Genomic DNA, 144,179 nt, shown 5'->3' on the forward strand with positions numbered 1-144,179 from the left:
GTAAACCAGTATGTATTGCACTGGAAAATGCACCTGAGGCAACTTGGAGAGACTCACATGAAAGCTACCATGGCTGTGGTGAACTACCGTCCACGGGATGACAATTCATGGTAGGGGACCCGAAGGTGAAAGGGTCGGGGAGGTCAAGAACACCCGCCCCCTAGGGAGAGAGAGAGGGAGGGAACCAGAGGGACCGAGGAAAACATCCCTGATATACTGGAACTGACCCAGCGTGTCTAATGGACACTACACAGGATATCACGCCCATGGTAGCGCACTGGAACTCCGGCCACAAACAACATGCGCAATGTGACAGTTGGCAGAAGAGGATATGCAGACAACTGTGTGGCGTACCGTATGGGTCCCTAGGGGACAGCGACAGAGTCCAACAGAACCCCTTGCAGTAGAGAGGTACAGGAAGTCCAGTACGCAGAGACACCAGCCATGTGATGAGTAACAGGTGGTGCAGGAAACCCTGCAGACCACAACCTGGCGTACAAGTATAGGACCATGGAGAGGAGTCACTTCATGGGCACCTTGCTCTGAAACAAGGTATCGGAACTCCAGGCGCAGATATGATCGGCAGTGAAGGAAACCATACAGACCACCATCTGGCTCAGTGGTATGGGTCCATAGTAGATATGGAACACTGAGGAACCGAAAACGCAGAAGCAGAGACACCAGTTGTGTGATGTAGGACAGGCGGTGTAGATAACCATGCCGACCAATGTCTGGCTGACTGGTAACCAAAGCAGACAATGATGCATCCCATCGGCACCTCACCCAAGAGTGAGGTACCAGAACTCAAGCCGCACATACATCAGCCGCTGAAAGTAGGACAGACTGTGAAGGCCACCCTGCAGACCACAGTCTGGCTCCCTGGCATGGATCCACAAGACAACAGTGCATACCATTGGCACCTCGCTCCGTAGCGAGGAACCGGAACCCCAGGCGCAGATATATCAGCCATTTGATGTATGACAGGCGGAGTAGGCAGCCAAGCAGACCACTGTCTGGCTTACTGGCGCGGATCCACAGAAGACAACTATGGATAACATCGGCAACTCGCTCAGTATTGAGGAACCGGAACTCCAGTCGCAGATACATCAGCCGTGAATTGTGTGACAGGCGATGCAGGAAACCATGCAGACTACTGTCTGGCTTACTGGTATGGGTCCTGAAGACACATCGGGTCAGTTCTCCATATACCGCACCCAGCAGTGGGGTATCAGAACTGCCGCAACAAACACAACCGCCGTGAGTCGTGTGACAAAAGGCAGAGGAAACCATGCAGACCACTGTCTGGCTTACTGGCATGGATCCACAGAAGACAACTATGGATAACATCGACAACTCGCTCAGTAGTGAGGAACCTGAACTCCAGTCGCAGATACATCAGCCGTACATTGTGTGACAGGCGATGTGGGGAACCATGCAGACCACAGTCTGGCTTACTGGTATGGGTCCTTAAGACACATCGGGTCAGTTCTCCAAATACCGCACCCAGCAGTAGGGTATCGGAACGGCAGCCACAGATACCTCAGCCGAGAGACAAACGGCAGAGAGAACCATGCAGACCACTGTCTGGCTTACTGCTATGGGTCCAGAGCAGACAGCGAGTCATTCCATCGGACACCTCGCACAGTAGTGAGGTACCGGAACTCCAATTGCAGATACATGGGTTGAGTGACGTGTGACAGGTGGTGGACAGATGGTAGAGGAAACCATGCAGACCACTGACTGATTGGTATGTGTCCCTAGTAGGGAACGGTCAAGCCTTTGGACACCTCGCACCAGCAGAGAGGTACCGGAGCAGCAGCTGGGAGATGAGAGACGGGCAAGACCACTGTTTGGCACAGAGATGTCAGGAGTAAACCCTGCCCACACAGGGATATTCCCAGGGAGACCTAGCGCTGGATGTGAGGATCCAGAGCACTAGACGCCTAGCCTGTGGAGAAGGGAAAATATAGTATTGAAATGCCAAGAGCACCCCAGGATTGGTGGCCGGCAGACATGACAGATGAGGAGCCTCAAAGGCAACCTAAGTGTCCTTCAGGAATGCCAAGAGCGTGCACAAGGTTAGGACAGAACAGCTATCTTGGAATATCCCAAAAAGTTTCCAAGGGACCATGCATCCCTGGTATTTGAACATGATACGGTGGTGAGACATGCTCCATGAGTGAGCAGCGATGCAGAAATAGGGACGCCAGAGGGATACAATAAGGAGCTCATGTATAGCGTACATCAGGACACCATCTAGGGTGATAAACAAGTAAAGCAGCCCCGGAGCAGACTATGAAATTAGGACTGCAAATATTAAACTGAGAAGAACAGATATTGGCGGCCGGCCGAGGCTTCAGTACCATTAGGGTGCAATACTAAAAGTTGGCCACCCAAAGAGGTCTTCAGCCAGCTTTTAAGTCACCTGCATCATGTCATGCTGCTACAGCCCAAGACGAGCAGGGAGAATAGGGGGACCTGGACCCACGGTGCAACCCCAGGCGCTGGTCATTGGTGGGAAGGGGTTAACGGTGCATTGGAATCTTCATCAATGTCCCGTTAGCCGCATATGGTTGGAACAGGTAGCACCATGCTCCTGAACCCCCACCTGAGAAAGGGAAACAAAAAGAAGTAAAGAACCTAACTAAACAGCCCTTACTAGAAAATAATAAAAAGACCAGGTCTGGAGAGCTCCAGACCTGTGTGTCTACCTCCTAAGTGACACTAACTAAAACTGGTTGCCTCACTGCAGGTGGGCGGGTATATCCTGCCAGGGAGGAGCCGACTTTTCTTTTTTTCTTGTTTCAGCTCCTCCTAGTGGCAAGAGCATATACCCATCAGTTAGGTGTCCCCCAATGAAGAGCGACTGAGAAATAATTTCCTCTGTAGCATACAGCTGCTAAAAAGTACTGGAAGTGTAAAGATTTTTTAATAGAAGACATTACATTAAGTTTCTGGCACCAGTTGATTTAAAAAAATAAAATAAAAACATTGTATCCCTTTATGACTTTCCATCGACATCTATGGGGCTTTGTTTCTAGGGCGAATTTCCACACGGAAATTCTGCTGTGAATCTGCTTCAAATACTTATGTGCCATGGTTTTTGCATGGAGAAGTAGAAGAAATTCAGAGAGTAAATCCTGCTGTGTGAACTTAGCCTTACAAGTCTCAGCATTCTCTGTCAGTACTAAATGTCTCAACATATAACTTGTAAAGGGACATAATTGTTATATAGGGGAGAGTGTGGGGTATTTATATACCATATGGGAGAAAAGAGGTGCCAAACTACAATAAGGGGGCACAAAGGAGACCTAAATGCTTTAGTTTTACAGAGTTGGGCTTAAAAGGGATTACCTAGAGATAGAAACACAGCTAATTTTCTCCAAAGACAACGCCATCCCTGTCCTCAGGTTGTGTGTGCCATTACACAAGGTGGCTCTATTAATCTCAATGGAACTGAAATGCAATACCACATACAACCTGATGACATGGGTGGCAGTGTTTTTGAAAAATTAGCTCTGTGTTTCTATCCCTGGATAGCCCCCTTTAACTACTAGATGAAGGCATGAGGTGGGCACTATTACTGTATGGGACAATACACATGGGGAGTCTGTATATAGGTTTGATTTGGCTAAAGTGATTGTTTGGCAAATTCTGTGGAGATCAGTTGTGACATCAATAAGTCTTCAAGATGCCAAACAAAGAAAATGTCACCTGTGAGTCAACGAAGGAGCTGTAATCACTGTCTGCAGAACCTGTGCACAGCTGGTTGTTACCTCTATATGGTCACTGTATGGGGAAATATTGCTGTTTATGGTAGGTTTTTCAGTACAAGTGTGGTAATAAAAGATGCACAGAGTATGTGGTTATGATAGGTGTATGTGGTATGGCAGTATTACTGGTCTCAGTATAGAAGATTTTGTCAATAACAGTTTGATAATATATATGGTGATAATATTCCTTCTTGTATACTGCTATTGGTAATATTGGTCTCAATATACAGGATGTGATCAGTAACAGTATGGTAATATGTATGATAATATTTCTAGTTATATAGTGGTATTATTGGTCTCAGTATACAGGATTTTGTCCATTACAGTATGGTTATAATATTCCTCCTTGTATACTGGTAATATTGGTCTCAGTACACAGGATTTGGTCAGTAACAGTATAATGGTACTATAAATGGTGATGATAATCCTTATGTATAGGTATTATTTGTCTCTGTATACAGGATTTTGTCCATAACAGTATGGTGATAATATTCCTCCTTATATACTAGTAATTTTGGTCTCAGTATCCAGGATTTTGTCCATAACAGTATGGTGATAATATTCCTCCTTGTATACTGGTAATTTTGTTCTCCGTATACAGGATTTAATCCATAACAGTATGGTGATAATTAGAGATTAGCGAATTTACAGTGATTCGATTCGCCACAAACTTTCTCTCCTAGGACTGTATCCACCTTTTCCAGCCCACCGGAGCACGTAAAAGCTGAACTAATTTATGCAGGCTAAAGTCATCAACTGCCGAGCCAAAAAGTTTGTGACAAATGGGTAAGTGTCCGAACTATAAATATACAATGTTAATTAAACCGCACAGTCAATGGCGTAAAAGAAAAAAAAAGGGATCAAAAAGTCAGATCAAAACAATCATGGTACCGATAAAAACTTCAGATCACGGCGCAAACAATTTGCCCTCAAACCACCCCGTATAAGGAAAAATAAAAAAGTTAAAGGGGTCAGAAGATGACAATTTTAAAACATACTAATTTTGGTGCATGAAGTTATTTTTTATTTTTTTTAGTAGTAAAATAAAGAAAAACCTATATAAATTGGGTATCATTGTAACCGGACGGACCTACAGAATAAACATATGGTGTCATTTTTACCAAAAAGTGCACGGCGTAGAATCGGAAGACCCAAAAGTTACAAAATTTTGCTCCACAAATAATTTTTTTCTGGGTTCGGTAAATTTTGTGGTGAAATGATTGATGTCATTACAAAGTAAAATTGGTGGCACAAAAAATAAGCCCTCGTGAGTCTGTAGGTGCAAAATTTAAAGAGTTATGATTTTTAGAAGGCAATAAGGAAAAAACGGAAGCGCAAAAATGGAAAAACCTGTGGTCCTTAAGGGGTTAAAGTGGGTTCCTAATTCAAAAACATTACGTTGAACTAGTTTCTAAAGACAATAAATTTTACAGGCACATTTCTGGTGACTAACATATGACTAAAGACTTAAATTAAGCAGATGGCTAGAACGTTAACAATATTTTGGCCAAAAGACTAAAAAACTAAAACAAATTGGCTGCCAAAGTAAGTTGTCCATTAACCTTATACAGTAAGGACGATGTTTTACCTTAAGCAGTTTGTTGCAAACACCACCACCACCACGTGAGAATTGATCCTTTTTATTAGTGTATTCACATACTCGGCAAATGCAACACGCACAAAGCTTACAAGTTCACAAGTTCTACCAATACACCGATCTACTGGTAAAACAAGTTCACAAATGTTAAATGCTTTGCCAGTCACGGTTCAATGGTTTGGCTTTCTTTTTAACATCAGCGTGATTTCTCATTTTTGGTTTTGGGACTGCAGTATATGCAGAACAGAACGGGGTTCTCAGGTCCGGTACTGAAGTCCCCGGTAACAGGGCATCTGTATCAGAAGTCCTGTAACTAGACGAAGGCATTGTGGGCCAGCATCCACTGACGTTTAATAGACAGAACTCTCAAATTATGACCTACTGAGTGTGGGCCAGTATATATCGCCAACTACAAGGCGTCATGGATCAGCCCAATGATAAAGCCTGAGTAAGACTGGCCACCAAATTGTTATGAAAGCCTATGATTTCCACTAGAGGTACTCACAAAGTACACTAGTGTCACTGATACAGTCCGAGGTGATAGCGAGAGAAAGAGAGAGAAGGGCAAGTCTGACACTGTCACGTTTATAAAAGGATACAGACAGCTACAGAACAAGTACTTGTATGTTAATAAGATGTACACTTAATTCTGAGTACCCTTTACTACACAACCTCTGACCCCTACCCGACCCTATCCTTGCACGTCCATACCAATATTTTAAACGTTTTTATAGGGTGCAAAATGTAGTGTCCAAGGGTTCAAAATAACATGCACTTAAAAATAAAATCTTTGCATGATCAGTCAGTGTTGCATGGGGTAAAAAAAAAAAAAAAAAAAAAAAAAAAAAAAATTGCAAACCTGTCCAATGTAGATGACTGTCCAAAGCTGCAGAAAATATGATTCTAAGCCTATTTGGAGGGTGATGAAATAAGGAAAATGAGCAAGCAAATGCAACATGACTAGGACAAGTTATAAAATAGGCAAAAAAATAAAATAGAAAATACAGATAAGCGAAGGAGAAGATGATAATGGAAAAAAACTTAACCCATGTTTGGATTTTTTTTTGGGGGGGGGGGGGGGGGGGGGAGGAGTAACTAAAATGGGAAAGCAGACAAACCCTATCTGGGATCTAAAAATGTATAACAGCAAAACAGATTAACTATACATGACAAATATGCGGGGGGGAGGGGAGGCTACTCATGTTATTGTTAAACCTTTCGGACACTTCCGAAATATGCCCATTAATACATTAAAAGTCCTTTTTTAAAATATAGCTTCCCAACAAAGGAGTGACTCCACACTGCACTTTCTTCTAGGGGATGATCAGAAAACAAGGTGCTTTCAAAGCCGATGGGACCTCAAGTGCTGCTTCTTGGTATTTTCTCTTTATTTGATGGTAAACAGTTCATGGGGACCATACACAAAATACTATGACAGACTGGCTGTATTGTAAAAGTCTGTTGTCAGGACTTTGAGGGTTAAAAACCCATAGGTTGTATGGAAAAAGAGGAAAAAAAATAAAAAAATAATCGGAGGGAGGTCCTCATTAGGACATGCTGGAGCAACGGACTGAAGGAGAACCCATCTGTGTCAACACTTTGTCCAACCATTGCAAAGGTCCATTCAGGTGAAGCTCAATCCAACAGGGAGTGCTTGTGACCGTCTGCCGCCTGCAAAGGGGTACAAAAGGAAGACAAGGTGGTAAGTTTACTAGAAGTAAATAAATGCTTTTATGTGCATAGAGAGGGCAGTGATTGAGCAAGAGGAGAGAAGCACAACAGAGGTTTACAAATGACCACTATGATCCATATGTTGTGTCTGAATGGTCTAACTCAGGGTGATGATTAAGTGGTTCGCCACAAAACATGTCAAGTCCTCTGTGTTCCTGTTCGGAGGACAGGTCTGTTTGTATACTCATTTGGATTTTTGTATGGATTATATAAACTTCAAGTTTTACAGTATCCTTGTTGCTGCATCCTGTTTCTGCTATTGTTTTGGAGGCGCTAAACTTGTGGAATATCCATGCACTCCTAGACTCCTATCTTGCTATGGTCAGCTGATTGCCTGCCTTTGTACTTTGGGGGAGAGGTCGGCCAGATCCCGCACGATCAGGCATCTTATCCCCTATCCTTTGAAAAGGGGATAAGATGTCTTGGGGAGTATCTTTTAAGTCTTTTATATGCAATCATTAGATAGCAAGCATTTCCGACTCATGCTTGAGTCCTAAACACTCAGAGCTGCCAGCCTGCTTTGTTCACAGCCAAACAAGCTGTGAACAAAGCAGGCTGGCAGCTCTGAGTGCTCTCCTTTGTGAACAAAGCAGACTGGCAGCTCGTAGTGTTTAGGACTCCAGCATGAGTCTGAAATGCTTGCTGCCAGGACTGGTAGGGAGACCCCTAGTGGTCATTTCTTCAAAGTGGAAAATTAAATAGAAAGAAGTATATTTTTTAATAACATGCAATTGTAAAGTTATTCTGCATACATTAATCTATAATATATCAAAAGTTTTTTTGATGAGAGGTACCCTTTAAGAGGTTCATAAGGGATTGTGGCAAGATCACTGATATCAGCCATTGACTAAGTGCACAGCTGTGGATAGCAGCAGTCACGCTCACTCTTTAGAGTGCAGCAACTGCACTCTCTTCATATAATGAATGCTGCTCATGACGGAAATATACGCCCTGGTGAGGGCACCGGAACGTACGTTTCCATCCATTGTCTTTAAGGGGTTTTCGGGTGTAATATCAATTTTAAAATGCTCTATTAGGGAATTCTGGGTTAAGAGAGGGCTTGAAAAAAAAAATGTGGATGGGTATACAGTAACCCCTCGACCTACGATAATTTCAACATGCGATGATGGCCTCTCAGAGGCCATAGCATGTTGAAGGCAGCATCAACATACGATGCTTTTTTATGTCGGGGCCATCGCATAAACTGCTATCCGGCAGCACTGACTGCTTCAGCTGCCGCCGGATAGCCGTTTACGGTGCCCCGTGAGCTCCGGTGATGTCTCTTACCTGTCCTCGGGGCTCCTGCGCGTCCTCTTTGGGATCCCCTGCATAGTCGTCATCACGTCGCTGCGCACGCTGTCCCGTCATCCAATAGGAGTGGCGTGCGTAACAACGTGATGGCGGCGATGGAGCACGCGGATGCCAGGAAAGCAGAGGCCTTGCCGCAGCATCGGGGACAGCGATGGAAGGAGACATCCCGGGCAGCGGTGACGGTCCGGAGCGGCGGGGACAGGTGAGTACAACTTCCTCTGACAGTGGTCTTCAACCTGCGGACCTCCAGATGTTGCAAAACTACAACACCCAGCATGCCCGGACGGCCAACGCCTGTCCGGGCATGCTGGGTGTTGTAGTTTTGCAACATCTGGAGGTCCGCAGGTTGAAGACCACTGTGCTATACTTTACATTGCAGGGATCTCTCAACATGCGATGGTTTCAACAAACTATTGTCCATTTGGAACTGATTACCATCGTATGTTGAGGGACCACTAACACAAATCAATAAAGAAAAGAGACTATCATAAATCCTGCCATCTTGGTGAGAGCTGACACGTTGCATTTGAAAACAAATGCTGCTCCATCATTTTTCAAATGTCAAAGCATGAAGCAACAATAGATATTAGAGGTGCTCAGGACAGTTCACCTACCTGTACTCAGCGCCCCAGCCCTTTACAAAGCTCATTCTGATGGTGCACATTCTAGTTAACTGGTAAACTGCTTCAAAGCCCTGGTTCACAGACTGGGCAAGGAGGGCAGCAAATTCTTGGTTATTGAAAATCTTCAGGTTGCAGCCTAAGAGAATAAAAAAAAAACAGACCGTGAACAGACGTAGGACAGAAGAGGAGAAACAAAGAATAGTCAGAATTATCAAGGCTTCTGCATTGGCTGCATTCACAAGTGGCTGTTCAGACTAATGACTGTGATATGTAAACATGGCCAAACAAAGAGAAAGCGCCAAAAAGAGCAATTGTGTGTATTTACTTTATTGCCCAATTGTGACAAATGTCTATACTGAGGGCTGTTGATTCACAATAATACTTATACTGGCGTAAACCTGGATAAACCTCTATAAAAATTAAAATAAATGAAACACCAGATTCATTGGTGGTTCTATACCAGATACCTGGACTGTGTATGCTAGTGTATACCAACAAGAGTGCCTCCAGCTGTTACAAGCATTTCCAGGCATGCTTGGAGTTATAGTTTTGCAACAGCTGTAGGCACACTGTTGTATGCTGGATTATGTTCATATACCCTAATAGCACATATGATTAGGAGTAATCTAATGGGGAGTGTTCACATTATGTTTACTGTGTACATAGTGGGACTTCTGCTGGGTAATTGTGGAGTCCCTATCAGTTTAGATGACGGCTGGAGGGTCTTTACCTGCCACCGTGCCAACCAATCGGTGCTCCAAATATACAGGCAGCCTCAGCAGCCTGTATAAGTAGAGCAGCGACAACACTGACCAATGTGGCGCTATAGAATTGAACAGTGTTTGCAATCAAAAAAGTAAAAAAAAAAAAAAAAAAGTAATGAATGTGAATAGATCCCACCCCTAATAAAAGTTTCATTCACTCACCCCTTGCTCAAATTAAAATGTAAATAAAATTAAACATTTTGGATACTGACACCTGCAGAAATCATTGAAATATATAATTAATGAAACCCCACAGTGCATGATGTAAATGCCCAAAAAAATACCAAAGCCCAAAAAACGAAATTGCTAGTTATTGAGTCCTCATACAGGTATCAGAAGACGACAATTTTAAGCATATTCATTTTCTTACAAAAATAAAACAAAGCCTATATAAATTTGGGATCGTTGTAATGGTATTGACCTACAGAATAAAATTTCATTTTAACTGTAAAGCACTGCATAAAAACAAATACACCCCCCAAAAAAAAATTTGCTAATTATTATTTTTTTTTTCCCCCTTCAATTATGCCTCTACAAGTATTCATGTCTAGACATTTACAGCATATTCACAGGATATTTCTTTTTAGGTTGTAAACACTGTAGGAGGTTGGAAAGCCAAAAACAGCTGAGCGGGCTGTTCTAAGCAATAACTCCCTCTCTGTCGCAGGAGCTCTCCCCCACAGCTCTGTTCATCCTTCTGTAAAGCCCCACCACTTGGGCCTGCTGCAAAATAGAATTTGAAGGTATCAGAAGGAAATTAAAGGGGTTATCCAGCAAAAGAAAAACCATCCTCAGGTTGTGTATTTTCAGTTTGGTTCCAATGAGTTTAAAGGGGTACTCAGGTGAATATATATATATATACCGTATTTTTCGCCGTATAAGACGTACTTTTTCTTCCCCAAAACTGGGGGGGAAAAGTTGGTGCTTCTTATACGGCGAATACCTGCGGCCATCAACGGCCGGGACCCGCGGCTAATACAGGACACCACTGATCGCGGTGATGCCCTGTATTAACCCTTCAGACGCGGCGATCAAAGCTGACCGCCGCGTCTGAAGCGAGAATAACACTAACCCGGTTGTTCAGTCGGGCTTTTCGGGACCGCCGCGGTGAAATCACGGCGTCCCGAACAGCTTACAGGACACCGGGAGGGAACTTGCCTGCCTCCTCGGTGTCTACTCCGTGCCGGGATCCCCTGCATGGCCTGCGCTCTCCTTCGACGTTATCACGTCGTCGTGCACGCCGTCCAGTCATCCAATAGGAGCAGTGTGTGTAGAGACGTGATGACGGCGAGCGTGGATCCCGGGGAAGAAGACATCCGGAGCGTCGGGGATACCACGGGAACGTGGCAACAGCGATGGAGCGACATCCAGGGCAGCAGTAACGGGTCCGGAGCGGCGGGGACAGGTGAGTACTACCTCCTATCCAGTGGTCTTCAACCTACGGACCTCCAGATGTTGCAAAACTACAACTCCCAGCATGCCCGGACAGCCGTTGGCTGTCCGGGCATGCTGGGAGTTGTAGTTTTGCAACACCTGAAGGTCCGCAGGTTGTAGAATTTTTTTTTCTAGATTTTGCACCTTTAAAATAGGGTGCGTCTTATATGCCGGTGCGTCCTATAGGGCGAAAAATACGGTATAATATATATTATATATATTATATACATATATACACATATATATATATATATATATTTTTTTTTCATATAAACTGGCTCCTGAAAGTTAAAATATTTGTAAATTACACATACATATATATATATATATACATATATACATATACATATATACATATACATATATATATATATATATATATATATATATATCTTTCCAGTAGTTATCAGCTGCTGAAGTTGTTCTTCTCTGCTGACACCTCTGTCTCAGGAACTGTCAAGAGTAGGAGCAAATCCCCATAGCAAACGGGACAGTTCCTGAGACAGACAGACAGACAGACAGACAGGTAGGTGTCAGCAGAGAGAACTGTGGTCAGACAGAAAAGAACAACTTCAGCAGCTGATAACTACTGGAAGAATTAAGATTTTTTAAACAGAAGTAATAGAAGAACTTTCAGGAGCCAGTTGATATGAAAAAAAGTTTTTCACTGGAATACACCTTTAATGGAGCCCAGTTGTAATACCGCACACAACCTAAGGACAGGTGTGGTGCTGTTTTTAGAATAAATTAGTTTTGCTTTTCTATTGCGGGATAACCCCTTTAGCCATTTGTGTTCACTGTGAAAAGTGCAGCTGGACTTACCTGGTGGAATCTTACACACTGTTGCTGGATGCCACCCATACCTCTGGTTACAATTAGGACTCTGGACAAATATAGCACTATCACTTAGGCACTCTGCGAATACTTCTCCCCCGATGTAATACAACCGCACTCCTCTTCCTGTGAGAGCAGAGAACACTGCGGTTACAGGGGGAATAAAAAGAAATAGATAAAACCATTTCTTCATCCGCTTATCATGTTACCTATATGGCGCCGAGTCATTTCCACCGTGGCGTTCCGGTTTACGTTGGACAGTAAACCTAGACAGAATCTTTCAGAATTTGACGGGTCTGTAAAGCCGTCGACTGTAAGTGAAGGTTGTGATGCATGAAACGTTTCCCCCACTCGTTGGTTCAGCTCATAATAAGCTATGGAGCACCAGAAAGCTGGCTCAGAGTAAGTGACTGGTTGCAAATCTGCAAGAATAATAAAGTAAATAGTTAAAAGTAAATCCGTGAGCAAACTAGTCAAAAAAAAATGAAAAAGTGAAAAGACTTCACCCTGGAAAGGTTCTCTGTAGAAGATCCTGCAGAGTACCCCCCCCCCCCCCCCAAGTATAAATGTGTTGTCCTATGTGAGGGCCCCATTTTTTTTTTTTTTTAAATGGTGACAGAAAGTTAAAGGGGTACTCCGGTGCTTAGACATCTTATCCCCTATCCTTTGGACAGCTATCACGCCCCCTCCCGTAGGCTTGCATTGAAGGGCGGAGCGTGATATCACACGGGGGCATGACACCACATGCCGCCCGCCCTGTAGTCGCCGGTAATCAGTCTTGGAGCGAACAGGCTCCGGGACTCCCACGATCAGGCATCTTATCCCCTATCCTTTGGATAGGGGATAAGATGTCTAAGCACCGGAGTACCCCTTTAAACAGATTTGTAAATTACTTCTATTTAAAAATCTTAACCCTTCCAGTACATACTGCTGTATGTTTTAGAGGAAGTTCTTTTCTTTTGTAATTTCCTTTCAGACCCTTTCAGAAAGGAAATTCAAAAAGAAAAACTTCCTGTGGAGCATATAGCAGCTGATAATTACTGGAAGGGTTAAGATTTTTAACCCCTTAAAGACCATGGGTTTTTCCATTTTTGCACTTTCGTTTTTTCCTTCTCACCTTTTAAAAAATCATAACACTTCCAATGTTGCACCTAAAAATCCATATTATGGCTTATTTCTTGCACCACCAATTCTACTTTGCAGTGACATCAGTCATTTTACCCAAAAATCTACGTTGAAACAGGAAAAAAATCATTGTGCGACGAAATTGAAGAAAACGCCATTTTGTAACTTTTGGGGGCTTTCGTTTCTACACAGTACATTTTTCTGTAGGTCCATACGGTTAAAATGATCCCCTACTTATATCGGTTGGATATTGTCGGACTTCTGTAAAAAATCATAACTACATGCAGGAAAATGTATACGTTTAAAATTGTCATCTTCTGACCCCTATAACTTTTTTATTTTACTGCGTATAGGGCGGTATGAGGGCTCATTTTTATCAGTACCATTTTTGTATTAATTGGACCCTTTGATGGCTTTTTATTAATTTTTTCATGATATAAAAAGTGACCAAAAATACATTTAGGACTTTGGAATTTTTTTGCGCGTACGCCATTGACCGTGCGGTTTAATTAATGATATATTCTTATAATTCGGACATTTATGCATGCGGCATTACCACATATGTTTATATTTATTTACATTTTTTTATGGAAAAAGGGGGGAGATTTGGACTTTTATTAAGGAAAGGGTTAAATCACATTAACTTTTTTTTTTTTTTTTTTACACTTTATTTGCAGTGTTATAGCTCCCATAGGAGGCTATACTAACACTGCACACACTGATCTTTTACAATGATCACTGCAAAGCCATAGCTTTGCTTTGATCAGTGTTATCGGTGGTCGATTGCTCAACCCTGCATCTCCGGCTTGGAGCAATCAATCGCCGATCGGATGCGCCGGAGTAACGCAAGAAGACCTCTGCTCGCGTCCTAGATGATCGGGACACCGCATTTTCACTGCAGTGGTCCCTATCAGCCCCACTGAGCAGCCGGGAAGCTTTTACTTTCGTTTTAGACGCGGCATTCAATTTTGAACGCCACGTCTAAAGGGTTAATAGCGCGCTGCTCCCGGCTTCAGTTACATGCCGGGACTGACCTGATATGACACGGGGTCACCCCGTGACCTCGCGTTATATCGCGGGAGCCGGCCAAGGACGTAAATATACATCCTTGGTCATTAAGGGGTTAAAAAGTAGTAATTTACAAATATGTAACTTTCTGGCACCAGTTGATTAAAAAAGGTTTTCCAGGGGAGTACCCCTTTAATAGATCTAAGAAGGCTGTGTAGAGAAGCACAGTATTTTTCATAGTGTTTCCCAACCAGGGTGCCTCCATCGGTAGCAAAACTAAACTCCCAGCATGCCGGGAGTTGTAGTTCTGCAACAGCTGGAGGCACCCTGGTTGGGAAACACTGCTCCAGCTATTGCAAAACTACAATGCCCAGCATGCATGGACAGCCAAAGGCTGTCCAGGCATGCTGGGAGCTGTAATTTTGCCACAGCTGGAGGCAAACTGGTTGAGGAAACACTGTGCTATGGTATACATACAATACTACTGTGCCTCACCACCCCCAGACACAAATATGGCACCAGTATCCTACCAACAGTGTCCCTTTAACATGTAAAGTGGTCACACTGAGTTGTATCAAGTAAAACATCTGCTGCTATTAGCAGCTGCAAGGAGAGGTGATGGCGCTTGTGTGGATAAGGCTGGGTTCACACCACGTTTTGTTAAATACGGTTCCCGTATACGGTTTGGAGGAGGGGGGAGGGGCTTAATCGCGGCGCCCGCACTCAGCCGTATTCGGGTACCGTATTTAATGTATGTCTATGAGCCGACCGGAGTGAACCGCAGCCTCCGGTCGGCTTCGTTTTCGACCGTATGCGGTTTCCCTACCGCAGGCAAAAACGTGGTCGACCGCGTTTTTTGCCTACGGTCGGGAAACCGCATACGGCCGAAAATGAAGCAGACCGGAGGCTGCGGTTCACTCCGGTCGGCTCATAGACATGCATTAAATACGGTTCCCCTATACGGCTGAGTGCGGGCGCCGCGATTAAGCCCCGCCCCCTCCTCCCAACCGTATACGGGAACCGTATTTAACAAAACGTGGTGTGAACCCAGCCTTAGACAGTAATTTAGTCAGCATTTAGCATCAGTATTTGTGAGCTGAATATAGAAATAGGACCGAAATACAAGAGTGGTGCAAATCTTTTCATGGTACCTTTTTGCTGTGTAAGTTTTAATCCTATAAATACTGACGCAAAATGCTGCCATGTACATACAGCCTCCGGTTTCATATCCAGAAATTTACTGGAAGCACCTCTGCCTTTACCCCTGATAGCAGGTTTGCTATTATTGTCTGCATAATTCTGCCAGGCACCAGTCCCCAAAAGTTGCAGACAGAACTTGATAGTGTGATTAAACTTTAACCCTTTTTCACTATGGGATGTATGGGTAGGTTATTGCACAAGGACCTACCTATACATCTTGCCTATTACCAACTCTGTGGAACATGCTGAGGGAGATCGGCAGTGGTCGGAACCATTCTGGATATCCACTGCGGACTTCATGTGAAAGGATAAAAGGACCCACATTTTTAAAGACCCCCAAGTATCTCCAGAACGAAGGCAAATAGGTAAGTATAATCGTAGAAAGAGGCCTTCTCTTAAAAGGGATACTCCAGTGGAAAACAATGTTTTTAAAATCAACTGGTGCAAAAAAGTTAGACAGATTTGTAAATTACTTCTATTTACCCATCTTAATCCTTCCAGTACTTACCAGCTACTGTATGCTCCACAGGAAGTGCTTTTCGTTTTGAATTTATTTTCTGTCTGACCACAGTTCTCTCTGCTGACACCTCTGTCCATGTCATGAACTGTCCAGAGTAGGAGCAAATCCCCATAGCAAACCTATCCTGCTCTGGACAGTTCCTGACATGGGCAGAGGTGTCAGCAGAGAGCACTGTGGTCCGAGAGAAAAGACATTTAAAGGGGTTATCCTGGAAAAAACTATTTTTTATATATCAACTGGCTCTATAAAAGTTACAGATTTGTAAATTACTTCTATTAAAAAATCGTAATCCTTTCAGTACTTATGAGCTTCTGAAGTTGAGTTGTTCTTTTCTGTCTAAGTGCTCTCTACTGACACGTGTCTCGGGAACCGCCCAGTTTAGAAGCAAATCCCCATAGCAAACCTCTTCTACTCTGTGCAGTTCCCGAGACAAGCAGAGATGTCAGCAGAGAGCACTGTTGCCAGACAGAAAACAACAGCTCAACTTCAGCAGCTGATAATTATTGAAAGGATTAAGATTTTTTAATAGAAGTAATTTACAAATCTGTTTAACTTTCTGGAGCCAGTTGATATATATATATATAAAAAAGTTTTTTCCTGGAATACCCCTTTAAAAAGAAAACAGCTTCCTGTAGAGCATACTGCAGCCGATAAGTACTGGAAGGATTAAGATTTTTCTATAGAAGTAATTTACAAATCTGTTTAACTTTCTGGCACCAGTTGATTTTCAAAGACATTTTTTTAACCAGAGTACCCCTTTAAAGTAAAAGATGCATTTACAGTTTTTCCCTAGAGCTGCATTTCCCAAACCAGGGGGCCTCCAGCTGTTGTAAAACTACAACTCCCAGCATGGCTGGACAGCTTTTAGCTGTCCAGGCATGCTGGGTGTTGTAGTTTAGCAACAGCTGGGGGTTGTTGGAACTGCAGCTTAATTCACAGTCTAAGTGCGTGAAGATAGCCAAACACTATACTCAGATGTCTTTTGCACTCCCCATAGACAAAGGGAGCGAGCGTGAAGTTGTGCACTGTAATTCCACTACTGTAGAGGGCCCTGTGGTTGGACTCCCCATAATCCTTATCCTGTGGATGGGGCATAAATGTCCGTATAAAAAAAAAAACATTGTATCTGCTGAGGATTTGATCCAGAGATTAAACTGCATGAAATCAGCAGCAGCAAATCCACAGCAGATAAGGTATGTGCGAATGTAATGTAAGCTGCATGATTTAGAAGGGTTATGCCCTTCACATGGTAATGTGCTGTTCTGTTACACTACAGAAAACTGCATAGGTTATGGCTGAAAATTTATCAGACTTACCCAGATTATGATTGACTGGAGAAAGTGTACTAGGAGAAAGTTCGGCTGGAGAACCTGTATAGAAAAAAGAAAAAAACAAAAAAAAAAAAAGCGTTCAATAACCTATTGTCAGATACACCGGCCATACTCTAAGGCAGTGTTTCCTAAACAGGGTGCCTCCAGCTGTTGCAAAACTACATCTCCGAGCATGCCCGGAGAGCCAAAGGCTGTCCTGGTATGCTGGGGGTTGTAGCTTTGCAACAGCTGGAGGCACCCTCTGGGAAACACTGGCCTCAGAGGTATTACAGGACATGTAATTTAGTGCCTCTAGTACGTTGTCATACAGTAAGTCAGGCTCTTTGCAATAATGCCTCCTAACATTACTAGGCAAGGGCTGCAGAACAACCACTGCCATACAACTGTAAGATCACAACATTTACTACTTGGAATCACTTCAAAGCAGTTTGAGTAGGAGGGTGATGCAATACTGATTAGGGATCGACCGATTATCGGTTTGGCCGATAATCACGATTTTCTAAGTTATCGGCATCAGCAATTACCTTGCCGATAATGCAGGAGCTTTAAATCAATGAACTGCAAAGGCTTTTGCGGGGCCAGAGACCGCCACCCGCTTCTCTCCCCTGCCTGTCCTGGGGTCCTGAGTCCAACCACTGCCACATTGCCGGGGTCCTGAGTCCAACCACTGTTCCCGGGGTCCGCGCTACTTCTCACTCCTGCTGAGTCCTGCGCTGTTGCTGTGCGCAATGACGAGTGACGTCCTCAACGCGAAATCACCGTCAGTGGCCCGGCGCACAGTGACAGCGCAGGACACCGCCGGAGCCAGAAGTAGCGCGGACCCTGGGACCAGTTAATTATAAAACCGGGGATGGGGGAGGCAATGGGGTAGCGGCAGCAGTGGTCTCTGGCCAGAGGATAGGCAGGGGGAGGCAATCGGGCAGCGTCGGTGGTTGGACTCAGGACAGGCAGGGGGAGAGAAGCGGGCGGCGGTCTCTGGCCCCTCAAAAGCCGCTTCAGTTCATTGATTTGAAGCGCCCGCATTAAATCATTGATCTGCAGCGGCTTCTGCGGGGGCAGAAACAGTTTATCAGGGTATACCTGGGGAATAAGCCACGGAATATCGGTATAAGTTATCAGCTGTCGGCCTGAAAGTTCACAGATTATCGGTAGAGATGAGCAAACTTACAGTAAATTCGATTCGTCACGAACTTCTCGGCTCGGCAGTTGATGACTTATTCTGCATAAATTAGTTCAGCCTTCAGGTGCTCCGGTGGGCTGGAAAAGGTGGATACAGTCCTAGGAGACTATTCTAGGACTGTATCCACCTTTTCCAGCCCAGCGGAGCACCTGAAGGCTGAACTAATTTATGCAGAATAAGTCATCAACTGCCGAGCCGAGAAGTTCGTGACGAATCGAATTTACTTCAAGTTCGCTCATCTCTAATTATCGGTATCGGCTCTAAAAAAAAAATCAATATCGGTCAATCCCTACTTTTGATATTCCTGTTCCTTTCCTCCCCTTGTTCACAGCTCGTTGTCTAGGTTAGTTTTTCTCAGTGTGCCTATCTCTACTGCAAAACTACAACTCCCATCATGCCCAAGACAGACTTAACACTGTGAAAAACTGCTGATACCAAGTAGTAAATGTTATTGTGATCTTACAGTTGTATGGCAGTGGTTGTTCTGCAGCCCTTGCCTAGTAATGTTAGGAGGCATTATGAGTCTGATTTACTGTGTGACAACGTACTAGAGGTGTCTACTGAATAAAATGTCAGAGGTAGTGTTTTTTCAAAGAGGGTGTCTCCAGCTGTTGCAAAGCTACAACTCCTAGCATGCCCGGACAGCCGAAGGCTGTCCGGGCATGCTAGGAGATGTAGCTTTGCAACAGCTGGAGGCACCCTAGTTGGGAAACACTGGTCTGCCTTACAACGAGCTATGAACAATGGGAGGAAAGGAGCAGGAATAGCAGAAGTTTGCTAAACAAATGTATTTGTAAAACCATTATACATCACCTGACCAGCAAGTTTAACTACATGAGCCAATATGGGTAGCCGATATTATTTTGTGCCCACCACATACTGCCAAGTTGAGCATGACCTGATCTATACAAACCATGTAGACGCTCTGGGTACCTGTGTCCATGCTTTGGTTAAGTTGCTGATCGCTAGTTTCGCCATCTTCACTAATGTATCCCGGAGGTGGAGTTTCTGCGGAAATAGAACAATTAGCAACTGACTAAACAAAGCTATATTTTTTTATAAATGTGAATAACCCTCGCCAATAAAAAAAAAAAAAAAAAAAAAATTAAGCCCCACATTTCATATTTTAAGATTTACATTTTTTTTTTTTAAATAAAGAAACAAAACAAACATATTTGGTATCACTGTGTGTCCTGTACATAAAAACATAAGAAATGTATAGTGGGTCAGTATATGGTAGTTTTCAAACATTTTTTTTATTTTATTTTTTTAAGTTTGACTTTGTTTAAAAGCAGTACAATAATAGAAACAGATGTAAACATGGGCATTGTTTTAATTGTATTGACCCAAAGAATAAAGAGAATATGGCAATGTTACCACCATAAAGTGCACAGCGTAAAAACGAAAAAAAAAAAAAAAATAATTATATATATATATATATATATATATATATATATATATATATATATATATATATATATATATATATATACATATATACACATATATATACACATATATATACACATATATATACACACATATATACATATATATATACATATATATATATATACATACATATATACACATATATATATATATAATTGTTTTATTTTTCATCCCAACAAATAATATTTTTCGGGTTGCACCATACATTTTATGGTTAAAAAACAAAAACAAACAAAAAAACATTACAAAGTATAATTGGTCGTGCAAAAAACAAGCCTCATATGGGTGTGTGGATGGAGAAGTAATAGCGTTATGGCTCTTAGATGGCGGAGGAGGAAAAAAAGAAAAGAAAATGCAAGCAATTAAAATAGGCTGAGTCCTAAAGGGGTTAAAGCGTACCCGTCAGATCACACCCCCCCCCTCCCCCAAAAAAAAAAATAAATAAGAATAAAAAAAAATTATATGTTGCTCAGTATCTCATCCTGATCATGTACATATCTTTTTTTTTTTTTATGTGTCTATGACCTATATTTCTCTCAGAATTAGCATTATTTCTGCAGGGGGGCGGGTCCCTTTCTTAGGTGGTAACCACTCCCCCTCCCTCACTCTCCTCAGTCACTGGTCTGGGGAGTTAGCATCTGTAACCCTTTCCTTTCTGGTTCTATGCTATACACATACATACATACACACACACACACACACACACACACACACACACACACTGTGTGCTTACAGCTTTTGCAAAACTACAGCTCCCAGCATGCCCACACATGCTTTGAGTTGTAGTTTTGCAACAGCTGGAGGCATATGATTGGTAAAACTCAGATTTACAGCAGTGTTGCTGCAGGCTGTGTTCCTACTGTTGCAAAACTACAACTCCCAGCATGCCCACACATCATTTGGCTGTGCAGGCATGCTGGGAGTTGTAGTTTTGCAACAGCTGGAGGCATATGATTGTAGTCCTCCTGTAATAGATACACCCACACTGATTTCATTTATTCATACGCATTCACATTACCTAGACAACAGATTCACACACATACACATATATCCACACACACATATATACATGCAGGGACACTTTTTAAACAAAAAATCTTCCATTCAGCCGCCATCTTCAGTCACCAGCTTCTTTCATCATCTGCTCACAGGCAGCAGTGTACTCCTGCCCCTCCCCCCTTCTCCTCACACAGGAGACTGAAGAAAACACAGACAGTGAGGGAGCCAATCACAGCAGCTTTAGATTTGCAGAACTGTCAATCATGAAGTGGGTCCACGATATAGGTGATGACGAGTGGACACAGCCAGGCTGGTATGTATCCCAGGAGGCAGGTTTTTTTTTACTGGCATTTTCAGTATGAAATACTGAATTTTTTTTTTATGAAAGCAATTGCAAAACCTATTCATTTTTCATGCTTTACAACATATCAAAAGTATTTATATCTGACAGTGCCCATTTAAGGTTAATTGGAAAGAGCCGCAACAAACCAGCAGCATTTCAAGCCCTGTATCAATATATCATTAGGGTTAATTCACACACACACACACACAGGATCTGCTGCATATTTTGTGCAGCTGATTAGGTTACCCATTAACTTCAATGGGAAGCAAAATCAGCTGCACAAAATATGCAGCAGATCCTGTATGTGTGAACGTACCCTTAATGCAGTGTTTCCCAACCAGGGTGCCTCCAGCTGTTGCAAAACTACAACTCTCAGCATGCCCGGACAGCCAAAGGCTGTCCGAGCATGCTGGGAGTTGTAGTTTTGCAGCAGCTGGAGGCCCCCTGGTTGGGAAACACTGCCCTAAGGGTGCATTCTCACACACACACACACACACACAAGATCTGCAGCTGTAGATGTTACAGGCCAATCACTTTATTGACTTCTGAATCCAAGAGACATAATTGCCTTGTAAAATGAGCAACTGCTGATCCTGTGTGAGAATACTTAATAATCCACTGTAGGTTTTCCGCCTTTGGGAAAATCCTAGAATAATTTTCTGCAGCCTCATTGAAGTCAATGGGTAGCAACATAATCCACTTGCGGATTCTCAAAAGGTTAATCCTTAGGGCCTATCACAATACGTAAATTTATCCAGGCAGAGATCTTGAGGGTGGCCGGTGTCAATTAAATTAGTCGGCGCAAAGACTGACTACTTTGCCAGACCCCATAGTTGGCAATGTATTCCGTTCTGTATTCTGCTGAACGTGTTCATTCTCTCAATGGATGAATTCCAGTGGCATAAAGCTCTGTAGTGTGCACTCTACACCAGAATTTCCATGTGGAATTTATCTGCTTGGAAACTCTAAAGTGTGTACAGTGATCCCTTTACCTACAATGGCCTCAACATACAATAGATTCAACATACAATGGTCTTTTCTGGACCATTGTAAGTTGAAACCAGACTCAACATACAATGTACAGACAGTCAAGAACTGCGGAACATGTCAATGGCTGGAAGAACCGACCAATCAGAATGGGCAATTTACTGGTAAAACACCTGTATTACTGAAGCGTATGCACTGACTGATGTCTGGTACCGCCCCCTACAGTACAGGGAGGAACTACAAGTTCTGTACTACTCTTTACCTGTACCAGGGTTACCAGCTCCTTTGGACACCAGGTAAGGACGACTCCACGTTACTTTTTTAGGATATTGCATGTACTGTACAGGACCCCGAAGAAGCTCCTGTCCTCTACATAGACCAGTGTTTCCCAAGCAGGGTGCCCCCAGCTGTTGCAAAACTACAACTCCCAGCATGCCCTGACAGCCTTTGGCTGTCCGGGCATGCTGGGAGTTGTAGTTTTGCAACAGCTGGAGGCTCCCTGCTTGGGAAACACTGACATAGACAGTGATTTACAGCTCCCAGCTGATCTTTATTACTTTTATATGTAAGGACTTGCTTTATCTATATTAGTTATCTACTTATTTTTCTTTAATCCTCACTTTTTCCTATTTTTGGATGACATTTTGGTGGCTGCAGAACCAATTACCAGGTTTCCATAGAGTTATGGTCTCAACATACAATGGTTTCAACATACAATGGTCGTCCTGGAACCGATTAATATCGTAACTTGAGGGACCACTGTATATGGACCCTTAGAGAGAAAAAAATAATCTGTGTTCTTTTTACCTAAACACTTTGTTTTCCTATGGCACTTGGACATACAATCCTTTTAAACTTGGATCAGTGCTTCCCAGCCTGTGGTACAGACTTAGATACCAGACTGAGATACTTCTGCAATGCAGTGCATTGGGCTTGTCAGTATTTTACTGACTTAAGTCTTTAATACATAAGAGACATGAAGACCTTAGTTAGGACTTCAGCTGTTATGACAACCCATTAACCCCTTCATGACCCGGGTTTTTTCCGATTTTGCACTTTCGTTTTTTCCTCCTTAAAAATCATAACTTTCAATTTTGCACCTAAAAATCCATATGATGGCTTATTTTTTGCCCCACCAATTCTACTTTGTAATGACATCAGTCATTTTACCCAAAAATCCACGGCGAAATGGGAAAAAAAAAAACGTGCAACAAAATTGAAGAAAAAAAAAACCCATTTTGTAATTTTTGGGGGCTTCCGTTTCTACGCAGTGCGTTTTTCGGTAAAAATGACATATTCTGTAGGTCCATACGATTAAAATGATACCCTACTTATATAGGTTTGATTTTGTCGCACTTCTGGAAAAAATCATAACTACATGCAGGAAAATTAATACGTTTAAAATTGTCATCTTCTGACCCCTATAACTTTTTATTTTTCCACGTATGGGGCGATATGAGAGCTCATTTTTTGTGCTGTGATCGGAAGTTTTTGTCGGTACCATTTTTCTATTGATTGGACTTTTTGATTGCTTTTTATTAATTTTTTCGTGATATAAAAAGTGACCAAAAATACGCTATTTTGGACTTTTTTTTACGCGTACGCCATTGATCGTGCGGTTTAATTAACTATATATTTTTATAATTCGGACATTTCCGCACGCGGTGATACCACATATGTTTATTTTTATTATTTTATTCAAACTTATTAGGAAAGGGGTTAAATTATCTTTATTAACTTTTTTTTTCCGCAATGTTATAGCCCCATAGGGGACTATAACATGCAGTCCATTGATCTCTCATACTGTTCACTGCTATGCCATAGCATAGCACTGATCAATGATTCTGCCGCTTGACTGCTCATACCGGGATCTCAGGCACTGAGCAGTCATTCGGTGATCGGACACTGAAGAGGAAGGTAAGGCACCTCCTCGTGTCCTCCAGCTGTTCAGGACACCGCAATTTCGCTGCAGAGGTCCCGAGCAGCCCACTGAGTTAAACTGTCACTTATTAGCTTTCACTATAGACGCGGCGATCAACTTTGAACGCCGCGTCTAAAGAGTTAATAGTGCACGGCACCGCGATCAGTGTCGCGTGCTATTAGCGACGCCGTTGCTAGGTGCCGGGCCCGAGCCGCTATAACGCGGGGCCCCGTCCTGGGCTGGGAAGGGGTTTAAGGGGTATCCCAGGAAAAAAAAATGTTTATATCAACTTGTTTCAGAACGTTAAACAGATTTGTAAATTATTTCTATTAAAAAAAATCTTAATCCTTCCAGTACTCATCAGCTACTGAAGTTGTGTAGTTCTTTTCTGTCTGACCACAGTGCTCTCTGCTGACACCTCTGCTTGTCTCAGGAACTGTCCAGAGTAGGAGCAAATCCCCATAGCAAACCTCTAACGCTTCAGACAGTTTCTGAGACAGACAGAGGTGTCAGCAGTGAGCACTGATGTCAGAAAGAAAAGAACTCAACTTCAGCAGCTGATAACTACTGGAAGGATGATTTTTTTTTTTTATAAAAGTAATTTACAAATCTGTTTAACTTTCTGGAGCCAGTTGATAAAAAATAAAAGTTTTTTCCTGGAATACCCCTTTGAATCCTTGCATCTGTAAAACCAGTAAGGCGATTCGCTTGCTATTGAACGCAACATCTAATAGGTTATACGGCCAGAATTAAGAGTTATCTGAGCCCAGTTGTTACAGTTTACACCTCTTCCCACACAGTAGTGTGGGAACTAAACACTCCCCAAAAATTATTATTAAAAGGAAGGGGTAGGAATAGGTTAAAAGTACTGCGATCGAACTGTACATTGAAAACAAACTCATGAGCTCACCAGGTATATAGTTGCTCTGGGGTTCGATTCCTGCTGGAAAGTTAGTGTTCTCCGGAATGGAATGCGTGTAGTCATCGAGCGGAGGAAGTTCTGTTAATATCTCTGTGTGCCGTGGGACCAGTACAGGCGGTAAGACTACAGGAGGAGGAGGAGGAGGAGATTCAGTTACAATGTACAAGGAGGGTGCACCTTCTGTACATAGCAATAATAGAAAACATCACCCAACCTTATGAAACAGAGCACCGCATAACACAAACGCTGCCCATACATATAGTTTATGAGCAGAAAACATGAAGGGTTTGCGGACCCGAACAGTCATGTCCATGGTGGGGGGGTTGTTTATACAGTTGGGTCACAAGAAGAGCACTTAAAGGGGTACTCCGCCCCTAGACAGAAATGCAGCAGCATGGAGTCACGATAAGACATCTTATCCCCTATCCTTTGGATAGGACATAAGATGTCTAGATGCAGAGTACCCCTTCTTTAAGGCAGTGTTTTCCAACCAGGGTGCCTCTAGATGTGACAAAACTACAACTCCCAGAATGCTGGGACAGGAGTTGTATTTGTGTCACATCTAGAGGCACCCTGGTTGGAAAACACTGCCTTAAAGGATATCTCAGGGGGACGAGTTTTTAATTGAGGGGGGTCCGAGCGCTGGACCAAAACCTCCCACCCCGCAATCTCCTGTATGGAGCCCCAGCTCTCCCCTGGAACGCCACGTCATGACCCCCTCCTGAAGCTGGGGCCGCCACGCCCCCTCCACACATCTCTATGGGTGAGCCAAAGATAGCCAAACTGCTCTCCCATAAAGATATATGGAAGGGACGTGGCAGCCCCAGCTTTGGGCAGGGGTCGTGACTGAATTTTCTTCTGTGCAAATTCAGCAGTGTGCACGATGCAGCAGAATCCCATTGAACACCGTATGAGGCTACGGCAGTGGAATAAAAATAAAAAAAGTCTGAGTGTGCACCCCTACAGTTTTGGTACAGCAAGCCTCAGAACAGAGTTCTAAAAAAATAAAAATAAATGTTTAGGGTGAATTGACATGTACAGTATCCTGCACATATTTAATGCTATAATAAATAATTTCGCTTCTATTATAATAAGCAGTTTCAAAAACACTTAGGATACTGTACATGCAAATACACCCTTCGGGTCTATTCACACAGCAGAATTTCCGCACATTGGCACCAATTCGGTGTCCGCATTCATTTTGGTGGTTTCTGGCTTGTGAGGATTTTGCACGGATTCCGTGAGGAATCCATGCAGAATCCCATTGAAGTCTATTGGGCTTTAATTTGATGCAGAATCCGCATGCAGAATTCCCCCGTGTGAATATACCGTTAGGGTAAAGTCACACAGAGGGCATCCGCAGAGAATGTCACTCTGCAGAGGTGCCAATTTTAGTCACAAGAATGAACTCTAGGCTGCGGCTGGGTAGCTCTGCTTGTCCGCTCATAGCGGCGTATTTACCGATGCGCATCTGCTACAAGCAGGCAACGTGTCTACAGAGGGAAATCTGTAGCTATGAGCAGATACACAGAACTACCCAGCCGCAACAGGTAGCTGGTTCTTGCGTTGGCGCACTGCAACGTAAAATACGCTGAGGGTGCGCTACATGTGACAATACCCATAGGGTGTATTCACCTGTACAATATTCTCGGCATATTTAATGCGCAGAATGTCAATGTAAATTAAATCAACTGAATACAGCATCAAATCTGCAGGCTCAATCATGCCCAGGATACTGTATGTGTGAATACACCCTTACAGTGGATTAGGATGGTTTTCAGCAGCGGTCATTTTTGGGAACATTTCGGGGAAGTTATTATTTTACGTTTAATTGTTGAAAATGATCAAACACAAGCGTAAAGACTTACCTGGAGTCTCCACCCTCTGATAGTGATAAGGGTTGACACAAACTTCGTCTTTCTTAAGATTAAAAGCATATTCACAATTTTCGATGGCCTTCAGTTCATGATGACTATGGAGATCTGGCCAGCGCCAGAGACGACAGTAAATAACATGTGGTAACCCTTTGCGGTGAGACACTTGAAGGCGGCCATCTAGAGACCTGGGCAAAGCAAGAATGGATATTAGGGAGAGAAAAAAAAAATAAACGTTAAATTATTCAATGACATTACATGTACAAAACACTGAAGCAAGAGGAGAAGATGGAAGAATACGGCAGAAAGCACACAGAGAAAGCAGGAGCTACTTCAGCATTCACCGAGACGAGGAGATACAGGGCTGTGGATGTATGTACCCGCCACTGACACACAGCACATACACCTGGCAAAAAGACAATTAGTTGAGAGGTAGAGAAATAAAATGAAGATACACTCGAGAGACTGTAGCAGCTGAGTTTATAACCAAGCGTAGAGAGAAGCTGCAGCAAAACGGATGCTAGATCATCATGCAAACACAAAGACAGCAACAGCAGCGCTGGAAAAAAAGAGCAAAAACATAAGCGAAAGCCATAAAAGCGAGAAACTGACATGTATCCTAATGTATACAGGAGGCGGCATATTGCACAGCAGAACCATTCTAAAAAGAAAATCAGGACTGAACCTATAGCGCCCCCTATCTGTTCTACACTAATAGTTACCCACACTCAGGAGAAGACCAACTAGTATAAAAGCAGACACTACAAGCCGCAAGATGCATTAAGGAGAAGCGTGGCAAAATAAAAGCAGTCTAAGTAACATATATTATGCCCAATTTAAAGCAGGTCCACTACTGAACATCATTTTATATATGGAATAAATCAATCTACATAAAAAGTTTAAGTCACTTTTAAATACATATATTACTTATCCTGTACTGATCCTGAGTTATATCCTGTATTATACTCCAGAGCTGCACTCACTATTCTGCTGGTGAGGTCACTGTGTACATACATTACATTACTTATCCTGTACTGATCCTGAGTTATATCCTGTATTATACTCCAGAGCTGTACTCACTATTCTGCTGGTGGGGTCACTGTGTACATATATTACTTATCCTGTACTGATCCTGAGTTATATCCTGTATTATACTCCAGAGCTGCACTCACTATTCTGCTGGTGGGGTCACTGTGTATATATATTACATTACTTATCCTGTACTGATCCTGAGTTATATCCTGTATTATACTCCAGAGCTGTACTCACTATTCTGCTGGTGAGGTCACTGTGTACATACATTACATTACTTATCCTGTACTGATCCTGAGTTATATCCTGTATTATACTCCAGAGCTGTACTCACTATTCTGCTGGTGGAGTCACTGTGTACATACATTACATTACTTATCCTGTACTGATCCTGAGTTATATCCTGTATTATACTCCAGAGCTGTACTCACTATTCTGCTGGTGGAGTCACTGTGTACATACATTACATTACTTATCCTGTACTGATCCTGAGTTATATCCTGTATTATACTCCAGAGCTGTACTCACTATTCTGCTGGTGAGGTCACTGTGTACATACATTACATTACTTATCCTGTACTGATCCTGAGTTATATCCTGTATTATACTCCAGAGCTGCACTCACTATTCTGCTGGTGAGGTCACTGTGTATATACATTACTTATACTGTACAAGTTGCGTTCTATAATGTACTTTCAAAGTGACTCAAATGTTTAAGTATCTTGTAACCTTCTACTATAAAATGATGTTTAATAGTGAACATAACTTTTGCTGCCCCCTACCGCTTGCTTTTCGCACAATAAGACCATGAAGAATAACTGCAAATGTACATACACAAATGCAGATGTAAATGGTTATGAAATGAACAAAATAAGAAATGACCAAAAAAAATAAAATAAAATAAAGCAATAAATATCTAGTATTGCTTGAAGCGTAGAACTGGAAGGTAAATTCTCTTGCTCCTCAACCAATACAAAATAGCTGAGAAAAGAACCGTGGAATGATGGGTTGAATATTAAGCTCTAGGACTATACTAGGGATCCATTTGTGCAATACTTGAGGTGAAAAGGTTTAAAATGTACATGTTGTCCAGTAGGGCAGAAGGGAATCCATTTTCCGGATAACCCTGTCAAGAAATATGCATCATCACAGAAGAATTAACCCTTTGTGACACCTGCAGTTCCCCCAGACAGGTTAACGTTTGCAACCAACAAAAGTGGCTACTTCTGCCATGACCGACCAACAGGTCCACTTCAAAATCCGATTTCGTTGGTCAAAACATCAGCTAAAAAAGGTAAAAAACAAACAAAAGAAAACACGAAGATAAAAATAATAAAATAAAAATTAACATCCAGAATGTATTTTGTAAACTGATTTCAGAAGAAGCATACCCTGCTATACACGTCTAGAACCTCTCCCCCCTCCCAGAGCTCTATGCGACAGAGTGCAAAATATTCACCTGGTTTGTTCAGAGAAGCTGTAAAGGGCTGTGGTATCCCACTGATCTATGGTATTTGGTGTACTCAGTCCCCAAATTTCAGAGCAAGTGCTGTGCAATAAATCGAAAAAACAAAAATTGATGTGAACAATGGAAGCATGGTTACTTGATATACCATGAGGTCAAAACATGGAGAAAATGTACAGAACACTTCCTTCACATATAAAGATACAGAAGAATGGCATCGTTAGTGTAAAGGAAGGGGTTAAATGGAAGAAGTGATCGGAGGTAGAAGCTATGACAATGTGGAAAGCTGAAAACACACAGAATAGCGGAGACTGGATGGAGATCACAACGCAGCTTGGAGGACTTTACACAACCCCCCCCCCCCCCCATCCGAAAGTGAGCGGAACATGATTGACACACAAGTCATGGCATCAAGTAACAACAATGGGAACGGCACAGAGCGACTGATGGTACTGCAGAAGGATTGCATCATTGACTACACAGTATCAGACCTTGCATACCGGTTATCATAATGGAACGTACAAGTATATCAAATTATTTACACCTGCCAACCCCCTGACTAACTGCAGAAACAAATAAAAAATACACAGCAGCTGCTGCCTATAAACAAAACTCCGTACATAGTATAGTGGTGGTGCCAGGGTACTGAGGCTCCCACACAATTTAAGCTGGAGGCTTCCAGCACCGCAACTGTGCAAAACAGTGCCAGGTTATGACACCTCACCGATCAGTTATAGTCTCTTCTATGCCTCTGGTGCCTCTGGCTGTCGGTTTGTGTGCGGAATTACAACATGTCTCCATTCACTTCAATGGAACTGAGCTGCAATACCACACACAACCTTAAGGACAGGAATGACGCTGTTTTTGGATAAACGAGCCCTGGTTTCCTGGATAACCCCTTTAAAAGGGGTACTCCACTGGAAACCATTTTCTTTTAAATCAACTGGTGCCAGAAAGTTAAACAGATTTGTAAATTACTTCTATTAAAAAATTCCAATCCTTCCAGTACTTACTGGACTCCTATTTACCCACACTATAACCCAGTGTATTGGGTTTAGCGTGGATGAATGGGCTGACAGTTCCTTTAATTATTTTATTTATACAGGTGACCTGTGTACTTGGTGTGGACATTGTCTTAACCCCCTTAAGGATGCAGCTTTTTTTTTTCCTCGGAAGGGGGTGTGAAGCCCCCCCCCCCCCCCCCCAAATAGACTTGCATCGTCACGAGGGGGCCTGGCCATCCCCCACAGTGTGCAGTGTTCAGAATTATATATTCCGAATGCAGCTGGTACTCCACTGGAAAACATTAATATACATTTTTTTAAATCAACTGGTGCCAGAAAATTAAACAAATATTTGTAAATCCTTTCTATTTAAAAATCTTAATCCTTCCATTACTTATCAACTGATGTATACTACAGAGGACATTTTTTTTCTTTTTGAATTTCCTTTCTGTCTGACCACAGTGCTCTCTGCTGACACCTCTGTCCATGTCAGGAACTGTCCAGAGTAGGAGCAAATCCCCATAGCAAACCTCTCCTGCTCCGGACAGTTCCTGAGAGGTGTCAGCAGAGAGCACTGTGGTCAGGCAGTAAGAAAATTCAAAAAGAAAAAAATTTCCTCTGTAGTATACATCAGTTGATAAGTAATGGAAGGATTAAGATTTTTAAATAGAAAGGATTTACAAATATTTGTTTAATTTTCTGGCACCAGTTGATTTAAAAAAATGTATATTAATGTTTTCCAGTGGAGTACCAGCTGCATTCGGCACATATAATTCTGAACACCGCGCACTGTGGGGGTTGGCCAGCCCCCCCCGTGATGTCAGGCCATGCCACCTTGATGAGAGTCTATTTGGGGGGGGGGGGGGGTAAACAGGAGTCCAACGAGGGGTCACTTACTTAAATATGTCCAGCAGGTCCTGCGATACGTCCCCCAGAAGATCCTCTGCTAAATTCAGGGAAAAGCGCACAGTGGGTGGGGCTCTACCTACATATTCATTGCGACTCAACATCCTAGGGAAGTGGAGTCACAGACAATGAATATGTAAAATTGAGTGGGTGGAGCCCCACCCACTGTGCGCGATTCACTAAATTTAGAGGATAGGACATACTGGACACATTTAAAGAGTACCTGTCATGACCTTGTAAAAATGTTTAATCCTCCCAGGTCACTGCCCCATCATAATAAACCACCTTCTGCCTTTATTTTTATTGTAAGTTTTCTACCTTGATATTGCTCTGTATTTTCTGCTCAGTCAGATTCAGACTGGGAAGGGGTGTTCCCCAGCAGGCGTGACATCATCTGAAGCTATACAGGGGAGAACTTCCCCCCTCACTCTGCTAAACACAGCCCAGAGCAGTTCAGTGTGAGATGAGCTATGATTGGTTAAGGCTGCACACATCCCCCTCAGCACCCCAGACTGCATTTCCTGATTTTGGACTTCTACCAGGCCAGCAGGAGACCAAAGTATGTGCAAGAGATGGGGGGGGGGGGGGGGAAATGTGCTCTGAACAACTAGGGAGACACCTAGTGGCAGCTTTTTAAAACACAAAGAAAATTAGAAAGATTTTTTATTCATTTTTTATAAAGGAGTACAATAGCAAAAATTTGTTTTAATGACAGTTCCCCACACTATAATCCAGTGTATTGGGTTTAGTGTGGGTGAACAGGCTGACCGTTCCTTTAAATAAATAAAATAAATCAAATGAATAGAGGAAGTGCATCCATAAGGCTAAAAGATTGAGCAATCAGCGTTTCCTTTCACTTGTGGTTTCCTCCATTAGAAAAGTGAATATCTGTGAGTAAGGGCTGTGTCAGCCGGAAGACGTAAGCGGCTCCTCCTGATGTCAGTGTCTTTAATCTGAATGCACAAACTACAAGGTCTTATTTGGTCCCACGAGCGCTGATGTCTCCTCTCCTGTTACCACGTAGCCCAAGTCTAAGTATAATCTTCTTCTATATCCGGTGGCCTAGATTAAATAGGATGCATCCTATATAAACTCCACGCACGTATCCAATGGGTAAGGGAGACCCGTACAGTCCGTGCAGCAGACACAGGCCGGCCTATTTCTCTTATCTAGAGAGGAGCGAGCTTACAGTAAATTCGATTCGTCACGAACTTCTCGGCTCGGCAGTTGATGACTTATCCTGCATAAATTAGTTAAGCTTTCAGGTGCTCTCGTGGGCTGGAAAAGGTGGATACATTCCTAGGAGACTCTTTCCTAGGACTGTATCCACCTTTTCCAGCCCACCAGAGCACCTGAAAGCTGAACTAATTTATGCAGGATAAGTCATCAACTGCCGAGCCGAGAAGTTTGTGACGAATCACATTTACTGTAAGTTCGCTCATCTCTAATCACAAGGGATAAAGAGCCAAAAGTTGAAGGCTAATGGCGCCTCCGTTCTTTTACACAAACTTGCTAACTTATAGTACATAAAAATGATAAGAAAAAAAAGCTCCAAATCAGTGGTCTCCAAAATGTGGACCTGCAGATGTTGTAAATCTACAGCTGGAGGACTGCAGGTTGGACACCCTTGCTCTAGAGCAGCCTTTCCCAAACACTGTCCCTCCAGCTGTTGCAAAACTACAACTCCCAGCATGCCCGGACAGCCAAAGGCTGTCCGGGCATGCTGGGAGTTGTAGTTCTGCAAAGCAACAACTGGAGGCACACTGTTTGGGAAATACTGCTCTAGAATTTGAAGACCATTTTTCTGGTAAAACGAGCGCACTTTATTCTTTTTGGAGCTTTTTTTGTTCTGTAAAAAAAAAAAAAAAAAACAGCAAAGAAAGGATAAAGAAAAATGACATTTGTTTAATAAATACAAAACACACTATATATATATATATATATAACACATATATACATATATACATATATATACATATATACATATACACATACATATACACAATATATATCATGCCTTTTGGTTTACAGCTGTCCTAAATTATTATTATTATTATTTTTTTAATACAACACTATAAAAAGAACAAGATTATTTTTTTTACGTAGATCGGCTGTATTAGTCCTCAAGGTGCTCTGACCTTTTCGGCCAAAATGGAGCCCTAAATGGGTTGAAGCAAATCCGACGCCGCTGGGTCCCAAAGGATCATGACTTATCATGGAAACTCTGGAGGAGGCAGACAGGCACCTTGCAAAGTTAGTGCATTATTAAACGCTGGCCAGCGTTTGGAAGTAAATGTCCCAAACGCTGTTTTCGCACTGTGGGGGGGGGGGGGGGGGTCGGCCACGCCCCTAGTGACATCACGGCCATGCCCCATCAATGCACATCTATGGGAGGGGGCATGTCGGCTGTTTTGCCCCCTCCCATAGACTTGCATTGAGGGTGTGTGGCCATGATGTAACAAGGGCGTGGCCAACCCCCGCAGCGTGAAATAGCGTTCAGAACATTTACTTACGAACGCTGGCCAGTGGAGTACCCCTTTAACCATGCCCAACAAGCCCCCTATGGTACTGCGTAAATCATCCACAGCAGAGTGCACTTTCACCATCAGGCTAGAATTCCACTGAGGCTTTTGCCCTGCGATTTTTTTGGCTTAAAAACGCCAGAAAAACTGCCACTGTTTTTCCCTGCATTTTGGCATTTTTACCTTTGTGAGGAATTTGCCTTTTTTTGGCCCCTTTGGCGTTTTTTTTGTACAAAAATAGTTGGGTACCAAAAAAAAAAAATTAAAAAATTAAAAGGATGCAGTAGGGATGTTAAAAAAAATGTATTTAACTAAAAATTTATTTTTTTTGTAAAGAAATTTTAATAAATAAAAAGTGTGTGTGTGTGTTTAACTTTTTTTTTATTAAATTTTTTTTTTTTTTTTTTTTTTAGGTAGTACTACTACTCCCAGAATGGAACACACTGTTCCATGATGGGAGTAGTAGTACCTGTAATAATAGACAGATCGCCTCGGGAGTCACTACTGACACCCGATGCGATCGCCCATAATATAGCCCATGTCTGCACTGTACTCCGGCCAGTGATGTGAAAAGAACATCGCTGATTCATATTTCCCACCCAGAGTGGTGATTGGCCGGATGGTTGCAGCCAATCACAGCTCTGAGGGAAATATGAATCAGTGATCTTCTATTCACATCACTGGCCGGAGTACAGAGCAGACATGGGGAGTGCTGTATACAGTCGCTCCATCTCTGCAATAGACAGGACGATCGCAGCGGGTGTCAGGAGTGACATCTGCTGTGATGTGTCCTTAACTGCAAGTAGTCCAATCCCAACATGGAGCGCACTCTGCTTCATGCTGGGAGCTGTAGTACCTGCATTAATAGACCGATTGCACCTAACTTCTGACACCTGTTGGGATTGGTCTATTAATGCAGGTACTACAGCCCCCAGCATGAAGCAGAGTGTGCTCCATGTTGGGAGTAGTAGTACTTTTAGTTAAGAACACATAACAGTGGGTATCACTACTGACACCCACTGTGATCCTCCGGTATAATGTATAGATGCGGCCGCTCTTCTATGGTCCCCTGTGCTGCCGTATATATACACCTATTCATATATCCCACAGAGAGTTGTGATTGGCTGGAACTATCTGACCAATCACAGCTCTCTGCTGGAAATATGAATAGTTGTATATACACGTCAGTGCAGGGGACCATAGAAGAGCGGCCGCATCTATAAATTATACAGAAGGATCGCAATAGGCGATCTGTCTATTAGTACAGGTACTACTCCCATCATGGAACAGTGTGTTCCATGTTGGGATTAGTAGTACTACCTAAAAATATTTAAAAAAAAAAAAAAAAAAAAAAAAAAGTGAAAAACACACACACTACATTTTTATTATTGTCGACTATATTTTTAGTGCTTTACCCGCCCACATAAATTGATCCCTGTTTAAAAATTTTGAAATAAAAAACATAAGTTTCGTTAGATACAATTTTTTCTTTCACTACTGTCTCTTTTTATATTTTTTTTTTTTTTTTTTTAATGTTGCTAAATTCGAAAAAAGAATAAAAACCGCCTGCAAAAAACGCAAGAGTTAAAACAAACAGAATTTTTCTTGGCGTTTTTGCTCTCCCATAGACTTCTATGGGAGGAAAACGCCACGATTTCAGGGCAAAAAACGCCAAACTAAGTTTTGTCGGGCGTTTTGAAAATCCAGCCTCTGAGCCCAAAATTGCTCAAAAATGCCAAAAAGATTATAAAAAAAGGCCAAACTGAAAAACGCCAAGTGGATCTGGCATTTTGCAGTTTACTATTGACTTGCAGCTAACATCTGGACGCAGCGTTTTTTGCTGAAAAAACGCAGTGTGGGAAAATTGGCGTTTTTCACTGCGTTTTTGCAAAAAAAAAAAAAAACCTTACTGGAATTCCAGCCTCACTCTCAGGGCATAGCAGCGAGTAGAGAGGAGATCTTCTTGGCGTAAAAGAAAAAGAACCAAGGTTATTAGAAGTACCCGATTACTAACAATAAAAAAGAAAAAAGTCTTGTATTGCCTAGTAGGGGCACAGACCAATGGCGTGAAAGTCCATGCAGCTGGAAGTTGTTCTTTATGTTAGATCTATGTCCGTTCGGTCTAAGGTGGAGAGGTTGTTTGTTGCATTTGCACTCAATCAGGTAGATGATAAAGTTTGATTCACAAGTCAGACGTTCTTTGATTCGGAAAGATTCTCCTGTTTTGAGCTGGAAAAAGTGGTGGCTCCATGTCTGATGGTAGAGGACCACAGACATCTTGTTTTTTGCATTTGGCCTTTTCTTTGTTGTGATGAAGGCTTTTTAAGTTCTCCTGGGTAGCGTTTTAATTTGCTTGGGGTAATGATCCCTCGAAGAGTAGGCGCTCATCTGAATGTTACACCTGGTTGAGAGAGTAGCATGTCTTTCAGATAGGTGTCAGACAGTAAGTCATAGTAGAGAGGAGTAGGTGCTGCCCTCTGATTGGGCAGAGAAGTAAGGCAAATGAAGTCCATATCACAGAACCAGATACGGGTCACAGAACCAGATACAGGGCAAAAAATTAGCCGACTGAAGTCATTGACTCCAAATGAAGTCAAATGAAAAAGATGCGGGATGGATCCGATCCCCGTATTGAAGAATCGTGGTGTGAATGCAGCCTCCAAGAGCGTAATGCAAATAAAAATACACTTATAAGGCTTTGTTCACATCTTTTCAAGCTTGATAAACCTGGTGCATGTGAAGACTGTGGTCTTCGCTTTGGTCAACATTGATGCCTTTTTGCCTCATTTAGGCCACACAACTTTTGTCTAAACCAACAAAAAAATAGATGTAGTAGGTAAGTACTGTAAAAAAGGTTTTTACTGCAAACTGTGCCAGAAACCTAGTGTCCGTGGGGCCCTACTTAATATCTTAAAAAAAAAAAAAAACATATACAAAAAAAACACCACCACACTTGTGGCACACCGATTAGTCGTCCATCTTTTGGACAGTCTTGTGTATGGTCTGCTCAGTGCTTTGAACAGCAGTGGAAAGAACATCATAGATTACGACTTCAGGGGTGTGGAAATAAAATAAAAAATAAAAAAAACTACTTGTCCAAGGGACTAAAGCAGAAAACAATCTACTTGTCCCTCAAGAAAATCCACTTGTCCTGGTAGATAAAATAATTTCAACCAAAATAGTACGATCCACCCCACTAGACCACCAGGGATGGATATAAGATCCCTTTAGACACTGCTGTCAACTTAGACAGCGGTGATCTAATGGTTTAATAGCGGCCCCGGTGATCGCAGCATGCCAGGCTATTAGCGGTGGGAGAGCTGTAGCTCCTTTTACACCCGAGGCAACCACAGAAAATTGTGCCCCCCCCCCCCATCTGACCCCTATAAACACCAATTTTTCCATATAGAGGGATGAGGGTAATCTTGTGTGACAAGATCTGTTATTATCGGAACTTTTAGTAGGAAAGGGGCTTATTCACATATATACTTGATAGTCTTGATAGGGACTTTTATATGGAGTCTTTTGCTTGGAAAACACCGAACACCGCTGTGTTACTGGTGGGGGGGGGGGGGGGGTTCTGCTTCTCCAGTTTATGTGCTGCCTTTTATTTACTCTAATTTTTGTGTCAGAAAATGCTGGAAGTTGCATTTAGTTACTAGATAACTACAACACCCAGCATGCCCTGATACAGCATGTTGCACTGTATAGTAGGACAGTAAGGTTATTGTGTAACATGCTGGGAGTTGTAGTTTTGGTTTGTGTCAGCGGCAGAGCTGTGTCAAGGAATACTGGGAATTAGAGTTAGTAACAACAACTCCCAGCATGCCCTGATGCAGCCTATGGCTCTGCAGCTGACCCGAACCAAAACTACAACTCCCAGCATGTTACACTTTATAGTTCTACAGATTAGGTTATGGTGCAACTAGCTGGGAGTTGTAGTTTTGGTTCGGGCGTGGTTGCGTGCATCCGTGGGGCTCTTGGTTGGTGGGTGAGTATGAAGGGGGCGGGATTCTGGGGGTGCAATTTAGTGCGGGGGCCAGAAACCACTAATAATAAATAAAAAAAATTAGCACAACTGGCAGCAGCACTTGTCAGTCCGCCCCTGTACAAAACATACATGCATACACATATACATATCATACATACACCGGCCACTGCCCCCTATATTATACATAGACACGACACATCATACATAGACACATCATACATAGTCACATCATACATACATACACCCGCCGCTGCTTCCCCCCATTACAGTTTGGCTCTGAGCAGCGGCCCCCGGCTACTGAAATCAGCTGGGGGCTGCCACCACCACCTCCATATACCCTGAGCGCCGGTGTGAGGTGCAGACTTGCATCGGCTCCTGCGCCTCACTCCGGCATTAAAGAAAAATAAGGGAGACGTCTGTCTGTCCCTGCTAGCCCGATACACGGCTAAATCTATATAAAAAAAAAAAAAAATTCACCTGCCCGGCGCCCAAACTACTTGTCCCGGGCGTCGGGCGATAGGATTTCCACATCCCTGGACTTGTACTGTGAATTCAATTCATCGGTTCAATATTAATAAAAAAGCCTGTGTTTAGGGGACAGGTGACCGCGAAGACGAAACAGTCTGAGATAACGCAACGTAGCCATGGAACTTTATAATACTTTCCGTGCTTTCTCCTGCTGGAGCAGAGCTCTGACCTCTGGAATTTTTATCAAAATATTTTAGAGGCCGCAAAGCAAACAAAGATAATTTAATAGACGTTATTACGAAACGTAGGACGCACGAGGAGACAGTCAGCACACACTGCAGTTTATCGGAGACCGGCCAAAGGTAATAAAACTAACAACACTAAATTATATTATTTATCAGATTATGTTGCGTGGAGAGATTCGCTCAGACATTGATGATCCAATCCTTCACTCTTCGGCTGGCCAAGCCAATAGACAGGTCATTGGGGTATCCTACAATTACATTTGTTTGGGGAAAGGTGTTTGACCCCAACCCCCATACAGCAACTTTTAGTATAATCATGGGTCGCAACTGGTGGGCCCACAGATTGAAAATACCGTATTTTTCGTCCTATAGGACGCACCGGCGTATAAGACGCACCCAATTTATAGGTGCGAAATCTAAAAAAAATAAAGATTTTGAACCCAATAGTGGTCTTCAATCTGCGGACCTCCAGATGTTGCAAAACTACAACTTCCAGCATGCCCGGACAGCCGTTGGCTGTCCGGGCATGCTGGGAGTTGTAGTTTTGCAACATCTGGAGGTCTGCAGATTGAAGACCACTGCAGGAGGAGGTAATACTCACGTGTCCCCGCCGCTCCGGACCCGTCACCGCTGCCCTGGATGTCGCTCCATAGCTGTCGCCGCGTCCCCGTCGCTCCGGAACGTCTCTGCTGCCGGCCGGGTATCCTTGCTCTCCGTCGCCACCATCACGTCGTTACGCACGCCGACGCACGTACGCGACGACGTGATGACGAGGAAGGAGAGCGCCGGCCATACAGGGGATCCCTGAACGGAGAAGACACCGAGGAGGCAGGTAAGGTCCCTCCCGGTGTCCTGTAAGCACTAACCTGGCTATTCAGTCGGGCTGTTCGGGACCGCCGCGGTGAAGTCGCGGCGGTCCCGAACAGCCCGACTGAACAGCCGGGTTAGTGTCACTTTCCCTTCAGACGCGGCGGTCAGCTTTGATCGCCGCGTCTGAAGGGTTAATACAGGGCATTACCGCGATCGGTGATGTCCTGTATTAGCCGCGGGTCCCGGCCGTTGATGGCCGCAGGGACCGCCGCGATAGGGGTGTATTCGCCGTATAAGACACACCGACTTTTCCCCCCCAGTTTTGGGGAAGAAAGAGTGCGTCTTATACGGAGAAAAAAAACGGTAAATGCTCAGATACTGAAATTTTTCTGAAAATTTGAGGAATGCCATTAAAGTGAAGATCGCTCCGTGCACCGGATTACCGAGGTGCTGGCTGGAGATCGCAGAGGTCCCGACTGCCAGACCCCCAGTGATCAGACTTCTTATAAGCGGTCTAGGGGCAGAGAACCCCTTTATGCTCTTAAGTCCAGAACATCATAAGACAAAAAATTTTTTTTTTTACAAAAGTGAAGCCCAAAATAAGTGGAAACTGGGATAGGTTTATTCACACTAAGAAGTTCCACCTGGATAAAACTTTGCCGGCACTAGGACCACGTGGACTTGCGCTGTCACTACTAATAGCAATGGAGTTGGCAAGGAATTCAGTCAAAGAATAAACATGCTCATTCTTTTTGGCGGAAAATTCTTAGTGTAGATTCATAAATTCTGCTCTGAATCCCATTGACAGCAATAGGGGTCTGCTTTAAAGTGGAGTCCACCTGAAATTTTCAAGTGTAAATTGTGGGCGGAAGTTCTCAGTGTGAACAGGCCCTAATGTTCATTTTATTTCCTTTTTCTAGCAATTTTATTATAGAAAATATGGTGGCACCGTCTCCAGGTAACAGTCAGCCTACACTTACCACACTGGCTGCTGTAGATTGTATGCTATTAAATCAGCAAAAAAATAATAACAGCAATAGATCTGCAGCAGATCTGTTCTGTATGGAAAATCAATAAAAAAAATTATATATATCTCCATATCCACACACACCTATTTATATCTCTACAATTTACACATATTCAAGTATTTAAAAAAAAAAATAAAAAAAAATAATTTATATATATATATATCTAATATATAAATATATAATATATAAATATATAATATATATATTATATATATATATATAATATTAAAAAAAAAAATCCTATAACCCGTTACAGCAATTACCAAAAGAAGAACAATAACAGACAACAGGCTGCATCCACATGCTGACATTAATTCACTTATAACGGAGACCAATCACGCACACATATGCTGGAGCTCCTCCGTACAGCACTGAGCGTCTCTATGGCATGTCACGGGGAACAAGAAACAGCAAATGAAGATGTTCCTGACACTGCTGAAAAACGTATCTTACAGGGCTGTGCAGAGAACCTAAAGAGAGTTATCCAGGGTTGAAACATGCAAAGAAAGCGCCACACCTGTCCTCAGGTTGTGTGTGGTATTACAACTCATTTTGGTAATACAACTCCGCTTTATGCACTTCAAAAGTATCTGAACTGCAATACCACACACAACCTGAGGACAAAGATTGTGCTGTATCTGGAAGAAAGCAGCCATGTTTTTCGAATCCTGTATAATCCCTGGATTATCACTGTGTGAGAGATCGTGTGTGAATGTGCCCTTAAGTAGGGTAACAAGTAGAGCATTCGCAGCGTATTTTGCTGCATATTTTCTGCTACTGCTGAAGTCAATCGGTAGGAAAATCAGCAGCAGAAAATACACAGCAAAATATGCAAGTGTGACCCTAATGTAAAGGTTTTATTCCCTCAAAATAGACATTGTAGCAAACAGATGGATCATCACAAACAAGATATTGATAGATTTTCTCATCGGAACACCATCATTGCTTTACATTAGGGAAACCCTTTTAAAGGGGTACACCGCCCCTGGAAATCGTATCCCCTATGCAAAGGAAGGATAAGGGATAAGATGTCTGATCGCAGGGGTGGGGGGATGAGGCTTCGGTCGCTGGGACCCCTCACGATCTCGGGCAGCTGTGGTTGTGCCGTCCCACCACACCCACTCCATTAATGTCTATAGGAGGGGGTGTGACTGCTGTCGCCGCTCTTCATGCCAATGGCCGCCTGATCCCAGCTTTCTGAACGCCCGCGGGGACTGCCAGGAAATCCTTTTAATAGGAGATAAGATGTCCAGAAGCGGAGTACCCCTTGAACTCAAAGACGCAGGGAAAACCTGTACGCCCTGTGCCCGTTCTTCTATGAGGCGAGCTCAGGAGCCCTATGTCTAATGCCAGACAGTACCAATCGTGGTGATGCCTGGCATTAGCCCCTTAGACGCCGAAATCAAAGTTGATTGTGGCATCTAAAATAGAAAAAAAAAAAAAAAACTGTCAATGGAGCTCAGCGGAGCTGATCGGGACCATCGCAGTGTCCCTTTCAGCTGAGCGGACAGTGGGAGGGCCCTTCCCTGCCTTCTGATGCTCCCAGAAGCCTCAGCAGCCTGAAGCAATTGAGCACCGATAACACTGATCAATACTATACTATGGAATAGCATTGAACAGTGTATGCAATCCAAGGATTGCATGTAATAGTCACAAAAAAGTTAATAAATGTGAATTAACCACTTCCCTAATAAAATTCTGAATAGTCCCCCTTTTCCTATAAAAAAAAACAAAAATAAAACATGTGGTATTGCTGTGTGCATAAAATGTCCGTACTATAAAAATATAAGGTTAATTAAAGCGCAAGGTCAATGGTGTATATGTAAAAAAAAATTCCAAAGTCCAAAATTGCATATTTTTGGTCACTTTGTATACCCTAAAAAAGAAAATGTATAAAAAGCGATCATAAAGTCCCATCAGAACAAAAATGGTACTGAGAAAAACTACAGATCACGGCGCAAAACAAATGAGCCTTCACACATTCCCGTATACAGAAAAATAAAAAGGTTATAGGGGTCGGAGGAGGAGAATTTTCATGCAAAATGTTATCATTTTTTTTTTATTTTTAAGAGAAGTAAAACAAAATCAAACCTATATAAGTTGGGTATTATTTTAATTGTAGGGACCTACAGAACATAAGGTGTCATTTTTACTGAAACGTGCACGGTGCACAAACAGAAGTAACCAAAAATCAAAAAATTTGATTTTTCTTCAATTTTGTCCCACAAATATAAAATGTTTTTGTTTCGCTGTAGATTGTAATGACAATCATTTTATCACAAAGTAAAAATGGTAGCCCAAAAAACAAGCCCATATATGGGTCTGTAGGTGAAAAACAAAGTGATTTTTAGAAGCTGAGGAGGAAAAAAAAAACTAAAGTGCAGTCCTTAAGGGGTTAATGCTCTATGAAAGGCTATCACCTATGGGCAAACCACACAAAATACTTCAATGTTTTCTTCTATAGGCAAAGAGGTGATCATATATACAAGACGACCCCGCAGTGTCTTTTTTGTGGTATAGAAAAGTGGTGTGAACTATTTTTATATGAGAATTTTTTTTTTTTATAAATCAAAGCCAAATGTACTTTGACATACGTTTGACTACACTGGCTTAAAGGGGTACTCCAGTGGAATTTGTTTTTTTTTTTTATCAACTGGTGCAAGAAAGTTACAGATTTGCAAATTACAATTTTTTTTGTCAGACCACAGTGCTCTCTGCTGACACCTCTGTCCATGTCAGGAACTGTCCAGAGCAGGAGAGGTTTGCTATGGGGATTTGCTGCTACTCTGGACAGTTCCTGACATGGACAGTGGTGTCACCAGAGAGCACTGTGGTCAGACAAAAGAAATAATATAACTTCCTCTGTAGTATACAGCGGCTGATAAGTACTGGAAGGATTAAGATTATAATTTTTTTTTTATAGAACTAATTTACAAATCTGTTTCTGGAACCAGTTATAATTTATATTATCCATTTGTAATATACCTTGGTTATAAAATGTGTATATGTTCGTTCCTGCAGCTACTGTCTGTGTGTCTCTGTAAGGAGTCCAAATACATGAAGTGAGGGTGGACAAGCAGGGCTCTGGGCCCTGAGGGCCTATAACAAGCTCCCGGCTCACACGAGGATGATTGACAAGCCAGGAGCCAGCACAGAGCCCTGCTTCTCCTGCCCTCACTTCATGTAATGGAACAACTCAGACATGTAGGCAATAGCTGCAGGGACATTCAAAAATATACAAATGTTTTAATCAATGTATATTACAGATATACATACACTATTATCTATATTATATCATAAGTTTTCGTTAAAAACAGGTACACTTTAATGGAGGACAGTAGAGATGAGCGAACTTACAGTAAATTCGATTCGTCACGAACTTCTCGGCTCGGCAGTTGATGATTTATCCTGCGTAAAGGAGTTCAGCTTTCAGGTGCTCTGGTGGGCTGGACAAGGTGGATACAGTCCTAGGAGACTCTTTCCTAGGACTGTATCCACCTTTTCCAGCCCACCAGAGCACCTGAAAGCTGAACTAATTTATGCAGGATAAGTCATCAACTGCCGAGCCGAGAAGTTCGTGACGAATTGAATTTACTGTAAGTTCGCTCATCTCTAGAGGACATCAGAGCTCTGCTATATGTACAAAGGCATAGGTTAAACATTTGTACTGTATAAAGACGAGCACTCTCTCCCCCCCCCCCCCCAGGTTATCATTCCTTTAAGACTCCTATGACCCAAAATAGTGCTATACCGTTATATACCGTGGAACCGCCTTAAGTTACAAAAATACTGTGATACACATTTTTGGTCATACCACCCACCTCTAACCCAAAACCAATTAATAAAAAAAAAAGAGAATTGAGTCCTGTAGACAATGCACTGTAGTGCCAAACAAAGCCAGAATTACTACTGTGCTTCTGTGTCCTGAGTTGCAGTACCAGACCCCCCCACACCTATGACAGTGGAGCTGTAGGCACTGTAGTGTTCAGACCACAGCCCATCAGCCAGATTCGCTTTTTTTCGTTAAAACATAGCTCTTAAAAGGGGTACTCCAGTGAGAAAAAAATTTTTTTCATATTAACTGGCTCCTGAAAGTTAAAAAGATTTGTAAATTGCTACTAATAAAAAATAAATCTTCATCCTACCAGTACTTATCAGCTGCTGATGTTGAGTTGTTTCTGTCTGACCACAGTGCTCTCTGCTGACACCTGTCTGTCTCAGGAATTGTCCAGAGCAGGAGAGGTTTGCTATGGGGATTTGCTCCTACTCTGGCCAGTTCCTGAGACAGACAGACAGATGTCAGCAGAGAGCACTGTGGTCAGAAAGAAAACAACTCAACTTCAGGAACTGACAAGTACTGGAAGGATTAAGATTTTTTTTTTTTAATAGAAGTAATTTACAAATCTGTTCAACTTTCTGGAGCCAGTTGATACGGCAAAAAAAAAAAAAAAAAAAAAAAAGGCATTAAGGCACCCTCTGGCCTGTTTGAAATGTATGCAACTCCCATTGACTTTAATGGAGTAATGATAGGGGCCTTTGTCATAGGGCTTTCCTTTAGATAGGAAATGACAATGTTCCCCAACCAGGGTACCACCATCTGTTGCAAAACTACAACTCCCAGCATGCCCGGACAGCCTTTGGCTGTCCGGGCATGCTGAGAGTTGTAGTTTTGCATCAGCTGAAGACATTCTGGTTGGAAAACCTTGCCCTATGAACATGGCAGTGTTGAATGTGAGGAGGAAGGTTACACCTGCCTCCCCCCGCCCCACCATAGAATTATAGTTTATGGAGAAGACCATACAGAAACTCTTCATGGCCCAATAGAAAATGATCACAGAGTACAAAACGTCCCACAAGGTTAACAAATAGTCAAATTAACTCTGGGATCTGAAGTGTTGACCAAGGAAATGATGCCAAGGTAAACTTTATGTACGACCCCTTATCAAAATAGGTCAACTTGGATTCTATTCAGTGACTCCTCAGGTGCCCTGGTGACTCTGGACGATAAAAAAAAAAATTCTGCCTGGACCAAACTGTAGACTTAGGCCCCTTTCACACTACCGTTATGACCCATGAATAACGTCCGTCAACCTTTTTTTTCCTTTCTGGAGTTTGACGGGTCATAAAGGGCAATACGGGTCCCGATGTACCCCCATTATAGTCAATGGGGTCCGTTGGGAGCCGCTATTTTCAGAGAGAATAGCGGGAGAAAAAGACGGTGCAAGCACAATTTTTTTTCTCCTGTGACCCTAAAATAATGTTGCCTGAAATGGGGAAATACTGCAAAGATAGTTATCCGTTTACTGCATTAAAGAACACATACAGGATATATCAAGGAAATGCACAAATATCAATTCTTAACGTTTACTCATGATATCAAAAGCAAACAGTTTAAGGGTCCGTTCACACGTACTGTAAACACTGCAGAATTTATGTGGTATTAAACTATACAAATATACCTTGGCCGTCCTCACTGACAGGAGGGAGATGGCGCTACCTGGGCCGACCACGCTGCACAGGAGGGAGATCGCGCTACATAGGCTGACCGCACTGACGAGGAGATGGTACTACCTGGGCTGACTGCCCTGCACAGGAGGGGGATGGCGCTACCTGGGCCGACCACACTGACGCGGAGATAGCGCTACCTAGGCTGACTACCCTGACAGTGGGAGTGGCGCTACCTAGGCTGACTACCCTGACGGTGGGAGAGGGCACTACCTAGGCTGACTACCCTGACAGTGGGAGATGGCGCTACCTAGGCCGACTACCCTGACAGTGGGAGATGGCGCTACCTAGGCTGACTACCCTGACAGTGGGAGATGGCGCTACCTAGGCTGACTACCCTGACAGTGGGAGATGGCGCTACCTAGGCTGACCGCACTGACAAGGAGATGGCGCTACCTGGGCCAACCTCCCTACACAGTAGGGGGATGGAGCTACCTGGGCAGACAGCCCTGACTAGGGGAGATGGCGGTACCTGGGCAGACCGCACCACCTGGGCCGACCGCACTGACGGGGGGAGATGGCACTACCTGGGCCGACCGCACTGACGGGGGGAGATGGCACTACCTGGGCCGACCGCACTTATGAGAAGATGGCACCATTTTATTACTGCTCACCCTACACCAGGCATTACGACAGTAATCATTTAGCTATCACATTGCATATTCACATAATAGAAAACCAAAGAAAGGCAACACTTTTTAAAGGTTCATGCAATAGGGGGGAGATGTAGAGAAAAAGAGAAATCTCATCATTTCTGTAATATTGGAAAAAAAATCTAAATATATATTTTTTTTAAATGTATAATTCTTTAAACAGAAGGAAGGGAAGCTGTTTAGAACCTGAAATCCCTTCCACTCCTGCAACTAAATGCATTTAGTCAGCTAATAAAAATACATTTGAGAAGTAATTTCCTTAATATATGCTGTAAATCTAATACAAAACATAACAGAGTGGTAAGCAGCTTGATAAATATAGCTATTATGTTGCAAGAACCACAATGCGGCCCACCAGGAGGTAGTGACATCACTGTAATGATTAATTCAGCGATACTGCTCGCTCCTACCCCCAATGGATGACAGCCTATTATATAGACCAGTGTTTTCCATGCTGGGAGTTATAGTTCTGCAACAGCTCGAGGCACCTTGGTTGGGAAACAATGATATAGACAAAGAGCAAAATCCTGCAGAAACATTTTCTAGCTGTTATAGAAAAACCAGAACACGGTTAACAAACAAAAAAAGGCCAAACTTACAAGACAGCTCATAAAGATGTGCAGGAAAGCACAAGGCCCCACGTCAAATCCGCTAGGACAAATGTTAGTGATGTCATACGAGGTAAGAGAAGCGGGGTCTGAGCCGCGCTCTGCCAAGAGGGGGTTAAACACACACCCGGTCGGCCTGCTCATCCAAATCACATGACAACGTACAGTAATCTGAAGCTTATACCTTGGGATTGTGACGCATTTCGTGTTGCAGTTCTGTGTCGTGATGGCCTTCTCCAGTTCGTCCAGTTGTCCTGTCTTCTTGAGCTTTTTCACCAAGCTCTTCACCGCTTTTTCGCACCATTTCTCTTCCTGGCCATTCTGCTCCCCACCGCCGGCGCCTGTGGTCCCGCTCGCCGACTTCTTCCACCCGAGGAGACGTTTCACGACGGGAGGCGTAAAGGGCAATATGGAGGACATAATGGTGCAGTTTCAACTCACGTAAAAAAATAAAAATAAAAAAAAAGAAAGGAAAAAAAAAACCTAAAGAGAAATATAGCGGACATTAGGTGAGATGCTCCGAGACCTGCAACCTAGGTCTAATCCAGTGTTTCCCAAGAAGGGTGCCTCCAGCTGTTGCAAAAGTACAACCCCCAGCATGCAGGAAGTTGTAGTTTTGCAACAGCTGGAGGCACCCTGCTTGGAAAACACTGATCTAATCATACAAGCTCAAAATCTGATGTTTTACAGGATTAGAAAAAAAAAAAAAAAAAAAATTGTTGCTTTCTTCTAAAAACAGCGTCACCTCTTCCCATAGGTTGTCTCTGGTATTGCATCTCCGCTTGTTTGATGAAAATTGGTCTTTGCTGCAATACCACGCTCAACCTGTGGACAGATATGGTGCTGTTTTGGGAAGAAAGCAGCCATTACATTTTTTTCCCAGTAAAAAATGCAAATTTAAATCCTAACCAATGTACATTGCAGTGACCACAAAAGTCACATACATACATATGATATTTGCATGATAATATCAAAGTAGGTGTGGAATAGAACACAAACAATGCATCAAAAATAATATAGTTGCCAAGTATAAGTCAGTTGTCCTCAACCAGTGTGCCTCCAGCTGTTGCAAAACTACAACTCCGAGTTGGCTGTCCAGGCATGCTGTGAGTTGTGGTTTTGCAACAGCTGGAGACGCACTGGTTAGGAAACACTAGTTTACAGTATAAAGACCAAAGGAGCACCCCTGAAACACACAACTAGAGATGAGCGAACTTACAGTAAATTCCATTCCTCACGAACTTCTCGGCTCGGCAGTTCATGACTTTTCCTGCGTGAATTAGTTCAGCCTTCAGGTGCTCCGGTGGGCTGGAAAAGGTGGATACAGTCCTAGGAAAGTCTCCTAGGACTGTATTCACCTGTTCCAGCCCACGGGAGCACCTGACCACTGAACAAATTTATGCAGGATAAGTCATCAACTGCCGAGCCGAGAAGTTCGTGACAAATCAAATTTACTGTAAGTTTGCTCGTCTCTATACACAACACATCTTTATCTAATCCCATTACATCTTTTTACAATGGAAACTGAGTGGCCGCTATGTATTTGTCAAAGTGAACCATATGAGCGCTGCCGCCCTGAGTCCATTTAATCGAGCCAAGCAGATGATTCACTTGGAAACTTACTCATTTCTTTTGTTCGTAGAGAACAAACCGCTGAAGACTCGAGCCGAGATGGAGACAAAAATCACAGCGTATCCCAATGTGTACAGAGCAGACAGAATCACAGCGTATCCCAATGTGTACAGAGCAGACAGAATCACAGCGTATCCCAATGTGTACAGAGCAGACAGAATCACAGCGTATCCCAATGTATACAGAGCAGACAGAATCACAGCGTATCCCAATGTATACAGAGCAGACAGAATCACAGCGTATCCCAATGTGTACAGAGCAGACAAAATCACAGCGTATCCCAATGTGTACAGAGCAGACAGAATCACAGCGTATCCCAATGTATACAGAGCAGACAATCACAGCGTATCCCAATGTATACAGAGCAGACAGAATCACAGCGTATCCCAATGTGTACAGAGCAGACAGAATCACAGCGTATCCCAATGTATACAGAGCAGACAGAATCACAGCGTATCCCAATGTATACAGAGCAGACAGAATCACAGCGTATCCCAATGTGTACAGAGCAGACAGAATCACAGCGTATCCCAATGTGTACAGAGCAGACAGAATCACAGCGTATCCCAATGTATACAGAGCAGACAGAATCACATCGTATCCCAATGTGTACAGAGCAGACAGAATCACATCGTATCCCAATGTATACAGAGCAGACAGAATCACAGCGTATTTCAATGTGTACAGAGCAGACAGAATCACAGCGTATCCCAATGTATACAGAGCAGACAGAATCACAGCGTATCCCAATGTGTACAGAGCAGAGAATCACAGCGTATCCCAATGTATACAGAGCAGACAGAATCACAGCGTATCCCAATGTGTACAGAGCAGACAGAATCACAGCGTATCCCAATGTGTACAGAGCAGACAGAATCACAGCGTATCCCAATGTGTACAGAGCAGACAGAATCACAGCGTATCCCAATGTATACAGAGCAAACGTGATGTGAACTCAGCCTAACTCAAAGACACCGCCCTTCCAAGCTATATCTATACACTGCTGCTACTATCTCTATGGGATCAGGATATATAGTAATTGTACACCTTTCCTGAGGCGGTGTTCACACATTGCATTTTTTTTGCTTTTGTTCTGAATTTCCTGAAATCACTGAAAAAAAAAAGTTGGTATTTTTCCACAATTGTGCAAATGACTGGAAATATTGTGGCAAGAACAGCCAGAATGCTGTACAAATTCAACCTGTTACCAAAACCTTCATAAAACAACTCAATTGTGATTATTGGTTAACTCACTCACCTCATGGCACTATTAAAACTTTGAATAAGAAAATGCATTAAAACTGCTTATGGTGTGAACTGACCTCAACCCACTTATGAGTAATGAGTTCATCACCAGAGCAGAAGATAACCGATAGCACTGATCAGTGCTATGCCCTATGCATAGCACTGAACAATATTAGCAATCAAAGGATTGGTAAAATGTCCCCACTGGGGGGCTATTTTATAGCAAAGTGTTAAAAAAAATGTTTAAAAAAAAAGTAGTAAAGGGGGGGAAAAAAAAAAAGAGAAAAATCCCCTCCCCCAATAAAAATTTTAAATGTCCCGTTTTCCCCTATTTAACAAACATGTTTGGTATCGCCGTGCCCGTAAATGTCCAAACTATTAAAATATAATGTTAATGAACCCGTACGGTGAACGGAACAAAAACAAAAAGTCTACATTGCTGCTTTTTGGTCACATTTAAAAAAAATGTAATACTTTTTTAAAAAAAATTAAAGTTTTAAGGTATCAATAAAAAGTACAGATAACAGTGCATAAAATGAGCCCTCATAACTCTGCTTATACAGAAAAATGAAAAAGTTTAGGTCGTCAAAATAGAGGGATTTTAAACGCACTAATTTGGTTAAAAATGTTGCGATTTTTTTTTTAAGCGCAACAATAATAGAAAAGTATGTAATCATGGGTATCATTTTAATGGTATTGAACCACAGAATAAAGAACACGTAATTTTTACAGTAAATTGTATGGTGTGAAAACAAAATCTTGCAAAATTGCAGTTTTCTTTTTCATTTTTCCACACAAATAGTATTTTTTGGTTGCACCATACATTTTATGGTAAAGTGAGTGATGGCATTAAAACGGACAACTGGTCGCTCAAAAAAAAACAAGCCCTCATACTAGTTTGTGGATGAAAATATAAAAGTTACAATTTTTAGAAGGAGAGGAGGAAAAAACGAAAATGCAAAGAGAATATTGGCATTTTCACCTTAAGGACCAGGCCAATTTTATTTTTGTGCTTTCGTTCTTTCCTCCTCACTTTCTAAAATCCATAACTCTTATATTTCCATCTACAGACCCATAAAAGGGCTTGTTTTTTGCGTGACCAATTATATTTTGTAATGAAACCTCTCATTTTACCAAGAAATGTATGAAGAACCCAAGGAATAAATTTTTTAGGGAGGAAATTTAAATAAAAATCCACAATTTTGCACATTTTGGAGGGTTTCGTTTTCACACTGTACAGTTTATGGTAAAAATGACGTGTTCTTTATTCTGTGGGTCAATATGATTAAAATGATACCCATGGCTACTTTTCTTTTTATCGCTTTAAAAAAAAAAAAAAAAAAAAATATTTGGTTCAAATCAGTAATCTAAAATCGCCTTATTTTGACCACCTATAACTTTTAAATTTTTCCGTATATGGGGCGGTATGAGGGCTCTTTTTTGCGCCATCATCTGTACTTTTTATCAATACCACATTTGCATATATAAAACTTTTAGATCACTTATAAATTTTTTGGGGAATAAAATGTGACAAAAAAAAAAGCTGCCTTTTTGTTACATTTTTTACACTTCACCGTTCACCCTACGGGATCATTAACATTATATTTTGATAGTTTGGACATTTAAGCACGCAGCGATACCCCCAAAAAGCGTAAAAAATTTTGGGGGCAAAATGGGAAAAAGGGATAATTTTTATTGGGGGAGGGGCTTTGCTTTTTTTTTTCCCTTTTTATTTTTAAATTTACACTTTATGTACCCACAGGAGACTATCAATAGCAATCCTTTGATTGCTAATACTGTTCAGTGCTATGCATGGGACATAGCCCTGATCAGTATTATCGGCGATCTCCTGCTCTTTTCTGCTCGATCTCAGACCAGAGCAGAAGACGCCGGAAGACAGACGGAGGATGGTGAGGGGGATCTCCGGCCGCCATTACAGATGATCTGATTCCTCACGGCAGCGCTGCGGGCGATCCACTCCTCTATTTTAACATGCGCAGCCGATAGCAGCCGAGACCTGCAGTGTATGACAGGAACACCGCTCCGATGCTCACGGTCATACACAGGACGGAAATGTAAGTACATTTACATATGTAAGGGGTTAAGGTCAAAATGGGCTTAGTCCTTAAGGGGTTAAGAGGTATTCGGATACCTAGCACATTTCTAACCATTGATTGTATTTCCAACCAGAAATGACGTAGAGATATACAATCCCAAAATATATGGGGTACAGTACCTATGTCCCTATTACACCTCCGGCACCTAGAGGAAATCTGCGGGTAAAAATGGCTGAGAATTTTCGGAGTATGATACCACTGGAAAAGTATTTTATATTGAGTCTCCTTGTGAGAAGGAAATAATTTTAGTGATTGAACTGTAACCAGTATGGAGCCAAACCCATACCTGCCACATCAGCTAAAATAGGTATGCACAAGACTGTCTACATTATTGCCTAATATCTTATGCTGCACCATATAAGAAAAAAAAAAAGGCAATCGTTTAAGGTAGTGTCTCCCAACCACGGTGCCTCCAGCTGTTGCAAAACTACAACTCCCAGCATGCCTGGACAGCCAACGGCTGTCCAGGCATGCTGGGAGTTGAAGTTTTGCAACAGATGGAGGCACCGTGGTTGGGGAACCACTGCTTTATCATCTGGACCCCCCCCCCCCACCGTTCTCCAGAACCAAACTTCTATCATGTTGTCTATGGTGATGTATGTTCAGTTACCTAGAACCAGAAGGTACAGCCTGAACACTAATCCTGTACAAGAACTGGGATATTTTTTTTTTTGATGTCCCGCAATGTACCTGAAAAACCTATGAAAACTTTAGGTATCGTATTATGCATCCTAAATATTGCATCGGCCGACTAAACCTCCCAGATCCCGTACACCATGGTAACAAACTCTTTCACCATTGTATTTGAAGCACCACATTTAAAAGGAGAACTCCGACAAAAATTTAAGATAGGGGAAAAATAGCTATTGGCAGGGGGGTCCAACCGCTGGGACCCCCCTGTGGATAGAGGATAAGTTAATTTTCTCCGGAGATCTCCTTTTAGACTCCCCCTTCGTACAGGAAGAGAATCAATCTGCTATTTCTATTACACTAGGTCATAAAAATACCAAACACAACACATTCTTGTGGGCGAAGTAAAACGCAGCGGAGAAATGTGACATGGCAGAATTTCCAGTTAAGGTGTCTGTACCACAAAAGAAAACAATGAGGCTCGTGCCATCTGAGGTGAGCACATACATCTGTTCACTGCTCATACAGCAACAGACGTCACTTGGGGATCTACACCTACAGGGCTAGGCCGCCAGGAGATGAAAATGTATATACAGATATGAATCATCATTAGACACTAGTCTAACACCAATATATATTTCTATCTGCAGTAATACGGCCTGTACTCGTGGCAGCTGTCCGTTCAAAACCAGACCTGTAAAAATACGTTAAAAAAAAAAATACAACCCTATCTGGCTAGTGTAAATTCAGCTTATAGTTTCATCCGCTGCACCATAATCTCTGTTGGGCCTATAGATATACAGTATTGAAGGTTTGCGCTAAAACATAAAAGATGCGATCTGATTGGTTGTTATGGGCAACTGCACTACTTTCTCTAGACAGATCTTCCCGACTGTGATCATGGAGGAGGCTCGGGTATGTTTTTATTTTGGGGCTGCTTTGCTACATCTTGCACAGGGTACAATGACATCTTAAAGCGCAACTGTCATGAAATCTGGGTGCAATAACCTGCACACAGCAACCTGCACAATCTGGGTGCAATAACCTGCACACAGCCTTTGTACTGTGTGCTGGGTATAGCAATGTTTTTACCTAATTTTTTCAGGCTTTCATGACCCCAAAAAAATGCTTTTGATCACAGCCACTGACAGTCAGATAGGCATGGCACAAGGTAAGCTGTGCCCCACCGCCGCCACGCCCATCCCCTGTATGTCGCACCACGCCCACCCTCTGTATGTCGCGCCACGCCCACCCCCTGTATGTCGCACCACGCCCACCCCCTGTAGGTCGCGCCACGCCCACCCCCTGTAGGTCGCGCCACGCCCACCCCCTGTAGGTCGCGCCACGCCCACCCCCTGTAGGTCGCGCCACGCCCACCCCCTGTAGGTCGCGCCACGCCCACCCCCTGTAGGTCGCGCCACGCCCACCCCCTGTAGGTCGCGCCACGCCTATCCAATTGTCAGTGGCTTTGATCAAAAGCTATTTTTGAAAGCCTGCAAATGTTAGGTAAAAACATTGCTATACTCACCACCTGCACACAGAACAAAGGCTGTGTGCAGGCTATTGCACCCAGATTTCATGAAAGCAGCGCTTAAAGACTATCAATTCTGGAGTGAAATGTTCTGCCCAGTGTCAGGAAGCTTGGTCTCAGTCACAGATCATGGGTCCTTCAATAGGATAATGACCCAAAACACAACTAAAAACACCCACGATGGCTATTTGAAGTTGTTTCAATGGCCCTGAACTGAATCCTATTGAACATTGTGGAAGGTGCTGAAGCCTGCGGTCTGGAGAAGACACCTTTACACCTGAGACAGCTGGAGCAGGATCTTATGAGGAGTGGGCCAAGATACCTGCAGTCTGGAGAAGACACCTCTACACCTGAGACAGCTGGAGCAGGATCTTATGAGGAGTGGGCCAAGATACCTGCAGTCTGGAGAAGACACCTTCACACCTGAGACAGCTGGAGAAGGATCTTATGAGGAGTGGGCCAAGATACCTGCAGTCTGGAGAAGACACCTTCACACCTGAGACAGCTGGAGAAGGATCTTATGAGGAGTGGGCCAAGATACCTGCAGTCTGGAAAAGACACCTTCACACCAGAGACAGCTGGAGCAGGATCTTATGAGGAGTGGGCCAAGATACCTGCAGTCTGGAGAAGACACCTTCACACCTGAGACAGCTGGAGCAGGATCTTATGAGGAGTGGGCCAAGATATCTGCAGTCTGGAGAAGACACCTGCACACCTGAGACAGCTGGAGAAGGATCTTATGAGGAGTGGGCCAAGATACCTGCAGTCTGGAGAAGACACCTTCACACCTGAGACAGCTGGAGCAGGATCTTATGAAGAGTGGGCCAAGATACCTGCAGTCTGGAGAAGACACCTGCACACCTGAGACAGCTGGAGCAGGATCTTATGAAGAGTGGGCCAAGATACCTGCAGTCTGGGGAAGACACCTTTACACCTGAGACAGCTGGAGCAGGATCTTATGAGGAGTGGGCCAAGATACCTGCAGTCTGGAGAAGACACCTGAGACAGCTGGAGAAGGATCTTATGAGGAGTGGACCAAGATACCTGAAGACAAGTGCAGAAGTCTCACTAAGAGTTACAGACTTCACTGGATTGTAGTGAGGTTTTGCATCTAAACATTAAAGTCCAGGGACCATTCATTTGTGTCCAGGATTTTTATTTTTTTATTTTTTTTTTTAAACTGTTTTGTAAAGCAATGTCTTCTCAGTTATTCTCAGGGAATTTTTATCCATTATTACTTTTTATCAGTTTCACATTATTTCAGGAGCATTGTGGGTTTTCCTCTAACAGAAGGTTTTGTCCACGTCTGTATTACACATCAATTTTTATATCCAATGAACGGATAAAAAAAAAAAAAAAAAAATTAATAAATAAAAACACCCCCATTTTGTAACTTTTGGGGACTTTGGCGGAAATAGCCGATAACTTATACCGGAATAGCGGTATAAGTTATCGGCTATCGGCCTGAAAGGTCACAGATTATCGGTAGAGATGAGCGAACAGTAAATTCGATTCGTCACAAACTTCTCGGCTCGGCAGTTGATGACTTATCCTGCATAAATTAGTTCAGCCTTCAGGTGCTCCGGTGGGCTGGAAAAGGTGGATACAGTCCTAGGAAAGAGTCTCCTAGGACTGTATCCACCTTTTCCAGCCCACGGGAGCACCTGAAAGCTGAACTAATTTATGCAAGATAAGCCATCAACTGCCGAGCCGAGAAGTTCGTGACGAATCGAATTTACTGTAAATTCGCTCATCTCTAATCATCAGTATAGGCCCTATTAAAAAAAATAAAAATAAAATTGATCTCGGTCGATCCCTAGTAAAAATTATGCTTTATCTTTATTCTGTAGGTCCATACGGTTACAAAGATACCCAATTTATTTAGGTTTTATTTTGCTACTTAAAATTAAAACTACATGAGCCAAAATAAATTGTCATCTTCTGACCCCTATAACTTATTTTTTCCCGCATACGGGGCTATATGAGGGCAAATTTTTGCCCCATGGTCTGTAGTTTTTATCAATGCTATTTTTGTTTTGATGGGACTTTCTGATCGCTTTATTTTATGGTATATGAAGTGACCAAAAATGCACAATTTTGGATTCAGGATCGCGGTTGTCCGCCATTACCGGCGGGTCACTGGCTGCTATCAGCAGCCGGGACCTGCCGCACATGACCCGAGCATCGCTCCGATGCTCGCGGTTATTTATAGGACGTAAATGTACGTCCTGGTGTGTTAAGTACCAGCTCACCAGGACGTACATTTACGTCCGGCGTCGTTGGGGTTAAATACTTTTTTTTAAGGGACTTTTAATTGCATATACTTATCAATGCTATGCCATTGCATAGCACTGATCAGTGTTATCGGTGATATGCTGCTCCAGCCTGCATGGCTGGCTGGGAGCATCAGACCCCCGATCAGATGGCGAGGAGGCAGGTAAGGGCCCTCCTGCCGTCCTCTCAGCTGATGGGGATATTACGATTTCATCTCGATCAGCTCTGCTGAGCTGCCAGGATCATTTTACTTTCGATTTTGATGCCGCAATCAACTTTGATTGCGGCATCTAAAGAGTTAATGCCGCACAATGGCCCGATCAGCGGAGTCCAGCATTAACCTGGGTCCTGGCTGCTGATAGCAGTTGGGAACCCCCCGGGTTTGAAGCGTACTCAGCTCGTGAACATGCTTCAAACCTGGTAATGGGATCATGGCGTTCAGGTATGCCCTGCGTCCTTAACAGGTTAAGAACCATAACTTTTTATTTTTCCACTGACACCTCATTGTATCATGAAATTTATTACAAAGCCCGAAAAAAAATTATGTGGGGCAAAAAAAGAAAAAAAATATGGAATTTGATTCTGGCGGAAGGATGGACATGTTTACTCTATCAGCAGAATTAACCCCATTACGCAAATGGATGTATATTACTCAGCAGCTGAGTGGGCATCACGGGGCCCTCGGCCGATTGGGCCAATGTCCAGCATTAACCCTTTAGACGCCGCAATAAAAGTTGACTGTGGAGTCCAAATGTGATGAATCCCGTTCCCGCCTAGCTCAGCAGGTCGATCGGGAACTGCAGCATCCCAATCAGCTGAGAGGACAGCAGGAGGTCTCTTACCTTCCTCCTCACTCCAAAGCTCAAGTCAGCCATGGAAGGCTGGAGCAATAGAGCACCGATAACACTGATCAAAGCTGTTCTATGGAGCAACACTGATCACTGTATGCAATCTAAAGATTGCATGTTATAGTTCCCTATGGGGACAAGAATAAAAAAAAAAGTAAAAAATAAAATAAATAAGTAATAAATTTGCATTAGCCCCTTCCCTAATAAAAGTTTAAATCACCCCCCTTTTCCCATTCTTCAAGTAAAAAAATAAAATAATGTGTGGCAACGTTGTGTACGTAAATGTCCAAACTATTAAAACATAATAATTAAACCGCATGGTTTTTGGTTACTTCATATATTAGAGAAAAAAAAAAACATGATCAGAAAGGCGCAAAAAACTGAGCCCTCATACATCCCTGTATGCGGAAAAAAAAAAAAAAAAAAAAAAAGTTATAGGGGTCAGAATTTTAAGCATACAAATTTTTGTACAAAAAGTTGGAATTTTAGTAGTAAATTTTAGTGATTCTTAGTAGTAAACTAAAACAAAATCTATATAAGTTGGTTATAAATTGGGACCTAGAGAATAAAGGGGGAATAAGGTGTCATTGTTACCAAAAGGTGCATTGGGGAAAAAACAGAAGCCCCCGAAATTTGCTAAATTATGTTTTTCTTTCAATTTTGCGACAAATATATATTTTTTTCTTTGTTTTTTCTTTGTTTCACTGTAAGGTAAAATGAGTGATGTCATTACGAAAAGCAATTGACGACACAAAAGACAAGCCCTTCATAAATATGTCCCTTCCATGTGGTGGTGGGAGGTGATTGGTGGGTCTGCTCAAGCAGCCTTGTCCATGAACTCTTTCTTGACCATGACTGCCGGACTGATTAGTGTCCTAGTAAGTATGGGGACCCCTAGTGGTGGGATTTTCAGGGGCTATTCTCTTAATTATTAAAAAAAAAAAATTAAACAACCATATTACAAAAGGTCTTTAATTTTCATCAGTATCAACATATTCAAAGTTTTTTTGATCCGACAGTGCCCACTTAAGAGCATTTAGAGATAAGCTTTACAGCAAGCCCCATAGACTGAAGCTGTCCCACTGACATAAATAGGAAAGGTGTCTGTGTGTTGTCAGTGACCTTTTCAGAGGTCATTCTAGAGTGAGGTCTGTGAGCCAGAGCAGCAATAGGTACAATACCAATGCAATCTCTTTCTTTGGATTGGCCACAGGTTCTCTTTAAAAACAGCTCAGGCAAGATACCTGCCCCTATAATGCATAAAAAATAAATTACAAATAAAATTACAAATTAGAAAATAAAAACCGATTAGAATAAAAATAAATAAATCATGTTTCATTATCTGTATCTAATCAGTAAAAAAAAAAATTACCGTATTATAATTTGAAATCTAGGTGATAGATGTGTGATACAAAAATGACTAATTACTATAACAGACCACAGGAACTAAGAAACAAAAGCAAGTATATAGCCACACAAGGCCTCCTACAGAAGTAAGCACCACAAACATATGGCTTTAGATAGGACTGTTCTATCAAATAGAGCTAGAAGACCACAGGCAAACCCTGCCCTGAGACTCCTGCACTGTAATAATATAACCTAATAACCTGCCTGCATCCATTACTACTATTCAGTGATAAACAGAACGGGCCGGAGCCACATATACCTCACCTGCACGGACAGACAGGGAGGACGCGGTTTGCGGGGACGCTCGCTGCCTTCAATCACTTTCCAAGACACAGAGCTCTGGGTTTACTGGGGGAACATCCAGTGCAGACACATTGATTGAGACGAGATCATTAGTCCCCCTGGTCTACAATCTATGGGGGGAGGAGAGAAGATACAAGAATGTAAACAGCATGGAGGAGGGGAGAGCTGCAAACACATTGCGGCTATACATCCAGGACTGCAAGTCCTGTGCGGACAAATAGGTTCAAAAGAGGCAAAACATAGGACCTCCAAAAAAGATGCAGAATAGAAATTCACCACTACTATAGGGAGGTATTCTTGTTTTTGCACAATTTTCTTTTATTTAGCAAGTTTTTCCGGCTTGTAAAGTCATGTGTAGAGATGAGCGAACTCACAGTAAATTCAATTCGTCACAAACTTCTCGGCTCGGCAGTTGATGGCTTTTCCTGCATAAATTAGTTCAGCTTTCCGGTGCTCCGGTGGGCTGGAAAAGGTGGATACAGTCCTAAGAAAGAGTCTCCTAGGACTGTATCCATCTTTTCCAGCCCACCGGGGCACCTGAAGGCTGAACTAATTTATGCAGGAAAAGTCATCAACTGCCGAGCCGAGAAGTTCGTGACAAATCGAATTTACTGTAAGTTCGCTAATCTCTAGTCATGTGCCTTAGGATTGTTTTTGCTAAATCAATAAAATATACACTCATTTATTTTACTTATTGCAGTATGCCATGATTGTAATTTTTGTACTAAAAAGTAAGTTGCATTTATCTTCTGTGTAAAATTAATGTTTGCGCAAGACAAAAAAAATATGGACGTATCCTTTAATCCTCGGGTGGGGTGGGATGTGGAAAGGTCATTGATGCTTGTCCCCACCCCTCTGCCCATTGTGAATCTTTTTAAAAAGCCACAATTTATTATGTTTTGTGCGCAATTTCTTTAGACACAGAAACCTGCCAGAAAAAAATTGTGTGAAAAGAAAGAAATCTTGTTAAATTTTTGCACAAAACTCTTCTCTAGCTGCGGGATTAAAGTAATGGATTCCATGGATGTGATGGATGTCTATTCAGACATGCTGGCGCTAGGACCACATGGTAAGGCGCCATCTCATACATCAATACATTCCGTATGGAGTTCGCAGAAAGAATAAACGTGTTCTTTCTTTCTGCAGACACTGAAATAGGAATTTCCGAGCCGGACACATCTGGCACGGAATTTCCGCCGTGTGCACAGAGCAGCAGAATTCTGTTAAATTCAATGGGACTCTGCTGCAGTGGAATCTCCGTGCCAAATTCAAACGCAGAATTCTGCATGGAAATTCCGACGTGTGAACATTGCCTAACAAATCCTTACCTAAAAGCTACACGATTTGTAAACGTCCTCATTGTTTGGACAGGATTGGAGATAGTTCTCTGACTTTGTTCAGGGATGTGGAAATAAAAAATAAAATAAACACAAGAGGGACTTAAACGGGAGAAAAATCCACTTGTCCGGGCCGATTTAGATTTTTGCACTCTTGTTTTTTCCACCTTGCATTTTTCCATCTGCACACCCATATGAGGGCTGGTTTTTTGCAGGGCCAATTGTACTTTGTAATGACACCTTTTACTTTTCCATAAGATATGCTCCGAAACAAAAAAAATTAAAGAAACCGGTGAGGTGAAATTGAAATAAAAAAAACAAAGATAATTTAGCAAATTTGGTGTAATATATACCGTATTTATCGGGGTATACCACGCACCGGCCTATAACACGCACCCTCATTTTACCAAGGATATTTGGGTAAAAAAAGTTTTTTACCCAAATATCCATGCTAAAATGAGGGTGCGTGTGTGCGTGTTATACCCCGATACACCCCCAGGAAAGGCAGGGGGAGAGAGGCAGTCGCTGCCCGCTTCTCTCCCCCTGCCTTTCCTGGGGTCTAGAGCGCTGCTGTCGGCCTTTTCACCCCCTGGTTATCGGCGCCGCTGCCCGTTCTGTCCCCCTGACTATCGGTGCCGGCGCCGATAGCCAGGGGGAGAGAAGCGGCGCCGACAGCCAGGGGGAGAGAAGGGGCAGCGGCACCCATTGCCGACGCCGCTGCCCCGTTGCCTCCCCCCATCCCCGGTGGCATAATTACCTGAGTCCGGTCCGCGCTGCTCCAGGCCTCCGTCGTGCGTCCCCAGCGTCGTTGCTATGCACGGCGCGGCGCTCTGACGTCATGCGCCGCGCCGTTTAGCGCATAGCAACGACGCCGGGGACGCACGACGGAGGCCTGGAGCAGCGCGGATCCGACTCAGGTAATTATGCCACCGGGGATGGGGGGAGGCAACGGGGCAGCGGCGCCGGCAATGGGTGCCGCTGCCCCTTCTCTCCCCCTGGCTGTCGGTGCCGCTTCTCTCTCCTCTCCCTGGCTATCTGCGCCGGCACCGATAGTCAGGGGGACAGAACGGGCAGCGGCGCCGATAACCAGGGGGTGAAAAGGGCCGACAGCAGCGCTCTAGACCCCAGGAAAGGCAGGGGGAGAGAAGCGGGCAGCAACGGCGTATCGGCGTATAACAGGCACACAGACTTTAGGCTAAAAATTTTAGCCTAAAAAGTGCGTGTTATACGCCGATAAATACGGTATTTTTTTTTTTTTTTTTTTTTTTTAACGCCATTTACCTTGTGGTCAAGCTAACCTGTTATTTTGATACTTTAGCTGGGGGCCGTCTGGTATGGAGACAGGAACCCGCTCCATACACCCTGAGCGCTGGCATACTTGTCTGGGTCTTTCAGGTCTGGCTCTGCTTGCCCGAAGCAGGGCTAGAGGCCTCAAAAATTCACCTGCTCAGCACCCGGAACTGCATGTCCCGGGCGTCGAGCGATATAGGATTTCCACATCTGTTCATTTTCTTAATAGTACAAAAAAATAGGGATTGACCGATTATCGGTTTGGCCGATATTATCGTCCGATATTCACGATTTTGGACATTATCGGTATCGGCAATTACCTTGCCGATAATGCCCCGCCACCCCGGCCAGAGACCACCGCCGCCCCATTGCCTCCCCCATCCCTGGTTTTATAATTACCAGTTCCCGGGGCTAGCACTACTTCTGGCTCCTGCGACGTCCTGCGCGCTGCGCAATGACGAGTGACGTCCTCAACGCGATTTCACCGTCAGTGCGCACAGTGACAGCTCAGGATGATGCTGGAGCCTGAAGTAGCGTGGACCCTGGGAACAGGTAATTACAAAACCGGGGATGGGGAGGCAATGGGGCAGCGGTGTTTGGACTAGGGAGAACCCCAGGACAGGCAGGGGGAAAGAAGCGAAAAGCTGCTGCAGTTCATTGATTTAAAGCGCCGGCTTTAAATCATTGATCTGCAGCAGCTTCTGTAGACCACTGGTATACTTATACCAGAATATCGGTATAAGTTATCAGCCTGAAAGGTAACAGATTATCGGTATCAGCCCTAAAAAAAAAAAAAAAAAATCTATATCTGTCGATCCCTACTAAAAATATGAACTCACACTTTACCTTCAAAACGAGCAAAAACGAAATCGAGTTTCTTGACGTCTTGGTCCAGGTTGGTGAGGATGAGTTGCTCATGGTGGCCTACAGAAGCCCACTACGAGCAACGCATTACTCCATTACAGTAGCTAGCATCCTAACATGTAAAATCAGCAGTGCCTTATGGGAAGTTTTTCAGATTGTGGAGAATGAACAGTACGCAGTCCAGTTTTGAATCCCAGGCAAATGATCTATACAAACCACTACTAGATCGAGGATACCCGAGTAATGTTCTGCAAAAACATAATAGCAGAATAGGAGTATATTATAAAATAAATCTTCACTTAAAAGTAGAAATGTGCAAAGGACTGTACATAGTAACCAACCTTTTTGCTATACTTTTAAACCTAGTCCTGCATCTAACACTATAAGGCAAACTGTATATACAAATTGGTACCTGATACAAAAGGATCCAGTCCTAGTGAAATATAGCTAGCAAACCACTTAAAACGGCTTCTGAACACTGGGGATATTATCACTCATAGCAGGATTGGCTGCTAAATACCTCCCCCAAAGGGTAACCATAGACGGGTGGTTGTAAATGGTGCACATCACCCCGCCCAGGTAAAAATCATACTATAGGAGGCATACAGGTAAATGTAGGGGGATTTCATATGCAGGTAGCACTATACGCCCGCTACACACCTGTTTAAGGGAACATTTTTATTCCCTTAGATTTGGACAAGGTTTCCCAAGAGTCATCCAGCACGTACAGGGGAAGCCCATTATAATGATTCAAGATCAGGCTCATTATTTGGGATAGCAAGAATACCACAGAGAGAAGGATTGGTAGGGCTGGGCGGTATGACCAAATCTGTGTATCACTTTATTTTTGTAACTTTCGGCGGTTCCACAGTATTTCCTCCCCCCCCCCCCTCAAATTAAATTATCAGTCCAGCGCTGCGCTATTCTGCCCCCCCCCCCCCCCCCCATTAATTATCAGCCCAGCGCTGCCCTTCTCGTGCTGTTTGTTGCCGCCGCAAACACAAGGTAAACAAAATAAACTAACGCATGTTCCGACGTCGGCCTTACGCTGGGGACGGGAACGTTGGAGAGCAGTCAGCCTATCACCGGCCGCAGCGATGTTCCGCCTCGGCCGCTGATAGACTAAGCCCACTGTCATGTAAGAAGCTCTGGGCGGCTTCTTACATGACAGTGGGCTCAGCCTATCAGCGTCCGAGGCGGAACATCGCTGCGGCCGGTGATAGGCTGACGGCTGTCCGACGTTCTATTCCCTAGGAAGCAGATGAGGCCGGTGCCTGACCAATGGGAGGTGAGTTAAAGTTTATTTTTTGCGGCCCGGGCATAGGAATACCGCACAGTATAGAGCAGTGGTCTTCAACCTGCCAACCTCCAGATGTTGCAAAACTACAACTCTCAGCATGCACGGACAGCCGTTGGCTGTCCGGGCATGCTGAGAGTTGTAGTTTTGAAACATCTGGAGGTCGGCAGGATGAAGACCACTGGTATTGAGTGTCAGCGCTGGCGGCCGTAACAAACATGAGGAGGGCAGCGCATGCGGGTGACATCAGTATTTACCCTGATGAGGACAGCGCTGGGCTGATAATTAATTGGGGGGCAGAACAGCACTCGCGGGTGACTTGTGATTAGTTCCCCAATGCTGAGCTCATTCATTCATTCCCGAGGGGGAGGGGCCCAACCGGTATTGCAGTATGGGTTAAAATTCATATCGTGCAGCACAAAAATGTCGGTATGAACCGGTATACCGCCCAGCCCTAAGGATTGTAATGAAAAAAGGCTTTACTATGTGCAGAAGCATCTTGTGCATGGATGCCAAGGGTAACCTGGGCATGATCAAATCGACCTAGGCATTTTCTATAAATATCTCCAGCTTAGCCATTTTATTAATACTGTAGATGCATAGGATAATGATGTGTAGGGCTGCAGCTAACGATTATTTTAATAATCAATTAGTTGTCGATTATTTTATCGATTAATCGGAAAAAAACGTTAAAATGCCCAAAATAAGGGGTTCAGCTGCTTCTACTTGAAGAATTATGGACAATGGCCATATTAAAAGTATTCTAGCATGTGATGTGACCAAACAGCAGCAATTCTGGACTTTTCTTTTTTACGTTTACGCCGGTTGCTGTCATTATTAATGATCCTGTACAGAAACCAGCGTAAATTTGATATTGCCGCATGGGTAGCTGTCTGAACTATTAAAATAAAAGGTTAATGATTTACTAACATTTAATTTTAATAGGTCTAACAATTAGCCATGCGGCAGTATCAGATTTTTGTATAGCGATAGGAAAAGGTGGAGCTAATTTTTATTGGGGGGCGTTTTATTTACATTTAATTTGTTTTTACTTTACACTTTCTATAGCACTCCTATACACATGGGTATTTGCAGATTGCAGAGCATTGCACCCTACCCATGTCTGTAGTAGATACTAGGATGCAATGCTCTGCACCCCCATGTGTATAGCTGTGTATATGTACTACACATACACACTGTTTTACCCATGGGGGTATGTGCAGAGCATTGCACCCTTGAGTCTGTACTACAGACACAAGGGTGGAATGCTCTGCACATACCCCCATGGGTAAAGCGGTGTGCACTGCTTACCAATATACACATAGGGGTATATGCAGAGCATTGCACCCCTGTGTCTGTAGTACATATGTGCACATACCCCCATGTGTATGGTAGTGTAAGTGTGTACTATATGCACACTACTATACCATGGGGGTATGTGCAGAGCATTGCATCCTAGTGTCTGTAGATGACACTAGGGTGCAACACTCTGCAGATACCCCCCCCCATGTGTGTGTCAATAAGCAATGCGGCAGTAACCGGGGCAGGGCGCATTAAACTGCAGGAAACTGTCCTACCGGCGGCAGTAGTACGGAGTCCTCCACCAGAGAAGCAGCCGCACACATGATTGGTGAGCAGTGGGCAGCGGAGGGTGGGACAGGGACTAAACTAACTTAACAGAGGCTGCGGCGGTGCGGACTAGCGTCTGACCGCGCGCCTGCAGCAGTGTTATCACAGCCGGAACCCGGACAACGAATTGGCCAATTATTCGGTAATGGGAATCGTCGACAACGAATCCAGTTATCGAATTTTATCGATAATGTCAATCGTTGCAGCCCTAAAGGCATGTAAAATATAATATAATATAATATATATATATATACACACAAAGAATACAAACAAAGAATAAGTTGTCCAGCACTATTTGATTCCAAACTATTGTCAAGACCTGGCTTAGGCTGGGTTCACACCACGTTTTCTTAAATACGGTTCCCGTATACGGTTTGGAGGAGAGGGGCGGGGCTTAATCGCGGCGCCCGCACTCAGCCGTATTCGGGAACCGTATTTAATGCAAGTCTATGAGCCGACCGGAGTGAACCGCAGCCTCCGGTCGGCTTCGTTTTCGTCCGTATGCGGTTTCCCGACCGCAGGCAAAAACGTGGTCGACCATTAAATACGGTTCCTGAATACGGCTGAGTGCGGGCGCCGCGATTAAGCCCCGCCCCTCTCCTCCAAACCGTATACGGGAACCGTATTTAAGAAAACGTGGTGTGAACCCAGCCTTACAGGTGCAGGCTGCTGGGCTAAATATACAGCAACAGGAGAATACAGCAGCACACTGCTAGCACAAAGATATAGATAAAACATGAGTATATAGTTAAACATGAGTATATAGATAGAACATGAAAAGCTATACAGCTGTAGTGCAATAAATGAAGATATGAAACTATGAAATTATGAGGTACTTAGCTTGCAAATTTGGCGGCCAAATAGTGTGGACCGTCCCACCACGGTAAGGTGACCTCATTCTGGGACGGACCCTACACTATGAATATGCCTCTGTGTGAACAGTACAGCAGGCATTGCAAGGTCTGAAACATCCAAGGCACCTTATATACACCTAATAGAGGTGGGTCGGGTGCAAGAGCCAACATGGAGGTAGCCACTCCTTCATATGTGTAACACAAACAAAGATGTTGGGTGGTACGTTCCACGCTATTTGGCGCCAAATTCACAAGCTAAGTACCTCATAATTTCATAGTTTCATATTTTCATTTATTGCACTACAGCTGTATAGCTTTTCATGTTCTATCTATATACTCATGTTTTATCTATATCTTTGTGCTGCTGTATTCTCCTGTTGCTGTATGTATGTAAAAAAAAAAAATATTATATATATTTATTCATAAAATGTTGCAGTATCTTGTAATACCTTTTTTATTGGACGAACAGCATTTTGTAGAGACAAGCTTTCGGGATTCCTCCCTTTATCAAGTTTTTTTTTTATGTGGTTTTAAGTCACTTGCACTTTTTGTGAAATGTCAATTTTACAGGTACAGGTATAAAACCGGCACTGACGTCCATGGAAGGCATGGTCTGATGAAGAAGGTGCGTCCTACAAAACAGCTGTAATAACGTTTTTGGGTCTGGTATGGTGTCAGCAGCAGCATATGTTAAAGGATAAGTATCATGAATAAAAACGTATCCTCTATCCAAAGGCAGGTTAGTTTTAGATTGCAGGGGTCCGAGCACTGGGGCCCCCCTCGTGATCTCCTCTTTGGAGCCCCGGATCTCCAGCACAGGAGCGTGTCACGACCCCCGCCCGAAGCGGGAGCCGCCACACCCTCTCCATACAGCTCTATAGCAATCTTTGGCTCTCCCATAGAGCTTTATGGAGGGGACGTGGCAGCTCCCGCTTCGGGTAGGGGGTCGTGACACGCCCCTGTGCTGGAGATACGGGGCTCCAAACAGGAGATCGCAGGGGGCGCTCGGACCCCCCCCCCCCCCCCCCGATCTTAAGCTTATCCCCTATCCTTTGAATAGGGGATAAGTTTTTACTCATGATCCTCATCCTTTAAGGCAGGAGGCGTGATCTGCTTTGTATAGTTTCACAATGTTTGCACAATAAAAGAAAATAACTGCACTGAAGATCTGGTGAGTGCTATCCATGATTTTGTCTTCTAGTTCATATAGCTTAAAAGGGTACTCCGGTGAACTTTTGTGTTTTTTTTTTTTTTTTTTTAAATCAACTGGTGTGAGAAAGTTAAACATATTTGTAAATTGCTTCTATAAAAAAAAAAAAAAAAAAAAAAAAAAAAAAAAAAAAAAAAAAAAATTATTGACCCTTCCAGTACTTATTAGCAGCTGTATGCTACAGAGGAAATTATTTTCTTTTTTGTCTTGTCCACAGTGCTCTCTGCTGACACTTGATGCCCATATCAGAAACTGTCCAGAGCAGGAGAAAATCCCCATAGCAAACCTATGCTGCTCTGGACAGTTCCTGATACGGTCATCAGGTGTCAGCAGAGAGCTCTGTGGGCAAGAAAAAAAGAAATTCAAAAAGCATACAGCTGCTAATAAGTACTGAAAGGATTAAGATTTTTAAATAGAAGTAATTTACAAATCTGTTTAATTTTCTGGCACTTTAAGGGTATGTTCACAGTACAAATCTCTGCTCGGAGATTCCTTCTGAGCGACCACCGCCAAAATCCTTCTGCGCTAGGACCAGGCGGACCTGTGCTGTCTCCGCTGTCTGCAATGCAGTCTGTGCATAATTCACATAAAAGAATTAATATGTTAATTCTTTTGGCAGGTGAATATCCATGGGGGAATCTTCCGCCGATAAAATTCCACAGTTTGAATGGGTCAGCAGAAGACCCATTCACTCCAATGTTTAGGTTCATGCAACGATATTCGTGAACGCACAGAAATTCCAGTGTGAGCGTATCCTACGGCTATGCTTACACTGCAGAAATGTTGCGGAATGTCCATCCAGGAAAACACTGATGGACATTCTTTCAGCAGAGACTTGAATTGGAATTTGTGCGCCAGAAACATCTGTGGTGGAAATTCTGCTTTGCGCATGGTGCAGCAGATTCCTATTGAAAAATAATAGTTAGGACAATTACACACATGTGGCGGTAGCACATATGATTATTTTGTTATAAAAAAATGGTAACTGGGGGTGATTTAAAAAAAAACTTTTATTAGGGGAGGGGCTTATTCACATTTATAATTTATTTACACACACACACTTAATACTTTTTTTCCTTAGACCCTATGGGGGGCTATAACATGCAATCTTGAGATTACATACACTGATCTATGATAGCTTTGGCTCAGCATTGGTCAGTATTAACGGTGCTCTTCTGCTTTAGCCTGCCATGGCTGGCTGGGAGCTTCAGAGCACCGATCGGATGGCGAGGAGGCAGGTAAGGGCCCTCCCGCCATCCTTTCAGCTGATCGGGACATCACGGTTTCAACTCTGGTTACAGCGTCTAAAGGGTTAATGTCTGGAATCAGCCCGATTGGCGATGCCCGGCATTAAAGAGGTACTCCAGTGCTAGGGGATAAGATGCCTGATCGCAGGAGTCCTGCCGCTGGGGACCCACGGGATCTTGCACGCGGCACTCCGTTTGTAATCAGTCCCCGGAGCGTGTTCGCTCCGGGTCTGATTACCGGCGACCACAAACCTCCGCCCACGTGTGACGTCACGCTCCTCCCCTCAATGCAAGTCTATGGGAGGGGACGTGACAGCTATCATGCCCCCTCTCGTAAGCTTGCATTGAGGGGCGGAGCGTGACATCACACGGGGGCGCCCTGTGGTCGCCGGTAATCAGTCCCGGAGCGAACACGCTCCCGGGACTGATTACAAACGAGATGCCGAGTGCAAGATCCCGGGGGTCCCCAGCGGCGGGACTCCCACGATCAGGTATCTTATCCCCTATCCTTTGGATAGGGGATAAGATGTCTAAGCACTGGAGTACCCCTTTAAGTCTGGGTCCTGGCTGCTGGTAGCAGTCGGGACCCACCGGGTTTGCAGCTGCTCAGCTCGAGAGCATGCTTCAAACCCTGGTAACACGACCAGGGCATCCAGGTACGCCATGCGTCCTTAACGGGTTAAGCGGTAGGTCATTTTCCTGATGGCACATTCCTTTTAAGAAAAGGAAATTAAATAAACATCTTAACCTTAGATCCACTATCCCTACAGAGTCCTAGGCCGAGCACGCTGCAATAGCATTACATACATTGTTCACCTGGCGCTGTAGCTGATCACTGGCACATGTTATTCTTGCAAGCAGAGGGGCCAGTGTTTGGCTGCAGCATCCCATGAAGTTTGTATGTGAGGGTTGTCATTTAAAGGGGTACTCCGGTGGGGGGGGGGGTTTGGGCGGGGAAAGTCAAGTCATCTGGCTCCAGAAAGTTACAGATCTGTAAGTTACTTCTATATAAAAAAAATCTTAACTAGGGATCGACTGATTATCGGTTTGGACGATATTATCGGCCGATATTCACGATTTTGGACGTTATCGGCATCGGCAATTACCTTGCTGATAATGCCCCGCGAGTACCCCTTTAAAATAACATGTTTTCTTTATTCTGTGGGTCAATATGATTAAAATGATACCCATGTTATATGCTTTTATATAATTGTACTGCTTCAAAAAAATCTCAAACTATTTTAACAAAATTAGTATGTTTGAAATTGCCCTATTTTGACCACCTATAACTCAGTTTTCCATATATGGGGCGGTATGAGGGCTAATTTTTTTTGCGCTGTGAACTGTAGTTTTTATTGGTACCAAATTTGCTTATGTTTTACTTTATTAATTTTTTTTTAATAAAATGTGACAAAACAGCAGCAATTTTGGACTTTATGTTTACGCCGTTCACTATACGGTATAATTAACTATATATTTTGATAGTTCAGACTTTTACGCAAGCAGTGATACCAAATATGTAAAAAAAAAAATGTACGCTTTTTTGGGGGGTAAAATGGAAAAACGGTTGATTTACATTTTTATTAGGGGAGGGGATTTTTTTTTTTAACACACTTTAATAGTCCCCATAGGGTACTATTTATAGCAATCATTTGATTGCTAATACTGCTCAGTGCTATGAGCTCTGGTCTGCTCGATCTCAGACTACAAGGCCCCAGGAGACGGCCGGAGGCAGGTGAGGGGACCTTCGACCGCCATTATTGATGATCGGATCCCTGCGGCAGTGCCACGGGCGATCCGATCATCCATTTAACCGACCGTACTGCCGCGATCTGTATTGATCACAGCATCTGAGGGGTTAATGGCGGACATGTGCGCGATCGCGGATGTCCACCATTACCGGCGGGTCCCTGGCTGCTGATAGCCGGGACCTGCTGCACATGATGCAAGCACCAGTCCAGTGCTCGCGGTCATGACAGAGCGTAAATGTACATCATGGTGCGTTAAGTACATTTACGTCAACTGTCGTTAAGGGGTTAATTATTTTTTTTTTTTTATTTATTTTTTTTTTATATCAATTTTTTTGTGATGTGACCCAAAAGCAGCAAATGTTACACTGTTAACCATACGGGACCATTAACATTATATTTTGACAGTTTGGTCATTTACAGAGATACCAAATATGTTTAATATTTTTTTTTTTTTTTTTTTTCGGGGTAAAAGGAAACATGAGCAATTTACATTTTAATTGGGGGAGGGGCTTATTTACTTTTTTTAAAAAACCTTTTCTTTAACCATTTATATTTACACTTTTTATGTCCCTATAGGAGACTAATTATAGTTATCATTAGATTGCAAATACTGTTCATTGCTATGCATAGACATAGCACCTATCAGTATTATCGGTGATCTACTTGTATGGTCTGCAAGAAGACAGACTAGAGCAGAAGACGCTGTGATTAGAGATGAGCGAACTTACAGTAAATTCGATTCGTCACGAACTTCTCGGCTCGGCAGTTGATGACTTATCCTGCATAAATTAGTTCAGCTTTCAGGTGTTCTGATGGGCTGGAAAAGGTGGATACAGTCCTAGGAGACTCTTTCCGGAAAGCTGAACTAATTTATGCAGGAAAAGCCATCAACTGCCGAGCCGAGAAGTTTGTGATGAATCGAATTTACTGTAAGTTCGCTCATCTCTAGCTGTGATCATTCATTTTATCAACACTTGACCACATACTTGAGGTGTGAGTCTTGCCCCCTCCCATACACTTACATTGAGGCGCTGTGACCATAACGTCACAAGGGGCGTGGCCAACCCCCGCCACGCAAAAAACAGCATTCGGAACACTTACTTCCGAACGCTGCCCAGTGGAGTAACCCTTTAAAATGTTTCCGATAGGAAGAAGGTAGAGAAGTGAACTGCACACACCAAGGACATAGGCACATAACCAAAGAGCTTGCCATCTAGTATAAAAAAAAAAACTTGTGGGGGGGGAGAGAAGTTAAAAAGTTTAAGACGACTATGATTGTAGAAAGACTTCTGCAACTTCCTTTGTTTCAATTCCTTAACATCTATACAAAGTATCAGTCACAGACTTATAAACAGCAGCAATCAGATAAAGCCCTAGACTGCATAACGTGTGATCTAGTAGAGATCAGAGATGATCATAGACATAACAGGAATCTGATCTCAATAGATCAGGGTAGATAAGGGGCTGCAAGAATCATCTTGTGCCACTTATCCCAGGATAACTAGTATACAACAGGTCCAATAGTTGTTTCGCTGATTGGAAAAATTAGGGAACTATGGGGAAGATTCATCACAACCTGTCCAGAGAAAAAGTTGCCTAGTTGCCAATAGCAACCAGATCCCTCCTTATATTTTTGACAAGCCCTCTGCAAAATGAAAGAAGCGAGCTGATTGGTTGCTATGGGCAACTTTTCCTCTGGACAGGTTTTGATAAATCTCCCCCTATCTGCACAGCCCTACACCAGTGTTTCCCAACCAGGGTGCCTCCAGCTGTTGCAAAACTACAACTCCCAGCATGCCTGGACAGCCTTTGGCTTCTTTAGGAAGTATGTATTGAATAAATATAGGTAAGACTATATACCCCTTATTAACAGGAGCTCAGGTAAAATTAGGTCAGTCTGATAATCTTTCTGCCTCAAAACAGCAGAAAAGTGAGTGCAGGATACAACAGGATATAACTCAGGATCAGTACAGGATAAGTAATGTAATGTATGTACACAGTGACCTCACCAGCAGAATAGTGAGTGCAGCTCTGGAGTATAAGGCTGGGTTCACACCACGTTTCCTTAAATACGGTTCCCGTATACGGTTTGCAGGAGGGGGGGGGGGGGGCGGTTGACCACATTTTTGCCTGCGGTCGGGAAACCGCATACGGCCGAAAACGAAGCCGACCGGAGGCTGCGGTTCACTCTGGTCGGCTCATAGACTTGCATTAAATACGGTTCCCGAATACGGCTGAGTGTGGGCGCCGCGATTAAGCCCCGCCCCCCTCCTCCAAACCGTATACGGGAACCGTATTTAAGAAAACGTGGTGTGAACCCAGCCTAATACAGAATATAACTCAGGATCAGTACAGGATAAGTAATGTAATGTATGTACACAGTGACCTCACCAGCAGAATAGTGAGTACAGCTCTGGAGTATAATACAGGATATAACTCAGGATCAGTACAGGATAAGTAATGTAATGTATGTACACAGTGACCCCACCAGCAGAATAGTGAGTACAGCTCTGGAGTATAATACAGGATATAACTCAGGATCAGTACAGGATAAGTAATGTAATGTATGTACACAGTGACACCACCAGCAGAATAGTGAGTACAGCTCTGGAGTATAATACAGGATATAACTCAGGATCAGTACAGGATAAGTAATATAATGTATGTACACAGTGACCCCACCAGCAGAATAGTGAGTGCAGCTCTGGAGTATAATACAGGATATAACTCAGGATCAGTACAGGATAAGTGATGTAATGTATATACACAGTGACCCCACCAGCAGAATAGTGAGTACAGCTCTAGAGTACAATACAGGATATCACTCAGGATCAGTAAAGGATAAGTAATGTAATGTATGTACACAGTGACCCCAACAGCAGAATAGTGAGTACAGCTCTGGAGTATAATACAGGATATAACTCAGGATCAGTACACGATAAGTAATGTAATGTATGTACACAGTGACCCCACCAGCAGAATAGTGAGTACAGCTCTGGAGTATAATACAGGATATAATTCAGGATCAGTACAGGATAAGTAATATAATGTATGTACACAGTGACCCCACCAGCAGAATAGTGAGTACAGCTCTGGAGTATAATACAGAATATAACTCAGGATAAGTACAGGATAAGTAATGTAATGTATATACACAGGGACACCACCAGCAGAATAGTGAGTGCAGCTCTGGAGTATAATACAGGATAGTGTGTGTGTAGTCTACCTCTAGACGGGACATGGTCCATTGGAATAAATGGAGCGCACCCCGTCTAGAGGTAGTTGACAAGCTCCTGACTGAGCGGGATGGGGTCCCATACATGAGATCATGGGGGGCCCCAGTTATCAGACCCCCCACGATCAGCTACTTATCCCCTATGTTGTCTAGGCTGATTCTTGTCTAGTCTGAAGACCTAACACTCACCATATAATACTAGAGGAGGCTGATTCTCGACTAGTCTGAAGAGCTAACACTCTAAATATTTAATTCAATACTAGAGCAGGAGGATTCTGGATTGTACTAAAGAACTTACACTCTAACCATATACTATAGGAAGCTGATTCTTGTCTAGTCTGAAGAGCTAACACTAACCATATACTATAGGAAGCTGATTCTTGTCTAGTCTGAAGAGCTAACACTAACCATATACTATAGGAAGCTGATTCTTGTCTAGTCTGAAGAAGTTACACTAACCATATACTATAGGAAGCTGATTCTTGTCTAGTCTGAAGAGCTAACACTAACCATATACTAGAGGAGGCTGATTCTTGTCTAGTCTGAAGAGCTAACACTAACCATATACTAGAGGAGGCTGATTCTTGTCTAGTCTGAAGAGCTAACACTAACCATATACTAGAGGAGGCTGATTCTTGTCTAGTCTGAAGAGCTTACACTAACCATATAATACTATAGGAGGCTGATTCTTGTCTAGTCTGAAGAGCTTACACTAACCATACAATACTAGAGGAGGCTTATTCTTGTCTAGTCTGAAGAGCTTACACTAACCATACAATACTAGAGGAGGCTTATTCTTGTCTAGTCTGAAGAGCTTACACTAACCATACAATACTAGAGGAGGCTTATTCTTGTCTAGTCTGAAGAACTTACACTAACCATACAATACTAGTGGAGGCTGATTCTTGTCTAGTCTGAAGAGCTAACACTAACCATATAATACTAGAGGCTGATTCTTGTCTAGTCTGAAGAACTTACACTAACCATATAATAATAGAGGAGGCCTATTCTTGTCTAGTCTGAAGAGCTAACACTAACCATATAATACTATAGGAGGCCTATTCTTGTCTAGTCTGAAGAACTTACACTAACCATACAATACTATAGGAGGCTGATTCTTGTCTAGTCTGAAGAGCTAACACTCTAACCATATAATACTAGAGGAGGCCTATTCTTGTCTAGTCTGAAGAACTTACACTAACCATATACTATAGGAAGCTGATTCTTGTCTAGTCTGAAGAGCTAACACTAACCATATACTATAGGAAGCTGATTCTTGTCTAGTCTGAAGAGCTAACACTAACCATATACTATAGGAAGCTGATTCTTGTCTAGTCTGAAGAGCTAACACTAACCATATACTATAGGAAGCTGATTCTTGTCTAGTCTGAAGAGCTAACACTAACCATATACTAGAGGAGGCTGATTCTTGTCTAGTCTGAAGAGCTTACACTATCCATACAATACTAGAGGAGGCTTATTCTTGTCTAGTCTGAAGAGCTTACACTAACCATATAATACTAGAGGAGGCCTATTCTTGTCTAGTCTGAAGAGCTAACACTCTAACCATATAATACTAGTGGAGGCTGATTCTTGTCTAGTCTGAAGAGCTTACACTCTACAAACTTGTGTCCGATCAGGTCTGAAGGAGAGGGTCGGTTTGGGGGAGGGGAGGCTGCAGGAATGTAAACAGAGGTGGAGGGGGCTTCCTCCCGTCCCCCGGCTTTACCGTCACCTCTCTATGGTCTCTCCCCGGTTACACAGCAGCACATTAGGCAGGAGAGCTAGCACTCTACAGACTGTACACAGAATAGCTGGGGCGGGCAGGCCCCGCGGTTACCTGGCACCGGAGGTCCGCTGTCTGTCAGGCCGGGGGCCCCGGTGTGAGCTGAGGCACGGGTACGGCTCCCGACACCCCCCCGGAAGGCCGCAGTCTAGGCGGGATCCTCAGCCCGGCAAGAGGCCTAGACGCCCGGGGAAGGTGGAGGAGGGGGAATACGCAACGACGACCCCTATTCAAGATGGAGGAAGGGGAAGAGCCCGCGCAGCGGCGCCCCGTGTCGTCCGGTCCCCGCTCCCGGCACCACGGATTATTATTATATTTATTATTAATATTGTTATTATTCTCCCGCAAAAAAAAAAAAAAAAAAAAACCTCCTCAAAGCCGCGCACGCAACCGGCCAACCTCAACCTCGCCACGGACCGCAGCACCTCCCGCAGCCTCAACCGTGCACAGCCATTGGTGCGGAGTAAAACATCCGGATTCCTCATTGGCCGGCAGAGCTGTCAGTCTCAGATGTTCCGCCCCTCCGCCTCAACTGCAGAACGGCATTGGCTCACGGAAAAGAATCAAGCTGTTGTATTGGTGACATGGACTGTCAGTCATGATAGCCCCGCCCTCTTTCTTGTCCAGCTTTTTACGTCAAAGCGTTTTTTATTTGGTAGGTTTGGGTAATTCACGCCCCTAGGGGGGCGTGTTCTAGGCTATGAGAGACAATGAAAGTGACGTTTCTAAAAGATGTCAATCATGAAGAAGCCCCGCCCACTGCGATGACGTGCTGTGGATTGAATTGTGCATGCGGGATAAAAATACTAATGCGCATGTGCTTTAGGAATAACTGTGGAGCGCTTCAGATGTCCAGTCATTGAATATAGCAGTTTCTTGTTATACTTCGTCTCTACAAATACTGTTAGTCCAATACAAAAAAGGTTTTACAAAACTCTGCAACGTTCTATGATTGTACTGGACTGGTACGAATACTGCAAACTACTGTACTATAGGGCGCTTCATAATACATAGCGTCATAGTGATTATGCCCCCTGGTGGTCATTAAGGGTATATGTCCTACAGATCAGGGCATTTATATGGGCATCAACAAATACAAAAACTTTTTATATGTTGTACATCTTGGCAAAATATTTACTTTTCTAATATATTTCATAAGAAATTTTCATTTAGTTTTTATAGAAATCATTGCTTATAAAATCATGGCTTTGTCTAAGCTGAAGCACAGGCATGGACAAAGTCCAATAAGTGACGAAGGGCTAGTACTGTGCTCTCTCCTGTCTGATAGTACTCCTCTTTGCTCTCTCCTGTTTGATAGCACTCCTCTGTGCTCTCTCCTGTCTGATAGTACTCCTCTGTGATCTCTCCTGTCTGATAGTACTCCTCTGGGCTCTCTCCTGTCTGATAGCACTCCTCTGTGCTCTCTCCTGTCTGATAGTACTCCTCTGTGCTCTCTCCTGTCTGATAGGACTCCTCTGTGTTCTCTCCTGTCTGATAGCACTCCTCTGTGCTCTATCCTGTCTGATAGTACTCCTCTGTGCTCTCTCCTGTCTGATAGTACTCCTCTGTGCTCTCTCCTGTCTGATAGGACTCATCTTTGCTCTCTCCTGTCTGATAGGACTCCTCTGTGCTCTCTCCTGTCTGATAGCACTCCTCTGTGCTCTCTCCTGTCTGATAGTACTCCTCTGTGCTCTCTCCTGTCTGATAGTACTCCCCTGTGCTCTCTCCTGTCTCATAGTACTCCTCTGTGCTCTCTCCTGTCTGATAGTACTCCTCTTTGCTCTCTCCTGTTTGATAGCAATCCTCTGTGCTCTCTCCTGTCTGATAGTACTCCTCTGTGATCTCTCCTGTCTGATAGTACTCCTCTGGGCTCTCTCCTGTCTGATAGCACTCCTCTGTGCTCTCTCCTGTCTGATAGTACTCCTCTGTGCTCTCTCCTGTCTGATAGGACTCCTCTGTGTTCTCTCCTGTCTGATAGCACTCCTCTGTGCTCTATCCTGTCTGATAGTACTCCTCTGTGCTCTCTCCTGTCTGATAGTACTCCTCTGTGCTCTCTCCTGTCTGATAGGACTCATCTGTGCTCTCTCCTGTCTGATAGGACTCCTCTGTGCTCTCTCCTGTCTGATAGCACTCCTCTGTGCTCTCTCCTGTCTGATAGTACTCCTCTGTGCTCTCTCCTGTCTGATAGTACTCCCCTGTGCTCTCTCCTGTCTGATAGGACTCCTCTGTGCTCTATCCTGTCTGATAGTACTCCTCTGTGCTCTCTCCTGTCTGATAGGACTCCTATGTGTTCTCTCCTGTCTGATAGCACTCCTCTGTGCTCTATCCTGTCTGATAGTACTCCTCTGTGCTCTCTCCTGTCTGATAGGACTCCTCTGTGTTCTCTCCTGTCTGATAGTACTCCTCTGTGCTCTCTCCTGTCTGATAGTACTCATCTGTGCTCTCCTGTCTGATAGCACTCTGTGCTCTCTCCTGTCTTATAGTACTCCTCTGTGCTCTCCTGTCTGATAGCACTCCTCTGTGCTCTCTCCTGTCTGATAGTACTCCTGTTTGTTCTCTCCTGTCTGATAGTACTCATCTGTGCTCTCTCCTGTCTGATAGTACTCCTGTTTGTTCTCTCCTGTCTGATAGTACTCCTCTGTGCTCTCCTGTCTGATAGTACTCCTTTGTGCTCTCTGCTGTCTCATAGTACTCCTGTGTGTTCTCTCTTGTCTGATAGGACTCCTCTGTGCTCTCTCCTGTTTGATAGTACTCTTCTGTGTTCTCTCCTGTCTAATAGGACTCCTCTGTGCTCTCTCCTGTCTGATAGTACTCCTGTGTGTTCTCTCCTGTCTGAAAGCACTCCTCTGTGCTCTCTCCTGTCTGATAGTACTCCTCTGTGCTCTCCTGTTTGATAGCACTCCTCTGTGTTCTCTCCTGTCTGATAGTACTCCTGGTGTTCTCTCCTGTCTGATAGGACTCCTCTGTGCTCTCTCCTGTCTGATAGCACTCCTCTGTGCTCTCTCCAGTCTGATAGCACTCCTCTGTGCTCTCTCCTGTCTGATAGTACTCCTGTGTGTTCTCTCCTGTCTGATAGGACTCCTCTGTGCTCTCTCCTGTCTGATAGCACTCCTCTGTGCTCTCTCCTGTCTGATAGTACTCCTCTGTGTTCTCTCCTGTCTGATAGTACTCCTCTGTGCTCTCTCCTGTCTGATAGTACTCCTGTGTGTTCTCTCCTGTCTGATAGGACTCCTCTGTGCTCTCTCCTGTCTGATATCACTCCTCTGTGCTTTCTCCTGTCTGATAGGACTCCTCTGTGCTCTCTCCTGTCTGATAGGACTCCTCTGTGCTCTCTCCTGTCTGATAGTATTCATGTGTATTCTCTCCTGTCTGATAGGACTCCTCTGTGCTCTCTCCTGTCTGATAGTACTCCTCTGTGCTTTCTCCTGCCTGATAGGACTCCTCTGTGCTCTGTCCTGTCTGATAGGACTCCTCTGAGCTCTCTCCTGTCTGATAGTACTCCTCTGTGCTCTCTCCTGTCTGATAGTACTCCTCTGTGCTCTCTCCTGTCTGATAGGACTCCTCTGTGCTCTCTCCTGTCTGATAGAACTCATCTGTGTTCTCTACTGTCTGATAGCACTCCTCTGTTATTGCCGATATTCGCTCTAAAAATTTGCATTACGAATATTCGGCCTCAACACTATCTGATAGTACTCCTTTGTGTTCTCTCCGGTCTGATATCACTCCTCTGTGCTCTCTCCTGTCAGAGGAGTCCTATCAGACCAGAGGGAGCACAGATGAGTATTATCAGACAGGAGAGAGCACAGAGGAGTACTATCAGACAGGAGAGAGTACAGAGGAGTGCTATCAAACAGGAGAGAGCCCAGAGGAGTACTATCAGACAGGAGAGATCACAGAGGAGTACTATCAGACAGTAGAGAGCACAGAGGAGTGCTATCAAACAGGAGAGAGCAAAGAGGAGTACTATCAGACAGGAGAGAGCACAGAGGAGTCCTATCAGACAGGAGAGAGCACAGAGGAGTACTATCAAACAGGAGAGTCCAGTAAGTGATGGTGGGCTTGCAGTGAGGGGGGGGTCTGTGTATAATACACTGTTACAGGGGTCTGTTGATTACACACTGTTTGGGGGCATCAGTAGATGACACACTGTTATGGGGATCTGCAGAAGATTCACTGTTATGGGGATCTATGGGTGATACACTGTTATTGGGAGATCTGTGGATGATACACTTTTATTAGGGGGGTTTGTATATGACACATTGTTATGGGGGTCTGTGGATAAGACACTGTCATGTGGGGATCAATAGATGATACACTGTTATGGAGGATCTGTAGATGATTCACTGTGACGGGGGATATGTAGATGATTCACTGTTATGGGGGATTTATGGATGACACACCGTTATGGGTGATCTATGGATGACACACTGTTATGAGGGGGTTTGTGAATGATACACTGTTATGAGGGGATTTGTGAATGATACACTGTTATGAGGGGATTTGTGAATGATACACTGTTATGAGGGGATTTGTGGATGACACACTGTTATGAGGGGATTTGTGATTGATACACTGTTATGGGGATCTGTGGATGACATACTGTTATTGGGGATCTGTGGAAGACACACTGTAATGGGGGATCTGTAGATGACAAACTGTGTGTGCTAAGTACCAGGCTCTAGCAATATACATGTATGTTGTCTGTTCTCTAGAATAGTGTTTTCCAACCAGTGTGCCCCCAGCTGTTGCAAAACTGGTTGGAAAACACTAGTCTAGGGGATAGTAAATTCATATTAATCCCAAACTATGGGCAACTATAATCTGATCTCTCAGTGAAGCTGATAAATAATCTCCTTGCTGCTGTGCAGAGGGAACTGAAGCTAAGTTTCAGTATGCCAACCTATACTACAGCACACCCGCGCCAAGTCGATTGGGTCCAATGGTCACAGAACATAGTCTACTTGTGTCCAAGAAGTATACGTCGGGGAATCGGGTATGCCTCAAAAACAAGAATTGAATGGAAACCTTTGTAATTGTTGGATTTAGATTCATGAAAGGGAAGAAGATGATACTGGCCGCCTCCCAGGGATGACTTCTGGGAAATCATAGCAGAGGATAATTCAATATAATTCAATATACACTAAGTGCCCGTCATGTATTCCAGCAGGGAAGCAAAAACAAATGTTGCAGCAATTACCATAGTGTTTTCTTTCATTGCCGAGAATGGTAATATGGACAGATTCTTGACAAGAGAATTTCCCTTATAAAAAAATAAAAATAAAAAAAAATAAAAATATATATATATATATATATATATATATATATATATATAATTTCTTGGAAAGCTGGGTAACCACCCATGAGGGTCAAATTACAGATGACAGAAACTGTTTTTGTCGTGCATTGATGTGGGAGTTGTTGCGTTTTTTGCAATAATATTCTTAAAAATTATCTAGGCACATGTAGTGCTGCCTCTCTGTTTCTGTCTGTTTATGCTGTAGGCACATCTAGTGCTGCCTCCATGTTTCTGTAAATGCTGTAGGCACATGTAGTGCCGCCTCCCTGTCTCTGTCTGTTAATGCTGTAGGCACATGTAGTGCCGCCTCCCTGTCTCTGTCTGTTAATGCTGTAGGCACAGGTAGTGCCGCCTCCCTGTCTCTATCTGTAAATTATGTAAGTACATCTAGTGCTGCCTCCCTGTTTCTGTAAATGCTGTAGGCACATGTAGTGCTGCCTCTCTGTCTCTGCCTGTTAATGCTGTAGGAAAAGCTAGTGCTGCCTCCCTGTTTCTGTAAATGCTGTAGGCACATGTAGTTCCGCCTCCCTGTCTCTATCTGTAAATGATGTAAGCACATCTAGGTCTGCCTCCCTATCTCTATCTGTGAATGATGTAAGTACATCTAGTGCTGCCTCCCTGTCTCTGACTGTAAATTATGTAAGCACATCTAGTGCTGCCTCCCTGTTTCTGTTACTGCTGTAGGCACATGTAGTGCCGCCTCCCTATCTCTATCTGTCTATCTGTAAATGATGTAAGTACATCTAGTGCTGCCTCCCTGTCTCTGACAGTAAATGATGTAAGCACAACTAGTGCTGCCTCCCTGTTTCTGTAAACGCTGTAGGCACATGTAGTGCTGCCTCCCTGTCTCTGTCTGTTAATCCTGTAGGCACATGTAGTGCTGCCTCCCTGTCTCTATCTGTAAATGATGTATGTACATCTAGCGCTGCCTCCCTGTTTCTGTAAATGCTGTAGGCGCATGTAGTGCCACCTCCCTGTCTCTATCTGTAAATTATGTAAGTACATCTAGTGCTGCCTCCCTGTCTCTGACTGTAAATATTGTAAGTACATCTAGTGCTGGCTCCCTGTTTCTGTAAATGCTGTAGGCACATGTAGTGCTGCCTCCCTGTCTCTGTCTGTTAATGTTGTAAACACATCTAGTGCTGCCTCCCGGTCTCTATCTGTAAATGATGTGAGCACATCTAGTGCTGCCTCCCTATCTCTATCTGTAAATGATGTAAGTACATCTAGTGCTGCCTCCCTGTCTCTGACTGTAAATGATGTGAGTACATCTAATGCTGTCTCCCTGTTTCTGTAAATGCTGTAAGCACATGTAGTGCTGCCTCCCTGTTTCTGTAAATGCTGTAGGCACACATAGTGCTGTCTCCCTGTCTCTGTCTGTTAATGCTGTAAACACATCTAGTGCTGCCTCCCTGTCTCTATCTGTAAATGAAGTAGGCACAGGGGGGGGAATTTATCATTGTCTTTACAAAAGTGAGTGTTGAAGTAATTTTTTTTGTTTGGTCTTGCTTACGTGTGAGACATTTATCATATTATTGGGGGGGGGGGGGGGTTTGATAAATTTGGAGCATGTAAGCAAAAAACTATAAATCACTTCAGAAAACCACTTTGTATAATTCCTCCTCTCCTCTGCGACTTTTCTGCAAAACTTTTTGTGTGACTTTTTCAAAGATCGTTATTAGCTTTTTGCTTACGGCCCAAAAATCACAAAAAAGTGCTTTGATGCATGTGTGACATTTTATGTGCCAAATTCAAGCAAAATAAAAGCTCTGAAGTCTTTGTCTGGGAATTATATAGGCACATATAGTACTGCCTCCTCATCTCTATCTGTGGATGATATAGGTACATGTAGTACTACCTCTGTGTCTGTAGATGATATAGGTACATGCAGTACTACCTCTGTGTCTGTAGATGATATAGGTACATGCAGTACTACCTTTGTATCTGTAGATGATATAGGTACATGCAGTACTACCTCTGTATCTGTAGATTATATAGGTACATGCAGTACCAACTCTGTGCCTGTGAATGATATAGGTACATGCAGTACTACCTCTGTGTCTGTAGATGATATAGGTACATGCAGTACTACCTCTGTGTCTGTGGATGATATAGGTACATGCAGTACTACCTCTGTGTCTGTAGATGATATAGGTACATGCAGTACTACCTCTGTATCTGTAGATGATATAGGTACATGCAGTACTACCTCTGTATCTGTAGATTATATAGGTACATGCAGTACCAACTCTGTGCCTGTGAATGATATAGGTACATGCAGTACTACCTCTGTGTCTGTAGATGATATAGGTACATGCAGTACTACCTCTGTGTCTGTAGATGATATAGGTACATGCAGTACTACCTCTGTGTCTGTAGATGATATAGGTACATGCAGTACTACCTCTGTGTCTGTAGATGATATAGGTACATGCAGTACTACCTCTGTGCCTGTGAATGATATAGGTACATGCAGTACTACCTCTGTGTCTGTAGATGATATAGGTACATGCAGTACTACCTCTGTGTCTGTAGATGATATAGGTACATGCAGTACTACCTCTGTGTCTGTAGATGATATAGGTACATGCAGTACTACCTCTGTGTCTGTAGATGATATAGGTACATGCAGTACTACCTCTGTGTCTGTAGATGATATAGGTACATGCAGTACTACCTCTGTGCCTGTGAATGATATAGGTACATGCAGTACTACCTCTGTGTCTGTAGATGATATAGGTACATGCAGTACTACCTCTGTGTCTGTAGATGATATAGGTACATGCAGTACTACCTCTGTGTCTGTAGATGATATAGGTACATGCAGTACTACCTCTGTGTCTGTAGATGATATAGGTACATGCAGTACTACCTCTGTATCTGTAGATGATATAGGTACATGCAGTACTACCTCTGTATCTGTAGATGATATAGGTACATGCAGTACTACCTCTGTGTCTGTAGATGATATAGGTACATGCAGTACTACCTCTGTATCTGTAGATGATATAGGTACATGCAGTACTACCTCTGTGCCTGTAGATGATATAGGTACATGCAGTACTACCTCTGTATTTGTGGATGATATAGGTACATGCAGTACTACCTCTGTGTCTGTAGATGATATAGGTGCATGCAGTACTACCTCTGTGCCTGTGAATGATATAGGTACATGCAGTACTACCTCTGTGTCTGTGGATGATATAGGTACATGCAGTACTACCTCTGTGTCTGTGGATGATATAGGTACATGCAGTACTACCTCTGTGTCTGTGGATGATATAGGTACATGCAGTACTACCTCTGTGTCTGTGGATGATATAGGTACATGCAGTACTACCTCTGTGTCTGTAGATGATATAGGTACATGCAGTACTACCTCTGTGTCTGTGGATGATGTAGGTACATGCAGTACTACCTCTGTGTCTGTAGATGATATAGGTACATGCAGTACTACCTCTGTGCCTGTGAATGATATAGGTACATGCAGTACTACCTCTGTGTCTGTAGATGATATAGGTACATGCAGTACTACCTCTGTGTCTGTAGATGATATAGGTACATGCAGTACTACCTCTGTATCTGTAGATGATATAGGTACATGCAGTACTACCTCTGTATCTGTAGATGATATAGGTACATGCAGTACTACCTCTGTGTCTGTAGATGATATAGGTACATGCAGTACTACCTCTGTATCTGTAGATGATATAGGTACATGCAGTACTACCTCTGTGCCTGTAGATGATATAGGTACATGCAGTACTACCTCTGTATTTGTGGATGATATAGGTACATGCAGTACTACCTCTGTGTCTGTAGATGATATAGGTACATGCAGTACTACCTCTGTGCCTGTGAATGATATAGGTACATGCAGTACTACCTCTGTGTCTGTAGATGATATAGGTACATGCAGTACTACCTCTGTGTCTGTGGATGATATAGGTACATGCAGTACTACCTCTGTGTCTGTGGATGATATAGGTACATGCAGTACTACCTCTGTGTCTGTGGATGATATAGGTACATGCAGTACTACCTCTGTGCCTGTAGATGATATAGGTACATGCAGTACTACCTCTGTGTCTGTAGATGATATATGTACATGCAGTACTACCTCTGTGTCTGTGAATGATATAGGTACATGCAGTACTACCTCTGTGTCTGTAGATGATATAGGTACATGCAGTACTACCTCTGTGTCTGTAGATGATATAGGTACATGCAGTACTACCTCTGTGTCTGTAGATGATATATGTACATGCAGTACTACCTCTGTGTCTGTGGATGATATAGGTACATGCAGTACTACCTCTGTGCCTGTAGATGATATAGGTACATGCAGTACTACCTCTGTGTCTGTAGATGATATAGGTACATGCAGTACTACCTCTGTGTAGATGATATAGGTACATGCAGTACTACCTCTGTGTCTGTAGATGATATAGGTACATGTAGTACTACCTCTGTGTCTGTAGATGATATAGGTACATGCAGTACTACCTCTGTGTCTGTAGATGATATATGTACATGCAGTACTACCTCTGTGTCTGTAGATGATATAGGTACATGCAGTACTACCTCTGTATCTGTAGATGATATAGGTACATGCAGTACTACCTCTGTATCTGTGGATGATATAGGTACATGCAGTACTACCTCTGTGTCTGTAGATGATATAGGTACATGCAGTACTACCTCTGTGCCTGTGAATGATATAGGTACATGCAGTACTACCTCTGTGTCTGTAGATGATATAGGTACATGCAGTACTACCTCTGTGTCTGTAGATGATATAGGTACATGCAGTACTACCTCTGTGTCTGTAGATGATATAGGTACATGCAGTACTACCTCTGTGTCTGTAGATGATATAGGTACATGCAGTACTACCTCTGTGTCTGTAGATGATATAGGTACATGCAGTACTACCTCTGTGTCTGTAGATGATATAGGTACATGCAGTACTACCTCTGTGTCTGTAGATGATATATGTACATGCAGTACTACCTCTGTGTCTGTGAATGATATAGGTACATGCAGTACTACCTCTGTGCCTGTAGATGATATAGGTACATGCAGTACTACCTCTGTGTCTGTAGATGATATAGGTACATGCAGTACTACCTCTGTGTCTGTAGATGATATAGGTACATGCAGTACTACCTCTGTATCTGTAGATGATATAGGTACATGCAGTACTACCTCTGTATATGTAGATGATATAGGTACATGCAGTACTACCTCTGTATCTGTGGATGATATAGGTACATGCAGTACTACCTCTGTATCTGTGGATGATATAGGTACATGCAGTACTACCTCTGTATCTGTGGATGATATATATGATATAGGTACATGTAGTACTACCTCTGTGTCTGTAGATGATATAGGTACATGCAGTACTACCTCTGTGCCTGTAGATGATATAGGTACATGCAGTACTACCTCTGTGTCTGTAGATGATATAGGTACATGCAGTACTACCTCTGTGTAGATGATATAGGTACATGCAGTACTACCTCTGTGTCTGTAGATGATATAGGTACATGTAGTACTACCTCTGTGTCTGTAGATGATATAGGTACATGCAGTACTACCTCTGTGTCTGTAGATGATATATGTACATGCAGTACTACCTCTGTGTCTGTAGATGATATAGGTACATGCAGTACTACCTCTGTATCTGTAGATGATATAGGTACATGCAGTACTACCTCTGTATCTGTGGATGATATAGGTACATGCAGTACTACCTCTGTGTCTGTAGATGATATAGGTACATGCAGTACTACCTCTGTGCCTGTGAATGATATAGGTACATGCAGTACTACCTCTGTGTCTGTAGATGATATAGGTACATGCAGTACTACCTCTGTGTCTGTAGATGATATAGGTACATGCAGTACTACCTCTGTGTCTGTAGATGATATAGGTACATGCAGTACTACCTCTGTGTCTGTAGATGATATAGGTACATGCAGTACTACCTCTGTGTCTGTAGATGATATAGGTACATGCAGTACTACCTCTGTGTCTGTAGATGATATAGGTACATGCAGTACTACCTCTGTGTCTGTAGATGATATATGTACATGCAGTACTACCTCTGTGTCTGTGAATGATATAGGTACATGCAGTACTACCTCTGTGCCTGTAGATGATATAGGTACATGCAGTACTACCTCTGTGTCTGTAGATGATATAGGTACATGCAGTACTACCTCTGTGTCTGTAGATGATATAGGTACATGCAGTACTACCTCTGTATCTGTAGATGATATAGGTACATGCAGTACTACCTCTGTATATGTAGATGATATAGGTACATGCAGTACTACCTCTGTATCTGTGGATGATATAGGTACATGCAGTACTACCTCTGTATCTGTGGATGATATAGGTACATGCAGTACTACCTCTGTATCTGTGGATGATATATATGATATAGGTACATGTAGTACTACCTCTGTGTCTGTAGATGATATAGGTACATGCAGTACTACCTCTGTGCCTGTGAATGATATAGGTACATGCAGTACTACCTCTGTGTCTGTAGATGATATAGGTACATGCAGTACTACCTCTGTGTCTGTGGATGATGTAGGTACATGTAGTACTACCTCTGTGTCTGTAGATGATATAGGTACATGCAGTACTACCCCTGTGTCTGTGGATGATATAGGTACATGCAGTACTACCTCTGTGTCTGTGGATGATGTAGGTACATGCAGTACTACCTCTGTGTCTGTAGATGATATAGGTACATGCAGTACTACCTCTGTGTCTGTAGATGATATATGTACATGAAGTACTACCACTGTGTAGATGATATAGGTACATGCAGTACTACCTCTGTGTCTGTAGATGATATATGTACATGCAGTACTACCACTGTGTAGATGATATAGGTACATGCAGTACTACCTCTGTGTCTGTAGATGATATAGGTACATGCAGTACTACCCCTGTGTCTGTGGATGATATAGGTACATGCAGTACTACCTCTGTGTCTGTAGATGATATAGGTACATGCAGTACTACCTCTGTGTCTGTAGATGATATAGGTACATGCAGTACTACCTCTGTGTCTGTAGATGATATAGGTACATGCAGTACTACCTCTGTGTCTGTAGATGATATAGGTACATGCAGTACTACCTCTGTGTCTGTAGATGATATAGGTACATGCAGTACTACCTCTGTGTCTGTGGATGATGTAGGTACATGTAGTACTACCTCTGTGTCTGTAGATGATATAGGTACATGCAGTACTACCCCTGTGTCTGTGGATGATATAGGTACATGCAGTACTACCTCTGTGTCTGTGGATGATGTAGGTACATGCAGTACTACCTCTGTGTCTGTAGATGATATAGGTACATGCAGTACTACCTCTGTGTCTGTAGATGATATATGTACATGCAGTACTACCACTGTGTAGATGATATAGGTACATGCAGTACTACCTCTGTGTCTGTAGATGATATATGTACATGCAGTACTACCACTGTGTAGATGATATAGGTACATGCAGTACTACCTCTGTGTCTGTAGATAATATAGGTACATGCAGTACTACCCCTGTGTCTGTGGATGATATAGGTACATGCAGTACTACCTCTGTGTCTGTGGATGATGTAGGTACATGCAATACTACCTCTGTGTCTGTAGATGATATAGGTACATGCAGTACTACCTCTGTCTGTAGATGATATATGTACATGCAGTACTACCACTGTGTAGATGATATAGGTACATGCAGTACTACCTCTGTGTCTGTAGATGATATATGTACATGCAGTACTACCACTGTGTAGATGATATAGGTACATGCAGTACTACCTCTGTGTCTGTAGATGATATAGGTACATGCAGTACTACCTCTGTGTCTGTAGAAAAAAAGGATTTAGTCAGCCCCCAATTGTGCAAGTTCTCCCACTTAAAATGATGAGAGAGGCCTGTAATTTTCATCATAGGCATACCTCAACTATTAGATACATGAGAAAAAAAATCCATAAAATCACATTGTCTGATTTTTAAAGAATTTATTTGCAAGAAAATAAGTATTTGGTCAATAACAAACGTTCATCTCAATACTTTGTTATATACCCTTTGTTGGCAATGACAGAGACCAAACATTTTCTGTAAAGCTTCACAAGGTTTTCACACACTGTTGCTGGTATTTTGGCCCATTCCTCCATGCAGATCTCCTCTAGAGCAGTGATGTTTTGGGGCTGTCACTAGGCAACACAGACTTTCAATTCCCTCCAAAGGTTTTCTATGGGGTTGAAATCCGGAGACTGGCTCGGCCACTTCAGGACATTGTAATGCTTCTTACGAAGCCACTCCTTGGTTGGCCGGGCTGTGCGTTTGGGAAAGACCCAGCCACGTTTCTTCGTCAATGCCCTTGCTGATGGAAGGAGGTTTTCACTCAAAATCTCATGATACATGGCCCCATTCATTCTTTACTTTACATGGATCAGTCGTCCTGGTTCCTTTGCTGAAAAACAGCCCCAAAGCATTATGTTTCCACCCTTGCATTGCAGTAGGTATGGTGTTTTTTGGATGCAACTCAGCATTCTTTCTCCTCCAAACAAGACGAGTTGAGTTTTTACCAAAAAGTTCTACTTTGGTTTCAGCTGACCATATGGCATTCTCTCAATCCTCTTCTGGATCATCCAAATGCTCTCTAGCAAACTACAGACAGGCCCGGACATGTACTGGCTTAATGAGGCAAAAAGAAAAAACAAAGAGGGCAGCGCCTCATGTATTACCCAAGGTACCGTAGTCCCTGCAGAGGACAGGACAAGGAGGGCTCTATAAGGTGGCCGCTCAACTGGCTACGGAGAAAATGCGCATATCACCCCTATAGGGTATGAAGAAATCTTCTGAGTTCGAACTGCTGGGCCCAAGGTGCAGATGGGATAGAGGACTTCTCCCATAGGAAACATGCAAACCTGTAGAAAAAATGAACCTTATCAGTGGGCACTGCTCAGAACTCCAGAAGCATCAAGATGGAAGCCAAGGAAGCACTATGTTTATTTAAATAACCAATATACGCGTTTTGGAGGGTCAATCCTCCTTCCTCAGACTGGCCAGCTGATAAAGTTCATTTTTTCCACAAGTCTGCAATTACTGGCTTAAGCAGGGGGACATGTCTGGCACTACATCATTTGAGTCCCTGGTGGCATACTGTGTTACTGATGGTAGCCTTTGTTATTTTGGTCCCAGCTCTCTGCAGGTCATTCATTAGGTCCCCCTGTGTGGTTCTGGGATTTTTGCTCACCGTTCTTGTGATCATTTTGACACCATGTGTGAACTGTACTTCTGTATATATGTTACTGCAACCTGCAAGCATGAAGTCTGTTAAAGGAGATCTGTAGTGCAATATAACTTATCCCCTACCCGAAGGATAGGGGATAAGTTATAGATCACGGGGGGGTCAGAGCGCTGGGGCCCCCCGGGATCTCCTGGACGGGGCCACGGCACTATGCTGGAAAGGGGGCGTTCCGTTCCTGCATGATGCGGTGGCCGATACGCCCCTCCATGTACCCCATAGAGATACATGTAGGGGGCGTGTCTGCCACAGCTTTCTGCTGGGGACGAAATTGCACTTCCTGCAGACTGCCGCGGCCCCGTCCAGGAGATCCCAAGGGCCCCAGCGCTCGGACCCCCCGCGATCTATAACTTATCCCCTATCCTTTGGATAGGGGATAAGTTATGTTACGCTGGAGTACTCCTTTAAGTAACTTCCACTTGTGGGAAGACCAGCTCTCCTGTTTATCTGTTTCTAACCCCGTACAAGGTATAATACAATGTGAGCAGGATATCTTCATCCACAGACGTGTTGTTCTCAAGGTTTGTAAAAGAGCAAGATGTATTATCCTATTTAAAGGGGTACTCTACTGGAAAACATTTTCTTTTAAATCAACTGGTGCCAGAAATTGAAACAGATTTGTAAATGTAAATGTCGTACCTGTATGAAGACGTTGCTGTAGGTTGGGTGATGTGGTATAACTGCGCTATATTTAGCTGGAGAGAGAGTGAATGAGTATAAGTCAATATTAGTGCACATGAATTTGGATAATCGCATATAGTGATGTTTCTATATGCTGTACCTGGCGTATATGCTTTTGAAAAGATTCCCACGTCCAGAGTTTAACTTTTGGCTGTCCTTCATATATCAAACCAGGTTCTCAAATCACAAAAACTAAACAAGAAAAAAATCCCAGGTTATACAGATGTATGGCGGTAAGTTTCTCTGTACTGTTTTGTATAGTTCTATATATACGCATACCCAGAAGTCGCAGGCAGCACGGGCTAGAGACGCTGCCGGCCGGGGCGTACTCGCCGCTGCAAGGAGAAAAACCAACAAGGACCTCAAAAGAACCACCGGAGAACATCACGGAAAGCAACGGCATTATCCAGATAAACAGAATAGCAAGACACGGACTGGTAAAGTACCCGAACTAACAAATGAGGACCATTATTGTTTAGGGCCGGTAGGGTGAAGCACTGCGTATATATAGAACTATACAAAACATACAACCGCCATACATCTGTATAACCTGGGATTTTTTTCTTGTTTAGTTTTTGTGATTTGAGAACCTGGTTTGATATATGAAGGACAGCCAAAAGTTAAACTCTGGACGTGGGAATCTTTTTAAAAGCATATACGCCATGTACAGCATATAGAAACATTACTCAATGCGATTATCCCCAATTCATGTGCACTAATATTGACTTATACTCATTCACTCTCTCTCCAGCTAAATATAGCGCAGTTATACAACATCACCCAACCTACAGCAACGTCTTCATACAGGTACGACATTTACATATTGCAATAAATCCGTATCAGCGCAAACTATATATATTAAAGGGGTATTCCAGGCAAAAACTTTTTTTTATATATCAACTGGCTCCGGAAAGTTAAACAGATTTGTAAATGACGTCTATTAAAAAATCTTAATCCTTCCAATAGTTATTAGCTTCTGAAGTTTTCTGTCTAACTGCTCAATGATGATGTCACGGGAGCTGTGCATGATGGGAGAATATCCCTTGCATGATGGGAGAATATCCCCATAGGAGCTGGACAGCTCCCGGGACGTGAGTCATCAGAAAGCAGTTAGACAGAAAACAGCAACTCAACTTCAGAAGCTAATAACTATTGAAAGGATTAAGATTCTTTAACCCCTTAACGACGCAGGATGTATATTTACGTCCTGCGCCGGCTCCCGCGATATGAAGCGGGATCGCGCTGCGATCCCGCATCATATCGCGTCGGTCCCGGCGCTCATCAACGGCCAGGACCCGCGGCTAATACCACACATCGCCGATCGCGGCGATGTGCGGTATTAACCCTTTAGAAGCGGCGGTCAAATCTGACCGCCGCTTCTAAAGTGAAAGTGAAAGTGACCCGGCTGCTCAGTCGGGTTGTTCGGGACCGCCGCGGTGAAATCGCGGCGTCCCGAACAGCTGACCGGACCCTTACCTGCCTCCTCGGTGTCCGATCGGCGAATGACTGCTCCGTGCCTGAGATCCAGGCAGGAGCAGTCAAGCACCGAAAACACTGATCACAGGCGTGTTAATACACGCCTGTGATCAGGATGAGAGATGAGTGTGTGCAGTGTTATAGGTCCCTATGGGACCTATAACACTGCAAAAAAAAGGTAAAAAAAAAAGTGTTAATAAAGGTCATTTAACCCCTCCCCTAATAAAAGTTTGAATCACCCCCCTTTTCCCATAAAAAAAATAAAACAGTGTAAAAAAAAATAAACATATGTGGTATCGCCGCGTGCATAAATGTCCGAACTATAAAAATATATAATTAATTAAACCGCACGGTCAATGGCGTACGCGCAAAAAAATTCAAAAGTCCAAAAAAGCGTATTTTGGTCACTTTTTATACCATTAAAAAATGAATAAAAAGTGATCAAAAAGTCTGATCAAAACAAAAATCATACCGATAAAAACTTCAGATCACGGCGCAAAAAATGAGCCTACATACCGCCCTGTACGTGGAAAAATAAAAAAGTTATAGGGGTCAGAAGATGACATTTTTAAACGTATACATTTTCCTGCATGTAGTTATGATTTTTCCCAGAAGTACAACAAAATCAAACCTATATAAGTAGGGTATCATTTTAACCGTATGGACCTACAGAATAATGATAAGGTTTCATTTTTACCGAAATATGCACTGCGTAGAAACGGAAGCCCCCAAAAGTTACAAAATGGCGTTTTTTCTTCGATTTTGTCGCACAATGATTTTTTTTTCCATTTCGCCGTGCATTTTTGGGTAAATTGTCTAATGTCACTGCAAAGTAGAATTGGCGACGCAACAAATAAGCCATAATATTTATTTTTAGGTGGAAAATTGAAAGGGTTATGATTTTTTAAAGGTAAGGAGGAAAAAACGAAAGTGCAAAAACGGAAAAACCCTGAGTCCTTAAGGGGTTAATAGAAGTAATTTACAAATTTGTTTAACTTTCCGGAGCTAGTTGATATATAAAAAAAAGTTTTTGCCTGGAATACCCCTTTAATAACTTTACTTACCATTGGGCATAATATACAGGGGTGGATGCCAATAGTCCAGCAGCAGATACGGTAACCAGATCAATTTCCAGCGCTAGTGTACAATACAATAGATTTGTAAATGACTTCTATTAAAAATCCCAATCCTTCCAGTACTTATCAGCTGCTGTATGTGTGATGTCCCAGTACAGGGCATGATCCTGCACTACACTTAGGCCCTGTCAGGTTGAGTCCCTCTGTGACCTGGGGGCTCTCCTGCAGTGTCTCCCCTGCTGTTATTATAGTGTTATTTAAATGGGCACTGTCACCAACTTTATTTTTTGATATGTTGTAGTACTTATGTACTACAACATATCTCTAATATACTTTTATTATTATTTTTTTTATTAAAATGGTTTAATTTACATTTGAAAACCGGCCACTAGGGGTCACCCTCCTAGTGGCCGGCTGCAGCCTGGCGTGACGTCACGCCTGAAGAAGGACTGATTTTGGAGTGGCAATCAGTCCTTTTTCAGTTAGGCTGCACTCGCTCCCTGCCTGTCAATCAGACAGGCAGGGGGCGAGCGCATTGGCTCCCCGGCCACTGGCTGGGATGCCACTCCTCCCGCACATCGCCGCCGCCTCGTCGCTGCCGCTGTCCCTGCACGCCCGCTGCCGGACTCTGCCGTAAGTGTATTGAGGGAACAGGGTATGCGGAGGGGGTTTGTGATGGAGGGAATGGGGTATGGCGTGCGGGGGGAACGGAGGGAACGGGCTGCAGCGCCGCATGTAACTAACTAATAGTTTATCTACACAGGGTGCCTCCAGCTGTTTCAATACTACAACTCCCAGCATGACCTGGCAGCCAATAGATGTCAGGGCAAGCTGGGAGTTGTAGTGGTGAAACAGCTGGAGGCACCCTGTGTAGATGAACTAAGGGCGGAAGTCCCCCCCAGCAGGCATCAGTGACGTGGTAGTGCCTGGTAGTGAGCACACTACCAGGCAGAAAAAAAGTTATTTTTTATATAGTAAAAATAAAAATTAAAAGCAGGGAGGGGGTTAGGGATAGATTGGCAATAGGCAGGGACAGAAAAAAAAATAGGATGGTGGGAGCTACCCTTTAATTTAATAGGATTATAGTCAGTGTATAGTCAGTATAAAGGACCTTTGGAGGACTCCAGTAAATGTCTAAAGGACCTGTGAAATGTCACATTATGTTTATGTTATCACAAGTTACCCAGAGGGCACCAGTTTAACACATGACCCGCAGCTTGACCAATGAGCTTTGGCTCAGCCCTCCTCTATATAAGGGGGCAGCCATCACAATTCTCTCACTTGTACCATCATCATTTTACTGAGACCAGCAAACACCCGATACCTCAGTGCTAGTGTCCAGTACCTGGAAGGCCTCAAATCTACAGCCATTCCAGTAAGTCAAGTCTATGACTGCTGTCACTATCTACAGTCTAGTCAAGCCTTAAGTCAATTACCTAACATCTATCACAAGTATAATTGGTCCCAGCAAGCTGTGAGGTCCGTCTGTGTTCCTGGACACCTCTCTGGGATTCTGGCCTAGCTGTGAAGATAATAACATCCATCTGACCTCATTAAAGCCTCCGTTAAACCATAACCTGGTTGTGGACTCTCATTTTCACTGCCTAGCTGTTGGAATAGTGGGGATATCATTTGGGTGGTTCCGGTACCCAAAAACCACTCTGGCGTCATGAACATTAGGGGTTAAAAACACCTTGTCCATGGGATTAATACCATCTTGCCCCATCCACCTACACCGCTACATCCCGTGGTCCCGCCCTCACCGTGGGCCACCACATATGCTCCACAGGACGTTTTTTCTTTTTGAACTTCCTTTCTGCCTGACCACATGTTCTCTCTGCTGACACCTCTGTCTATGTCAGGAACTGTCCAGAGCAAGAGAGGTTTGCTATGGGGATTTGTCCTACTCTGGACCGTTCTTAAAATTGACAGGGGTGTAAGCAGAGAGCACTTGGGGTCAGGCAGAAACGAAATTCAAAAAGAAAAGAAATTCCTGCGTATTATACAGCAGATGATAAGTACTGGAAGGATTGGGATTTTTTAATAGAAGTAATTTACAAATCTGTTTAACTTTCTGCCACCAGTTGATTTCAAAGAAAATGTTTTCCAGTGGAGTACCCCTTTAAGGACAGATGTTATTCCATCTAGGAGAAGCAGGATATAGGACCTACAGGCTTGAGGAACATTCTAGTAACTTTTTCTTGCCTTTGTAAGACAGGCCAATTTAAGAATAGCAGTCCCCTCCTCACTACCATCACCAGCCCTGATGAGGCCTTCCGAACAATGAGTTGTGTCTGGGGAGATGTACAACTTTTCTCCATTTGCTCTTTCTGTGGTTCATAGGAGTCCTAGATCCTATTGATCAAATCATTAACCTTTTCTGGTCTCTTTGTAATAATAATGCACCTGTCTAGCACCCCATCAGTGCCCTGTGGAAATGTCCCCCAAGATTTTGTATTTGTAATTTTTGTATCTCTTAACAACATTGGATGTAAATGTACGCCCTGGTGTCCTGGTACTTTACGCACCAGAATGTACATTTCTGTCCTAAGGGGTATTCTGATTACGAAGCAAGTACAGCAGTGGTGGATCCACAGTCTCGGGAAGGGCACTATCAGGCTATGTTCACACGGGGGAATGTCTGTACGGAAAATCTCTGTGTGGCCATTCCCCTGATAGCGGAGCGCCAGTAGAACATGCCAGCGCTAGGACCACTCGGAAATGCGCTGTCTCATAGACGGCAGTGCATTGCTGTGAGGAGTTCACAGAACGAATTGACATGTCTATTCTTTTTGCGGACACCGGAATTTGAATTTCCGCACCAGATGTTTTGCGTGGAAATTCTGCTATGTAAATTCTTTTTTATGTAGATACATACATCTATCACACAGACACACACACATCTATCATATATATATATATATATATATATATATATATATATACACATACACACATCTCTCATACATCTTTCATACACACACACACATCTATCATCCATCCATCATCCATCCATCTATCATACATCATACACACATCTATTATACATCTATTACACACACACATCTATCATACATACATCTATTATACATACACACATCTATCATATATATATATATATATGTATACACACAGCTATCATATACACATCTATCATACAGATATCATACATACACACACATCTATCATACATACACACATCATACACATAGATCTATCATACATACACATAATACACACACATCTACCATACATACACACACATATAATACATGTACATATATCATACCAAGCGCTCAGGTTTCTCTGTCGGTCCCATAGAATTAAATGGAGCTTGCACTCTTTCCACATTGCCGGGGCACCAGGCATAAGATCACGGCGGTCAGACCCCCCACGATCAGACACCTATCCTCTATCCTGTCAATAGGGGTAAAGGTGTATTTTGCTGGACTACCCCTTTAAAAGCTGCCTCTGAATATGAAAATAATGAAATTTATGCCAATTCAAATTGACACAGTCAGGAAGATAAGGAAAAAATCACAACATATTGGAACAGCGTCAGAATTTATATAAAAATTTCTTAGAGATTAGGGGAACATCTTTGCTAAACAATTGTAGGAAAAAATACTACTTTCAAGCATATACTCCATTTGAACCTAAACTCTGAATTCTGGTGGTTTCCTGTTACCAGAGAGCAGTGCTTTGTGGGAATTCTGATGACCTAGGGAGTACTGGTTCTCATTGAGGAGATCTATCTGGTGTATGGAGTCTTGCAGGCAATGCTCCATGGTAGTTTTTCCTCAACAAGTGTACCTCCTGCTGTTGTAAAACAACAACTCCCAGCATGCCCGGACAGTCTTTGACTGTCCGGGCATGCTGGGAGTTGTAGTTTTGCAACAGCTGGAGGCACTCTGGTTAGAAATCACTCCTTTGTGGGGAAAAAATATGCAAATTAGCCCTCCTTCAGAAGGAAGAAAGCTTTTCTGTAGTGTCACCTATAGGTAGCTACCATGTAATGCAATGGCATAAGGGCCATATCAGACACCCATCCTGGAGACCTGGAGTCTAATTGTGAATGTTTAACAAAGAAAATATACATACAAATTTTTCAATAAAACAAATTATTTTATGTTCACATTTTCTTTTTCTCCATTTTGTGTCTACAGCTCCCATGCAGGTCTATGCACCTCTCTAGTAATAGACAACCATTCCGCTTGATCCTGCAGTCATAGTATGTCCCCTACTTATTACTAACATCAATTTGGTAAATAAGCAAGGAGTATGTTCATGCAGCAGAATTTTCAAACGGAATTCCACAGGAATATTCCGCCTGGAAATTCCGCTGCAGTAGAGTCCCATTGATTTCAATGGGATTCTATTGCACTGTGCACACGGCCGGAATTTCTGTGGCAGATGTTTCTGCCGCGGAAATCCTGATTTCGGCATCCGCAGAAAGAGTAGACATGTCTTTTCTCTCTGCAGATTCCGCTCGGAAATGCATTGCCGTCAATGAGATGGTAGATCTCCAAGCAGTCCTAGTGGCCACCGGAACTATCATATGTGTGGAATGTGCTTCCATATTTTTTGGGCAGACATTCCGCATGGAATCAGCCATGTGAACAAGAAGGATAACTAAAAGGATTCCTTTCTTAGGGTTAGATAAAAAAAGGAGTATGACTGCAGAAACAGACTACACTGGGTTTGTTTGTTGTCTGTTACCATGGAGACACCGTACTGCATAACAGCTAAAGGCACAAAATAATTTTTCCTGCTTGCAGAGTTGATTTACTTTTCTTTTAAAAGAGGAGTTACCGTATTTTTCGCCGTATAAGACGCACTTTTTCTTCCCCAAAACTGGGGGGAAAAAGTTGCTGCGTCTTATACGGCGAATACACCCCTATCGCGGCGGTCCCTGCAGCCATCAACGGCCGGGACCCGCGGCTAATACAGGACCATCACCGATCGCGGTGATGCCCTGTATTAACCCTTCAGACACGGCGATCAAAGCTGACCACCGCGTCTGAAGGGAAAGTGACACTAACCCGGCTGTTCAGTCGGGCTGTTCGGGACCGCCGCGATCTCACCGCGGCGGTCCCGAACAGCCCGACTGAATAGCCGGATTAGTGCTTACAGGACATCGGGAGGGACCTTACCTGCCTCCTCGGTGTCTTCTCTATTCAGGGATCCCCTGTATGGCCGGCGCTCTCCTTCCTCGTCATCAGGTCGTCGCGTACGTGCGTCGGCGTGCGTAACAACGTGATGGCGGCGACGGAGAGCGGGGATACCCAGCCGGCAGTAGAGACGTTCCGGAGCGACGGGGACCGCGATGGAGCGACATCCAGGGCAGCAGTGACGGGTCCAGAGCGGCGGGGACACGGCGACAGCGATGGAGCGACATCCAGGGCAGCGGTGACGGGTCCAGAGCGGCGGGGACACGTGAGTATTACCTCCTCCTGCAGTGGTCTTCAATCTGCGGACCTCCAGATGTTGCAAAACTACAACTCCCAGCATGCCCGGACAGCCAACGGCTGTCCGGGCATGCTGGGAGTTGTTGTTTTGCAACATCTGGAGGTCCGCAGGTTGAAGACCACTATTGGGTTCAAAATCTTTATTTTTTAAGATTTTGCCCCTAAAAATTGGGTGCGACTTATACGCCGGTGCGTCCTATAGGACGAAAAATACAGTACCTTTTCTATCTGCGGTTTGGTGAAAAACACAATTTGAAGGCATAAGCAATCTAAAGTTAGTTTCCATTTTGGACATACCTACGTTACAACTGATTGCAAAAAGTACCCCCTGCTGGGGCCCTCGGCGATGAATTGTAATCCGTAGAGAAATCTGGTAGTAAAGGTTACGTTTCCCTGCAGCGCCATCACAGGACTAATGAAGTATTACACAGTGCTCATTTATATTAATAGGTTGTGTGGAATTTCCGCCCAGAAAATGTCAATTCTTTCTGCAGAATCTGCTTGGAAATGCATTACTGTCTATAAAAATGGCGCATTTCCAAGTGAATTCCGCAAAAAGAATTGACACGTCAATTCTTTCTGCGGTGTCGGGAATCGGAATTTCCGAAAATCGAAAATTCCAATTCCGGACTCCAGAGAAAGAATTCCACGATGTGCACGGTGCAGCTGAATCACATTGAAAACAATAGGACTCTGCTGCAACGGAATTTACAAGCAGAATTTTCCGACGTGTGAACACGGCCTAACACAGGACAGGGCAGGTCCTCCAGAGCGAAAGATTCTCATTATAAATAATCTCCACTCTGGCCGACAGATGAATATCCTGAACAAAGGAGCCCCCCTCTATTAACGGAATAGGGGATATGGAAATAGATTTCCTAAATTCACATGCGGAAAAAATGAACATGTTCTTACAGCTGCAGTATGCGCTGGTTGTATTGCCGTCAATGGGGAAAGATTTCATCTTTGGCTCAGGCAGAATCTCCGACCCAGAATATTTTCGGGTGAAGATTCTGCAGTGTGAACATACCCTAAAGGCTACCGACAGGGTTGCCACCACTCTTGCAAAAAACATATTGGCCATGCTAATTTGCATAATTAATTATATATGCGTGACATCAAAGGATACACATATTCAGGGAAAATTTGTCCTATTCTGACCCCTATAACTTTTTTTATTTCTCCTTATATGGGCCTGTATGAGGGATAATTTTTTGCTCCCCGATATGTAGTTTTTCGACGTACCATTTCCGTTTTGATTTGACTTTTTGATCTCCTTTTTTTATTAAATTCGGGAGTTGCAGTTAGTTACTAACTACAACTCCCAGCATGCCCTGATACAGCTTGTGGCTCAGCAGCTGTCCCAAACGAAAACTACAACTCCCAGCATGTTGGACTATATAGTAGTATTTGTCAGTGTTTCCCAACCAGGGGTGCCTCCAGCTGTTGCACAACTACAACTCTCAGCATGTTGGACAATATAGTAGTATATAGTATAGGTCAGTGTTTTCCAACCAGGGGTGCCTCCAGCTGCTGCAGAACTACAACTTCCAGCATGTTGCACTATATAGTATAGGTCAGAGTTTCCACACCAGTCTGCCTCCAGCTGTTGCAAAACTACAACTCCCAGCATGTTGCACTATATAATAGTATATAGTATAGGTCAGTGTTTTCCAACCAGGGGTGCCTCCAGCTGTTGCACAACTACAACTCCCAGCTTGTTGGACTATATAGTAGTATATAGTATAGGTCAGTGTTTTCCAACCAGGGGTGCCTCCAGCTGTTGCACAACTACAACTCCCAGCATGTTGGACTATATAGTAGTATATAGTATAGGTCAGTGCTTTCCAACCAGGGGTGCCTCCAGCTGCTGCAGAACTACAACTTCCAGCATGTTGCACTATATAGTATAGGTCAGAGTTTCCACACCAGGGTGCCTCCAGCTGTTGCAAAACTACAACTCCCAGCATGTTGCACTATATAATAGTATATAGTATAGGTCAGTGTTTTCCAACCAGGGGTGCCTCCAGCTGTTGCACAACTACAACCCCCAGCTTGTTGGACTATATAGTAGTATATAGTATAAGTCAGTGTTTTCCAACCAGGGGTGCCTACAGCTGCTGCAGAACTACAACTCCCAGCATGTTGGACTATATAGTAGTATATAGTATAAGTCAGTGTTTTCCAACCAGGGTTGCCTCCAGCTGCTGCAGAACTACAACTTCCAGTATGCTGGACTATATAGTAGTATATAGTATAGGTCAGTGTTTTCCAACCAGGGGTGCCTCCAGCTGCTGCAGAACTACAACTTCCAGCATATTGGACTATATAGTAGTATATAGTATAGATCAGTGTTTCCAACCAGGGGTGCCTCCAACTGTTGCACAACTACAACTCCCAGCATGTTGGACTATATAGTAGTATATAGTATAGGTCAGTGTTTTCCAACCAGGGGTGCCTCCAGCTGTTGCAAATCTACAACTCCCAGCATGTTGGACTATATAGTAGTATATAGTATAGATCAGTGTTTTCCAACCAGGGGTGCCTCCAGCTGTTACACAACTACAACTCCCAGCATTTTGCACTATATAATAGTATATAGTATAGATCAGTGTTTTCCAACCACGGGTGCCTCCAGCTGCTGCAGAACTAAAACTTCCAGCATGTTGCACTATATAGTAGTATATAGTATAGGTCAGTGTTTCCACACCAGGGGTGCCTCCAGCTGTTGCAAAACTACAACTCCCAACATGCCCCGATACAGCCTGTGGCTCTGAAGCTGTCCCAAACGAAAACTACAACTCCCAGCATGTTGGACTATATAGTAGTATATAGTATAAGTCAGTGTTTTCCAACCAGGGGTGCCTCCAGCTGCTGCAGAATTACAACTCCCAGCATGTTGGACTATATAGTAGTATATAGTAAAGGTCAGTGTTTTCCAACCAGGTGTGCCTCCAGCTGTTGCACAACTACAACTCTCAGCATGTTGGACTATATAGTAGTATATAGTATAGGTTAGTGTTTCCCAAACAAGAGTGCATCCAACTGTTGCAAAACTATAACTCCCAGCATGCCCGGACAGCCTAGGGCTGTCCGGGCATGCTGGGAGTTATAGTTTTGCAACAGCTGGAAGCGCTCTGGTTGGAAAACACTGGTATAGTATATGGTGCAACATTCCGGGAGTTGGAGGATTGGTTGGATAAATATCAGCCATTGCATTGCTGGTATTTTCAATATAAAAATTGCGGCAGGGTGGCCAAAATGCCGATGTGCTGGTAAAATACCAGCCAGGTGGCAACCCTAGCTACAGTGGCAGTAGCACCCTGGTGATTTAGGGGGCCCAAAGGCTTTTATGCCACATGAGAATAAATCATGGTTATAGATGGCACATGGTAGGTGGGAGAATCTATTATAGATTTTGATGTACATTTAATTTACACCCCTAAATGGGTATAGGGGGTGCAGAGGTAGCAGTTCCACACTGGTTCAGAAGTTTGAGGAGGCCACATATCAATACACCAGTATAAATAGTATATTGTAGGTATAGGATCTTCTCACAGATTTCCACTTGACCGAATCATTCAAGTTATGCATCTGTCTTCACCCAGATCTTCCCCAAAAAACCTCTCCGCAGACATTTATATAAATGGTCCCCATTATATTAAGCCCCTTGTATAATCTGAGATTTAATACCCAATACTCAATCTTACAATAAATTATTGCCAGAGAGCGTACACTACAACTCCAGGTCTTTACCTAATGTCAAAAAGTTTACTACAAGAAAAAAAAAAAAGTTTACATGCATAAAATGAACTTTATACTCCCATATATACATATAGTCATACTATACATATATATACCATAGCTGTGCTTCTTTGGAATGAATCGTCGACTGTCAATATCCATACACAAGTATAGATCTCAATATAATAAGAAAGAAATGAATCTACAAGGGATACAATGGCGTGCGTGTTGGTTCGTTGATGTGGACCGGCCACCTGGTCAATGATTATGGCAGCCATTGCTTGTGTCCGAGTACAGCCAATCAGGAACTGTACTTTTAGCCCCGTGTCATTGGTAGATTGATACAGTCCACAACATGGCTGCTTTCATGAAGTGGTGCCCTCTTGAAGCCAATAGTTTTGGTTTAGTTACGAGCATCGGAAAGTGGAGCATGGTTCAGTGTCATATTCCAAGAATCAGCTGTTCCTACAAAGAACGGCTGAGGGGAGATATTCTCATTGTGTGCCAATGAAAATGCATAAAGTCCACCATGCCTGTCCGACTCCAGATGCGTTCTCTCTAACAGCTTCAGCTGAGAGTCCTCATATTGTTTGTCCAAATCTTTCAAATTGAGAATGTTTTTAGGTTCTTCAAGTAGATGTTTAGGACTAGGCCCCGGTACACCCATAGTCCCATTAGCCCGGTGGTTACCACCGCTCTCCAGACTTGGTGGCATCATAACAAAGGTCTCATCTTCCGGACGGTTGTTGCGGGCAAACAGTAGACTGGAAGTTCTCCAGTAGGCCGGCTTCCTGCCTCTCCTGGGCCTGGACATTCGACAGCTCTGTCTCTTGATGTGGCGGTGGAGATGATCAGACCTGGTAAAGCTCTTGTAGCAGAACTCGCACTGGTAAGGCCGGATCCCTGTGTGGATGCGCATGTGGTTCTTAAGGTCGTAGTTGTGGACAAATTTAGAATTGCAGTGGATGCACAAATATGGCCGCTCCCCAGTATGTTTCCGCATGTGAATCTTCAGCTTGTCCTGCCTGAAAGAATAAGATATTCATGTTTATTTACTTTATTCCCTCATGCATCACAAATCCAAATAGTAAATATAAAAAGCGGGCCTTATAGTAAATATCGCAATGGTCCTATTATAAAGTATGAGTTTTTTAACAACCTTAGATCAATATCCCCCTTTTATTTGCTTACAATGTAGTTTACCAAAGGCCCCGAAACAGCTGCATGGTCTGCCTTTATGGTCTCCCTTGTACTCTCTTTCCTTAATATATATAGATTTACAGTATATATTTCACAGCATTCCACAGTCATCAGATGACTTGGAAATCCAAATTTATTGAAAGAGTGCAAGGACAGGACAACACATTTTGATGCTTATTTGCCCCTTCGTCAGTTCCAAAATGAAAACACTCAATGTCACATATATGATGCTGCAGTCTCCTCACTAGGCACACTCCCTCCATCCCAGATGGCAAACTCCCTCCATCTCAAGAGTCTGGAATGGAGGGAGTATGCCATATTAGAAGACTGCAGCATAATATATGTGACACTTATGAATGGACTAGCTGATTACCCAGCATTGCCCATTTTTTTCCTACCTATTCCTTGTGGGGGAGGAAAAAGCAACAAAGGAGGAAGCTTCTGTCCTCATATCCCCTCCTCATATTTCGTCCTCATATCCCGACCCCATATCCTGTACCATTATCTTGGCCTCAAATCCTGACCACATATCCCTGTCCTCTTATCCCGACCTCATATCCTCTTCTAATATTCTGACCCCATATCTCAACCTCATATCCCATCCTCATATTTTGTCCTCATATTCCAACCTCATATCCCGTTCTCATATCCTGTCCTTATATCCCGACCTCATTTCCTGACCCCATATCCCGTCCTTGTATCCTGTCCTTATATCCTGGCCACATATCACATCCTCATGTTGCGTCCTTTTATCCAGTCCTTATATCCTGACCTCATATGTCATCCTCAGGTGGGACTGAGCTGTGATGAAGATATTGTAAGCTGAAAATAGAAGGGGGTGTGGCTTTGTGGGAGAGGGGCATGATTTGCAAGCCAGAAAATAAAAGGGGTGTGGATTAAAGGGTGGGTGTGGCATGCAGGGAGGGTGTGGCTTGCCAGCTGGACTGACGCACTCACCAGGAGATGGAGAGTGGAGCTATTGCATTAAGGTACCAGAAGTCCTATATACTTGTATGGGACTTGAAACAAAAACCCCATCCTTCTCATAAGGGGTAGGTTAGGGTTACTTTAACTATCTTATATTTTTGTTTAACATAAACAAGTCACATACAAGTAACATGTGACCAAGTATTATCAAAATATCTCCAGCCATACAGAAGTTATGCTGGAACATACATTTCCCATAGATTTCCATAGAACTTTTAACACAAACCCTGACCCTCACAAATGGAGGTAGGTTAGGGTTCAATTAACTATCTTTTTAGTGGACATATAAGTAACATCTGACCAATTGTTATCGAAATATCTCCAGCTGTTTGGAAGTTATGCAGTAACATATATTTTCCATAGGCTTGTATGGGATTTTAGACAAAAAACCTGACCCTCCCAAGTGATGGTGGGTATGGGTTATTTTAAGTACCATCATGCCCTCATAGACACGAATGAAGGGGATGTGGCCTGACATCATGTCTCTGGATGCGGAAACCCTGCGATCTAAACATAATGTTTAGAATGCCGGGTCCGACATGGCTGCCGCACAGAGATCCCAGCGGCGGGACACTTGCAATCAGACATCTTACCCCTACACTTTGGATAGAGAATAAGATGTCTTTGTGCAGAGTACCCCTTTAAAGCTGTGATGGAGGCATTGGCTCCTTGCTTTATCACTTACTGATGTAGCCTGCAGCATAGGACTTGTGTGGGCACATGCAATGTCATCACTCATCAGAGAAAAGGAGGAAATCCCTGCTGCTCTGCTTTAAAAAAAAAATTATTTTAGTATAAAGGGGTGCATTATTATTGAGAAGGGGGCCTACATAAATGGGGGACCCATTTACCTACAAGTAGAACCTACCTACATATTGGTGACCTACTACCATTTACTATGGAGTCTATCTACCTTCTTTAGGAGCTACCTACCTACTGGAGGACCTACCTATTGGGGGAATAAATTATCTAATGGGGCGTACCTAGTTAATGTGGGGGCAAGTTACCTACCTAATGGAAGGGAACTAACCTAAGGGGAGGACCTACTTACCCCTTAGCAAACCCACATTCTGACACACTCTTATGGTTTTCGCACAAAAAAAGGGCACAGTTACATCGAGGGTGCACCATTACAATTTGGGGCATTATGGATGGGACGTTTGTGCTGGTCGGGAAAAGGGGGAGCATGATGGAAAAGTGAGAAGTCTCAGACAATTCTACAGAGACAGATTGTGGTATGGACTAGTTGGGGGAAGATGGAAAAAGTGAACGACTGCCATTTGAGAAGACTCCACCTGTAGTCAATAGATGTAACTGCACTGTAATCACTGTATTATTTGGGCCTTTTATAGTGGTAATATTGGTAATACTAAGCTTTTATATAGTGACTGACTATAGGAAATAGCATGTGACTATGCTGTTGGTATGATATTTCATCATTTTGTACCCTAGGGCCACACTTAGTCCAAAACTGTCCCTGCACAAGCCAGAAGTGTATGAGAATTTCAGCCAAGTGCCTCACACTGTAATATTTTATGACACAGCCTGTTTCTGGCACAGAACCATCATCCTGGCTGGATAAGACAGGGACATAGCTGTGAACAGAAGAAGAGCATGTTATGGCTGTCATTGAGTTAGAAACACAGACGATAATGGATTCCTGCAGCTCAACGAACAGCCCAGACTCTGAGTGGTTTATGATAATCGCCCGAAGAAGTTGTGGAGGGATTAGGGTAGAAAAAAGGAAATCTAGTCATGTATAGATGTACGCAGCAAAAGAAGCAGCACAACCAAAGTGTACCAATGAAACGGGTGCAAGCTGGCCCAATCGCAGCTCTGGTCACTGGCAGCAGTAGTAGGTACAAGAAATAAAGTAGTCCCACAGCACTCCAATAGGTGAAAAATCAACGTGAAGTTTATTTCCTCATGGAAATGATGCAAAGTTTCGAACGTCTGCAACAGTCTTTATCAAGATTGATAAAGACTGTTGCAGTCGGTTGAAACGTTGCATCATTTCCATGAGGAAATAAACTACATGTTGATTTTTCACCTATTGGAGTGCTGTGGGACTACTTTATTTCAAGTATAGATGTGTGGTGTCCCGGTACAGTATTTCATACTGTACCTTGTGTGTTGGGTCCCCAAAGTCAAAGTTCCTTGGTACCGTTGGGGTCCACTTGCTGAGATAATCCCTAGTAACCTCTTTGTTCCTTAATTTTGTGTGTTATATTTATATAATTAGTGTAAGGTATTGATTTATATAGTGTCTGCAGGACCTTAGATCACATGACTAATGTTTCTACTGTGATGGTATGCTAAAGGACCTTCCAGGTCATGTGGGTAGTCACATGTTCTACCATAATCCTTTGTGTAAAGGACGGTCAGTTGGGATGAACCAATCAGCTCAAGGCCAGCCCCTGCCCATATAAGGGACCTGCCAGCCAATCCTCGCTCTCTTGGGTTCCGGACTAGCAAAGAGAGGAGATCCGTGCAACTTACAAGACAAAACCAGGCCTGAAGCCTAACAATCTCACAACTTACTAAATGTGAGTTACTAAATCAAATCCCCGCTAAAGCTAGTGTGACTGCTGGACCTAAAACCAATCCCCTAAATCCAGCGGAACAGCGTAAATCAATCTACAGAGCTTATACTCACAAGGTCCCAACCAACTGTCAGGATCCTCATAGACTGTACATATGTAAAGACTGTTCCTGTTTTACCTCTGCATAAAATCTGCACTAAAGTTTCCTACAGTTTTCTGAATCTCCGGTTGTGGACAATCATTTATTCCTCCCTATCGTTCTTGGGACGGGTGGCGATAGGACAAGTATATATTGAGGAGCCCTCACTCTGGCGTCACGACAGTTAAGGGTTAAACCAGCACCCTTTCATCACTGCACAGTTACACCCCATATACCCTATACCCCCACAAGCTTACCACAGATGTATTTATTTTTTTTATTTTTGGAGATCCTTTCTTCCTGTGCTGTCTGTATGCACAGGACAACTGGGTGTGCGCTTTATGGCTGCTGCAATTAATTAGAGTCAACTGGCATGAAGTGATAACGTACAGAGTCTCCCCCAAGGACTAGAGCAGTGTTTCCCAACCAGGGTGCATCCAGGTGTGGCAAAACTACAACTCCCAGCATGCCCGGACAGCCTTTGGGCTTTCCGGGCATGCTGGGAATTGTAGTTTTGCCGCAGCTGGAGGAGCCCTAGTTGGGAAACACCCGACTAGAGAGTGACATCTGCATACAGAGCCTGTGTGTATAGTATTTAGATCTGCATATACTCCTGGGAGTTGCAAACACTGTAGCAAATCCTCAGCTGTAAAACATGTTATGTCTGTATGGGTTTTCAGCTGCTGCGATCTCGAGAATGGGGGTCCCGGGTCTCTCAATGGTATTGAGTGAAGATGCAGTGAACACTTGTGTCTGTCACTCCATTCCATTCTGACAAGACCCCCCATTCTCACTGTCTAAGGGGATACTGAAGAGGAATAGAGCAGTAGAACATATTCATGAACACCGTACCAAGACCCTTATTCTCAAAATCGCAGAGGGCCAGACCCCCATGATCGTACACACTTACTCCCTATCCAGTGGCAGACTTATGGAGGAGCAGTACACACCGGGTGCCAATGAACGGGGGATGGGGGCTTCCATGCTAATGGGGGGACTACTTTGCTTACTGGGTGGGGGGGGGGGGGGGGGGCTACCTGGCTAATGGATGAAACATACCAACCTAATGGAAGGACTTCTTGCATAATGAGAGAACTACATACCTAAGAACATACCTACCTAATTAGGGGGGGGGGGGGGGGGGACTACCTAACTGCTGTGGGAGACATTCTTAATGGGCAAACCTATTCACCTAATGGGGGATCTACTTACCTACCAATTTTTACTGTGTGGCAGAGATGTAGCTTGTTGCTTCTGGGCCCCGATGAAAAATCTACAACAAGGCCCCATATACCAATTACAATACTGGTCTATTATGGGGAAGATGTGCTTTGGGGCCCTCTTTGGTACCAGGGCCTTGATGCGACTGCTACCTATGCAGCAACAGGATGGCTCCAGGTAAGTGGTTGGGAAAAGGGAGGGGGGGGGGGATTCCAAATATTGGATCCTCCCGGGTGCCAAACACTCTCGGTATACTGTGGATAGGAGATAAGTGTTGTTGGTGGGACAACCCTATTTTATCAAAAAAGGACACAAAGTAAAATTGTTTCTGACTAATATCTAGGCCTACCACTAGATGGCACTCTATATGTATTGACTTTTTATGAATCTGCTCTCTTTACAGAGCCATGCTAAGTTTTTTGAATCCATTCTCTAAACAGACCTTGAGATGTGTGAAAGTTGTATAAAGGTTCGGAGCTATTTACAAGCCGTCTTTATACTCCACTAGATAAAGAAAAAATAACAATGCAAGCTGGAAGGATTTTTCATGTTTACATGAAATGCTATAAGGATATATTATATATCGCTGTGTGTATATATAAATATTTCTAATAAAGATTATAAAATATATACACACACACACATATGTCAAGCTTTTATTTGCTATGAAAGATGTTCTAATAAATGAAATTCTATTTTGATGGAATCTCTGGAGCATTGGAATTTCTTGTCTATGTATGTGTGTGTGTTTGTGTAAATATTTGTGAATAATGAACAATGCCAGTATTTTTAGCTGGGTTCTAACCTGGTGAATCGGACCTCACAGATGGTACACATGTATGGCTTTTCTCCTGTATGCGTCCTCATGTGTCTTGGAAGTTTTCCAGCTCCCATGATGACCTTATGACAGATGGGACATTGTTGAGAAGCCTTTGGCTTTATTTTCCTCTCTTCTTCCAAAGGCCATGGTGGAAACATACCCAAGTGAGCAGCACTGAGAAAGCTAAGGTAGGCACTGTAGTCCATCTCTGCCTTGATCTGCCCTAAGTGTTTGGAGGAATGGTCCAGGATCATATCTTTGAAGAAATCAGTGGGAAAGGGAAGGGTTGGTATCTCATCGTTCGCCTCCTCTTTAATTTTCTTATCTTTGATCACAAGATTTAGGGGTCCGATATCGACCTGCTGCTCTTGGAGTTGGGAAAAGGCCGTCAGATCTCCATTCCAAAGCTGCGGAAAAAAGCCTGGAACAAAATGAGAAATGGTCGGCCTTTTGTCTGACGTGTTATTTTTAGGATGTGAGTCTTCACTTAATAAAGACTCGATTGAGAAGTCCTTGACTGCACTTTGGTGGCCAGAAGAATTATGGGTGGAAGAGTATTGGGCTGGTATGTCCTTCTGAGATCCATGGTAGCTTTCTTCTGGATGGTCCGATGCAGAAGGGCTTTGGTGGCAGCTGCTTTCCTGAATATTCATTTGATTCTCCTGGTTCACAAAGTCTTTTGTGTCATCTTCATCCTCATCTTCATCTTCATCATCATCATCCTCCTCCTTTTCCTCCTCTTCCTCTTCACCATCTCTTGGTGCCTCCAGGATTTCCAAGCAGACATTAATAATACATTGGATCTCCAACATCTCAGCCGCATCCAGGATATGTTTGACGTTGGCCGTGGTGATTGTCAGCGTTGACGTGTAAGCAAATTCCAATATGGCAGAAAAGGCTTCTGGTTTAACAAAGTCAATTTCATAAATGTAGGGTTGGTCGACCACAGATCCTGTGGTGAAGAGCTTCTTGAAGTATTTGCTACAGGCTGCTAGGACGGATCTGTGCGTGCGGTACTCTTGGTCCTGGATGATGAGGATGACGTCACAGAGGAAGCCATCATGTCGCTGTTGGTTGAGTCCACATAGGATGTCGCTGCTGTGGTTAGGGAATGGAATGCCGATCAGATCTTCATCACTGCTTGCCATGTTCTCATGAGTGGTCCTAAAAAAGAAGAAATTTGAGATCAGTAAAGAATCATTATAGTATCACATACAGAAACATTGCAGTCTACACACATTTTTTGTGAGTGCATTTAAAGGGAACCTGTCACCAAGCTTGACTTAACATAGGTCAATATAATGCTTCCTACCATGCTTGGATGTCGTCTGGGTAATTCAGAATGGGGCCCTGTTACACATTTTGCATTAGGGCCTGATGTTAGCTTCACATTATGCCTCCATAGACAAGGTCAATGTCAACCAAGATAGACTCCTTCCAGTACAGAATTCCTATCCAGACTAACCTTTCACTTCACGGAAACTTAGGCCCACGCAATCTTTAGCTCCAGCACAAAGGCCACGCGGGGCAGTACAGTTGCCGAGGCAATTGTACCACACTCTGTGAAGTCCCATTCATCAGAAAAGTGGCAGTGTGCGTGCGGAACATCACTGAGCGTAGTACAATTGCCTCGCCAGCTGTACTGCCCAGCGTGGCCTGCATCTCCCCATGCTGGAGCTGATGACAACATGGGCCTGAACTTTGGACTTAAGCTTTAAACCGGCCCTGTCATCTAATACAATTTTTGACATGTAGAGACCAATAGCTAGAACGAGCTATGAGAAGAGTCGGGTAAACAGAGACAAACTGACATTGTAAGTCTATGGGATTGTCTCGGTCAGCCATGTTTTTCACACTGCTCGATCTATCAATTGGTTGGGGTCTGAACATTCAGACTCAGAGTGATCAAAACTTTGACATGTTTCTAGGACATTTTTAAAGCGACATGTACACTTTAATGAATTGATTGGAGACCAAATGTTTCAGCCGGGACACTGGCTTGTATCTTTTGAGGTTTGCCTCTAGACCTGGCCACAATTTTTTTATAGGCCTGATGTGTAGTTCTAAGTGATTACATCTGCAGTCATACAGGCTATTTTATTTGGGCTGAAATACAGATGACAGTTTCCTCTTCCCATGATGTAGCTGTTGTTGGAGATGTTAGTCTGGCAGGATGAAGATGTCCCTTCCCAATAGGACTTAGGCGTACCATGACCTCATGCTTTTTGTACTCATTTACTAAACATTGGCGTCACCCGCTCTGATGGGGAGTCAAGTCATTTTCCGATATTCGTTAACTAATCTTTCAATTTTTTCCCAATTTTTTTCTGTAAATTGTTCATCTATTAGTATATATTTAGTTCACAGGGCAGACAAAGCTCAGGGACTCCTATTAAAGTGTACCTGTCATCAACAAAAACTTTTTATATAATGTAGATAATACCATTATATGTATATTTGTAATATACATTGGTTAAAAATTGTGTATATTTTTGGGTGAAAAAAGTGCTGTCCCTGCAGCTATTGCCTATGGGTCTCTGTGAGGAGTCCAAATACAGGAAGTGAGGGTAGGACAAGCAGAGCTCTGTGCAGGCTGCTCTCTTGTCAATCATCCTGATGTGTGAGCCAGGAGCATGTTATAGAGCCTCAGTGCACACTGTCCTGCTTTTTCTTAGTGCACAGAGTCCTGCTTGTCCTCCACTTCCTGTATTTGGACTCCTCACAGAGACACACAGACAATAGCTGCAGAGACAAAAATATGCAATTTTTTTAAACAATGTATCTTACAAATATACATATAATGGTATCATCTGCATTATATAAAAAGTTTCCGTTGACGACAGGTACACTTTAACATATTGACACTATTCTGTGTCACAGCAATTATTTTCTCAACAGAAAGTGCAGCAATATTGGATGTCACCTTTGAATGTCAAAAACAACTTCTTTTTGGTCAGATTAAAAATTGACAATCAATATGGCCGTACATTCCGTTGTCACTTTTCGCAAAAATGGCTGCCGTTACTCAAATGTAGGCACGTACGATTAAAAGTGGTATTATTGTTTCAGTCAATAATTAATCAACATTATACAATTTTCTCATAAGTTTTCTATATCAAATTCACATAGGATCAAGGTCTCTGCTTGTTTTCAGTAAAAGGGAACCTCTATCGTTTAATTCAAGGGGATAAGGCTACTTTCACACTATAAAATTCATCCGTTAAAAAATCCGTTATAAACGTACGTTAGAAAAGCTTTAAAAACGGATATTAAAAGTCCATTACAAAATCCCATTCAGGTCTATGGGATTTTTTGATTATCCATTATGACTCGTTATGACCCTTCATGAATAACGGACGTTAATTGTGACGGAAGAAAAAACGGCATATGCACAAATTTTTCTTTAAAGGGGTATTCCAGGAAAAAAAATTTTTTATATAGCTACTGGCTCCAGAAAGTTAAACAGATTTGTAAATAACTTCTATTAAAAAATCTTAATCCTTTCAGTACTTATGAGCTTCTGAAGTTAAGGTTGTTCTTTTCTGTCTAAGTCCTCTCTGATGACACCTGTCTCGGGAAACGCCCAGTTTAGAAGCAAATCCCCATAGCAATCCTCTTCTATACTGGGTGTTTCCCAAGACAGGTGTCATCAGAGAGGATTTAGACAGAAAAGAACAACCCTAACTTCAGAAGCTCATAAGTACTGAAAGGATTAAGATTTTTTAATAGAAGCAATTTACAAATCTGTTTAACTTTCTGGAGCCAGTTGATATATATAAAAAAAGTTTTTTCCTGGAATACCCCTTTAATGGCCATCATTTTTAACATTGTAGTCTATGGCAAACGGCCTTTATGTCATCCGTTTGCACCTGGTTTATAATATCCATTATTACTTCTGCTCAGAAGAGGTGACATCTGCAGACTCCTGCAGTGCTGAGGGACTACTACTACTCCCATCATGGAACAGACTTGTTTCCATGATGGGAGTAGTAGTTCCCTGGCTGCGGGAGTCTGCCATTGGCTGGGGAGGCTACATTAGTGTTTGTACTACAACCCTCATCATGGAACAGACTCTGTTCCATGATGGGGGTTGTAGTTCAGGGGCTGAGGGATTGATCACACCGGGTCTCACTTCTGAGACCCCATGTGATTAGGAGTTATTAAACAGGGCAGCGGGCAGCATGCTCCACTCCCCTGTGATGTATGATGTATTTACTTTCCTTTTTTACATTCCCTGCCGGGAGCCCTGATTGGCTGGTACTGAGGAGCCATTCAGGGCTCCCGGCAGGGTTTTCAAATAGAATCGCTGCGGTGGGGAAAGATATATAGAATTGCTATGCGGGGGGGGGGGGGGGGGGGGTATATATCTGGCCCCCATAGAGCTTCTATAAATCTTGTCTCCCCACAGCGCATTTATCTATGTTCCCCTGCAGTGCATTTATATATGTTTCCCCCCACAGCGCATTTATATATGTTCCCCTCTGCAGCGCATTTATATATGTTCCCCCCGCAGCGCATTTATATGTTCCCCCGCAGCGCATTTATATATGTTTCCCCCCCTCAGCGCAGTTATATATGTTCCCCCCCACAGCGCATTTATATATGTTCCCTCCGCAGCGCATTTATATATGTTCCCCCCGCAGCGCATTTATATATGTTCCCCCTTCAGCGCAGTTATATATGTTCCCCCCTCAGCGCAGTTATATATGTTCCCCCCGCAGCGCATTTATATATGTTCCCCCCTCAGCGCATTTATATATGTTCCCCCTTCAGCGCAGTTATATATGTTCCCCCCTCAGCGCAGTTATATATGTTCCCCCCGCAGCGCATTTATATATGTTCCCTCTGCAACGCTATCATAAGCCCCTGGCAGCGCTATGAATGAAGAGTATTCTACAGCAGCGCATCTGGCCGACGCAATGTGCTGCTGAAAGAAGGGGGTACTGGTCCTCAGTTTGGAGGCGTAGGAAGTCTTATAGGCCAGGTTGTGCTCGCTGGCAGAAAAGATATGCAAATTAGGTCTCCACCAGGAAGAAGAAAGCTGTCTCTCTAGTGCCTTTTATTGGAGGTATCTTAAAGTGTACCTGTTACACACAACGGAATGCTTCTATAGGTTACTCACTAGGTCCTGTAGATGCTTTACATGTCTTTTTTTGTGTGTATTTGGCTCACAAATTCCTCTGTTCTGCTGCTCACTCATCCTGACATCCACTGCTCAAAAAGGGGTGTTTCTGAGGCGAGCACTGAGAGCACCCTCACTCACCATGCATTCACTTCCTCCATGAGTTTGCTGTGTTGGGTCTCTTCATCCAATCACTGCAGGCTGCTCTGTAACCCCCTCCTCTCTGTTTTCATGCTGCAGTCTCATACAACAAGGGTGAGCACAGAGGAGTGCTAGTCCTGCCCTCACTTCCTGGACTTTGTTCCAGTCTGTGCTTCAGCTGAGACAAAGATGATGCTGCAGCCAGACAGGATTATGTTCTGGATGGTATGGGGACCCCTAGTGGTCTTTCCATAAAATGATTTCCATAAAATGGAGATAACTTTTTTTATGAAGTATTACAAGATGTACAACATATAAAAAGGTTTTGAATCTGACAGTGCGCAATGTAGTCAATATTTTACCATTGAACACCTTCAAACATGATGTAGATGGCGCTAGAGAGACAACATTCTATGTATATATATATATATATATATATATATATATATATATATATACAAAAAGGCAGGGAAGGGATCCGACACTGTAACTCGGACTGCAAGTCCTAAATGGATGCTCAGCTTCAACAGGTTCAAACTCCAAACCTTCTCAAACATAATTCAAAAAAGGAAGCGGCACTCCAAGGTACAAAAAAACGGTGTGTTTATTCAACCATTATGTCATTGCGACGTTTCAACCTCACAATGAGGTCTTTCTCAAGCTTGAGAAAGACCTCATTGTGAGGTTGAAACGTCGCAATGACATAATGGTTGAATAAACACACCGTTTTTTTGTACCTTGGAGTGCCGCTTCCTTTTTTGGATAATATATATATATATATATATATATATATATATATATATATATATATATAATTATTATATATATTATTTTTTTTTTTTGGGGAGGAAAACTTATTTGCTAATTTTTCTCCCAGGAACAATTCCCTCACCTATAAGACTTTCTACGCCAGGTGATGCGGACACTATTACAGAAACGCCGGTGTCCTTGTGTGTTCCTAATTAGAGATGAGCGAACTTACAGTAAATTCGATTCGTCACAAACTTCTCTGCTCGGCCATTGATTACTTTTCCTGCATAAATTAGTTCAGCTTTCCAGTGCTTCGGTGGGCTGGAAAAGGTGGATACAGTCCTAGGAGACTCTTTCCTAGGACGGTATCCACCTTTTCCAGCCCACCGGAGCACCGGAAAGCTGAACTAATTTATGCAGGAAAAGTCAGCAACCGCCGAGCCGAGAAGTTCGTGACGAATCGAATTTACTGTAAGTTCACTCATCTCTATTCCTAATGTCTGATGCTTGGTGATGGGGAGGGAAATTTACACGCTGTGTTGGTTTCCTCTTTCTTCATGGAAGATCGATGCATGTGAAGAACCTTGTCCTGATCTCCATCCACCTCCCACCCCCACACGCCCAGTGAGCAACACCAACATGATTATCGTGTGGGAGCAGGAAGCCTGGGGCCATGGGAAAAGGCATGTGTAAATATTACCCTCCAGCTGCTGGGGGGGCTACCTACATCCATGAGACGCTCAGGACGCTGACCCCTCGCTGCAGGGACAGATAACTCTCCAGGGGATCACTTTCCCATCATGTAATTCTGACATAAGCCATCACAGCTGTATTACGCCAAAACTTCATCACTACTTGGAGGTAATACTGTACATTATTTAGAAGAGTGGTCTCCAAACCGAGGACCTCCAGATGTTGCAAAACTACTACTCCCAGCATGCCCGGACAGCCGTTGGCACACTTTCCTAAAATACTCTGTGCTGCTATGAATCCTGATCCTTCCATGCTCTTTCAGTCAGATATTTCCTTATGTCAGTGTTTTCTAACCAGGGTGCCTCCAGCTGTTGTAAAGCAACAATTCCCAGCAGGCAAGGACAGCCATTGGCACACTATCCTAAAATACTCTGTGCTGCTGGGAATCCTGATCCTTCCATACTCTTTCGGGGTGCGTTCACACGCTAGGAACTAGCAACAGGTTTCCCGCTGCTAGTTACGCTACTATTCATTTGAATGGGTCCGCGGACAGTCCTCAAATCTGACACTATTGTGGACTGTCTGTGGACCCATTTAAATCAATGGTAGCGTAACTCACAGCGGGATTCCCGCAGCAGGCAACCTGCTGCTAGTAATAGCGTGTGAACGCACCCATAGTCAGATATCTCCTTATATCAGTTTTTTTTTTAACCAGGGTGCCTCCAGCTGTTGCAAAACTACAACTCTCAGCATGCCCGGACAGCCGTTGGCTGTCCGGGCATGCTGTGAGTTGTAGTTTTGCAACAGCTGGAGGGCTGCAGTTTGGAGACCACAAATTTAGAGCAAATAAAATCCACAGCCAAAGTACAATACATTTAGGTGACCAGGGTACTGACCTCACTGATGGTTCATTGGTTCCCCTTTAGCCGTCACTAACAAGGCCACAGCAACCTCATTGCCTACATTCGCCACATCATCCACTATGGCGCATCAACACCATGGCCCCTTTTTCCTAGAGATTGTCCGCTCAGGCTAATACATGGGGATCCCAAGTAAAGGGTCTCCTCTATGACCTCTATGTTACCATATAGGATACAACGGTGTTCCCCGCCACCCCAACCCCCACCTTTAGCTGTTGAAAAAATACTGGCATGCTGGGGGTTGTAGTTGTGCTGCAGCTAGAGGCACCCTGGTTGGAAAGCATTGGGATACAAGAACAAGTATTGTACTGATGGGACATGTCCTTTAAAGGGATAAGTGTAATTTGTGTTTTTTAGTTTTATTCATTAAAGGAATAACATTAATTATAATAAATTTAAAAAATAGTATGTGGCAACATTTTGATGCAGTTTGTACAAAAAACACAAAAAAAAAATAAAAAAACCTGGTTCAACTGGGGTCATGGGGGGGGAGATTTATCAAAACCTGTCCAGAGGAAAAGTTGCCCAGTTGCCCATAGCAACCAATCAGATCGCTGCTTTCATTTTTGAAAAGGCCTCTGAAAAATGAAAGAAGCGATCTGATTGGTTGCTATGGGCAACTCAGCAACTTTTCCTCTGGACAGGTTTTGATAAATCTCCCCCATGCTGTCCAGACATGCTGGGAGGTGTATTTTGGCAACATCTGGAGGTCCACAGTTTGGAGACCACCAGTTGTATGGTGTTAACCCCCAGACTTATCTAGGTCTCCAGCAGTACAACAGAGCTGTCCTTAAAGGATAAGTCTCATGTATAAAAACTTATAAGTTTTATATCGCAGGGGGTCCGAGCGCTGGGCCCCCCGGCGGTCCCCTGCATGGAGCCCCTGTGCTGTAGCACAGGAGGGCATCATGACCCCCACCTGAAGCGGAGGCCGCCAAGCCCCCTCCATATAGTTCTATAGCAGAGCTGTTCAGCAACCTTCGGCTCTCCCATAGAGTTTAACCCCTTAAAGGGGTAGTCCAGTGGTGAAAAAAACTTATCCCCTATCCTAAGGATAGGGGATAAGTTTGATATTGCAGGGGGTCCGACCGCTGGGGCCCCCTGCAATCTCTCTGTACGGGGGCCAGGCTCTCCGCCGAGATAGCGGGTGTCGACCCCCGCACGAAGTGGCGGCCGACACGCCCCCTCAATACATCTCTATGGCAGAGCCGAAGATTGCCGAAGGCAGCGCTCCAGCTCTGCCATAGAGTTGTATTGAGGGGGCGTGTCGGCCGCCGCTTCGTGCGGGGGTCGACACGCCCCCTTCGCGCGGGCTGTCGGGGCCCCGTACAGGAGATCGCGGGGGGCCCCAGCGGTGGGACCCCCCGCAATCTGCAACTTATCCCCTATCCTTAGGATAGGGGATAAGTGGTTCACCACTGGGTTCACCACTGGACTACTCCTTTAAGGACGCAGGGTTTTTCCGTTTTTGCCTTTTCATTTTTTTCCGCATCACCTTCTAAAAATCATAACACTTTCAATTTTGCACCAAAAATTCCACATTATGGCTTATTTTTTTTTACCACCTATTCTACTTTGCAGTGACATTAGTCATTTTACCAAAATATCCACGGCGAAGCAGAAAAAAATTCATTGTGCGGCCAAATTGAAGAAAAAATTCAATTTTGTAACTTTTGGGGGCTTCCGTTTCTACGCAGTAAATTTTTTGGTATAAATGACACCGGCTGGCAGGAGGTGGATCCTCTGTGCCAGAGAGGGATGGCGAGGACCGTGCTAGTGGACCGGTTCTAAGTCACTACTGGTTTTCACCAGAGCCCGCCGCAAAGCGGGATGGTCTTGCTGCGGCGGTAGTGACCAGGTCGTATCCACTAGCAACGGCTCACCTCTCTGACTGCTGAAGATAGGCGAGGTACAAGGGAGTAGGCAGAAGCAAGGTCGGACGTAGCAGAAGGTCGGGGGCAGGCGGCAAGGATCGTAGTCAGGGGCAACGGCAGGAGGTCAGGAACACGGGCTAGGAACAAACAAGGGAACGCTTTCACTAGGCACAAGTGCAACAAGATCCGGCCAGGGAGTGCAGGGGAAGTGAGGTGATATAGGGAAGTGCACAGGTGGAAACTAATTAAGCTAATTGGAAGATTGGGCCAGGCACCATCATAGGTGCACTGGCCCTTTAAATCGCAGAGACCCGGCGCGCGCGCGCCCTAGGGAGCGGGGCCGCGCGCGCCGGGACAGGACCGACGGAGAGCGAGTCAGGTACGGGGACCGGGGTGCGCATCGCGAGCGGGCGCCACCCGCATCGCGAATCGCATCCCGGCTGGAGGCGGTACCGCAGTGCACCCGGTCAGGAGATCTGACCGGGGCGCTGCAGCAACGAGGATGAGGCGAGCGCTCCGGGGAGGAACGGGGACCCGGAGCGCTCGGCGTAACAGTACCCCCCCCCTTGGGTCTCCCCCTCTTCTTGGGTCCAAAGAACCTGAGGAACAAAAACTCAACTCTTTCGTGAAGAGGTCCGATGCACATTAGGAGGGGTTCCGTGCGGTAACGCACGGCACAGTCCAAACTTTCATTGTTAACACAATTGATGTAGAGGGGTCTGGCGAGACTGGTCACAGGGACGTTGAACCTGTTGATAAGAGAGGCCAAAAAAAAATTTCCTGCAGATCCGGAATCCAAGAAGGCCATAGTAGAGAAGGAGAAGGCAGAGGCAGATATCCGCACAGGCACAGTAAGGCGTGGAGAAGCAGAGTTGACATCAAGAACTGTGTCACCTTTGTGCGGAGTCAGCGTACGTCTTTCCAGGCGGGGAGGACGGATAGGACAATCCTTCAGGAAGTGTTCGGTACTGGCATAGTACAGGCAAAGATTCTCCATGCGGCGTCGTGACCTCTCTTGAGGTGTCAAGCGAGACCGGTCAACTTGCATAGCCTCCACGGCGGGAGGCACAGGAACGGTTTGCAGAGGACCAGAGGAGAGAGGAGCCGGGGAGAAAAAACGCCTTGTGCGAACAAAGTCCATATCCAGGTGGAGCTCCAGACGCCATCCGGAAGAACGCATGTCAATGCGAGTGGCAAGATGAATGAGTTCATGCAGGTTAGCAGGAGTTTCTCGTGCGGCCAGAACATCTTTAATGTTGCTGGATAGGCCTTTTTTAAAGGTCGCGCAGAGAATCTCACTATTGCAGGACAACTCGGAAGCAAGAGCACGGAACTGAATGGCGTACTCGCCAACGGAAGAAACACCCTGGACCAGGTTCAGCAGGGCAGTCTTGGCAGAAGAGGCTCGGGCAGGCTCCTCGAAGACACCACGGACCTCAGCGAAGTAGGACTGGACTGTGGCTGTGGCAGGATCATTGCGGACCCCATCAAATTTGTCCGGCAGGGACAAGCAGGGGTTAGGAGCGGCCGGTTGCTGCGGAGGAGTTGCAGGAGCCGGCGGAGGAGATGGTTGTTGTAGCTGCTGTGTCTGTGGCAGCAGCTGCTGTATCTGTGACTGAAGTTGCAGTGTCACGGTGGTCAAGTATGCCAGCTGGTGATTTCGCTGGGCAATCCGTTGGGCTTGCTGGGCAATCTGTTGGGCTTGCTGGGCAATCACCGTGGTGAGGTCGGCGACAACTGGCAGAGGAACTTCAGCGGGATCCATGGCCGGATCTACTGTCACGATGCCGGCTGGCAGGAGGTGGATCCTCTGTGCCAGAGAGGGATGGCGAGGACCGTGCTAGTGGACCGGTTCTAAGTCACTACTGGTTTTCACCAGAGCCCGCCGCAAAGCGGGATGGTCTTGCTGCGGCGGTAGTGACCAGGTCGTATCCACTAGCAACGGCTCACCTCTCTGACTGCTGAAGATAGGCGAGGTACAAGGGAGTAGGCAGAAGCAAGGTCGGACGTAGCAGAAGGTCGGGGGCAGGCGGCAAGGATCGCAGTCAGGGGCAACGGCAGGAGGTCAGGAACACGGGCTAGGAACAAACAAGGGAACGCTTTCACTAGGCACAAGTGCAACAAGATCCGGCCAGGGAGTGCAGGGGAAGTGAGGTGATATAGGGAAGTGCACAGGTGGAAACTAATTAAGCTAATTGGAAGATTGGGCCAGGCACCATCATAGGTGCACTGGCCCTTTAAATCGCAGAGACCCGGCGCGCGCGCGCCCTAGGGAGCGGGGCCGCGCGCGCCGGGACAGGACCGACGGAGAGCGAGTCAGGTACGGGGACCGGGGTGCGCATCGCGAGCGGGCGCCACCCGCATCGCGAATCGCATCCCGGCTGGAGGCGGTACCGCAGTGCACCCGGTCAGGAGATCTGACCGGGGCGCTGCAGCAACGAGGATGAGGCGAGCGCTCTGGGGAGGAACGGGGACCCGGAGCGCTCGGCGTAACACCCTACTTATATAGGTTTGATTTTGTACTACTTCTAAAAACAAATCATAACTACATGCAGGAAAATGTATACGTATAAAATTGTCATTTTCTGACCCCTATAACTTTTAAATTTTTCTGCGTATGGGCCAGTATGAGGGCTAATGTTTTGCGCCGTGATCTGAAGATTTTATCGGTACAATTTTTATAATGATCGGACTTTTTTATAGCTTTTTATTCATTTTTTTGATTATATAAAAAGTGACCAAAATACGCTATTTTGGACTTTGGAATTTTTTTGCCCATACGCCAATGACCGAGCAGTTTAATTAATTAGATATTTTTATCGTTCGAAAATTTCCACACGCGGCGATACTACATATGTTTATTTTTATTTACACAGTTTTATTTTTTTAAATGGGAAAAGGGGGGGGGGGGGTGATTCTTCTTTTATTAGGGAAGGTGTTAAATGATCTTTATTAACTTTTTTTTTTTTACACTTTTTTTTTTTTTTGAGTGTTATAGCCCCCCCCTGGTGGCTATTTCACTGCACATACCGATCTCCTACACAGATCATTACCGTGCATTGACACAACAAAGATCAGTGTAATCGGCGGTCCATTGCTCATGCCTGAATCTCCGGCTTGGAGCAATCAATTGCCGATCGGACGCGACGGAGGCAAGTGAGGGGACCTCCGCTTGCGTTCTAGCTGATCGGGACATCACGATTTCACCGCGATGGTCCCGATCAGCCCGACTGAGCTGCCGGGAAGCTTTTACTTTCATTTTAGATGCGGTGATCAACTTTGAACTATGCATCTAAAGGGTTAATAGCGCGACAATCGGTGCCGAACGCTATTATCCCAGGGTCCCGGCTGTCATTAGGCGCCGGGACCGACCAGGTATGACGCAGGGTCACGGCGCGACCCCGCGTTTTCTACCGGGCGCAGGCGTCCTTAAGAGGTTAATGGAGGGGGCGTGGCGGCCTCCGCTTCGGGTGGGGGTTGTGACGCGCTCCTGTGCTACAGCACAAGGGCTTCGTACAGGAGATCGTTGAGGAGCCCCAGCACTCGACCCCCCCGCGATCTAAAACTTATATGTTTTTATACATGAGACTTATCCTCTCTGCCGCTCATTTGTCAGCTCTTGTGTGTAGACTGTAGCAGAATGACCAGAGTAATTTTGTTGTTATTAGAGGGTGTGTAAGTCAAAATGTCACTGGCAATTGGAAAAACTTTTGACTTGTCCTGACAACATGTCAAAGGTTTTGATCAGAAGAACAAGCCGGGGGAAGTCCACCCTGCTGCATTCTCCTCTCCCTGCTCTGTATCACATGATCAAGATACGCTCCATAGACTTTTATAGACATTATGAGACCATCTTGATCATGTAACACGGGAGAGAACGCACTGAGCACAAACTTCTCCTGTCTCGTTCTCATGATCCGGCCCGCCAATCAAATCTTTTGACATGTTGCTAAGACATGTCAAAAGTTTTTTCAAATGACAGTGCCCGTTTACCTTATATACCCTCTAAAAATAATGAAATTACTCTGTTCATCCTGTCCCAGTCTATACACCAAAACTGACAAATGAGCTGCAGAAAGTGGGAAATGTCAGCTTTTTGCCTCCTCCCTAGTGGCCAAGGTGAAAACTTAATTCTTTTATTTTCATTATGTGGATTGTAATAAAAAAATATTAACAATTAAAAGATGTCTCTGATAAAAACCAGATTTCTAGAATATGTAATCTTATGATGATGCATTTTGTTATTGGATTTGCACCACTACACCAACAGCAAAATCATATATATATATATATATATATATATATATATAAAAATTCTGTGCGTGCAACGCAGATATATATATATATATATATATATATATGTATATATATATCAGAATTTTTAGGCAGATTTTTAGTGTTTTTAAATTATTAAAGAAGCCGTTTAATGAACTCTAGCAAGTCTTTTGCTCTTTGTTCTGGGCTCAAGTATGATCATATGATATCCAGCAGTGGAATATGTTCAGATTTTGCAGTTGACTCATTGACCCTGTAATGTAAACTCCATGGCATGGGCAGAGTGACTCAAGGACGGACTGATTCTTAGTATCCAGACCCCTACATGTTATGACTCAGTCCACTGGGATTGTGACGCCTTATTATTAAGAATATTGTGTTCTATGGTAGAACAGCCAAAGGCGTGACAAGCATGTTCGTATTGACAGCTATATTGCCCCTGTACCCAGGGGGCTCAGACCTTGCAATGCCAATGAATTAGTCTTGCAATGTTATATTGTAATTTGTCCCATCTATGATAATTTATGTAAAAAGTTGAGCTGCACCAGACACTGCCCTGTATACTTGGCACAGAAGATGATCAGATTGCAGTTGGCAACATGGCAGCCGGAGATGTCATAACATCACTGAAACTTGGCTAGGACTCGGTTAGGATCACGTAACAGGCAACTGATATCATAGACGACATTGTAGAGTTAGTTGGACTATCCATAAAGTATGACCAACACTTGCCATTTTCTACTCTCAAAGTATTTTGCACATAGATTTTCCCACCGGAGCCTGTCATAGACTTTGTTCACATCGTCTGCATGACTTCCATTAAAATAGAAACCATGATGGCACTGCTGCCTGTGCCTGACGAACCCCAATGGGGTCTGTTGGATTTCATTGTGGTGTTCAAGGATTTGAAAGGAAGAATAGTGCAGCACACTGAGCCCAAATCTGATGAAACTACTGATGGTAGTGTGAAAAGAGCCTTTCTAGGGAAGAAGACTCAACCGCAGATATAGAGGCAGACATAGAGATGCCACTAAAGGCAGGGAATGCTGGGCTGCCGCCACCTTTATCAAACCACTGGCTGAGTATTTAGCATTGCCTGGTCTTCCTACTTAAAGGGGTACTCTGCTGCTCAGTGTTTGGAACAAACTTCCGAAGGGTGGAGCCGGCTACGGGAGCTTGTGACATCATAGCCCTGCCCCTTCATGATGTCACGCCCCACCCCCTCAATGCAAGTCTATGGGAGGAGGGCGTGACAGCCATCATCCCCCTCCCATAGACTTGCATTGAGGGGGCGGGACGTGACGTGATGTCATGAGGGGGGGGGGCGTGACTATGATGTCACAAGCTCCCAGCTCCAGTGTTCGGAACAGTGTGTTCCAAACGCTGAGCAGCGGAGTACTCCTTTAAACCTTGTCGCAGGGGAAAACCAACAATGATGCTCTCGTCCTTATATCCCGTTATCATGTCCTGTCCTCATGTCCCCAACTTCATATCCCGACCTCATATCTCGTCCCCCATATACTGTCCTTATATCCTGACCTCATATCTTATCTTCATATCCCCACCTCATATCCTATCCTCTACATTAACCCTTCTCTGCACCTGCCTGCAGGATGTTAAAAAGTTCCGGGTAATCTATGGAGCCCCAGAGTAACGTGATCAGGAAATGTAACGGAAGTCAAGACTATCATGGGACTCAAGAGGGGTAAAAAAAACACACCCTAATCTACATAAGGGGTAGGTTAGGGTTGATTTAACTGTACTATATTTTTAGTTGACATATAAGTAACATGTGCACCAAGTTTGATCAAAATAACTCCAGCCATTTGGAAGCGATGCTGAAACACACACACACACACACACACATATATGTGTGATAGCCTGGGGTTGTAGGGTATATGGGGTGTAGCTGTGCGGTGAATAAAGGATGCTCGCATAACCCTTTCTATTCGTGATGCCAGGGTGCGGGCTACTCTCTGTATGCTTGTCCTTCCACCACCCTTCCCAAGAGCGATAGGGAGATAGGAAATAATTGATTGTCTACAACCGGAGATTTGCAGAAACTTGTCATAGCTTTTACTGAAGATTTTATGCAATAATGAACAGGAACAGTCCATATAACAAAGTCTATTAGAATTTGACAAGTGGTTGGGACCTCGTGAGTCTATTGAGCTTAGGAAGGTAATTTTTGCGCTGATCCACTGGATTTAGGGGTTAGATTCGGTCCAGTGATCATGCTAGCTTTAGCAGGGATTGAGATTTTAACTCACGGTTTAGTTTCAGGCTGAGGCCGGCAGGCTTCTGGCCTAGCTTGTCTTTGTAGGTTGCGCAGATCTGTCCTAATAGTCCGGCATATACGAGAGCAGAAATCCAAGAGAGCGATCATTGGCTACAGCTCCCTTATATGGGCAGGGGCTGGACTTAAGCTCACTGGTCCATAACAACTGTCAATCTTCTGTAAAAAGGGTAATGAGTAAACATGTGACCAAAGGACCTCCAAAGGTCCTCCAACATACCATAGAGCAATTAACATAGTCACATGACCGAAGGTCCTGCGACGCTAACAAGGTAAGCATACTAATATACATTATATTAAATATATACATTTAGACTTTACAAGACTAGAAAGAAAAGGCGACTATGGGCTGTCCCACCTGGGGGACCCTACCTGAACGTAGTAACTCTGACTTTGGGGACCACCATACAAGGTACAGTATGCAATACGGTACCGGGACACCACATATATGTAATGTAAAATATGTAATGTGTGTAATGTAGAGAGAGAGAGTTGTTGAGCTGTTGCAGAAATACAACTCCAATCATGCCCTGACTGCTGAATGCATGATGGGAGTTATAGTTTTGCAACAGGTTGAGAGCTATGCTTATCTGATACAATGTATCTATCGGCTATTATTATAATTATCTGATACACTGTATCTATCTGATATGCTTATCTGCTACACTGTATCCATCTGCTATTATTATCTGTTACACTGTATCCCTCTGCTTTATTATCTGCTACACTGTATCCATCTGCTATTATTATTATTATTATTAGTAGTAGTATCTGATACACTGTATCCATCTGCTATTATTATTTATTATTATTATTATGATCTGATACACTGTATCTATCTGCTATAATTATTATTATTATTATTAGTAGTAGTAGTAGTAGTAGTAGTATCTGATACACTGTATCCATCTGCTATTATTATTTATTATTATTATTATGATCTGATACACTGTATCCATCTGCTATTATTATTATTATTATAATTATGATCTGATACACTGTATCTATCTGCTATAATTATTATTATTATTATTAGTAGTAGTAGTAGTAGTAGTAGTATCTGATACACTGTATCCATCTGCTATTATTATTATTATTATTATAATTATGATCTGATACACTGTATCTATCTGCTATGCTTATCTGATACAATGTATCCATCCTGATATAAGAAGCCTAATATTTACGGCTAAGAGAAACATTCTTCCTTCTTTTTTCTATTCCTGTTTGGCAGTAGGAGTGTGATGAGCCTGAGTATCATGTGTCTGCGACTCCAAACCGATGTCTCCCCGGAGCCTGACACGGCCTCAGATTAAGAAAACAATTACTTTCTTTGAGCACTCTTTTTCTCTAGTATTCCAGGAGAGATGGCTATATTTTTTTTATTGCCGTATTGATCTACAATATATCAAGGTTAACCAGGACAATGGCTGCAGGCAGCGCACACTGCCAATTAATGTCTTCTGTATATACTGAATAAACAGGATCCTCTTCTATTTCTCAATTAAATATCGACCTGTGAACGTCTTCTTCCTCTACCACGTGAAAAATCGAAGCGCAGGGCAATGTAAGGGCCGGTGATCTTAATGGCAGGCGCTGCAGAGCATTCACAGGGATTCCGGAATGTTTCTTATTCTCAACATTATCCTCAATTCTGCCACTAAAAGGAACATTAACCCTTGCGGGCAAAGCAATCATCTGTTAACTTTTCACTGTGTTTCTTGCAGTTCTGGGTGATATCCAATATGTCCACCATAGAGTTTACACTCTTCAAATTGTGGACCTCCAGATGTTGCAAAATTACAACTCCCAGCATGCCTACACAGCCATTGGATGTTGACAGCTTATGAAAAGACAGAGGTCTTCAAACTGTAGACCACCAGAGGTTGCAGAACTACAACTCCCAGCATGCCGGTACACCTTTTGGCAGCTTGGCAGCTTATGATAAGACAGTAGTATTTAACTGTGGACCTACAGATGTTGAAAAACTACAACTCCCAGCATGCCCAGCCTGCCGTTGGTTGATGGCAGTGTAATGTCCCAGTACTGAACATGGTTCTATACTACCCTTAGGCCCTGTTAGTTGAGTCCCTCAGTGACATGGGGGCTCTCCTGCAGTGTCTCCCCTGCTGTTACTGTACTGTTATCTATTTTGTTTTATGGATAGTCAGTTTCCTAATGTATAGTCCGTATAAAGGACCTTTGGAGGACTCCAGCAGTTGGCTAAAGGACCCATGAGATGTCATGTTATGTTTATGCTGTCACATGTTACCCATAGGGCACCAGCTTAACCTATGACCCACAGCTTGACCAATGGGCTTTGGCTCAGCCCCCCTCTATATAAGGGGCGGCCATTACAATTCTCTCACTTAGCACTTTTGCTCCCTGCTTAGACCAGCAAACACCAGAGATCTCAGTGCTAGTGACCAGCACCTGGAAGGCCTCAAATCTACAGTCATTCCAGTAAGTCAAAAGTCTATGTCTGCTGTCATTACCCATAGTCAAGTCCAATCTAGTGTGTTCCTGGCCACCTCTCTGGGAATCTGGCCTAGCTGGGATAATACCATCTATCTAAACTCAGTAAAGCCTCCATTAAACCATAACTGATTGTGGACTCTCCTTTCACTACCTAGCCATTGGAATAGCGGAGATACCGTTCGTGTGGTACCGGTACCCAAAAACCACTCTGGCATCACGAACATTAGGATTAACAACACCTTGCCCCTGGGGTTTAATACCATCTTGCCCCTCCACCTACACCGCTACACCCCGTGGTCCTGCCATACACCGTGGGTCACCACAGCAGAATGGCAGTTTATAATAGGACTGTGGTCTTAAAATTGTGGACCTCTGGATGTTGCAAAACTACAACTCCCAGCATGCCTGGACAGCCGTTGGCTGTTTGTAGCTTGGCAGCTGATGATAGGACAGTGGTCTTACTGTGGATGTCCAGATGTAGCATAACTACATCTCCCAGCATGCCCGGAAAGCATTAGCTGTTGGCAGCTTATTATAGGACAGTGGTCTTCAAACTATGGATTTCCAAATGTTGACAAACTACAACTCCCAGCATGCTAGGAGTTGTAGTTTTGCAACATTTGGAGGTCCACAGTTTAGAGACCGCTGTCATAGGAGGAACCTTTTTAACAAGAAGCAATGTAAACCTTGTTATTTTTCCTGGAGTTCTTTCTTGTTACATTGTATCAATGAGTTATAAACTGTGCAACACAAATTTTACTTTTTCTTTTTTAAGCTTAGCTTTTGTGTGTGTGTTTTTTGGAAAGTTACTATTTCTATGTTTCCTGTTATTCCTTATTCTTGAAGCAACCAGCATGTAATCATTTTTTTTTTTTTTGGGGGGGGGGGGGGGGGGTTGGAAGGGCGGTTGTTTATTGTTGTCTGCTCTGTCACTAGAGGGCAAAGCAAGTACAACAGTAAAGATATTAAATGCCCAAACGCTGCCAAGAAGAAGGAGAGGAGGAGGTGGAGGAGGCGGCAGAGAGACTGAGACAGGCAGCGGCAAGTGGATCTTGGGGTCATCAATTAACCTATTCGGTGCCATTACCGGTTTACCTATAGAGGACATTATGAAGACGTTTTGTTTGGGAACTGGAAGTCTAAGCATTGATAATGGAGGAGAATGAGGAACTGAAAACTGAAGGAGGAAATTTTGGACACATTATAAAGTACAAAATGCCACATTTAAGACAAAATCCAGATGGGCACCTATAATAGGTATTCACACCTTCAGGTGGACAACAGACAAGAGGACAATGTGGGATTTAATCTGCAACCCTGGTAAAAATTTTGCACTAGGACCCAGGAGCTTTGACTCTCTCCATCACCTTCTGTGACCTATTATCATGATTTGAGACCTTCAGGACTCATTTCTGTAACATTATAGTTGCCCATGTATTTTATGGGGCAGTTAATGACCATTAGTCCCCTGACATTTAGTTTGTACAAGTCTGTCTTTTGTGTCTATGGAAAGAAAGGAGTTGCTAGACTTCCGCTGTTCATCCTAAGGAAAAAGACAACAGAAAAAAATACCTGATGACAGATCCCACCCCCCAAAAATTAAAAATATTTTTTTTTTATCTTAACAGATCAAGATGTATTGGGGGAAAAAGCAAATACCCTTAAATATATAATAATAATAATACTGTACTACTATTAATACTACTAATAATACTAATATTATTATTATGTAAACAAAAACTTAAACAGGCACTGCGTCATTTGAACCAACTTCACATAGAACAATAGTACAAGCGAATATAAGAAACTTTGTAATATATCTCATTAGCCAAAAATGCTTCTTTCTCCTGTTGTCAAGCTTTTGCTCTCCCCTCTCAGCTTCTCAAATAGTCTTCTCTGAAAATCAGGTCAGCTTTGTCCTGTGTTTGCAAGACAAGCAATACAAGTCTATGGAGGGGAAAGCAGGGAGCTCTGCCCACCAGCTCTGGGAGAACTGCAGATTATAGATGAAGCCTGCAGATATACACAACTTATATAATGGCCAGAAATAGTGCTGCTCCTCCCATACACACACAGTGCGGCTTATCTTCTTAGAGTTGGAAGAAGAGCTTACTAAGCACGCTCTCTTCGAGCTCTCACCACAGGATGGTCTTGTAATGCAAGTATATGGGACTAGCTCAGCCCATAGAGAGCAGGAAGGGAAGCGCACAGCTTCACACTTCTCTCCCCGCTCATTCTAGAGATAGGTTGGGGTCTGAATCACTGGTCTATGTCATGTCATTTTTTTTTTAAAGCAACAGGTACACTTTAAAGTTTGAAATATGGAAACATCAACTCTATTTAAATTTGGCGCAGTTCCAGGCTGTCAGTACACAAGTCTTGTCATGATCCCAAATTGATGACAATTTGCTCCATACCACGTGATTGCAGTTGCCAATCACTGACCACAGGCTGACAGTCCTGTCTGTAACATGACTTCCTATCATATGATGGTTGAAAAAAAAAACGTCATCAATGTTGCGGTGACAGCAAGATTTAGTGTGAGCCCCGGGTGCTAGGTATATAGGTAGTTTATTTGTAGAGCCTTGTAATACAAAATGTACTTTTTCCCCCCACTGTATTGTTTTATCTATTTAGGAATCAAGGAATGAACCAAAAATTTACAATATTTAACCAAAATGTATCAACGTATGACACCAGACTTATCAATGTATGACACCAGACTTATCAATGTATGACACCAGACAACTATCCTAAAAAAGCTTGAATTTTTGTAAACATTTTTCCAAAAGCTGATTAATCACCCCCAAAGTTTTCCCTCAAATGGACAGTTACTGCAGTTCTATTTATTTAAATGAATAAGAGAATAAGAAGTGTTGGTGGAGCTTCTCCTTTACAATAAAACATAAAAACAAACAAAAAAAAAAAACATAAAACACATGATTGACCTGTAGATATGAGGTGGATAATCTGCAAACAAACCACCAGGCAGAAAGCAGTTACGGGAAATAGGTTATTCTTCTCTTGTTAGAGATGAGTACATGTAGCAGAGGTGAGGTTGTCATTGCGCACTCTTCATGATATCACAGTATGTTGTCTATAGGAAAGTGGTCTCCAAACTAAGGACATCCCAACAAGCCCAAACTCCATGTTGGGCTCAATAGGAAGCTTATTATAGACAGTGGTCTTCAAACTGTGGACCTCCAGATGTTGCAAAACTACAACTCCCAGCATACCCGGACAGCCAACGGCTGTCCGGGTATGCTGGGAGTTGTAGTTTTGCAACATCTGGAGGTCCACAGTTTGAAGACCACTGCTATAAAGCTATTTCGAAAACTTTGATTACATGACACAACCAATGCCACCCCAAACTTGTTAGAGATGAATGTATGTAGCAGAGGCGAGATTGTCATTGCGTACTCTTCATGATATCACAGTATGTTGTCTATCGGACATTGGTCTCCAAACTGTGAAGCCACCCAGCAAGCCCAAACTCTATGCTTGACTTATTTGGCTGTTAGCAGCTTATTATGGAAAAGTGGTCTTAAAACTGTGGACCTCCAGATGTGGCAAGACTATGACTCCCGACTACGAGTCAAAGTTTTGCAACATCTGTAAATTGACCACTGCTATAGAACTTTCTCGAAAACTTATATTACATGAAACAACTAATGCCACCCCAAACAGCCAACTGATAAGACCTCACCCCCTCTTTCTGCCTGTACACCCCCAGTTTTGTGTCCATAATTTGCTCTATGATTTCCGGAGGTGCACATAAGCATACGGTACCTTGGTGTTTGTGTGGTGGTGCCGGCGGTATGACCCCATCTGAGCAGATTGGCGCAGTTTGCAATCATTGGGTCGGAGCCTCTGCAGTCAGAGCTACGTACAGTAATCCAATATAGAGAAGTGATGAGACACCCAGTCCCTTAGGGTTAGACTGTGCTCCAGACAAGCCTGAGATTTTGGCTCGCACTCTGGTCACACCACCTACTAAACAACCCTACTTGTCCCCCCCACCCAACAACATCAGCACGTCAGATCAGAAGGTAAAGACCAACCCTTGTGTCTTCATTCAGAACATGGAATCTGGGCCAAGAGTGTGATTGTAAACCTGCCTAATAGCCACACCCGAGCCAATAATCACACCGCCCAGCACCAGCTTTCCCTGCTAATATCTCTGCTACAAAAACACGGCTGGTTCTGTGCTATGCCCACTTTTATTTAACCCTTGCCTGGTTGCTACAGCACTCTGGACGTGAACTGTAATTTAAAGAATAGTAGTTATATTCTTGTCCACAGGAGGCAGTATTATAGCAGTTATATTCTTGTATATAGGAGGCAGTATTATAGTAGTTATATTCTTGTATATAGGAGACCGTATTATAGTAGTTATAATCTTGTATATAGGAGCAGTATTATAGTAGTTATATTCTTGTACATAGAAGCAGTATTATAGTAGTTATATTCTTGTACATAGGAGCAGTATTATAGTAGTTATATTCTTGTACATAGGAGCAGTATTATAGTAGTTATATTCTTGTACATAGGAGCAGTATTAAAGTAGTTATATTCTTGTACATAGGAGGCAGTAATATAGTAGTTATAATCTTGTATATAGGAGCAGTATTATAGTAGTTATATTCTTGTACATAGGAGCAGTATTATAGTAGTTATATTCTTGTACATAGGAGCAGTATTATAGTAGTTATATTCTTGTACATAGGAGCAGTATTATAGTGGTTATATTCTTGTATATAGGAGCAGTATTATAGTAGTTATATTCTTGTATATAGGAGCAGTATTATAGTAGTTATATTGTTGTATATAGGGGCAGTATTATAGTTGTTATATTATTGTACATAGGGGGCAGTATTATGGTAGTTATGTTCTTGTATATAGGAGGCAGTATTATAGTAGTTATATTCTTGTACATAGGGAGCAGTATTATAGTAGCTATATTCTTGTATATAGGGAGCAGTTTTATAGTAGTTATATTGTTGTACATAGGGGGCAGTATTATAGTAGTTATATTCTTGTATATAGGGAGCAGTTTTATAGTAGTTATATTGTTGTACATAGGGAGCGGTATTATAGTAGCTATATTCTTGTATATAGGGAGCAGTTTTATAGTAGTTATATTGTTCTACATAGGGGGCAATACTATAGTAGTTATTTTCATGTACATAGGGAGCAGTATTATACACTGCTCAAAAAAATAAAGAGAACACTAAGATAACACATTCTAGATCTGAATGAATGAACTAATTGTATGAAATACTTTCGTCTTTACATAGTTGAATGTGCTGACAACAAAATCACACAAAAATTATCATTGGAAATCAAATTTATCAACCCATGGAGGTCTGGATATGGAGTCACACTCAAAATCAAACAATGTCCTTAAAACAAGTCAAAATGAGGCTCAAACGTGCCCGTACGACCTCCCTACAATGCCGGGGCATGCTCCTCAACAGTCTGTGGTGCAATGTGGCATTGGTGGATAGAGCGAGACATGATCTCCCAGATGTGCCCAATCGGATTCAGATCTGGGGAACGGGCGAGCGAGTCCATAGCATCAATGCCTTCCTCTTGCAGGAACTGCTGACACACTCCAGCCACATGAAGTCTAGCATTGTCTTGCATTAGGAGGAACCCAGGGCCAACCGCACCGGCATATGGTCTCACAAGGGGTCTGAGGATCTCTTCTCAGTTCCTAATGGCAGTCAGGCTACCTCTGGCAAGCACAGATTTGTAAATTACTTCTTTAAAAATCCTTCCAGTACTTATTATCTGCTGAATACTACAGAGGAAATTCTTTTCTTTTTGGAACTCAGAGCTCTCTGCTGACATCATGAACACAGTGCTCTCTGCTGACACCTCTGTCAATTTTAAGAACTGACCAGAGTAGGAGGAAATCCCCATAGAAAACATGTGCTGCTCTGGACAGTTCCTAAAATGGACAGAGATGTCAGCAGAGAGCACTGTGTTCCAAAAAGAAAAGAATTTCCTGTAGTATTTTTGTCATATCAACTGACTCCAGAAAGTTAAACAGATTTGTAAATTACTTCTATTAAAAAATATTAATCCTACCAGTACTTATCAGCTGCTGAAGTTGAGTTGTTCTTTTCCATCTGACAACAGTGCTCTCTGCTGACACCTGTCTGTCTGTCTCAGGAACTGTCCGGAGTAGGAGCAAATTCCCATAGCAAACCTCTCCTGCTCTGGAGAGTTCCCGAGACAGACAGAGGTGTCAGCAGAGAGCACTGTGGTCAGGCAGAAAATAACTCAACTTCAGCAGCTGATAAGTACTGGAAGGATTAATATATTTTTTTAATAAAGTAATTTACAAATCTGTTTAACTTTCTGGCACCAGTTGATTAAAAAAAAAAGTTTTCCACTGGAGTACCCCTTTAAGATCATCAACAATAATCACTGTATCTACATTCAGCTTTACTGATCATTGTAGGACTCCACTGTCCCAAGAATAAAGAAACTTCTGCAGTATAGGAACTGATCCTAATTGGAATTCCACACAGAGAGATTCGCAGCAGCTGAGCTGTTCACATACCAAGATTTCCGCACTGGAGATATCTGGCATGGAAATTCTAATTTTGGTGTCCGCAGCAAGAATAGACCTGTCTATTCTTTCTACGAACTCCATACGGAAATGCATTACCGTCTATGAGCTGTCCTAGCGGCAGCATGTTCTGCCGGCGAACCGCTGTCAAAGGAATGCCCGCAAAGAGATTTTACATGCGGACATTTCCCCCATGTGAACATAGCCTTACTGTGATAGAAATAAAAAAAAACTTAAAGGGTACCTCTTATCAAATAAACTTTTGATATATTTTAGATTACTGAATGTTGAATAACTTTCCAATAGCATGTTAATGAAAAATATGCTTCTTTCTATTGTATTTTTCTCGATCAGTCCTGTCAGCAAGCATTTCTGACTCATGCTGGAGTCCTAAACACTCAGAGCTGCCAGCCTGCTTTGTTCACAGCCAAACAGGCTGTGAACAAAGCAGGCTGGCAGCTCTGAGTGTTCTCCTTTGTGAACAAAGCAGACTGGCAGCTCATAGTGTTTAGGACTCCAGCATGAGTCTGAAATGCTTGCTGCCAGGACTGGTAGGGAGACCCCTAGTGGTCATTTCTTCAAAGTGGAAAATTAAATAGAAAGAAGCATATTTTTTAATAACATGCAATTGTGAAGTTATTCTGCATACATTAATCTATAATATATCAAAAGTTTTTTTGATGAGAGGTACGCTTTAACAATTCTTACAGCTGAGGATTTGCTGCAATCGTATTTCATCTATACAATCCTTTGTAAGGTTTTGTGACGTATGGCAATTCTATCAGTACTGGTAAAAAAAAAAGTATCAGTCTACATAGTTTAACTGACAGGAAGGTTTAGTCTTGATATAACTTCAGAAAACCCTTAAAGGGTTACTCCCGTGGGAAAAACATTTTTTTTTTTTAAATCAACTGGTGCCAGGAAGTTAAACAGATTTGTAAATCACTTCTATTGAAAAAAAACTTAATCCTTCCAGTAATTTTTAGGGGCTGTATACTAAAGAGAAATCCAAAAAAGAAATGCATTTCCTCTGATGTCATGACCACAGTGCTCTCTGCTGACCTCTGCTGTCCATTTTAGGAACTGTCCAGAGCAGGAGAAAATCCCCATAGCAAACATATGCTGCTCTGGACAGTTCCTAAAATGGACAGCAGAGGTCAGCAGAGAGCACTGTGGTCATGACATCAGAGGAAATGCATTTCTTTTTTGGATTTCTCTTTAGTATACAGCCCCTAAAAAGTACTGGAAGGATTAAGATTTTTAATAGAAGTGATTTACAAATCTGTTTAACTTTCTGGCACCAGTTGATTTCATTTTTTTATTTTTTTAACATATTAGGTCAGTACAGGAATGTTGCCATTCACTGACAGGAAGCAGAGAACTTGATGGGGAGAAATCTAAACAGATATTTAATTTGAAAGTTGTAGAGCGGTGGTCTCCAAACTGTGGACCTCCAGATGTTGCAAAACTACAACTCCCAGCATGCCCAGACAGCCGTTAGCTGTCTGGGCATGCTGGGAGTTGAAGTTTTGCAACATCTGGAGGTCCACAGTTTGGAGACCACTGCTCTACAGCATTTTATTATACAATATCTGAAGCTTTATTTACAGGAGACAAATGGGAATTATTCCCTGAAAATAAAAGAAGAGACAAGAGAGCTGAGATCACCACCAGGGAGCCATAGGTTTGACTATGGTACTGCAGATGAAGCGTCGCGTTCTAGTCTGATAATAACAGGACCTCAGTGTCATTTTCTTTCATTAGCACCAGAGCTAAAAGCACATAAGAGTCAGATGTCAGTGACAGGTTACATTCTAGCGGCTTATCTCATTAGCCGTAAGAGAATCGTACCATGGCGAAAAATCCAATACATGGCGGAGTAGCGACCTTTGGCGCTCAGTGACTGCTGAAACCACAATGTCAGGGTCATAGAGATTTAACACTTAGAAAACTATTGGCTTTCAAAATTAACTCATGTACAATCAATGGCCACTTTATTAGGTACACGTTGCTAGCAACGGGTCGGATCCCCATTATACTTCCTACAAGGTGCTGGACACGTTCCTTAGAGATTTCACTCCATATGGACATGATGACATCACACAGTTCCTCCATATGGACATGATGACATCACACAGTTCTTCCATATGGACATGATGACATCACACAGCTCCTCCATATAGACATGATGACATCACACAGTTCCTCCATATGGACATGATGACATCACACAGTTCTTCCATATGGACATGATGACATCACACAGCTCCTCCATATAGACATGATGACATCACACAGATCCTCCATATAGACATGATGACATCACACAGCTCCTCCATATATACATGATGACATCACACAGTTCCTCCATATAGACATGATGACATAACATAGTTCCTCCATATGGACATGATGACATCACACAGTTCCCCCATATGGACATGATGACATCACACAGTTCTTCTATATAGACATGATGACATCACACAGTTCCTCCATATGGACCTGATGACATCACACAGTTCCTCCATATGGACCTGATGACATCACACAGTTCCTCCATATGGACATGAGGACATCACACAGTTCCTTCATATGGACATGATGACATCACACAGTTCCTCCATATGGACCTGATGACATCACACACTTCCTCCATATGGACATGATGACATCACACAGTTCCTCTATATGGACATGATGACATCACACAGTTCCTCCATATGGACATGATGACATCACACACTTCCTCCATATGGACATGATGACATCACACAGTTTCTCCATATGGACATGATGACATCACACAGTTCCTTCATATGGACATGATGACATCACACAGTTCCTCCATATGGACCTGATGACATCACACACTTCCTCCATATGGACATGATGACATCACACACTTCCTCTATATGGACATGATGACATCACACAGTTCCTCCATATGGACATGATGACATCACACACTTCCTCCATATGGACATGATGACATCACACAGTTCCTCCATATGGACATGATGACATCACACAGTTCCTCCATATGGACATGATGACATCACACAGTTCCTCCATATGGACATGATGACATCACACAGTTCCTTCATATGGACATGATGACATCACACAGTTCCTTCATATGGACATGATGACATCACACAGTTCCTCCATATGGACATGATGACATCACACAGTTCCTCCATATGGACATGATGACATCACACAGTTCCTCCATATGGACATGATGACATCACACAGTTCCTCCATATGGACATGATGACATCACACAGTTCCTCCATATGGACATGATAACATCACACAGTTCCTCCATATGGACATGATGACATCACACGGTTCCTCCATATGGACATGATGACATCACACGGTTCCTCCATATGGTCACTTGTGCTCCGACCTGTTTTTGGACCGTTCGGCAAAAAAAAAAAAAAAAAGGGCCAAAAGGGACCCAGAACGGGGCAGAGCAAAGCGATAATGTGAACCTATCCTAAGATGGGACTCTCAGAAATGCTGGCTGGGACTTTGTTGCCTAATAATGATAACCCTTTCAATATTGGTTGATAATTTCTATAACCCATTGGAAAATGGTTTCATATCATACAAGCACAGATGTCACACAGAGTAGAGATTTATCTTGGTGCTGGTAACCCAGAAGCTATTATAATGGTGCCCACATTTTTTTCACGCCCCTTTTTGCAAAACCTAAGAGAACAATTAACCAAACCTAACACCTGATGATCCGTATTGCATCACCCGATACACAGGCTTGTTCGGTCAGGTTTATTTTACCAGAACTAATCTGCTATGTAGATCTCTATAATAGCTTTGTATGAAAAGCTGCAGCAAGCAATAGACAAACTGGATCATGTCCAAATGTGTACAATACACTCCCCCTACCCCTCTTATATAACATGTCAGCTCGGCTTTACACGTCTGCAGAACTAGCTACACGGTCAATGCAGTATTGTTTTCTCATTTTTCTGCAGCATTGGTATTAACCAGTTATCCTTCTCAGAGCCACCTTGCTACATTGACTTCACCTTCTTCTTGTTCCCCAGGGGTGTATCCTAAAGTTCCTATGCACCAATCCAAATGCTGGAACAGATCACCTGCCCACCAGGGGTCATTTATAGAAACATAGAATTAATGTGTCAGTAGATAAGAACCATTTGGCCCATCTAGTCTTCCCAATATTTTGAATATTATGAAAAGCTCCTGGCCCTATCTTATATGAAGGATAGCCTTATGCCTATCCCTATCTAGCACTCTACTACTACTTCTACACTCCACGAGCACCCTACTACTAATACTCCACCCTACTAGTACCCTACTACCACTACTCTGCCCTACTAGCACTCTACTACTACTTCTACACTCCACGAGCACCCTACTACTAATACTCCACCCTACTAGTACCCTACTACCACTACTCTGCCCTACTAGTACTCTACTACTACTCCTCCACTAGCATCCTACTACTACTACTCTGCCCTACTAGCAGCCTACTAGCTATTCCTCCATCCCAGAAGCTTCAACTTTACACTTTTACCTATTTGCTGCATGCAAACTTTTCTGTTGCTAATGAGTGTGTATGGTTAGACTGGGGTGAGGTATAGATGCCTTGCAAACTTAAAATGTCAAGTCATGGGGCTTTTAAATGGGCACTGTCAGATACAAAAAAAAAATTATATGTTGTACATCTTGGCAAAACATTAACCTTTCTAATATATTTCATTCAAAAATTTTACAATCATGGCTTTGTCCGAGCTGAAGCACGGGCATGGCCAAAGTCCAGTAAGTGAGGCTGGACTAGCACTCCTCTGTGAGCTCTCCTGTCTAATGGGACAGGAGAGAGCACAGAGGAGTCCTATCAGACAGGAGAGAGCACAGAGGAGTACTATCAGACAGGAGAGCACAGAGGAGTACTATGAGACAGGAGAGAGCACAGAGGAGTGCTATCAGATAGGAGAGAGCACAGAGGAGTGCTATCAGACAGGAGAGAGCACAGAAGAGTGCTATCAGACAGCAGAGAGCACAGAGGAGGACTATCAGACAGGAGAGCACAGAGGAGTACTATGAGACAGGAGAGAGCATAGAGGAGTGCTATCAGATAGGAGAGAGCACAGAGGAGTGCTATAAGACAGGAGAGAGCACAGAGGAGTGCTATCAGACAGGAGAAAGCACAGAGGAGTGCTATCAGACAGGAGAGAGCACAGAGGAGTACTATCAGACAGGAGAGAGGACAAAAGAGTACTATCAGACAGGAGAGAGCACAGAGGAGTAATATCAGACAGGAGAGAGCACAGAGGAGTACTATCAGACAGGAGAGAGCACAAAGGAGTCCTATCAGACAGGATAGAGCACAGAGGAGTCCTAGCAGACAGGAGAGAGCACAGAGGAGTACTATGAGACAGGAGAGAGCACAGAGGAGTGCTATCAGAGAGGAGAGAACACAGATGAGTCCTATCAGACAGGAGAGAGCACAGAGGAGTCCTATCAGACAGGAAAGAGTACAGAGGAGTCCTATCAGACAGGAGAGACCACAGAGGAGTACTATCAGACAGGAGAGAGCACAAAAGGGTCCTATCAGACAGGAGAGAGCACAGAGGAGTCCTAGCAGACAGGAGAGAGCACAGAGGAGTACTATAAGACAGGAGAGAGCACAAAAGGGTCTTATCAGACAGGAAAGAGCACAGAGGAGTCCTAGCAGACAGGAGAGAGCACAGAGGAGTCCTAGCAGACAGGAGAGAGCACAGAGGAGTACTATAAGACAGGAGAGAGCACAAAAGGGTCTTATCAGACAGGAAAGAGCACAGAGGAGTCCTAGCAGACAGGAGAGAGCACAGAGGAGTCCTAGCAGACAGGAGAGAGAACAGAGGAGTACTATCAGACAGGAGAGAGCACAGAGGAGTATTATGAGACAGGAGAGAGCACAGAGGAGTGCTATCAGATAGGAGAGAGCACAGAGGAGTGCTATCAGACAGGAGAGAGCAAAGAGAACTATCAGACAGGAGAGAGCACAGTGGAGTCCTATCAGACAGGAAAGAGCACAGAGGAGTACTATCAGACAGGAGAGAGCACAGAGGAGTACTATCAGACAGGAGAGAGCACATAGTAGTACTATCAGACAGGAGAGAGCACAGAGGAGTGCTATCAGATCGGAGAGAGCACAGAGGAATTGCTATCAGACAGGATTGAGCATTGAGGAGTGCTATCAGACAGGAGAGAGCACAGGGGAGCGCTATCAGACAGGAGAGAGCACAGAGGAGTACTATCAGACAGGATAGAGCATAGAGAAGTACTATCAGACAGAAGAGAGCACAGAGGAGCGCTATCAGACAGGATAGAGCATAGAGGAGTGCTATCTGACAGGAAAGAGCACAGAGGGGCGTTATCAGACAGGAGAGAGCACAGAGGAGTCCTATCAGACAGGAGAGAGCACAGAGGAGTCCTATCAGACAGGAGAGAGCACAGAGGAGTCCTATCAGACAGGAGAGCACACAGGAGTGCTATCAGACAGGAGAGAGCACAGACGAGTACTATCAGACAGGAGAGAGTGCAGAGGAGTCCTATCAGACAGGAGAGAGCACAGAGGAGTACTATCAGACAGGAGAGAGCATAGAGGAGTGCTATTAGACAGGAGAGAGCACAGAGGAGTCCTATCAGACAGGAGAGAGCACAGAGGAGTCCTATCAGACAGGAGAGCACACCGGAGTGCTATCAGACAGGAGAGAGCACAAACGAGTACTATCAGACAGGAGAGAGTGCAGAGGAGTCCTATCAGACAGGAGAGAGCACAGAGGAGTACTATCAGACAGGAGAGAGCATAGAGGAGTGCTATTAGACAGGAGAGAGCACATAGGAGTGCTACCAGACAGGAGAGAGCACAGAGGAGTCCTATCAGACAGGAGAGAGCACAGAGGAGTACTATAAGACAAGAGAGAGCACAGAGGAGTACTATGAGACAGGAGAGAGCACAGAGGAGTGCTATCAGACAGGAGAGAGCACAGAGGAGTGCTATCAGACAGGAGAGAGCACAGAGGAGTCCTATCAGACAGGAGAGAGCACAGAGGAGCGCTATCAGACAGGACATAGCATAGAGAAGTACTATGAGACAGGAGAGAACACAGAGGAATTGCTATCAGACAGGATAGAGCACAGAAGAGTACTATCAGACAGGAGAGAGCACAGAGGAGTACTATTAGACAGAAGAGAGCACAGAGGAGCACTATCAGATAGGATAGAGCATAGAGGAGTGCTATCAGACAGGAGAGAGCACAGAGGGGCGTTATCAGACAGGAGAGAGCACAGAAGAGTCCTATCAGACAGGAGAGAGCACAGAGGAGTACCATCAGACAGGAGAGCACAGAAGAGTGCTATCATACAGGAGAGAACACACAGGAGTACTATCAGACAGGAGAGAGCACAGAGGAGTACTATCAGACAGGAGAGAGCACAGAGGAGTACTATCAGACAGGAGAGAGCACAGAGGAGTACTATCAGACAGGAGAGAACACAGAGGAGTACTATCAGACAGGAGAGAGCACAGAGGAGTGCTATCAGACAGGAGAGAGCACAGAGGAGTCCTATCAAACAGGAGAGAACACAGAGAAGTCCTATCAGACAGGAGAAAGTGCATAGGAGTACTATCAGACAGGAGAGAGCACAGAGGAGTCCTATCAGACAGGAAAAAGTACAGAGGAGTACTATCAGACAGGAGAGAACACAGAAGAGTACTATCAGACAGGAGAGAGCACAGAGGAGTCCTATCAGACAGGAGAGAGCACAGAAGAGTACTATAAGGCAAGAGAGCACAGAGGAGTACTGTCAGACAGGAGAGAGCACAGAGGAGTCCTATCAGACAGGAAAAAGCACAGAGGAGTACTATCAGACAGGAGAGAAAACAGAGGAGTACTATCAGACAGGAGAGAACACAGAGGAGTCCTATCAGACAGGAGAGAGCACAGAGGAGTCCTATCAGACAGGAGAGAGCACAGAGGAGTCCTATCAGACAGGAGAGAGCACAGAGGAGTCCTATCAGACAGGAGAGAGCACAGAGGAGTGCTATCAGACAGGAGAGAGAGCACAGAAGAGTCCTATCAGACAGGAGAGAGCACAGAGGAGTACCATCAGACAGGAGAGCACAGAGGAGTGCTATCAGACAGGAGAGAGCACAGAGGAGTCCTATCAGACAGGATAAAGCACAGAGGAGTACTATCAGACAGGAGAGAACACAGAGGAGTACTATCAAACAGGAGAGAGCACAGAGGAGTGCTATCAGACAGGAGAGAGCACAGAGGAGTCCTATCAGACAGGAGAGAACACAGAGAAGTCCTATCAGACAGGAGAAAGTGCATAGGAGTACTATCAGACAGGAGAGAGCACAGAGGAGTCCTATCAGACAGGAAAAAGTACAGAGGAGTACTATCAGACAGGAGAGAACACAGAGGAGTCCTATCAGACAGGAGAGAGCACAGAAGAGTACTATCAGACAGGAGAGAGTACAGAGGAGTGCTATCAGACAGGAGAGAGCACAGAAGAGTACTATAAGACAAGAGAGAGCACAGAGGAGTACTATCAGACAGGAGAGAGCACAGAGGAGTCCTATCAGACAGGAAAAAGCACAGAGGAGTACTATCAGACAGGAGAGAACACAGAGGAGTACTATCAGACAGGAGAGAGCACAGAGGAGTCCTATCAGAAAGGAGAGCACAGAGGAGTCCTATCAGACAGGAGAGAGCACAGAGGAGTCCTATCAGACAGGAGAGAGCACAGAGGAGTCCTATCAGACAGGAGAGAGCACAGAGGAGTCCTATCAGACAGGAGAGAGCACAGAGGAGTGCTATCAGACAGGAGAGAGAGAGCACAGAGGAGTACTATCAGACAGGAGAGAGCACAGAGGAGTACTATCAGACAGGAGAGAGCACAGAGGAGTACTATCAGACAGGAGAGAGCACAGTGGAGTCCTATCAGACAGGAGAGAACACAGAGGAGTGCTATAAGACATGAGAGAGCACAGAGGAGTCCTATCAGACAGGAGAGCACAGAGGAGTACTATCAGACAGGAGAGAGCACAGTTCTAGCCCACCCTCACTTACTGGACTTTGTCATGCCTGTGCTTCAGCTTGGACAAAGCTATGATTTTATAAGCAATGATTTCTATAAAAAAGAAATAACATTTTCTTATGAAGTATATTAGAATGGTCAATGTTCTGCCAGTTTTTGAATTTGATAGTGCCCATTCATAAGTCCCACCCCCGATCTACCTAGGAACATCCAGACTATCTTCACTGGACAACCCCCCCCCCACCCCCCCCCCCCCCCAGGACTATCCCCCATTTCATTATTATTATTATCATTATTATTATAACCTTTCCAGAGAATT

At 43.6% G+C, this 144,179-nt stretch overlaps 2 protein-coding genes across 10 annotated transcripts in view; both read right to left on the reverse strand.

Annotated features, from left to right (window-relative positions):
- Positions 1 to 6,444: 6,444 nt before the first annotated feature.
- SMAD2 (SMAD family member 2) lies at positions 6,445 to 76,477 on the reverse strand. Of its 3 annotated transcripts, XM_056543695.1 has the most exons (12): positions 75,708 to 76,477; positions 59,115 to 59,263; positions 47,351 to 47,649; positions 29,421 to 29,510; positions 26,924 to 27,117; positions 25,044 to 25,178; positions 19,365 to 19,439; positions 17,237 to 17,290; positions 12,277 to 12,489; positions 12,056 to 12,193; positions 9,027 to 9,171; positions 6,445 to 7,041 (listed from the first exon to the last, which is right to left on the reverse strand). In XM_056543695.1, the coding sequence occupies exons 3-12, from the start codon at positions 47,584 to 47,586 to the stop codon at positions 6,918 to 6,920; spliced, it is 1,404 nt and encodes a 467-aa protein (XP_056399670.1). In that variant the 5' UTR covers positions 47,587 to 47,649; positions 59,115 to 59,263; positions 75,708 to 76,477; the 3' UTR covers positions 6,445 to 6,917. The 3 variants fall into 3 exon arrangements, with proteins under 3 accessions (XP_056399670.1, XP_056399688.1, XP_056399677.1); XM_056543713.1 differs by lacking the exon at positions 29,421 to 29,510; XM_056543702.1 differs by lacking the exon at positions 59,115 to 59,263 and having other exon boundaries at positions 75,708 to 76,476.
- Positions 76,478 to 102,145: 25,668 nt separating this feature from the next.
- Positions 102,146 to 144,179, reverse strand: part of ZBTB7C (zinc finger and BTB domain containing 7C) — a 281,395-nt gene continuing 239,361 nt past the window's right edge. For 5 of the 7 annotated variants that reach the window (XM_056543723.1, XM_056543753.1, XM_056543742.1 and 2 more), the window contains 2 exons: positions 109,633 to 110,811; positions 102,146 to 103,762 (listed from right to left, as the gene is read on the reverse strand). In XM_056543723.1, coding sequence (XP_056399698.1) covers positions 103,141 to 103,762; positions 109,633 to 110,811 — 1,801 coding nt within the window. In that variant the 3' untranslated portion in view covers positions 102,146 to 103,140. Of the gene's footprint in view, positions 103,763 to 109,632; positions 110,812 to 117,249; positions 117,592 to 131,985; positions 132,106 to 144,179 lie in introns of those variants that run through there. The other 2 variants (XM_056543732.1, XM_056543782.1) reach the window with 2 other exon arrangements.

Source organism: Hyla sarda, chromosome 1 (assembly GCF_029499605.1).
Source record: "Hyla sarda isolate aHylSar1 chromosome 1, aHylSar1.hap1, whole genome shotgun sequence".
Lineage (NCBI taxonomy): Eukaryota > Metazoa > Chordata > Amphibia > Anura > Hylidae > Hyla > Hyla sarda.

What these genes read in the sequence shown, in the direction of transcription:
- SMAD2 (XM_056543695.1), bottom strand. Translation starts at nt 47,586, where the DNA reads ATGTCCTCCATATTGCCCTTTACGCCTCCCGTCGTGAAACGTCTCCTC. An exon ending in CCAGAGCAACTATATACCTG is followed by an intron (nt 19,440 to 25,043) that starts GTGAGCTCATGA and finishes CTATTTCCGCAG; the next exon opens with AAACTCCACCTCCGGGATAC. An exon ending in AGTGTGTAAGATTCCACCAG is followed by an intron (nt 9,172 to 12,055) that starts GTAAGTCCAGCT and finishes TTATTCTCTTAG; the next exon opens with GCTGCAACCTGAAGATTTTC.